This window comes from Phaethon aethereus (genome assembly GCF_964289735.1).
Source record: "Phaethon aethereus genome assembly, chromosome: 6".
NCBI lineage: Eukaryota > Metazoa > Chordata > Aves > Phaethontiformes > Phaethontidae > Phaethon > Phaethon aethereus.
The window spans coordinates 43242289-43365005 of record NC_138580.1 but is presented as its reverse complement, the minus strand read 5'-3'; the positions used below and the strand labels follow the sequence as shown (position 1 = coordinate 43365005).

The following is a 122717-nucleotide window of genomic DNA, read 5'->3' as shown; positions in this document are numbered from 1 at the left end:
TTTGCTCCATTTTTCTGCTATTAAGTCTTTCATGTAACCGTTCCTTCCCTTTAATCAAGTCCGCTTAGAAATGGAAAACACTCTTGCCACAGGAAATATGGAAATGAGCTGAAATTAATTTCCTTGGCAAAAGCCGGGATCGAGCCTGCCTGCACACTCATAACCAAAGGGTGCTTTGGAAAGCAGGGAAGGTCCAAGTGCAGGTTTCCAGCTCCATCTTCTGCAGCTGGGGCTACCTCGTCCTCTCACATGGTCCCAGGAGATGCCACAATTAATGAGCACTGAAATCTCCCTGGTTGCAACCACATGAAGCAAACCAGCGTCCTGCTAGCTGGCTGCGTCACCGTCCTCCCGTTCTTGAGGACCTAAGCACCTAAGTGTTTGGGATGGGGAAGGCATTTGCTAGGAGGGGCTCCCATGTGCTCCGGTTGCTGTGGAGTGACCATGGACTGCATCTCCCTGGGCTGGCTGTAGGACCCCGGCCCCTCAAGGTGGATGACCCAGCTTGGACGTGGCTCAGCCGCATCCCCTCTGGCCAGCCCGCCTCCATGCTCAGTCCTGTGCCACGGGAGCAGCTGCGGTCCAAGCTGAGCACCATGCCAACCACAAACCCCGCTGGAAAGAGTGTGGCTTGTGGCATTTCCACACATGATAATTTAGGTTCCCACAGCGGATCTCTGCAGGAGGAGGCAGCGGAGAGCAGGAAAGCATCACCTCTCCCAGCACAGCAGCCGCTGCGTTGCCAGCGCAGGCGGGTGGTCCCTCGAGAGCATCCTACCAGGGGCACGGGGCAGGCTCAGGGGCACTGGAGCGGGGTCTCGCCCTCATCCACCGCACCTGCAAAAAGGGCCCAGCAGAAGAGCCCACCCGTGCCATGCAGCTTCTACCTGGACATCCCTGCTCTGGAGCGGCACCTTTGCCCTGCCTAGCGCTCGTGTCGACCCTGCAAGAGGCAGAACAGCCAGGACGTGGCGCTTCTCCGCTTGAATCGCTGGCTCATCTGACCTGGTGCGAACTTCCCCACTGCGCAGTTCGCCAGCTGGGCTTTGCTCCTACCAGAGAGGTTTGAGCCGGCCCGGGGGAACCCTTCCCTCCCTCACAGCACCATTAGGGGACATGCTCTTCCCTTCCCCAGCCACCCCACGGGGCCACCGCCGGTCCAAGGCGGGGGGTCCAGCCACCCCGCAGGTCCGGCGCGCATGGGGTGCGAGTGCCCCCCTGCTCTGCAGACCCCTTGTGTGCCGGCACAGCCAGGACACGGCACGGCTCCACCGGCAAAGCCACATCCCCGCGCCCAGGCTGGTGCGGGGCGGGTTAATATTTTCCCCGTTACCTCACGCTGGCCTCTGGCCCTATGGAAAAAACAAACCATCTGGTAATAATATTTCTCTAATAGCTGTCTGGGTCTGTGGGAAAGCTTGGCACGGCTTCTTAGGAAAGATGAGAGGGTTGAGCGAAAGGGGAGGTTGCGGATGCAGCGTGGGAGCTGGAGGAGAGGAGATAATGCTTTCGGGCTCCTTTTCCCGGCCCCTCCCAGCACTCGCAGGGATCCTCTCCTCGCAGGGGTGCTGTGGGATGCCAGGACATCACATGTTTGGGATACTGGGAAGGGCCTCCCCGCGCTTTCCTGGGGACAGCGTCGCACCCTCTTCCCCTGCCCCACAGTGGAGGCTTGAAAGCAAGCAAAGGAAAAGTCGCTTACAGGGCTCTTTTTTTCCTTTTCTCCAGGGAAAGAATTTTTTTTTTCCATTTTACACTCAGAAAATGGAAACAGCCCGAAGTGTAGGCTTTTTGGGTTGGGAGCATCGTGGCTTGGGGATAAAATCAGCCCAAACCAGAAAGATTGGCAACACCTGCACTATTCTGTTCTTGGAGAAAACAAAATCGAGGTGGGGGGTGGTTTTCTGACAAAGTTAGAGAAGAAATGATGGGAGGTGTTGATGCCTGGGAGTCGTTGCTCGCTAGCTCCCAGCCAAGGCCTTGGTAGGCAACCGTGCTTGCCCAGTCGACCTGCGCGGTGTCAGCAGCACCCCGGGACGCGCACCCCCAGCCCCGGGGACGCCGCTGCTGGCACAGGGGACAGAGCACCCGCCGCTCCCACGCAGCCTCTCGTGGAGCATGTCCAGCAGGCACAGCAGCACGAAAAAAACGGGTGGAAAAACACGCGCTAACCCCTCCGGCAGTTGGGATGAGAATATTTTCCATTTCTTGGCAATAAAATGCGTCGCTTGGGTGATTCCCAGGGAGCGGAGCGTGCTCGCCGGGCCGGGCAGGGCACATCTTCCCAGGGAAGGGAGGCACTGGGTGCTCGAGGAACAGCCGAGCAGCCACCAGACACAGCCCTGGCTCCAGCTGGGGCGACTGGAAGCGCTGGCTCCCACCCAGCCCCACACCAGGGGCGGCACAGCGTTCCCCTGTCCCATGGTTTGCAGCCACCAAACTGCAAAGAGACGAGCTACCTGGGTAGAAAATCTGGCTTTCCCCTGCCATGGGGTTCAGCACCACTTGCAAGTCCCCTCTCTGCACCCGTGCGGATGCTTGGCAGCTTGCTGGTGCACAGCAGCACCCAGGACTGGTCCCAGCAAGCGCTGGGTAGAAGGGGTGGCACGGGGCTGGCAGCATTCCCCGTCCTCTCCTGAAGCCGCACAGCCAAACCCCCGATGCCCACGTGGTGCCGTGCTTCTCCTTCCATCCCTCACCCGTTTTCCGCCCGCTGCACTGGTGCTGTCGCACAGCTCGGCCCTTCCGCGGAGCCAAAAGACCACCCCGAATTGCTTTCATGTCGCTTCCTCCCGCTCTCCAGTGCCCTCCACTCCCCTGAACGTGCTCTCGTTTTCCCTTGGCGCAGGCAGCAAGCCCCAGAGCTCTAGGAAGCACAGAGGTCTATCTTGTTGGTTGGGTACCCCACAGATAACGTACCCTGGTTGGCTTCGCGGCACAGCACAGAGCCAGCCCGACGCCTTCCCGTGCTTTTCCAGGGGGATGATCCACCCAGGAGCTGGCAAACTCCCCAAGGCCCATGTTAGCCCATGCCCAGACGGTTTCTGGTCCCAGTTTTTACAGTATGCCCTGTTTATACTTCTTATTTTTGTCACGCCAGCAGCCATCACATCTTCTGGGGTGACTATGCCCTTTGAGGGCAGTCCTAGGCTTGCAGCTGAGCTCTCTTTACACCAGAGCCAGATCCAGTCTGCAGCCTTTTCCTAGAAGTAGGAAAAAAAAAAAAGTCAGCTACCCTTCCTGGCAAGGATGCCTTCCCAGCCCACCCTGAGCAGTGCCAAGCATCCTCCTTGGCTCTTTTGCCGAGAACGAAGAGCAAATGCAAACCGCCCAGCCATTTTGTTGCCTTCCAGCCTCCTTCCCCTGCTCCGTGTTGAGATGGCAGCGACGACGCAGGGAGGACAACTGTCCCTCAGGGGCACCCCCGAGGAGCAGCAGCGCTCTTTGGGGGACAGCCTTTGGTCCCGCAGACACGCGTCCCGCCTGGACGAGCTCCAGCACAGCCCCCTCGCAAAGGGACAGGAGCAGCCATCTTTGGAAAGGTACCGGGCCAGCAAGCAGGCCGGGGGGCTGGAGCGCTGGGCACACAGGGAGAGGCCGAGCTGCTCCGTCCTGGAGACAGCAGAGCAGAGGTCCCCAGCACAAGCTGCGGCAAGGGGAATCCCAGCAGGACGTAAAGATAGGCATCTCTCCTTCGCTGCTTTATCTTTTCGCAGAACAGCCAAAGGCTGTTTCAAGTCTGCAGTCACCCTCTCAGCCCTCCCAGGAGGAAGCCACCGAGCGCTGCAGCCAGCTGCCCCGCAGCGAAGGGCTGGGGGCAACGGGGAGGGGTGTGGGGCATCTGCACCCCTTAATGCCTTCGCAGGGGCACGGGTGCCTCGCGCCTCGGCTCGTGCGGCCTGCGGAGGAAAAGCCGGCAGGCGAAGGACGTGGGTGGTTCACAGCCCCCCACACCCCACCTCTCCACCCTGGGAAGGGATTCAAGCCCTGGGGCGGGTGTGAGCAGCTCTATTTGGGGCTGAGCCCCAGGTCTTTGCACTCGCAGCCCACCAGCTCCTTCCCTGGGGCTGTTCCCACCTCGGGCTGCCTCTGTCTCTGCCTCTGGCAGCGTCTGCCGGCACGGCACGGGGTGCACGGCCACGCAAGGTGCTTGCCGATGGCCTGTGGCTTGCGGGGAGGTGGGAAAGGAGCCCTGAGCCAGTCTGGCCCATGTTTCCTAGAGCATCGGTCTCAGATGGTGACACCCTGCTTTGGGAGGGTGTCCGCTGCTCCGAGGAATGGGACAGAAGTGGGGACAGGGGTTTTTCTCTAAGCCAAAGCTTAGAGATGCTTGACATAGAGATATGACCAGCTGCTGGTGTGGGAGAAACCCAGAAAACCTGTTTTTTAGTGAAAAGTGGGTGCCAGGCCTGGAGCTGCACGCTGCGGGTGGCTTTGTGGCTTGCCTGAGCCAGGCACTGAGCCGGGCTGGCTGCTGGCACGCCGGGCACCGCGGCATCACGGCAGCCAGCACGGGTAGCAGTGTGCATCTTCAGCCCCGGCAAGCACTGCCTTTGCTGTGTCCCCTCACCCGAAACAAAGGGATTTGTGGAGGAGAGCAGGAGCAATTTCTAGGCAAACCCCATCTCGGGGTAAGATAAGAGTGTGCTTTGGAGGATGGCACCAGCTGGCTCTTTACCGGGGAAGCTCCCGGCTTTCTGCAAGCTGGCAAGGATGACTTTTCCTCCCGGGGATGCTCTGGGGGACAGATGCTGGGACGGGGTGGGAATGAGCACTCTTTTTTGCCCGTGGACCCGTAGTGCTGACTACGAGCTGACCGAGACCTCCCCGGATGGTGCCATGAGCTGACACCTCTGTGTAGGGCCAGCGCTGTGGGGCTGGGCCCCCAGCGAAAGGGGTGCCAGAGGTGGAACAGACGAGGGGAGGACAACTGCCCTCTCAGAGGCGTTTGGGGCAAGCAGCAGTGCCCATGCAGGCCTGGGGCGAGTGCTGCCTGGGGAGCACGGGTGACGCTTGGGCTCGGCCGGCTGCCGAAAGCCAGGGAGGCTGCCTGCCCGCCCGCAGCCCCTTCACAGGGCCGAACAGGGGCGGGGGTGACATGCGCTGCGGAAAATACAACTCCAAATGGAGAAAAAGGTCAAAATGGGCAGTTTTGCCTTCGTTTCCCTGGAGGGCAGAGGTCCGGGCAGGCAGTGCTGGCTTCCCCTGGCTGGGGCTGGACCGGCGGGGGATGGAGACCCCCCAGCTGCGCCGGGGTGCTACGCGGCACGGGGGCTGAGAAGCTTTGCTTCTTGTCATCGTGGGGCGATAGCCCCTGCTCAGGGCTGGCGTTACCCGCGGGAGTGAGCATGGGTGGGCACGGGGGGGCCCCGCCGGGCTGATTGCGTGGCAGAGAGGAGGGGCAGCGCTCCGGCAGCGCTTCTCAAGTGAGAAATGAAGCATCCCGGAGAAAACACGTGCCCCGAAACGGCCCAAAATAGTGCTGGGTCTGCTCCAAGGTCTGGGGCTGGCGCGTGGCAGCCCACGGGGGCTAGCTTGAGAGCTGCCATTGTGTGGGGCTGGATGGGCAGCCCGCACCCCATCCGAATCACTGGGGGCCCCCGCCGTGGGCTGCTCCCATCCAGGGGCCCGGCAGTGACTCACGCTTGCTATAAACACGTCTCCCCGCGGATAATGAATCCCGGCCATCGCCGCCTTTGGGAAAAGCTCTGGATTTCCTTCACAGTGCTTCCCCATCCCGCTCCCCCTCCCCTCCTGGCAGCCCCGCTCCCGCGCGGGATCATTTCCTGACGCCGAGCGGAGCCAGGGCTCTGAGGCCCTTTTTCCAGCCGGTCATGGGCTGCGTGGGCTGAATTTCCCCATTAACCCTTCTGGGGGCAGAGAGGCTTCTGTGCGGCTGGGCCACCCTGCAGCATCCCCCGCCGTGGGTGCCCGGCTGCCCAAGCCACGGCTGTGCCGGCTGAGCCAGGAACCCCCTTTTTGCCCTCACCCCAACCTCCTCCCGCTAGCCATGGAGGGTACCTCAAGCGACAAAAGCTTTATTGCGGTTACACAAATAAGCCACGGAATACATTGCAAAGCAGCAGGGGAGCGAGGGGTGATAAAGAAGCGCGGCGAGGGGCGATGGGGAAATGCTTGCTGGCAGAAGCAGGTACTGCTGCGACGCTGGCCGCGAGCTGCTGTCCTCCCGCGAGCTGCTGCTCGAGCCCTGCAGTCCCGCCGCTGCCCCATACCCCCGCCGAGGGAGCAGGGTCTGTGCAGCCATGGGCAGGGGGCTTCGGGCAGCCCGCCCGGGGGGTGCCACGGAGGAGAGGGAGAAGCTCACAGGAAGCCGGCAGCGTCTTCCAGCGGGGCTCAAGCGTCAGCCACTGGCACCACATCCACTGCGGCGCTCCGGTCACGCGGTGAAGGTGTTCCTCCTGTGGGGATCAGGGTCTGGAGAGCTAGAGGGTCGATCAAGGGAGATGGTCAGGGCTCAGATGAAGCTCCGACACTGGTGCCTCCCCCTCCCAGCCCCAGCCGTGCCTTGGGCTACGTGGACACGTGGCCCCCCACAACGCAACTCTCCAGCGTGATGCTGAAATCACCTGCACCCCGAAGGCCAAGACTGGGCAAGCCGTGCCCAGGCTGAGCTCTGCTACACCAACACAAACCTCCCTTGGCCACTGGAGCCCACACCCAGACATATCCTACGTGAGCACCCCGGACTGCCGGGGGAACCGAGGTGGTCACCCGTTGTGCTGCGGGTTTGCCTTGTGGGCTCTCACTGGGTGCTGTGAGCAGCTTTTTGGGAGCTCCAGAGGAGCCACCCAAACATAGCGAGGCCACAGGCTTTGTGCAGGGAAACTGCCTCGGCTCCGTGCCGCATGCTGTGGGCTGACCCTGGGCTGAGCATCACCTCTGCCTCTCCCTGCCCCGCAAATATGGCTGCGAGGACGGTGACTGAGAAGAGCTGGTGCTGCTGGCTCCCATCAGCCCGGGCAGCGAGGGCTGGGGGCGACGGGCAAGGGCAAGTGCATCGAGGGGCTGGGGTGATGGTCAGGAGCCAACAGCCGGGAGAGGAGCCGTGGGGAAGGGCACACACCCCTGCCCCACCTGTGAACAGCAGAAACCCTGTGAGTAGGTTTTCTGCTCGGTGTTGCGCTGAGGGAAAGAAAGCACAACCCTGCCCGTGTTCTGGCCAACAAGGAGAGACGGTCATGCAGCCCCAGGCTGCCCCAGCGCAGCGGGGACAAGCATCACGGACTGCATCTTGCACCCCAGGTACGCGAGCACATGCACGTGAGAAAATGCTTCCTTCAGTCAAAAAAACCCCTCTGAGCATTGCTGCATTTAAAGATGTGCTGCACCATCCCGTGTGTCTTGAAATCATTGTATTTCAGCCTGAAATATTTGGAGGGGAAATCTCCTTGAGGGAAGAAAAGACATATTAGTATGCAGCTGAAAATTTGTTTTAAATACAGAGAGGGCGGTTTCTCTGGGGTGTCAGGTTTGCATCTTTAACAGGCTTTTTACAGGCAGTGAGCAGCAGTGCACCGTTCCTCTGCCGTGCTCCTGTAAGAGATTTGGGAGCACGGCTGCGTGTTGGGTAGCGTACAGCAATGTCCCTCGGGAAAACCGCAGCACCGGCTGCAGCAGTAGCCTCTGGTCACGTCATTGCAGTGGCTGGGTGGGAGCTCTTCCCTGAAGGACCCCACGAAAAAAACCCCACGCCACCAAATGACGGCTTTCGGATGAGCACACCATGAAGCTATCTTGCTCTCCTTTGCACTGGGAAATCCTGTTGGATTTCCACTGCGGTTTGACCCTAAGCCACACACACAACCCTGAATTCGGGGGTAATGCTGCTACATGCCTCCAGCCCACTCTCCCCGAGCTCTTCATGCTTGGCCATGCTGCCAGCTGGCTGGTGGCCAGCCGCTGCCATGCCACCGTGCCCACGCTTTCCCGGAGCATCCCGCACCCCAAAGTCTCGTCTGAAGCATCAAAACCCGGAGAGGCTCCAGCGCCAAGCGTCGCTCGTCCCCGTTTTGGTCCAGACACAAATGCTCTTAGACACAGGCTTTCCTCCAGGAATAAATAACGCCACTGAGATGCTGCCCTGCAGGGAACCAGAATACAGCGCTCCGGGAGTGCTTCAAACACACGAGTCCTCATGCACATCCCGGCTTTCCCTTTCGGGATCAAAGCAATTCCTTCTAGAAACAGCACGTGTGTTTTAAATCAGCAACAGACCGATTTTAAAACAGGAACAGTTCAGCATGGGGCTCAGCAACGAAGCCTTCTCCTGCCACTCCGTTTTTATCTCGCTCATCTCCTAGCTGCTTTTGCTCCCCATGTGTGGAGCCGGCGCGAGCATCATTTCTGGGAAGTGACTTCCCTGCGGTTAAACTGCCTAAACGCGGGTGTGGGAATCCAGAGCCAGTCTGGTTTCACACTTGGCCAGATTTAGTCTGCGGGATGCTTTCTGAGCAATCTGGTGTCTCTTGTTCCTCTTTGCAGGACAACTGTGCTGAGGCGGAGGGGGAGGGAGGGCTGCACATCTGGAGTTGAAGGAGTTGCACATCTGGTACATTCAGTACTTCCTAAAAGTCACTGCCACGTTACCCTCTGGATGGAGGCCTGAGGCTCGACGCATAGCACAGCGTATTAAGATCCACAGCTGCATTTTTTTCGAAGGGAAAGCAAAAATAACCCTCTCGGCAGATCCCCAGCTCCCCGTGATATCCAGCATGGGAGCAGGGGAATTGCACCCAGCCCGTGACCTTTCTGCAAGTCGTTCCACCCTGAGCTCTGAGCTCGCGCCAGCTGCAGACGCTCGTGCCACGAACCCAGGCGCGGTGCTCCCCGCCGGCACACGCCGGCCTCCCCGGGGACAGCGAGGGCTGGAGGTCCTCGGGACCTCTCCGGCAAAACCTTGTCCTTCTGTTGCAGAATGCCGGGCCAGGGAGACCGAACGGGCTTGGGCCAGCCAAGCCCATCCCTCGGTGCCACCGGTGTAACTGGAGAGCATGGGGACACCCGAGGGAGCTGCTAGCCATGCGTGCTTGCCCAGATGGGCAAGGTCCCAGCGCTGATGGGACCCTTCCCACAGTGGGACGCAGTGCCAGCTGCCTGCTCGGTGGATGCCACGGGTGAGGACAGGCACACACAAGCACCCACTCCTTTCTGACGTCCGGCAGCGCGGCGTGTCTTCTGCGAGTGGATGGAGCAGAGACCGGGAGCACCCCACATCCACGCCCCGGCCGGAGCAGGGTAACGCCAAAAGCTGGTCAAGGGGGACACCTAGTGACCAGCCTGGGGGGCCCGGGCCGGGGGACGTGCTAGCTGGGGTTAGGGGAGATGGGCTGCTGGGCGCTCACCTTCTGCAAAGCGGCGCGAGAAAGGTGTCCGAAAGGGCTTGCGCCGAGCGCGCACCATCCGTCCACCCCGTGGCCAAGGAGAAAACGAGGTCCAGGAGTCACCCCTCCCACAGCACTGAGCGACCCCCCGGAAACCTACCTCTGCCAGCTCGGGGGCGGCGAAATTACCCTTGCTAATGGACCGTAAGCTTGAAATTAGCGTAATTAAAAGTGACTACCGTGAATACATAAAAAACCCTGAATTACAGCTAAAAGAGAGTATTAAATTTAAAGAGTCTCCCTGGTGAAAGTCACTTTCCCTTAGGGGAAACATCCTATTTTTTTCAACCCCATTATGCGCCAGATTTGCAAATACAAATTCCAGGAACAAAAATGCACATAACAATACCCCAAACACTTAATTTTGGGATCATGACCTGGGAAGGATATGAGGGGGAGTGGAGACCCTCAGCGGAAGCCCAAGGGGCTCACGAACCTCAGCTGGCCTCTCTCTGACGGAGAGCTACCGCGCTCCAGGGGCAGGGGGAGGCATCCAACCAATACTTCCCTGCCAAAGTAACGGTTTCCCACAAAATAACACGTTCCCAAAGAGCTTGACTGAGTAATACTGAGTCGGTTGCTTCCAGAAATGTTGAATCATTCTGCCTGGATAAAATGCATTGCTTTGAGAGAGAACAGCAATGTATTAAATCTATTCTGTTGATTAACTTGGACGTTCACCTTGTATTGAATATTCACTCCAATATCAGAGATGTGATTTTTCATATATTTTTCCCAGTGGCATAGCCGTGGATGCATCACTGGAGCATTTTAAATTCCTATAAAATGCAAACCCAAGACCTATCGCAAGTAAAAGCAAAACATTGAGGCTACTTCCAAAGAAATCAGCAAATCTCCTTTTTACCAAAGAAATCAAAGCCAAGTTTGATACATTCCTTGTGATTTTGTTGTTATTGTTGTTGTCATCAACATGTTCCCAGGAGATGCTGCAATTGTTTAACCACCTCTTTCTTCAGGCCTTGCTCAAGCCCAGATGGGGATGGATAAGCTGCTAGATTCCCACTTAAACACGGGAGTTTTGTTCTTTTTTTTTTTTTCCCAGTTTGCAAAATAACCTGGGAAATGCGACCCCAAAGAGAAGTTGCGAAGTCAAAGCCTCGGGTAATGTCAGAAGGAGGGATGCCTCAGCCGCGCCAGTGCAACCACATTCTTCACTGCGCCCTGTCCTGCGGGATCCCACCCGACGTTTTCCGCAGGCTCCCCCCTCTCCAGCCCTACAGCAAGCGGCTCAGCTCCTTCCCGCTCCCTCTAGACCCTAAATGCAGAGCCGGGAGAGGCAGTGGCCCGGGCTGTATCTCTCCCTCCTCTGAGGAGGAGATTCCTGAGCAACGGGAGGCGAATAAGCATTTGCTTTGTAGGGGTCCTGCATTTTTTGCATGCCCAGTTTGAGAAACGCCCGGCTTCGTTTGCAGGAGGGCTGGCATCTCCCAGCTAGAGTTGCTCAAGTGGCTTTTTCTATTTATAAATGGTCCCTGGATAGCTAAAATGAAAAAGCATGCTGTACCAGAGCAAAAAGCAGAATTAGGATGGGTTTTGTCCATCGAGGCTCCTTTGCCTGCTCAAGTCCCTTGGAAATACCTCGAGATTCAATGATCAGGCAACCAGGTGTCATTTGGATAAAGCGAGTTGAAACACCACGGGGAGAGGGCAAAAAACCCAGCCCCGTGCTCCGACCTCCCTGACGGCACATTTCGGCAACAGTCCTTAAAAACCATGGCCCGAGCAGCGTTGCCTTTTATCTAGGTGCTGGAAGACTGGTGGGACTCTCCCGCTGCTCCTTGCCAAGGACGTGGTGTTCCTGGAAGGTGGTCGCTACTGCTGGGACCGTCCCCCTGCGGCCCCGTGCATCATTCCCCGGCGCGCTCCCGCCAGCCCGGGTCCTGCTGCCGCGCGTGGCCTGACGTGACGGCTCGGGTACCCGCTCGGCACCAGAGCGATGCTTCTATCCAACCTCCCTGCTTCACCCTCCGTGCCTGCGGCGGCTTCACCGGCAGGCACGGCATCGCTGGGTGACGGACGTGTCGCAGCGGGCTGGGCTGGGGTTGGTACCCAGAGGGAGATGTGGTCTGCGGGTTTGCTGGCATGGGGGTGGGTGTAGAGGTGTTGCTACGGTCTGATCCTCCTCTCCAGTAGCCTCTGAGCTCGGCTGCATCTGGCAGACCCAATCTGGCATTTGCTATTTTGGGCAGCGATGTCTCAGTGGAGGTGGGGAATAGCGCAGGGAGCTCAGCGCACGCACAGAGAAACTCAAGGGCAGCCGCGATCTGTGGAAACCGCAGGTCGCCGTACAAAGCCATTTCCACGTTCACGGCAATTCGCCATGAAAAGGTCCCAGGCCTTCCTCAGGGCGTAAGTGCCCGGCAGGTGTACGGACCCCAGAAACGCAATGTCTCGTGGTGGATTTCTCGGTCTTGGTCAGCACAGTGCCGCTGCCGATTTCCGACGGCGCCTGCGTGCCAGAGGCTCACACCGCTCCTGCCGCGCACCCGGCCTGCCCTCCGTGTGCCGCCATCACCTACGGGATCTGCTCGTGCTCCGGCTTGTCCTACAGCCCCGTGGGAGAGCTGAGCCACAGCTCCCTCCGCGTGCTGTCCCTCGCCGAGGGGGGCATCGCCCCAGGCCACTGGCTGCCATCGCTTTGCTTGGGGGTGGTGGCCGTGGGACGTGGAGCTTTGGCGGGCTGGCACGCGCCCCGGCTCGCCACCCAGGCCGCCGTGGTGGCTCTGGCATGCCGATGGGTGGTTATTTTCATGCTGGGTCTCTCACACTGGTATTTTGTTCTTTCAACAGGAAAAATACTTGGGCTGGACTGGAGTGAGGAACAGAGAGGATGAGGAGTGCCGGTTGCCCGCAACGGACTGACCACCTTGGCAGGTGGCTCTGTGCTTGCTCTGGCCCGCTGGCAACTTGCAGGAGGGCAGCATTTGGTGCCTGGGCTCCCAGTCCTACTCCAGCATCAGCACAAATACAAGGGGGGATGCTGCTGGGGGTGGTTACCGGCTCCACCTGAGCCCCTGTACTCATGGAGTCAGTGGACTCCAGCACTGCCCAAAGCACCGGCGCTCCCCCGGGTGGGGGATAAGGGGATGCTCTCGAGCACGTTTGGCTGCTGGACCACTTGAAAAGCACAGCTGAATCCGAAATGCCAGGGAGAGCAGAGCAGGGGGTCGGCAGCCAGCAGCATCTTATGAAGGAGCTGCAAGAGCCTTTAAATGCAGAGGCTTGAAATGCTCCAGAGAGCTGAGCACGCGTGGGTGTTGGGCTGAGCGAATCGCTGATGCTCAGCGGCAGGGGCTGGCAGCCACCTCCACCTTTCTGGAGCTTTGCTAGCGGTGGGCTCCTGGGCTGGGGGAATGGACCCCAAAGGACGTACCAGGTGACGATGCTGCCTGATACACGCAGGGAGCAGGCACGTACCGCCCTGCCCAAGCAAACTCACTCCCTTCGCTCTTTCGCGTGATCGTCCCCACCAGACACCGAGCAGCTGCCCCTAAGCCCCCGCCCATCCCTGGCTCCACTGGTGCGGTGGCATCACCCGGGGTTCCCGCCGCCGCCCGGGGGAGCGCCGAGCACCCTCGTGAGTGCCAGGCAGCCAGCCCTTGGGGTCAGGAGGAGAAGCGGTCCGGCATCCCGGCAGGAGAAAGGGGGGCAGCTGCCAGCGGTGCCTGCCAGCACTAGGGGAGGAAGAGAGGGAAAGGTCTCGGAGCTCACCTGGAAAAACAATATATTTCCCATGTGGCACGGTGCAAAAATGTATTGTGCGGCTGCTTTAGCTGCCTGGGGATGTGCTGTATCATGAACATTTGCAACGTGGGAAAAGCATGTACCATACATTTTGTACAGTAGGAAATTAATTCATGGAAAATATATTAGTTTCCCCGCTTGAGAGGTAGGAGAGAGAAGTAAAGCCTGGAAGCAGAAGGCAGGGCTGGGCATAGAGGGTCTTGGGGAAGGGTGTGGGGCACAGACATGGCAGATCCGTCCAGACAAGGGGGCAGTGAGAGATGTTTCTTGTCGTACTGCAACTTGTAAACTGATCTTAGGGAAAATCAAAGCATTATGTAAGCCAAGTACTCTCCCTTTTAAAAAGAGAAAGCCTAGAATCACGCAGGAAGTGCACCGCTCATGGGGACCTTCTCTAAATAAAATATTAATTACAAAAGGGTTTGTGGGCAACCCCCACCTTCTCTCCAAACAGCTAGAAAGGTGCGGAAGGATGCAGAGGGAAGGATGGGGCTGGAGATGGCGGGGAGACCCAGGAGAAGAACAGTCGGAGCCCATCAGTGGCAGAGCTGCACAGACATTTATTGAACACAAACAGCGACAAACACAGCCGGCTCACAGAGCTTCCTGAGCTATCGTCCAAAGGTTTTACTCATGGGGATTGTCAAAAGAGTGCTTTCAAAGGCCCCTGGGGATGTGAAGCCCGTACAGCTGAATCCTTCCCACTTCCAGTTGCTTGTTAGTTAAAAAAGAGGACCATTCGCGTGCATGTGTGTGTGTGATTCCCTTCGTCAAGTATGAAAGATGGCTTGTCTGGACCCTGCCGTGTTGCAAAGAGAGAAGTCTGGGGGTGAACCCGTGCATGCGCGTTGGCTTGGCTCCCGCACGTTCTGCTTCCCAAACGCCACGGGGTGAAAACTATGCCTTGCCCTGAGAGCAAGGATGCGAGGTCGCAAAGGTGAGCCGGGACAAGCAAAGCGAACTAAGCAGGACCATCAAAGGAAGAACGGTGAGAAAAGTGAGTACTCTGAAGCACGCACAGCTCTGGGTGGCATCACACGTCCATAGGCTACAGCAAGTACCGCCAACGTCAACTCAAACATGTAAGTAGCTACGCTAGACTGACACTAGAGACCCCGTCATCCTCTGAAGTCTTGCCAGCGGAAAAAAATACCCCCCCTACCCCCCCAAAAAAGCAGATGAAGTAATAACACCGTACGCTGAAAAGAAGGACCATAACCAAAGAGTTCGGGAGCGGCCTCAGGAGCACAGTAAGGAGCTCGTAAAGAAACGTTCCAGTGTGTGCATATGCATGTGTATTTTTTTATATATATATATATATTCGTTAGTAAAGAAAAAGAGTATCTGTGGAGGCAAAGGGAAGACGGTAAATGTACAGGCAGTATAGGCTGGGTGGAGTGCCGGTGGCTGGAGAGGGTCGGGTGGTGCGGAGTGGAGGATGGTGGGTGGAAATTAGAGTGCGCCCATTCCAGTGACCTCAGACGTCAGCCTAGAATAGACAGGGGCAGAGAGAGGGGTGGGGGGGGAGACAAAAACAAGCGCTTAATCACCGGAGCAGAAAAGAAAACGAAGACCCTGTGGGGCAGCGCTCCTCCTCTTGTCTGTGCCCTGCTCAGACCGGGGGCAGAGCATCCCTGGGGTGGCTTGAGCACATGGGGCTCGGGGGTCCCCGTGGAGGGCACGGCGGGGTGGAGCACAGAGCCAGCTCAATGGCTGGCTGCCTCCCCTCTCCTTGCTGCCGCCAGGTAACGCCCGTCCCGGGCACCGCGCCGTGGCAGAGGTGCTACCCACCAGGGCTGCTGGCAGGAGCCATCCCGGCGCACGGCATCCCTCCTGCAGAGGACAGGCAGCCATCCCAGCTCCCCCAATTTGCTCTGGTTTTTGAAACTACGGGAGAGGCTGAGCTGTGCCCCGTCCTGCCCCGCCACCAGGTCACCCCTGCCGCTGCCGCAGCACCGGCTGCAGCTCAGCCAGCCTTTCCCAGGAAGGAAGAGCCGCTCGTTTTTCTTTTCTTTCTCTCTCTTGTCTCAAGGAGGGGGGGGGATTGGCAAGGAGCTGTGGGGAGAGCCGCTCGGCCGTGCCCGCAGGCGCGGGGCCGGCCCCGTCCCTCTCCTGAGCGGCTGGAGAGGTGCCATGGGTGTGGGCAGAGGGGCAGTGGGGCAGGACGGGATGGTGGAGGTCTGTTGCAGGTCGGGGCTGAGGTGGGTTGGGTGCAAGGAGGAGAAAACACGTACAGACCTCACCGGTGCTCGCAGCCCACACCCCAACAAACGTCGGAGTCGCCGCCGGCAGCCCCCCGTTCCCAGGACCCTGCCGGCAGCCGCGCGCAGCCCGTGCCGGCAGCGGGTCGGCACGGCACCAACCCTGCCCGCAGCGGAGGGCACGGATGGGCAGGCGGCCCTGGCTGGCGCGGCCGTGCTGGGCTGGCACGAGCTAGCGAAAGGCCGCGTCTCCCCTTGGCAGAGCCAAGCAGGTCTGTGCGAGCGCCCCGGACACGGCTCGCTGCCTGCATGGAGCCGGTCCCTGACCCCTCTCCAGCTACGCCGCCCCTGCACGCGCTCCTTGCCGTCGCTTGCCGGACCCCCGCTCCCCCACGGCACAGGCGGCATCAGCCCCCGGCCAGGGGCGGCGCTGGGAAACCTCGGCCCCAGCGAAGTCCTGCTGCGCCAAGCTTGTTAGCATGAAAAGGAAGCAATCAGGCCATTCCCATGTTGTGTGTTTATTGGACTGATTATTTTCACTGGATGGAAGAAAGCCTGTGGGAGGCCTGGAAGCACGCGGAAGAGGTTCTGAGGTGGCAGCAAGCGATGCTGGGGTCCCAGCGAGCGGGTCCCAAGCGATGCCTCCCCACCACCGGCTCAGCTCCGTCCCTGTCCCTGTCCCCTGCCTCGTCCGCAGGGAAAGATGGCGGCCATTTTGCCCACCCAGGAGCAAAATCCTTGAGCAAGGGTGGCAGGTGAGCAGGCGACCGGCGCAACCCGCGGCTGCTCCGCCGGCAGCGAGGCGGCTCCCAGTCCCCAGCCAAAGCGCCAGCCGGGGGCAGAGGTCCCGCTGGTGACATCTGGTCCCTGCTCAGAGGTCTCAGCAAGCCACCATCCGTCCCAGCCGGCCTCAAGGAAGCCCCTCCCGGCCCGCAGTGCCGGGAGCGAGTGCTGCTCCCACCACGTCGGCAGGGTGGGTTCGGCCGTGGCGGGAGGCGGTGGAGGCCGGCGGGGGGGTCTCACCTGGCGTTGATGAGGTACTGCGCGAGGCTGATGTTTGCAGGGGTTCCTGTGATGGTAATTTGGCGCTCCGATGACCCTTCCGTGGCATTGGCGATTTTGATCTGCGCTCCCGACATCTGCCGAATTTCATTGATTTTGGTCCCTTGGCGTCCGATTATGCAGCCTATTAGCTAGAAAAAAAGCACGGAGGGAACGTCTGAGAAGCAGCAGCTCTGGCAGTCACCGGCGGGATGCGAGCACAACCGCATGGCGCCGGCCAGAAGCCTTCCTCCCTCTGCCCTGGGGCATGAGTGACCTTAATGCTCATGAAAACAGGAGAGGGACAGCCTGGGGGTGAATCCCACCTGCACACGAGCGTGGTCCTCCCAGGACACGTCCAGCGGCCTGCCCTGCCCTCCTCCTTGCGGGGCAAATTTCAATTATTCGCACAGGATGCCCAGCATCTCAGAGGGCTTCAAGAAGGGCGAGGTGTTATACCAGGCTCATTTCGGAAATAATAATTGTCATCGTCTAATGACTGGTCGGTGTTTTGCAAGGATGGGAGTAAGTCATGTTTCAGACTGTGACCCACACTTGCCAATCACGGCAAACCTGAAGGTGGTTACACAGGACGCGTTACCAGAAGAAAACAAGCCTGCCGCCTTCCCGGGGGACAGCCCAACCCCAAGAGCCCCCTCATCAGCTGGTGCAGCCACACACCATCGATAGCTTCAGAGTGCTCACCCCATCCCACACTTCTTCTACCCCGCTGGGACACCCTCGCTGCCTGTCCCCCCCTCAGCTCTTTCGGTGCAATGCAAGGGCTTGCTGGCGTGCGCACCACGGGCAGGAGAGCACCACATGGCTGCGGCACCTGCAGGAGAGGAGAATCCTACTTAAAAACATGTCTTTCACACTCTCGTGAAAAAAACAGAGCCAGCTGGAGGCTTGAGTTTCCTCAATGGTCCTCAATGGCTTGAATTTCCTCAGCGGTCTTCATCTTTGCTCTCACTCATTTCTGCGTCAAACTATGGTTCCTTCAAGCAGCTCCACAGCTTGGTGACACACACCGACATGTCCAGCTTTACCAGCACAGGCATGAGGTGTTTCTGCATGCCTTTCCTGGCCATCAGCATTTGAACTCCTTTCCAAGGTTGCACCTGGGAATTTTATATGCGTGACATTCATCTTGTCAGCTGCTGGATTTCTGTCACTGTAGAAGTGGAGACAACTACTCCGCCAAATGTTCACTCGTCCTGTTGTCAGACCATGGGGCTACTGTAGTGATTTGTCCCATACGGACCTGAAGATACACCCCACTGCCATGCTGGAAGGGTATCAAATATCTCGGGGGCAGCAGCTCAGCCCAACAGCCGCCCATCCTGGTCTTCATGGCACAGAAACAACTCAGACATGCTTCAGCGAATGAAAACCCCTTACAGCTAGGAACCTGTTGGAGAGATCCAAGGAGACAAACCTATTTGGAGAGATGTTCAGCAACATCCAAGCGTCTGTGCACAGCATTCAAGTTTCTCCTGACAGTCAGAGGAGCGACAAGATGGATATCATCAGATTTCCTTGAACTGCAGCGCAACCACAAGCTGATCTACGCCACTGTAGACCCTTTGCTTTAAGAAACATGAACCACTTCCAGGGAAGGTGGCAGCCGAGTGTTTAAGAGCCTTTAGAACAACAGGAAGCAGAGCTAAGGAGGCATTTTTCATCAGGCAGAAAGATGCAGGCGATGACATTTCACGCTGCACAGGTCTGATGAGAGCTGGGCTTTTAGTGAAGGAATGTTCTGAGTGCTCCCGGCTCCTGCAGCCGGTCCCTCAGCACCTTAAAGGGGAGGAAAGGCCCTTTGCAAAGGATCGCTTGACATTGCTGAAGATGCTGTCATTGCTGCCAGGGCCACGGTCCCCCACTCTCGACAGACGCAGCTGTTGCAACCGAAGGAGTCCTTGCAGAGCTTCCCGCAGCCTCCTGGAGCGGGTTCCTTGCTGGACAGACAGAACCAGACCCAGGATCAGCCTTGCCACCATCTCCCACGGGCCCCTCTGCAGAGCCCTCCCACGGCAGTTGGCCCTGGGGTGAAGTGTCTCCGAGGGTTTCAGCCGGCCGATGCTCAGAAGCTGTTTCACTGCCACGTCCCGGGTGGAAGGAGGCCTGGGCATGCATCCTGGAGGAGTAGAGGTGCCCAGGAGCTGCAGCCAGGCTTGCTGCCTTTCCCTTGCACTGCCGTGTGTTGGTGAACAGCAGGAAGAAGTGGCAACAGCTGCCAGACTCGACCCAGAAACTCCTGATGAGGGTGGGCTGAAGGTGCTTGTAGGTGATGGAGAGGTCCTCTTCCAGGGTCAGAGCCTGGAAGCCACGCCCTGGCTTGCCCTGATCCTGATTTGAGCGCAGTCTGGTTATCAACCCATGGAAACGGGTGGGCCAGTCCGGAAGCGAGACCCTTGGGTCCAGGTGCCGGCTGTTTTGGGCTCTCCATCCCGCCTCCTCCCACCCGAGCATCCCTGAGCACCCTCCTCGCACGGCTCGGCGCCCAGTGTGACTCCAGCCTCCTCCCAGCGAATATCCCAGTCCAACGTCCACTTCACCGCGATGTATCTGCCTCCAGCAGACCCAAAAGCTGCCTGCCACCAGGGCTGAGGCGAGACGCACCACCCTTCAGACGCTTGTGTGGCACTTTGTGGCATCAGCAACACTATTTACTTACCTCCTTTTCAACCCCCTCCCTCCCACCGGTAACTATGCTTGAGCTGAAACGTCATCTCACATCTGCCAGTGCTAGATTAAGCAATTTTAGTTTAACCAGGGCTGGCTCGGGAGCTCTTTCCCCTGCCCAGTGCTGTCAACTGGGCATGTTTCATGAGCACTGAGTTCACTCGGAAAGGGAAAAGAAGCGTTAAGGAGGATGGTACCTAAGAAAGCTACCAAGGGGGTAAAGTCCAATGGGTGCTTTACGCTGCAGGCTGACCTCCAACAGACTGCGCGGGGCTTGAGTGAACCTCGTGAAGGGGCATCTCTAAACATATTTAACAAAAAGTCATATGCCTGCAGCTTTTTTATCTCTCTCTCTCTCTCTCTCTCTCTCTCTCTCTCTCTTTACACACATATTTATATACATGTGTACACACACACACACCCCCCGAGGAAGCACTTGGATTTACTTACATCATTGGGAATGGTGAGTTCATGAGTACTGGCCGGGGGACTGGCATCCAAACCTGGGCATATGCAAGGGAAAATGGTTACAGCTTGCAGAGGCAGCGCGGCGGAGCTCCGCTGCTTTCCCGCAACAGTCAACACTGCAAAGGCTGCGTCCTGCTCGGGGCTGGGAGGGGAAGGGGATCACACACTCTGGTACAAGGAGGAGGAAGACGGTTGCTACCTGACTCTGCCGGAGCTGGGTGCCACCTTCCCCTGCACCCCTCCGGCTGGCCATGAGCTTCCCACCCTCCATCCTCCCACCGCGAATGGCTTCAGAGGAGGGTGCGTTGCACCGCAAGGATGCAGCATCGCTGGGGAGGGTCTGACAGAGGTGGGAAAAGCACCTTCCCTCCTCTACACAGCAGCAGACAGCGTGCTGGCTGGGAAACCCAGCCCTGGAGGCAGAGAGCCTGCCAGCGGCAGGGCTGCCCACGCGCCCTCCAGCCCCCTCCGGACACAGCGGCACAGAGCCGCTCGGTTACGACAGCAGCTTGGTGCCCCAAAACCGGTTTCCCCGGGGGATCCGGCGGCCTGGTGCAGGGCAGCCTGCAAAGCACTTTGCAAGTTAAAGCCCCAAAGACTTGCAATGCTGGATTTAAGGCAGACTGCTAAGACGTGCACGCTAGCTGGACCTGGGACTGATGGTCCCTCTTACTCCCGAGGGAAAGCACGGCAAACAGCACGTAGCCAGCAGGCTACGCTGTGCGTGCAGCTCCGGAGGTAAGAGGACAGCATGCCATCACGCTCCTGGGCCAGGTTGAAGCTTGCCTCTCCCACAGGTTTCCATATTAAATCACCTCAATGCTGAAGCAGGGATGTCCTATGTCAGATCTGCAAGAGAGAAGCTGTCTGGTGACTAACAAGAACTTGCAGTAACTGCAAAAAAACCCTTACCCGTATGATATAACCTACTGACGAAGGCTTGTAAGAACAGTGTGTGTGAGAGGACGAGAGACTGCAAGGTCTGTTTCCGAGGCAAGAAGGGGGTAAGGAGGTGCAGAGTAAAGAAGCACTGGAAGTGCTGGGCTGCTACAACACAAGGCAGCAGCAGCACCAAATTCCTCGTGCCACACGGCAATGTGCCGCTGCCGTAACTGTGCTGAGCAGCCGCTGCAAGCAATGGCCGAGTTTTGCTGGTCTGCATTTCCATCGAAGCCCTCTGCACCGTGAGAGCCGCGGCGGCTTTAAAACCCAGCAGGTCTGAACTGATGTCTGTCTGAGTACTGGCACTGTCGAGGCAAGATTTCTAGAATACTAAAATGAAGCTTTACGTTGCAAACCCATTTCAGCATCACCCCTAGAAAGGAGAGTATCGGCTATTTTTGATGCACTCGTGCATGATTCCTGCGCTTTCCTGAATGCAGCTTCCCAGCTGCACCTCCCTTACGGAGACGCAACGCCTGGGTACCGCTTGCAGGAGGTCTCTTTACCGTATTTTTCTTCCAGGAGCACACAGAGGAGGGGGAATGCAGGGGAGGGGGCTGCAATCCTCCACTCAGCAGCCTTACGCGCTCCTTCACCCCTACCAGGTGTACCGATGCCAAAGCCTGCACAAAACAGCTCCTGCTCAGGTTTTACATAGCTGCACTGAAGGAGACATCTCACCAGCCCTGGGCTGGTGCCCCAAAACTGGTTTCACACCGAGCCTTCTCGCAGCCCGGGGGAAGGTGGACTGCCCCTAACACAAGGACATGTCCCTCAGGGTGCGGGTGTCCCTGTCTCTCAGCCATGTGTTACAAGGCTTAGCTCACGAGCAGCTTGACTATGGCAGAAAACGTCTTTTGAAGGGAGCAGAGCACTGGGGATGGGCTCAGAGCAGTGCTGAGGCACCCAGGGATCTTTGGAAATGCAAGCTAAGCTCCTCAGACTCATAGAGAGGGTCCCCCGCCCCGCACTCAGATGCCATGGGCGCTGCTGAAAGCCCTCGGGGCACGCAGTGCCACGGTACTGCACCACCCCTGCATCGCAACGGCCGCCGAGGAATGGCCACGTCCTTCTCCATCACCTGGAGACTGTTCGTTTCAGCATACCAGGTCCTCCCTCTCCGATACGCACATGCAGCCGCCACGGCTGTAACGTGGCAGGATTGGTCCCTTGGGTGGTTGCCAAGGGCAAAACAGGGCACACGGAAAACAAGGCTGCGCCGGCTGGTATCGTGAAATCTGTACTCGCTATAGTCTTGTGGGGTCTATTTGCCTGGGCTGCGTTTGCTTTCTCAGTTAGGCGGTGTCCCCGGGCTCTCTCGAGGCATGCGCGCGAGGCAGCCGGCCGGCCGCGGATCACACACGTGCCCGGTGCACCCGGGGGAGGTCTGGCTCACATCGCCTGCGAGCCACCAGGTCTCAGGATGACTCCTCTAAGCAACGGTAGGTTATAAATTATCAGCACGGTCGGCACGCATGGATGAATGTGTGGGACATTTGACATCAAAATTTCTCCAAGATTATGGCCGTGCTTTGGCTCCTCAGGGTCCTGTCCCGCTAAAAATGCAGCTTACCCTGAATGGCTTAGAGATGGCTAAAATTGTGCCTTTTTTTGTTCCCACAGACACTTTTCTACTGTCTCTGAGCAAAGTTTATGCAACATTAAATGAAAAAATAAGGGTGATGACTCTGGTGTCTTTCTGTTACACAGGTGGCAGTTATAAGCAAACGACAAAAAAACTAGGCAATTAACTACAGGCACTTTTCTTTTGACATGCTGTACGACGGAGAACGGCAGGCACGGTACTGCCCTATCTCTCCCTGCCCACCAAGAAAAGCTACTGTCTTCTCCACAAATAGCGCAATTTTTCTAGGAGCACAACAATGGCACAGTCCTGTTCAAGAAATACATCTCAACAGAAGCCTACTCGTTTCCCTGTAGCTTTGTGTTTTACCTGATGATTGGCCCATCAGATTTTGAGCTTCTTCGGAGGAATGTAAGGGCAGCTTTTCTCCTGAAGAGCAAAGAAGAAACAGGTTTAATGCTTTTGCCTTCGAGGAGATAAGCAATGTCACTTCATCTAGGAAGCTCAAAATATGATGAACATACTGTCAGAAAAGGCATTTCCAACCGGCACTTTGACACTGAGTAAACAAAGGTACTTTAAATATCTCCATCCCCTGCGCTCTATCTGCTTCCCAGGTCACCGTGAAATGCGTTAACTGCCACGCCAGCCCTGGGGACGTGGCCGCTGAGCCACGTCTGGCTGTCCTCCCGTCAGCGCGGCTCCCGGCGGCCGCGGCTCCTTCCCATCGCTCTCCCCGACACAGGGCTGCCGTCCCGCCCGGCTCGGCACTGCTCCCCGGGGCAGCATCCCCGGCCGGTGCCGAGCCGTTCCCCTCGGGAAAGCGGGGGTGTCCCACCGGGGTCCGGACCAGCACGCGGCAGGGGATGCTGCCTCCTCCGGGTGGGGAAGGATGGGAGACTGGCGCTCGTTGCTTCTGCTGGGAAAGCCAGCAGAGCTGGGAGCCAGGTAAGCGTGGCTTCGCAGGAGCAGTCCAGGCGGGCACGGTTAGCGGCTGAGAGCTCGCCTGTGAGGACCGGAACCCCCAAACTTCTGTCTAGTCTCCCTGTTAACCTTTCCCCATGGCCATTGCAACTTCAGTTTTACCTGCCCTGCTTGCTTCCATTAAATAGCATGAGTTTAGAAAGAGAGAGAAACTCTACAGGTAAGAAGAGAAGGATATCTAGAAAGGGCGTGTGGGTACGTACCAGGGAAAGCGGGGGTGGTCTGTCCAAGGGGAGTAAAGGGGGTTTGCTGCATAGCCAACTGGTGGAGCTTGGTCAACTGCTGAGGGGTAGGAGGGACATTAGAGCTAAGAAGGTTATTGTCATAGAGTACAACAAGTCACACCAAAAATCAAGAACGAAATTATAATGGAAGGAAAAAAAAAGAAAAGGAAACCAAAAAAAAAAAAACCAAACCAGGAAGCCATGGTGAGACATGGCAAAAACATTAGCAGAAGGACTTGGCCTGGGTAAAATGCAATAAAGCCCAAATCTTTTTCAGAAGTGCTTGGTCAGGGTCTGAAGTACGATACCAGCAAGAAGCCCATTCTTAGTTTCCGCCCCTCGTCAAAGGGTTCAGCTCCTTCGCCACGAGCGAGCGGCCGCCTCGGCGCGCGGCCGGCTGCTGCCTGCGGCGCTTCCAGCCGCTGCCTTCCCCTCCCGGTCCTCGCAACCCGCGACCAGGAGCTGCTGCTCGCTTCGGGGCGGCTTTAGAGCAGAGGAGCCGTCTCAAAGGCACTGCCAGGCTGGCAGCCATCGTGTGCCAGCAGCCAGAAGCCCCTCCTTGTGCTGCTGGAGCCGCATCGTGACCGCTTGCCCCCGCAGCAAACGCTCTCGTGCTGCGCCTCCGATGGGAAGCGCCTCTGGGAGACGGACAAACTGCGGCTCTTACGCCAGCTCGTTACGAGCACAAACGCCTTAGCAGTGCGGGGAAATATGGGCTTCAGCCATGACCAGTAGGTATTTCAGATCCTTGTATCCCTTGTCGTGCCGGGTAGCTTTTCGCACCCCCGTCAGGAAGCGGTTGCATAGAGAGGAGTTTGTTTGGAATACATTTTGTGCTCTGTTTCACTGCTCCAGATTAAAAAAAAAAAAACAAACCAAAAAACCACAACAAAACAGTAAAACAAAAGGAAACAAAACAAACTGGGCTGAGGTCTAGCAGCGAGCGGGAGGCTCGCCAGTTTCACAGGTGCTCAGAGGGCTGCCAGGATTGCATCGACCCCAAACGCAAACCGCTCCTTGCGCCCACCCCTCCCTGGCGAGGAGTTACAATTTCCACATTTTTGGGGGAAACAATACTCAAAAACCTCCTTGCTCCTGCAGCGTGGCTAGGGAGGGAGCACGGGGAGGTCTGGCCGGCAGCGGTGAGGGGAAGCGGACCCGGGGGGCTGAGCACACCGGGGGAGAGGCTGGAGGGAGGCAGCAGGGAGGGGAGACGCCTGCAAGTCCCCAGAGAGGTGCCCGGGGGAGCCCGGCAGCGGCGTGAGGATGTCCAGCCTCCGCTGGCTCGGGGAGAGGTCTTGCCATCCCACGAGAAGAGGTGCGCCCGCACCCCTCCCTGCGCAGCGCGGAAAGTTACCCGAAACTACAGCGGCTTCCTGCCGAAACAGTCAGGTCTGGATAGGACCAGGCACGCCACCGCTCCTGCGGGTAGCAGGGACATCAGTATCCACTGCTTTTTAATTTAAGAACTATCCCGTTTCCTACCGAATTAAACCCAGGCGCACCCTTTTTGTGGAGCTCCTCGCTGCGACCGGTCCCACCGGCAGGACTCCAGATGAAACCTCCTCTTTGCGGCGCTGCCGAGGAGCACCGGGGAGGCAGAGCCCCTTGGGCTCCGAGCCTGCCCCGGGGTGCGGGTCCCGCTTCGCCCGACGGGGCAGACACTGAAATGCTTTCTAATACTGACCCAGCATATTTTGAAGACATAGTTTGGATAGTGGTGTTTAGCACAAAGCCATAATTACAGCAATGAAAAAGCCTGCAAGAGGAGAGGACAGCTACGTTAGAGTGAAAGCTGCTACATGAACGCTTGCAGCGCGTGAAACACCCCTAAAAAACTGAGACCATTTCTTCAAACTCTGCTTTTCCCCGCAGACCAGAGGGGAGTGTCCCCGCCGGCACCGCTGGGAGGGACAGGACGGGACAGCAGCTCTGAGACCAACGTACAGCCACCCCGAGCATCACCCGGTACCCACAGCAACGCCGGTTACGTCTGATCGGCTGCCAGCCGGGTGCGTACCCAGGGGCGATGCCCCGGTTTGGGAGCTTTCCTGCGCTTGACATTTATTTCACTCCCAAACGCCCCTGACTGCCGGCTGCCGTGGCCGCCGTTCATCTCCCGCTGCAAAATTCGCAAAGGCAGGTAGCGACGCGTCACATCCCGAAGGGCTTACGAGCACCCAGGCCGTGCTGAAGCCCTTCATCAGCCAAAACTCTCGCTGACCTGGGGGTTTTTCTTAGGTGACAAAATCAAGGCAGGCATTCACATTTTAGCTTTGGCGTTAGAAATTCTGCCCACTCTGCAACCCCGGGTCTGCAAAAGGCATCCACTAAACACAGACACCTGTGAGAGCAAGGGCAATGCCCTAAAATCATGTTCAAGACCGGTTTCTGCACCCAACAGTGTTTAAAATGACCGATCCTTGCGAGAGAGCTGTGAGAGTAAGGGCAGAACACATGGCCCCTGTACGAACGACTTTTTCCAGGTCTCAGCACATCTACTGGGAGCAGGGCAGAGTGCAGCCAGGAAACGTATTAAATGAATTTTATTCCTGTCAATCAGAGGAGTATAATAACCAGGAAAACACTAAGCTGTTGCCACTGCTTGCAAAGGAAAACTGAGACAAATAATATATTCATCTACCCTCGCTAAATATGCAATGTCTTTATTTATATTCCACTTAGGGAGCACAAGCGAAGTGCACACAGTTAAGAACATTTCTGAGCAACCATCACAGCCAGCTATTCAGAGCACATGCATACTGGTGTTGCATGGAAAGGCAGCCCACTGAACTGGGTGAAATCACTGCTCCTAAGATCCAAATCCAGCCTACGGCTCCTAACCCTTCCCCCGGGGAGTGTGCGTTGGCGGTATGGAACAGCCTTGCCCCGTTCTCAGGCATGCAAAAAGCAATCCTGTGATTTAATACCCCACCAGAAAGAGGAACGCCGAGCCACATCGTACCCTTCCCGTGCATGGGGTGGCTGGAGAAGACTTTCCACCCAGACCACGCTGCTTACAATTAAGCCGCAGCCACTTCGTGCTCAGCCCCCACCGCGGACCCCTGACCCACAGGCGTGCCAGCGAGAAGGGGCCTCCAAAGTGGGACTCGCCGAGTATTTTATCCCCTCTGAAACACATTTAGAAAATCCCAGCTTTTTCCCAGAGCTCCCCGGCACGTGTCAGCCGTGACGACCCCAGAAGCCGAGCAGCTGTCTGCTGCCAGCAAGGAGCTTCGCCGCCGCCTTTCATAGCGAAATCCTTTAAAACAGACTTGTTTTCTACTTCTGTTGGTTCCTTTACGCACAGACACGCCCGCAGTCGTTCCCTACACGTGCCCCCACACACACGCTGTGGCTCCCTGACCCCCCCCGGGGGTCCGGCGCGTGCGGGGGATCCCAGCATGGGCACAACCCGGCCGTGCCGCCCGCCGGAGCCGCGCTCGTCTCCGCACCAGGGCGTGCGAGACGAAGCGGGGACCGTGCCCGCGATGCCCCCCCGGGCGACGGAGAGCCAAACCCAGCGAGACAGCCGTCAAACCCGGGGTGACGGCTCCGCTCTGGGCCCCAGCTCTCCCGGGGAGGTGCGGAGCCCTCAGCGAGGTTGAGATCCGGCAGCGTGGCCGGCGGCCATCCTCTCCGTCCCTCCGGGGAACGCCGGTGGCGTTTTGCCCAGCCTCAGCATCTGCTTCCGAGACACCCGGCGGAGGACCCCCAAAAAGGCACGTCCGCCTGCCCAGGCTTCAAGCAAGAAACCACGCACCGCTGGAGCTCTGGCTTCTCCCCACCCCACCAAGGCACTCGGCACCTAAACAAGCCCTTGGCTTACCAACATTTTAAGGACAAGGGGGAAATAGAGGGGAAAGTTTTTTTTTTTTCCTTTTTTTTCTTGTTTTGATTGTTTTGAGGCACAAAATGCATGGAGTAATGTTTCTCTCAGAACAAAGGGATAGCACTGAACAATGCAAACAATTTAGCATCAGGCCAAGTCCTCAGAATTAATAAAGTTTAGTGCTAACAGGTTGAAAGGCTATTGAAGGTATTACAGATACTACACACGGCCAGTTACTTTGAAAATATGCTATTAATATTATTGTCTAATATTAATATTATGTGACTTAACAGTAGCATGCAGGTGACATAAAAGGGTATAAGAAAAATTAGGGTAAAACTCACATCCGGGTGTGGAATAGCGTATTGTCCCTGAATTGTATAGGCCTGCAAAAGAAAAAAAAAAACATGTTATTAGAGCTGGCAGGATGCAGCGGCAAAGCCCCGTGCCTCTCTGCGGGGACTGCTGTCCTGGGGTTTGCTCCTTTCTGCCTGGCGTGGGGTAACTGCTGTTACTGCAGGGGCTGAAGAGGGGCTCAGCCCCCACCCTGCTCTGCCCGGGACCCCATGGCACCCCAAATAACTGAGCACGGGGAGCTGAGCGTTATGCCACTGGCACACCTCTCCCCTCGCTGCGCGGCCGGTGAAAGCGGGGTGCGGGATCTTGAATTTTTACTTAACCGGCTTGTTCTGAGGCAGGAGGGGGAGAGGGAAGCACCCTCCATGCAGCGAGCGGCTGCCCCGCGCATCCCCATGGCTGGGGGGAAGAGCCCCCCCGGGCTGCATCAAATTCGCTGGGGCAGCGCCGAGTCCTTGGTGGGGGGGGAGACGCACCCCTCTGATCAAAGCCGGAGCACGCTGAGCTACCTAACTCGGGGGGCTTGGGCTTGGTTTGGCTTTTCCGAAAGGAAACTGGTCTTTAAAGGTGCCAGAATTGCATGGAGCGGGAAGACTGGGCTGCGCTGTACAGGTGTTCATCAAACCGTTCATCAAACCACCATCATCTGCGTAGCAGATGCACGGTAACGTCACCGCTGCCCTTCGCGCCTAACTGTGATCCTGGAAAGCAAAGCCAGTGCAGTGAGTCTCTCCGTATTTCCAGGTGCGCTACTCTTAACAAGCGTTACATCTACCCAGTATATTCCAGTGCTCTGCTGGGGGAAAAGGCATTGCCGTGCAGAAAGCCAGCTGGGCGGCACGGTCCTGATGTCTCCCCAGGCGTGGAGAGGGCTCAGGGACAGGCTGCCTGCACTGCGATGCCTCCCACCAGCTATAACTGACAAATCCATGCAGATCTCTGCCGGGCAAAGTATTTAGTGTTTTTAACGTCAGTTCTAGCAATCCTTTCTCTTTTGTAAATAACCTGAAAATAAGCACCGCTACGGCCAGACACTAGAGAGCCCAGTATTTCGGACTTAAGCAGCTAGCAAAATGTATCTCACTGGTTGACACATTATTCAGATGATTCTGAAAGAAATGGCAAAAGAGATGGATAACGCTTTAAAAGGGAGAGTAAAGATAGCCAAGAAAAAGAAGAAAAACCTCTCTGAACCTTCTGCATATTTGCCGCATCGTTTGCAAACAGCAAAGCGCTTTGGTGAGGAAACCCCCCAAAACCCTGGCAAAGCCCTGCGCACAGAAGCGGCAGTCCCCGCGCCTGCCGGCATCCCGGCGCGGTGGGGACCGGTGTGCCCGTGGGCACACGGCAGGGGCTGCTCTAAAAATTTCGCTCTTTGGCGGTTTAATTTGGTCGTCGTTTTTTGATCAGAGCTATCGATGAGAACACGCTAATTAAAGGCAGGAAGGTGTCTTGGACAGAAGCAACTCAGGTCTGCCAGCACCCCGCCTGCGTGAGCCCCGGCTTTCTGCAGAGGCTGACGTCGCAGGCGGGCGATGGGGCTGACCCCTTTGGCAGTTGCCGCTGGCCACCGCGTCCCTCGGCCCGCGGAGCTCCTGCAGGTACAAGCCACCTCGCGGTGCCGTCACCCGCCATCCTCTGCCCACCCGCCCGTGCCACCCCCCCGGGCCGCCCCCGGGCTCGCCAGCGCTCCCGGGGGCGGCAGGGAAGAGCTCCCCTTTCAGAGACGGTCGCTGCTTCCCGCGACGTCGCTTCTCTCCAAGACACCGACCGTTCGCCAGCAGGAGAAGCGCTACCTCCACCTTACTCTCCCTTTTGAGAAGAAAAGTTCACCAAGCAGCTGGACTCAAAGCTCTTTTCCAGGACGGCTGCTCAGACCGGACGGCACACTCCTCCCGATGCTGGCAATGACTCAGAGATGCTGATTGAGCCCGCTGCCTGAAATAGCCTGTGCTTTGGGCTTGGTTCCCATCCTCGCTTTGCCCTTCTGCTACTTATTACGGTTGGGGAGAAACGAAATAACTTGTGCGGTGCTGCTTTGGACGGATTGTAGCTTCCCAGTCCTGGCTTTGCCTGGCTGCTGGCGTTCCTGGGAAAGCACCCGTCCTGACAGATACCGGGGATGCCATGATGGCATCTACAGGCAGGACCTCGGTCACCAGGCGAGGTGAGCAGACGAGGTGGAAAAAGCGATGGTTCAAGTCCCCTCTTCAAGAGCAACTGCTCTTCAACTGCTCAACTGCTCTTGTTCCATACACCACGTGCTGTGGGAGCTGATTTTGGTTTGCAGAGCAACCGCCAGCTCCTGTGGCACGTGCGTGCGATGGTTACCCCGCAAAGAGAAAAATCTGCTGCCGCTTCCCAAGGGTTGCTAGAAACGCCACATCGTGACCGCGAGCCTGCGCAATGTCCCCAAAGGCAATGCAACGCAGGCTCTCCTGCGGGCAGAGATGAGGCCCAGCTTTGCAGCAGAGCTTACGGCATTCTTGAGGGAAGCAGCACCCCAAACTGGCCGAGCACCAGCGACGGGGATGACCCTTTCATGGAGGCTGCCCTGAGCAGAGGCTCAGCACGGTCCTGGAGTGGCTGGGACGAGCCCTTCCTATCTCGGATCAATTACAACTATGCAAAGTTATTTTTAATTGGACTGGAGATACCAGAAAATAAGCACTCGCAGCCACTGTGAGAGCGTGGTCATGGCCTCTTGTTCAACGAGGCTTTTCTCATTTTCTCCTTCGCACTGGTAACTGTCGGCAAATACTGAATTTGGACCTAGTGGAGCAAACTCCGGCCTTTCCTTGGTGCATGAGTGCCTGGTAGTGCTAACACCCTCTTTCCCCGGGCTGGCCCTTTCCTTATCCTCCAGCATCCATGGCAGGAGCTGAGCCGTCCGCCCGGGCTTGCGAACTGCCAGAGGTTCTGCAAAGAGCTTTCAGTCCACCTGCCGTGGCGCGCAACGGATGGGATGACACCATGCAAGTCAGAAGGCAAGAAACCTGAGTGCACTAACGGGCAGCGGCTGGTGCTGCAGTAAAAGGCTGAGGTTGGCAGTGGAGGCTGCAAGCGGGTCGGCTCTTACCTGACCACCTGCAAAAATGACAGGGGTGGAGGCGGGCTTTGGGCGGTAGGGAATGGTGGCACCTTTTGGTGGGGACTAGGAAAAGGGACAAGGAGAGGGAGAGAGAACATTAGAACAGCTTTCCTGAAACGGCGGCAAAAAGAGCGTTAGAAAGCACCCGACGGAGCACGGCCCCCGGGGCCGCCGCCAGCAACACCCGCACCGGGCAAACCGCGTTTCTGGACAGGAGGACACGGGGGAAATCAGCGTTTAATGGATGAATGAGGACAACCTGGGGCACAGGAGATCCCCTGCCAAGGCGTGGGCCACTAAATCACTTCCCAGACTTCCGCTGCCTTCCTTGCCTTCGCTCTGCTCTCTGCAAACTGCGTCTCCTGGTCTAGACTCGAGCCTGACACTGGCATGCAGTGCCCTCCTCAAAACACTCCAAGGAGACCCTCAAGGTGCAGCAAGATGGGGAGGTACACGCACGGACCAGGCTTTTCATCCCCGGATGCCATGAGCCTCCTCGTGCAGTGGATTTCTTTGCAGCCTGAGAGCTCTTGCACATCCACAGCCTGCCCTGGAGTTGCACCAGCCCGGCCAAGCACCAGGAGCTGGTGGCACGGCGTCGTGAGCGTGAGCATCGGAGGGCGCGAGCAGCCTGTCTGAGTGACCCAGCATGATGCTTAAGCTCTTTGACGCCTCTCATCTTCCTCACTGCCGGAACAGGGTCGCCTTCAAGCCTTGGCTTGGTCTATCGCCATCCAACCTGGGACGTGGATGGCCGCGCAGGGGATGCTGCAAGGCACTGTCGTTGTGGTCAAGACCTCCCATGCCCTGGTGGGACAAGTGGCAGCGATTGCTTTGGCCAGGATGCTGAACTCTGGAGGCGCCAGGGGCTGGAAACCCCTCTCCGATGGCAACACCAGCATTTCCAGAGATCTTATCCTGGAGCTGCATGGTGGTGGCAGCCTGCATGAGCAGCCAGCCAGACGCCAGCAGCGGAAGACCGGCCAGCCCTCCTCCTGCGGCAGCGTGCCCCAGGGCACCCCTGCTGCGGCTGGACAGGACGTCTTGCTCCTTGCTGCTGTGCGTAGGTCCGAGCAGAAGCTGTAGTGACACACATCAAGCTGTAGCGATGCGTCCCTCTGCGCGAGGCACGGGATCATCTCACCCAATTTATCTCTCCGTCGGTTTTCTCTTGAACATAACAAACAGGCCATAGAAGAGATTTTGAGGTTTCTAGGGATCAGGAGAGATTTCAGATAAAAGCCTCCTGGTTCTACGCAAAGTGAAATGACCCAGTTACTGCTATGTAAGGATAGGCAATATAAATTACGCTATCTCACGAAAAATTCTTCATTTTTTCTGTACATTCTTCTAGACGTCTACTTGTAGCCAAGTGACATATCCAAATCTTCCTGCTAAGCACAGGTCTGCAGGAAGGTTGTACGATCAAAGCACAGCCTCTATAATCACAAACCTGCTTTTTCTTTTATTGCATTGCAAATCTTAGAGGGGACGAGCGAGGATTTCTGTGGTAGGATAATTTAAGACAGAAAGGTTATAAGGAGCATCTCTGTGAACTGTTAAAGTCAGGGGACTTCCCAGATCTCAGACTGCAAGAAAATTCATGGGTTTTTTCTCTTTCCCATTGCTGAGCCATACAGAGGAGCAGCAACCCTTGGTTTGGTCAGTGAGAACAGCAGCCACCGAAGACTTTGTAACACGCCTGTAAGCACCACCTCAGGCCCACACCTCTGCCGCAGTCCAGAGCATAACCTGGGGTCACCGTGCGGCTAAAATCGCACTCCTCTGGCAGCAAAGCGTACCCGCCTGAGCATCACTACCAGCAGTAACGTGGCTCGTGGCAATTCCTCCTTAGCTGCTGCCAAACTGAAGTTGCTTACATTTGGTTTTGCTTCACCTCCACCAAGCTTTGGCATCCTCATCTGACGCTCTTGCAGTGGCAAACACGCTCTTCCCTGCCGTTAATAAAGGGCTGTGCAGCAAGGCAGAGGGGCCTGACACCGGTCCGTGCTTGTCTACCTCTGGGAGGCACCAGGAGCGGAGGGTGTCACCGTCCTGTGTCCCGAGGGGTTTCCTCCTGGAGCTTCTCCCATCTTAGATGGCAGGTTTGGATGTTGGGCATGCAGCTGTGGTCACCCCTAGCAATAAGCCATTGGTACAGCAGCATCTCTCCATGGCAGAGACACTCAAGCTCTGCTCATCAGCATTTCTCCCAGAGAACGGCACCCTGGACACACGTCGATGTGCCCTACAGGTCCTGCTCTCCACCAGCCTTCCTCAGCACCTTTCCCACCGTGCCTCACTGGAGCCCGGCTTTGCGCTCCTAGCCCTGGGTCCCCCAGCGCAGGCGATGCACTGGCCTCCTCCTCCCAGCCGTGGTCCTCACGGGGCACCGCGAGCCCCGTGCAGGGGAGAGCAGGCGCTGGGTGGAGTGGCTGCAGCCCCCGTCCCCTTCCCACGGCACCCTTGGCGCTGCTGGGACACCACGCTACGGCTGTGCCAGCCCACCCGGCACCCCTCTCTCCTGAAGCCACCCTGTGCTACGACACAAGCCATCTCCTTTGGGGCACCTGACCAGACAGGTTTCCAGTGTGGGACTCTAGAAACAACGTACGAAGATGGTGGGGAGAACACACTGGGTAGGTTTCAAACGGAGGTACCAGGAAATGAGTGGTCCGACAACGCATGGTGAAGGGTACGAGAGACACGCTCCACAGCTCCCAGCGCTGTTGTGGTGCCAGCTGGGTTTTTTTCCTATGTACTTTACCCCCTTTGTCACAGACTGTACCTCCAGCATCACCACACAGATCTGTTTGACACACTGGATAATTGCGTCGGGTGTCCCCGAGATTGTCACCGCCCGCTCCGTGGAGTTGGGCAGCATGTCCCCCGCCACTTGAACCTGAGCACCTGTTGACTGGAGACAGAAAGAGAGAGGAGGAGAAATCCCACAGCTGAATGCCTTTCCCTGCAGCCAGCTCCAGCTCCTGGAGACGCCACGCGCCTCCCGAGAGCTGCGCCGCCCCACGCGAGCTCGGATGCGGGCCCTGCCTGCATCCGCACGCCAGCAAGGTCCCACGGATGCTGCCCCCACGTCAGCAGGACCATCCTGGGAAGCAACCTGGTGCATGATGCTAGCAGCATAAGGGTCCCCCTTTCCAAGGCAGCTCCCCCTTGGTCACAGATCAGCTCCAAGGAGCTACGATTTCATGCAATAACAAAATCACCTCTGTCTTACCTCCCTGATTTCCTTGATCTTGGAGCCTCCTTTGCCGATCAGCGAGCCACACTGACTAGCCGGCACGACCAGTCTCAGCGTCACCGGAGGTTTGCTGGTAGCAGTGCTGTTGCTCATTGAATTGGTTATGTCCTTGGGGAGGAAGAGTGCAATGCATCAGCGCTTGGTACCTGACCAGACACCTGCCATCCAGGCCAACCCAAACGCCCTGGGCCAGAAAAGAGGGGTCATGTCCCCCAGACTGTGGCTGGTCTTTGTCTGCAGCTGCATCACTGCGCATCCCTGCAGCTGATTAACTGCGAGACCTCTGGGACAGTTCACTGAAGCTCAGTTCTTGCCTAGTTAGAGATGCCTGGAAGGTTTTGTGCCAAGGTCCTGTACCAGTTAAGCAAGTCCAGGCAGGCACTTATGGGTTGGAGGTACCCAGGCCCATCTGCACTGATGGCCCCAGCAGTGGGCATGCCAGAGCTCTGCTTGGCTGAGCTTGGTGCCACCCAAGGGTCTGGATGCAGACCCTTTTACTCTGCCCTCCTGGGGAAAAGGGCTCACGTTGCTCACCTCCTCAAATTTGTAGGCGATCATGGCGAAAGCCTTGAAGATGGCATCGGTGGGGCCAGTGATGGTCACGATTCGCTCAGGGCAGTTTCCCTCCGAGATGTTGATCCTTGCCCCGCTCTGGAAAGAGAAGGGCAGCCCTGGAATAGCCACAGCCAAGCAACCCACAGGCATGTAGCCGGAGGCGCAGCCCTTCCTCTGGGTCAGGTCCTGTCCCAGCCTCGTCCCCTGTCATCCTCTGTGCCAGCCTCTCAATATCCCATCTAACCTTAAAAACTCCCGTCCCTGCACCCCGTGGTGCCTCCAGCACTGTCTTACCCTGACCCTCATAAAGGGTTTCCAAGCATTCGCCTTCGGTCTTTTAGTGCAATGCAAACCCACACGGTCAAGGTAAGACCAGATCACGGGATCATTGCTTGTAAAACGAAGAGTGTTGCTTACTGATTTGCTAACTCCTTGGTAGCTGCAGGCACAAAGACCTTGGACAAACTCAAACATCTTAGGAGTGACTTAATTTCAATGTTTCGCTAAGAGCAAATTCTTGGCTCTGGAAAATTCCCATTAAATGTGATGGGGGTTTGTTTGAGTACGGAGTGAGAAACCTGGACCAAAGAGCTCTGGGCACAGCCAGCTTGCGTGTCGTGACCCTGGGAGTTACTGCACATATCACACGGGGCAATGGGCAGCTCTGGCCACTGTGCTGCACGCTGCTGGGCAGGACAGCCCAACACCCTTCCCTTCCCACTCCTCTCCTCTCCTCTCCTACAGATCCTTCTCCAGAGCAGGGTTGCTCACCTCCTCGCGCATCTTCTTCACGGTCTCTCCTTTCTGAAATAAGAAGCAGAAACACAGGCTATTACTAAAAATTCAAGACTTCCACCTTCAAAACAACCCTTCCAAACACGCATCTCTCTAATACGTGGCAACACATAGCCAAACCTTTGGGCAGCTCTGCGATGCCTGGCCCTCCATCCCCGTGTGCTGGTCAGCTGAAGAGCTGAGGGTATAAGCCGTCGTAGCTCTGCTCCCTGTGTCTGTACGACACGACAGACAAAACAGCTACTAATGCACAACTGCAGCCTCCACCTCCCTTTCTACATTTCCCATTAGGAGCAAAAGTACACGGAAAAAGCTCAGAAACTGATCCGATGCTGAGAAAAGCTGGAACTTCAGAGTGGCTTCAAAGGGCAGTTTCTGATCTGGTATCTATAGAGAAATCTACTATCTTTATATCCAAATATAAAGCAGGTACAACTGTGAATCTTTCCAGGGCTGGACAGGCTGATGGAAAAATAAGGCACAAGGATATAGGGGAAAGGTTTTCGTGCCACAAATCTTTGCCACCATAAACCTGCCTTTTAAAAACACTGAAAAACCAACTCTGTATAGCCAGGACTTTCCAAACCACCATGGCAAGCCCCAGGGAGCAGAGCACCTCGTGAAGCTTTTCTGCACAAACTAAATGGTGTCCTGCAGCCTCAGAGACAAGTGCTGCGAATTTAAATGGGCCTGCATGACATTTTTTAGTCTCTCTTAATGAATCTATTTGATTAAAATGTCAGGGCAACACAATCATAAACACCCATTCATCACCCTAGTGAAGCAGCTGGAAACGGCACTAGGTAAGTTTGGTGGCTGGTTTCTCTTTTTAGGGGAACGGCCTTTGGTCCCTCTGTGGGTGTCTCATAATTTGTGTCTCACAAATGCGGCAACGAGCTCATGCACACCAAAAATTTAAGGGCGTGACAGGGAAGAGGAGTCTGGCATCTACCACACCACAGGCAGCACATGGTGCGGGCAATAGCATTAAGTACTCATTTAAAAGACGTCCTTACCTTTCCAATGATGCTTCCAACTTCCTATGAAAAAAAAGTCAAACACAAAGGAGCTGACATTACAAAACGTGAAGACAATCCAGCCCGACCCCATAATGACGCAAAGACCTGGCGCACACTGTCCCCAGCAGAAGGACAGGGTGGGGGGAGGCATGCGAGGGGCCAGGAGCACCGTGCCAGCCTCCCCGTCACACCCGGGGCTGTCAGCCGGCCGGGCCCGGGGGCAGCCGGAGCGGAGGCAGAAGAGGGGGCTGTGAGGAAAGCCCCTCGCTGGGAGACCCTTACCTTGCCGTGCATCAGCAGCCGGATGGTGAGGGTGACGTTCAGGCCGCCTTCAGAGACCTTCGACTCCATTTCCTACCGGGAGACGGGAGACGTGTGTAAGCCGGGAGAGCAGCCCCGCTGCAGAAGGAGACAGCACCGCGGCCGTATCACCTGGGGACAGAGAGGGGAAAGGTTTTCTCTCAAAACAGGCAGGCGCCTCGGTATGGGGCAGCCCTTGCAGAGCAGCAGGGTGTGGGAAAGCCATGGCTGGAAGAGCTGCGGGGAGATGTCACGGGCTGAGCACCTTAGCGGGTGCAGATTGGGCTGGCCACTCGCCCATGGGACCATGCTGGGCGCAAGCCCGGGAGCAGCCTGCAGCTCTGCTGCGGCTTTGCCACCCGGGTCATGCAAAAGCCATTGCGGGAGCGAAGGCTGAAGTGCCCGAGGTGGCACAGCCCACGTCTGCACGAGCCGAAAAGCAGCAGTGCCCAGCTGCGCATGTGGACGCAGGGGCAGGGAGCAGCCTGACCAAAGACCGGTGGCTGAACTGGGACGTTAAAAGACCTGGGGCACCTATCTAGCAAACCAAAATTCACCATCTCAGGTGTGAATGGGCACTCGGAAAATCAAAAGCCAGGTTTTCAATAACCAGGATATGTCTGTCTGACTCCAGGAGCACAGAGCGGGATGGAGCTGGTGTCCCGGCTGCCACACATCTGCGTCTTCATCCCGACCTGTGAGCACTCTCGCTGGGCATTGCGTCTCAGGACCACGCCATTTCCAGCTGTTCATGCTTTGCAAGTATCTAACGAAACCTCTCCGAGTTTTCCCAGTGCTGTCACGTTCCTTTCCCTTCCCGTTCTCTCTCTTTCCTCCTCTGCCCTCTAGAGGGAAAACACCACTGATGTTTTGAAGGCGGGGGGGGGGGGGGTGGTGGTGGTGGCGGTGAAATGGCAGAACGGCGACAAAACCTTCCTTTTCTTTCCTGATGCCTCCTCAGTAGCGTCTCTGCACCAGGACGGGGAATGTGAAATGCCTCTGCAGCCCTACTGCATGGGGAGAGCGGTCCCGTCGCAGAAGGAGGGACCAGCATCCTTCTACGTGCAACACTGTGAGATTTGCAGCAATTTTCCCCCATGTTATTTAATCCCTCAGTATATATCAGATGGGAGATTTTTCATCCTGGTCATGAGCATCTGGCATTTTCCTTTGCTCAGGCAGGGACTTACATGACCAAAAAATGGGGGGTAAATGAGTTCTCAAGTATTACTTTAATGCAAAAAGGCAGTCGGGATGAATGAACACGCAGCAATGCACAAATCATGGCTGGGAGATGGGTTTGATGTAAAACCTTTTCCAGAGTTTATTGTGAAACCCAAAATGGGTAAAACCCGCATGGTTAGCAGGGAGATGGTGTTCCCACCGAGCTAACGGGAGACCACCTCACTGGGAATGAGGTTACTTATAACCCACTTGCAAACACTGATCCTGGGGCCGCTGGATGTTACAGTTGAAAAAAAGTAAAACCCTCACAAGGGTAAGAAATGAAATGTGTTGAAGACGGCAAGCCAAAAGGCACTGTTAAGGGTGGGGAAGAGGAGGATATTTCAGAGGAAGAAGGTGCCAATATTGGGGACCAGAGTAAGGGGGATGGGCTGACGCACACAATGTACGAGATCAGGAACTTTCTCTTTCAAGACCGAGCCCACTGCGGGCAAACGATAGAGGAAGATAAATAACTGGTTGTGTTGATTAACCCCATGCTGATTTCTGCGCGTGGAAAGCAATGCCGAAAAGGACGGTCGTGCCGACTTGTGGAGGCCAGTGCTGCTGCGTGCTCCACGTGAGAGAGAAGTGATGCGCCAGGAGACCAAGTGCCTGCGCAGGGGAGGTGCCCCCGCCGCTCAGGGGGACAGCCATCCCCAGGGACATCCTGCCCCGGGAGCAAGCTAGCCCTGCCGCAGGGAAAGGGCGAGAAAAGCTGCCACACCACTGCAGCCACCCCTGAAGCTGGTGCGTGCCGTGGGAGCTGGCAGGCGAGCGTGGGACCCTGCAGCAGTCCTGGCTTTGCCACCGCGGCGGTGGACCCCAAAGGCCAGCTGGGTGGCTGAGGTGCTCCAAACCCAGGCACATCCCTGCGGCAGGAGGAGAGGTGGCAGTCCCGATGAGGTGCGTCACGACTTGGCTACGGACCGGCCAAATTCGCTGTTTTGCTCTCACCAAAACGTCCTACAAGAGCAGTGTTGACTGCGAAGGTGTCTGCCATCCCCTGCTCCGCATCCCTCACAGGAGCATCCCTGCATCGGGCCGTTATGTAAATGTTTCCAATTGATTGAAAAAGTGGGTCATGTGTTAGCCAAATGCTCCTGGCTTTAAGATTTATCAGCATTATTAAATTAAACACGCTTCATGCTCCAGTGAGCGGAAAAGCTACATTGGCCTTTTCTTAATCATACTAGCGAAAGGTAAGTCTTTTATACGGGGGTTCGTAAGCTCAATGGAAAAGATGGGAACAATAGAGACGAGGCATTTACCCTGGGCGCGTGCCTCCCTCCACAGCCTTCATTGTTCACGGACAAAGGGCTGGGAAAAATTATCCCCCAAACGCCATTTTGAGCATTTCAGAGCATTCCCTGCCTGGAGAGAGACCCATCTTGGACCCTTCCTCTTCACCGTCGTATTCTGCCTAGTTCACAGCAGCTTCGAAATGGCTTCTTTGTCCATCTACTTGAAAGCCCTGAGGACACCATTACATCCAGTCCAACGAATAGAGTAGATCCAGAGCCCCGCTCCAACCCAGTGCAAAGCAGGTGCAGCCCCGCGGAGGTCGAAAACACAGGACTAGGAGACAGAGGAGCTGAGTTTGGCCCCGAAATGAAAGTTGCACAGCAAGCCAAGCGAGGCCCTGCCAAGCATCACGCCTGGACAACCACAAGCAGAGGACCGGAGCAGCATCTTCCCACGCACGGCCATCGCGGGGAGCAGCCAAATGTCTTCGCACTGCAGCAAGGGGAGCTCTGCAGGGCGGGGAGCGCGGTGCTCGGTGCTGATCTGCCCCAAAACAGCCGGATAACGTCTTTCCAAAGAATGATCCCATTGCAGAATAAATAGGTCTTTTAAATCCAGCTGCCTTTTGGGAGACTGCTCGGAGGAGGCGTCATTAGTATTCAGAGCAATCCAGTTCTTCCTTCTCCCTGGGTTTTGAGACTTAAATGTATTAAATTCCAGGAAATTTCCTTAATCTAATTAGGAATTCCCTATGTCTGAAAAAGCAGCTCAGACACCAGTGACCAAGGAGAAGAAGGAGAAGAGGAAGGAAAATGGAAACCTAGAACAGCAGAAGGTATCCTCTTCCCCACGCACAAACACGCACACTCCAATTTTTCTCGTTTCTATTTTTTTAGAGGTTGGAGCCGTTGCCTAATGGCACTCTTGCACTTATGCTTGCTGATACCTCACAAATATTGACACTCTCCTAAAATTTGAGCAAAACCTTCTAGTTAGGGGAATTCTGAACACTGTGTATTAAATTAATTTAACACCATGATCATCTCCCAGATGAGAGACAGCATCTGAAGCAGAATAGGGGAGGGAGACCGAGCTCAGGGCTGGACTTTGTTCTCTAGCCTGGTTTCCAAACAGGAGCTGGAAAAGCAGATGCTGGGATCCCCACAGCCCCCTCTGGACGGGGGCTCGGCTGAGCTCGGGCAGAGCCAGTGTCCCTGCAGGGGCCAGGAGACATTGCTGGCTCCATGCTTGCTGGAGCCAGCCCTCCTCCTCCTCTTCCTCCTCCCATGCATGAGCTTGGGGTCCCCGGGCACGTTAGCCGCGCGCGAGTGAGTCCAGCAAACGCTGCCTATGCCTCCTCTGTAAACGCCCAGCAGATGCCCAGCCAAGGCGCCTGCTGCCGTACTGGGGGGGCAGCTCCCCCGACACCGCCCCCCCTGCCTGGGACAGGGAAGCCTGCGTTTTGGAGAAGGTGGTTGAGGCTCTCCACAAATTATCTCCGTCACAAAACGGTTCTTCTTTCTTTGGCACTAGTATTGCTACTGCCTGCAGACCCCAACGCCAGGGTCTCTCCTATCTGCACGGAAGTCACCCTGGTGCCTGTGGGACTGAAGGTCCTGCCAGAAGACAGACACACAAGGTAGAGTTTCTTTGGTAGATCTTATCATGGTATATTCTCATTAGCATTACAGAGATCAAATTTCATGGCTTTATCTAGGTATTTGTTTTGAGGGACAGTGATGTTTCGATCAAGCTGTCCAAAAATAAACAGAGAACAATTCGGAGCAAAAATGTCCCACAGGCATAACTCATCCCCTCCCTGAAAGGTTTGGATGGGAAGTTCACAGGCACTGCCAAGCAAATTCAAAGAAGAAAGTCTCTGTCACCCCCCTTGCCCATCACACGGCCTCCAGAAAACCACGCGTTCTTGACAGCTTTGGTCAGTTCAGGCTGATAAACACCAACACCTTGGTGCCTTGTTGGCCAATAGCCCTTGCCAGTCCATGCAGGTAAAGCACAAGGTGGCCGGGGCACTGGACTGTACATGGATGCTGTGCCACCTGCCCAGACGATCACCCCCGAGACCCTACCCTGGAGCATCGGGGCAGTTGCTCAATGGCAATGCCACCCTGAAAAACATCCAACGCGCTTCCCGGGCTCTTCGGTGCTTCACGAGCCCCACCAGAAGAAAGCTGGGTGTTAGAGATGACCACAAAGCTTCAGCGTCTGCCAGCACACTGCACAATACGCTATGGCACATCCCAGATTTCTAACGTGGTTGGCAGACTTTCATGCTGGGGATTAACTTGTTGGCCAGGGAGTCCATCACTCAAGACAAGGAGGGAGGAGACATTTAAATACCTCTGACCTCTCAATACCCCCTTCACAAAACTCAGGCCAGCATTTTCTGACCCTTGAAAACTGAAAGAGGTGCTAAATGTAGAGAAAAGCAGGGGAAGCCAGGAAAGAAGCTGCTTTTCTAACATTTTATGCTTTCTATCTTGCTTTCCCGAGGAGCACTGCCTGTCCACCTGCGTAAGCAGGAGCTTTCTACCCACTCATCTCCCGGCAGCTTGATCCTGCCATTAAGACCTAATCCGGCGATTTTCAGCATTGCGTTTTAACGGCTGGGAAGCACCGCGATGCAGCCAGCTCAGGATTATGACGAAAACGCAGTGTGGCCAGGTCAGGATGGGGGTGGAAGGAGCGAGGAGAAAAAAAACCAAAGTCAAGCACTCCCTTAAACCCAAGCTCCAAATGGAGACGCATCGGCCACCGGCGGTCTTTGGCTGTCAAAAGATGAAGCCGTGAGGGGACAGTAGCACCACCTAAGTGAGTGACACCGAATGCCATTTTACAATAAAACTGCATTTCCAGCTGCTGCCATTTTCCCACAACTGTTGTAATTTTGGTTGACATTTCCTCCGCTCACTCTCCAGCTTCAGTGGAATATTTTACATATCTCTAACCAAAAAAGAAAAAAAGATGCCTCCATACTACCTGGGTACATCAGCCAGCAGTATCCCTGGTTCACCTGCCCTTGATCTTTCCAAGCGTCACGGGAGACAAATGTCTCTGCTCTTGCCCTCACAGCAAGCGTTTCTGCAGGCTTCATTCTTGGTCACCTGCTCCCATTTCCCTGCTCTTCTCTGGGTGAGATGTCTCCACTCATGGCCCAGGCTGTCACTCGCTGGCTCCTGACGAGCAATTATAACCCGCCTTCCCCTCCTTGTTCGTGTGCACCAGAGGGCTCTTCCAGTCTTGCTCGCCTCTATGCCAATTACCCCAATTACCATTGTGGGGATGGAAATGTGCCTTCCTCTGGACCCTCTGCTCCCTCCCTTCCCTCTCTGCTCTCTGGCTCCTCTGCCCACAAGTTCAGTGCCAGGGCCATGAGAGCAATCTCCCCTGCTGCCGCCTCTGATACCGCTGTGCCTCAGGTGGTCTTCTAACTCCTGCTTCTCCCACCAACCTCTTCGCTGGATGCAGCTCTTGGGAGCTCTTCTCCATTTCCTAAACAGTCATTTCCTACCACCCTTCACGTCAGCATGGCTTTCTCCCCAGCTCCTTTGCCCTCTGACGAGCAGGCTTGTGTTCGATGGCCCATAGCTCCAGCCCTGCCACACTGCTGTGGGCTCAGCTGCAGCCCAGCCGAACGCACACCTCTACTCTCCGGCCAGCCCAAAGCTGTGCTAAGCCTGCCCTCCCCTCCAGGCAATTCCCAGCTGCTTTCCTGGGTTCCTCCTTCACCTGGGGCACCCACAGGCTGTTATCAGGCTGTGCATCCTGCTTGGGGCATTGGGCGAACCAGTCTCATTTGCTTCTGCTGAACCCACCTTACTTCTGTAGGCTTTCAGTGGGCATTCATGCATTTCAGAGCAATGTCTGACCTGACTGATAAACCAAGAGGAAGAGAAACGCAGCATGACGTACCTCCAGCACGGTCCAGGACAGCTGGCAAGTCCCTACAACGAAGAGCAGCACAAACCCCCGGCTGCAGCCGGTGGACACTGGAAGCCCAGGGAGAGATGTGCAGTGAGACCCCCTGCTCATCCTCGGAGCCCTGTGCGGTCCGTCGCAGCCTGCTGCACCTCAGCAGTTAACCAAGAGCAGCAGCAGCCGCCCACAGAAGTGCAACCCTGGCACGGCTGGTGCATGGATGTGCAACCACGCATGAAATCAGAATCGGGCCCTGCATGTCAGATGGTGTTAGTCTCCACCGTCTCTACGGCAAGCCCGGTCCGAGGAGAACGACCGATTTTGTCGCAATGGCGGTGCCGTTATTGCACTCTTTTGTGTGAAGGCTAGTGAGTGAAGCTGCAGCTCTTCCCTACCGATCACCCCAGGATGGAGGTCTTGCACGTAACAAGGTCATCCCACACAACAAGCCAGCAGGATGATAACACCTGCCACTTGCCCTGGTGCATCTGCAGAAGACAAAACTTGGAGTTTTGTGTTAATTACCAGGTTTAGGGGAAACGTAGGTAGCCATACCTGAGATATATATCTGGAGACATCTATAGGATACAGAATTTGCACTCATTCACACGAGCTGCTGCTGTGTTGCGAGCAGAGATTGGACACACACCAGTGAAGGAGATTCAATTCAGTCGGAGCAGCCTATTAGATGCTCTTGTGCAACCCAGAAAACACTGTCTGGGCTTGGTGTCAGGGCTCACTGACTGTGGGACCCTGAGCAAAATCAGTGACTTGAACCTGTTAAACCACCACCTTGACAAGCTGAGATAACCCTGCTTGGAATAATAATGGGTCTTCGAGGAATTTTTTCAATTTTGTAGAGAGTTAAAACTGCTTTTGGAAGGCTGGGGTGAGCGGGTGGGTGGGTGGATGGGAGCAATGCACTTTAATTCAGCCCCTTCCAATTCACCATTTGGAACCATTTGCCAATAAAAATAGTATTTTCAGTGAATGTCAAACTGCTTAAGTACATCAGAAATTTCGCCCCGTGAGGTGATGAGAGCCAGTGCTCTTTGCCAATGCTCAGTTGGGTCTGTTACAACTCGGTGACCAAAAGCATCCTCAGATGTCTGTGAGCAAGTGCTGGGTGTGGGACTCAAGACCCTGCGTGCTGAGAAAATAACATTTCCTGGGATGAGGAAGGTCACTCTGCCTTCTCGATCACAGCTTTTTGCTCTGCCAGAAGATTAAAGAACAGATAGAAATGATCCATTACAGTTTTTTTCCTGTATTGTCTGTCCCTCCATGCCCAAGCCAATGTTTTGGAGAGGGCTGGGGAGTGAGGGCCCCAGAGGAGCTGCTGACGGACCAGCGAGGACCAAGCGTTGGCTTGGTCTCCGCTCAGCCCAGGTGCCCTGGCTGTCTCGGGAAGGCAGAGCCAGCAGCACTGCACTGCAGCCCCAGCCGGGACCCTGCCGCGGGGCTCGGCGCTGCCGAGTGGGGCGGATTCTGCTGCAGCATCCGAGCGACAGGAAAAAAATCCCAAAGCTTTCATGAATTGGCTGAAAAGGCACCGCCTTGCACCGCCGAGACCAGGAAGATGACTGTTTCAGTGCCGCGCTCCACGTCTGCGCCCCTGAACGTGCAAGTGGGACACGGGAAACACCACTAGCAGTGCCGCAGAGCGCGGCTGCACCGAGCCGCTGGAGAATGGAGAAACTCGTGTGGCGTGGAGGGAGCCGGGGCAGCTCATCCAGCATTTCTGCAAGCACCGGTAATAAACAGCCCCTGGAATGAGCCTTCGCAGAGTGGGGAAATGCCCTAACTGGTAGTCCGGGGGTGGCAGCAATGAGGCTGTTAATACCATCTTACGTGGCATTGTCCTGAAAAAGGTCCAGGGAAGCCTGGGGCAGATGAGACCGTTTGAAGAGGGCTGGGAAATGCTCTAACCCCCCCAAAACACTTATTAGTGGCACTCCTGTTAAACTGAGAAGGGACAACCCAGGTGGAGAGCAGAGCAAGAAGCCAAAGCGAGCTTGGCAAAGCGGAGAAAATAAGATGCAGTTCAGCAAGGCAAAGCACCGAGCTTGGCTGTGTGCGATTAAGCGCACAGAAACGGAGGAAGAGCTGCCCATCCGCCTGAAAATGGCTGGGAGCGACGACTCAACTTGCAGGATCTGCAGCAGGAAACCGAGAATGACGAGGTGGGTCTTCAGGGGAGAGCCAGCAGGCACAGAGCAACCCCAGACCCCTGGGGCCAGCAAATATGGCCCACGGGGAAGGGCTGGAGGAACCAAGGCTCCACAGGACAGGAGCATGGTGGGAGACAAGGCAATGGTCTTGAGTGAGGGGCTTAAACTGCAGTGAAGAAGGTCCGGGTCAGGCACTGGAAAAGAGCTTCCCCACAGCTGTGTGCTGTTGGTGACAATGTCATTCTGCCAGTCATCGTTGTTTAAATCTTACAAACATTTGGATATTTGCAAATAAAGCTCATATCTGTTGGACAACTGCACTTATAACCTTGACACTGAGCTATGCCCAGGGTTGGTCATGCTTTAGCAATGCACCCGATTTAGCCTTCCTCCCCTCCCCACCCAGCCAGGGGCTAAGGAATGGGAGCCAGGAGATGCTGCCTGGCACCGGGAGATGCCTTGACAGATGCCCCAGGGATGCTCGGCTGGGGCTGTGCAGCTGCACAGGCTGAAGAACCTGTGTCTTACCCAAAAGATGCCAGTGCAACCAGCACTGGAGACGCACCCCTCCAGAGACTGAGGGGTGAGGCAATCAGATAGCAGTCCCCTATGTGCCAGTTTTTACATGCCATTTTTCAGGGGAAGGCCAAAGGACACCCAAAAAAAGGATGCTCATGGCCATAGGTCCATGCCGACTGCTCATAAAGGAGGAGAGTCCACAGGGAGCTGTCTGGACCTCTGGAGGAGAAGCAGCTTGTCTTCCAGCAGCCTGGAAACGAGAGGGCACAGCTCTGCAAAGAGCTCCAGGCACACTCCTGGCATCCTTCTAACTGGGGGGCAGCTGGGAGGAGAGCACCTCCGGGGCCTCGGGCAAGCGGAAAGCAACAGGCACGTTTGTCCTGCTGCTGTGCCGGAGACTCCACAGCCTTAACCATAACCTCAAGGGGGTAAATCAGTCCTCACCTAAAAGGGATGAAGGGACCCAACCAGCACGAGACTTTTGCCCGTCCTGTTTCTACACCACTGCTGCACCGATGCATGCATGGCTGCAAAACCTGCAGAGCAGGCACCAAACCCCCACCACCGCTATTTGTCTTGATCCAGCCAGCAGGGACGTGACCTCCTGTCCCCTTATCCCTCTCTCCACCTTGGTCCATCACGCTGCATGCCCTGGAAGAGTTGGGGCCGGGGGTATCCGCTTCCAGTGTGTCCTTCAAAACAGATGAGGATGCAACCAGGAACATCTCTCTGCAGCTCGGAGCAGCAGGTATCCTGCACCCCACCCCCCTCCAAAACCCACCTCATTCCCCTCCTCCAGAGCCTGCTGGCTGCCCTGGCTTTAATCCCACAGGCAGCATCATCCCAATAATTTCCCTCCATTTTCAATCTACTGATCTGGGGGCAGTCCACAAATCCCTTCATCCCGAGATCCAAGCAATCTACTGCCTCATCTCATCCCATCTCCATTTCTCTCTCTCCAATCCCTGGAAACAAGGATGAGGGTCACAGCGCTTGGGCTGCCCTGGAGCGGTCTGTCCAGGCGCCAGTGGACAGACAGACCGACTCGGAGCACAAGGGAGGCAAACAGGAGGTGCCAAGTCAAGATGGACAAGGAGCATGTTATTTTGACCATGCTCAAGCTCTACAAAAACCAACTGATTTAGCTGCTGATTTAATTTTTTGCAAAAAAAAAAGTAGATGGCAGCCCAATGCCAGGCTGTGCAGGATGAAAGACGGGGTGGTTGGGGGCTGCTCTCGTGGATGCCACCAAATTTCTCAAAGCACCTGGCGTAGGTCCTGGCCGCCCCTGATCCAGGGATAGGGAAACAGGCAGGTCTTCCCATTCCCCACCCTGGACTGGGGAGATAAGGGACAGTCTGGGTATAGCATCATTCTCCTGGTCCCCTCCACGTTTAGGAAAATGAGTGGGGACCAAGCGAGACCGACGGGAGAGCCACGACCAGCCTGGCCCCATACCTCCCGGCTCCTCCAGGCTCAGGGCTGGACCCAGTGCTCCGCCTGTCCTGTTTCTCTGCAAGCCTCAACCCGTGACTTTCACCCCAGCCAGAGATGCTCTTTGGGAATGGGAGACTGAGGGGAGACAAGGGAAGGGAGGCCCCGGGGGGGTCTCCCTGTCCTTGGAGAAGCAACCCAGCACCGCTCGGCCAGGACCGAGCAGATCGGTCAGGATGCAGCACTAACCCCACCCTTCCCTTTCCAAGGCTCCATTTGCACAGAGCGGGAGCGGGCGGGGGGGGGTCCACGTGCGGTGGCCGCCGCAAGGCCGTGCCCTGCCTGCCCCTGCCCCCAGAGAAAAGCACGGCAAGGAAGGAGGATGCAGGGGCGGCGTGTGACAGAGCCAGCCGGCAGCCGTGCCGGCGGTGGAGCCGGGCTGCGTGGTCCCCATCCCACGCTCGGCGGTGGCTGCTCTCCCCGGCTCTGACCGGTGAGGAGGACGGAGGCCCTCGGCGGCCGGGGGTGGATCGCCGCCACGCTGCGCTCAGACCCTGACAGCAGGCTCCAAAACTGTCACTCCCGATCTGTTTTCACTTCAGCTAAACCTCAACCCCGATTAAAATCAAGGAGAGCTGCTTTCTCCGCTCTCCTTCTCCCCGCGGTAGGTCCTCTGTAACCTCGGGTCTAAACACTGAGCGAAACGCACCGGCAAGGGAATCGGTGAATTTGCTCGGCCGGGCGTCGGGGCTGCTGGCGAAGGGACCACAACCATCCCTGTCCCCAAACCTGGCCCTGGCCGCAAGGGCACAGCCGCTGCAGTGGTCCCAACCCCGCGGTCTCTGCCGAAATCCAGGGCGGGATGTGCCACCGACACCCCGACCTGCCTCTGGTGCGAGCGGTACCGCGGCGGCTCCGGGGGCCGGTGGAGCGGGGCCGGTGCCAGCGGGGTGCCCTGCGCTGGCACCCGCCGCCTCCCACCAGCTCGTTTAGCAAAGCCTGAATAAAAGAGAGAAATCAAACCAGATACGTGTGCGTACGCTAATCGCAACTCCAGGGCCAGTGAGAGGCGGAAGGATGCTCGCTACAGGGATGGGGACAGCCCTCACCCATCGGGGTTGCCTTTAAATTCACCTTCCCTTTCAGCTGGCCAAAAAGCAGCTGCAGAGGCCTGGCGAACTCAAGCCATGCGAGCTGCTGCCCACCCGTGCGCTGCAGGAGCAGGGGGTCTGTGCGCAGCGTGTCCCGGGGCCGGGAAAGCATCCTCTGCCTTACCCGAAGCGGATGCGCCGCTTCGCTACAGATCGGAGCCAAGGCTGCAAGCGCTCGGCCGCCGGCGGGCTCGGGCTCGTCCCCGTGCACTGGGCGCGAGCCCCGCTGCCGCAGGGAGCCACGCTGGCCGGCAGCGAGCCGCCGGCAAGGTGCCCGCTCCCATTTGCCGCCCGGCAAACACTCGTTTCGCCCAAGCCCACTTGTACGACTTGGAGGAAAAATTAATCACCGCCTGAGAAAAGCGGCCCTGGGACCACCGACCCACGGGGGGTGAAAGCATCGTCGGGGGCTACCCCGGAGAGCGCCCTGCGAGGTGGGGAGGGTCTCCCCGCGCCGGCACCCGGGACCCCTCCGCTCCCACCTCACGGCGGTGGCCGCTGCGGAGGCGGCTTGCTCGGCCCGCTCCGCGCATCCCGCGCCACGATTCTGACAGCATTCCTGTCCCGGGATCCCGCGCGCTAAAATCCCGCCGCCGCTCTAACGCATTTGGAAGGCAGGATTTGCGCCTCTTGCAATATGAACATTAAAATAGTGTGTAAACCACTTTAAAGGGGTTGTTTTTCCCTTAGTCTCCGTCAGTAGCCTTTTCTTCCCCACCCCGAAATGATCGGTTTTCTTCAGAAAGAAATGTCCTCTTAATTCAGCAAGATTAACAGAACATTTTTTTACAGTTATTTCCCAGGAAAAAAGAATTTAAAATTTGCTTTTGTATCTGAGAGTACTAAATATGTTTATATAAATTAATCCATCAAAGAAGGGGAAAGTCTGAGATTAAGGGCTTCAGAAATATTACCGAATTATTTTGGAATTCTGGATTAAAAACAAAACCCCAGATATTAGGAAAAACTGCTGCTTTTCGGGGTTTGGTTTCTGTATCAAAATGCAGGCTAGCATCTGTCTTTGCATCTGTCAAAACAAAGGTCAATCATTTTATGGAAACTTAAACACAACGTCCTTGATCCACTGTTTCTGGTTTATTTTTAAGCCGGATGTGACTTCTGACTAATAAAATAAGATTTTCTAATATGGTTCACATTAAAATTACAGTATCCCGGCAAACTCAGATTACAAGAAAAATACATCCGAGAACATTTTCCCTTTAAAATAAGGAGATGATATTTTGGGATTGATTTCAACAGCATTTAAGTCCTGTATAACCTTTGCAACTAATATTTCACTTTTCTACTTATAAAGCAATGGTGTAACCAAAGAAAATGCAACAGAAATGCAACGGTATCAGAAAGAACTTAGCCACGCTGAGTAAAATGGTTATCTGATGGCAAACTGTAAAGGAAACAAAGCGAGCCTCATATTAAAAGGTATTCCTCTCTCCGAACCAAATTTCCTCGGCGCAAGGAAAAAAAAATTACTGGAAACAGAACCAAAAGGTAAAAATTAAATCAAATAGGGTTGGGGGTTTTTATTACGTTGCCAGACTAAGACGTGATTAACGTCCATGTTATTTTAGTACCAATTTCTTTAAGGCAATTTGATTTGTGCCACTCTGAGCGCGTACATAAACGACGCTGCCCAAAGCCTGCACCGTAAATCACGCAAATTAGGAATGGCTGAATATTCGGGTTGACGCAGAGTGGACGCTTCCCTACCCGGGGAGATGATCTTTAGCATTAGCTGCAAGACACAGGCAAACCTGAATTTTAGTAAAATAAAGCACACAATGTGACAGAGAACGACAATTTTGCTAAAGAATTCTGCAAAAATATTTTGCAAAACCATTTTGCAAAGATATTTTTGCAAATATTTTATAGGAGAGACTTGAGGAGCAGCTGTTAACTTAAACTAACCCCCTCGCTCGCGCACCTCTTTCTCCCATAATCCCACCTCCCTTTCGACACAGACTTAAATTTCCTCTACAAGAGATTCACTTAAGATGGCTCTTAAGCATTCAAAGCTCTTTTAACCCATACTGGAGCCCCAGACCCGACTCGTTTCATGATTCTTCCCTGATTTTCATCCGTAGGAAAAGTTGCGCGCAGCAGGTGGTCTTCCACCAACACAACCTTTTAAATCTTCTTACCTTCCCCAAAGAGCCGCTTTAGTGCCGATTTGGTGTGAGAGGGGTCCAGACAGATGGCCGGTCTTTTCACGTTTGGAAAGGATGAAAAATGCTATGGGGAAAAAAAAATCCCAGTGATTTTTTTCGCCACACGGCGCAGAGGGCTCCCAACCTCATTGGCCCTGGGAGGGCCACCACGTGGCACGGGATGAAGAGCACGTGACCTATTTTCTCCCAAATCCCTTGGTTTGCTGGAAAAGGGGATGCACCCACCGCTGATGTTCTTGTCATTTCAGTGGGCTTTGATTTTTTTTTTTTTCATTTATTTTTTTAAAGGCCACTGAGCAAATCACGTTGCCTCGAGGCGATGAGGGTGAACCGGCCAACGCTTTCAACATGAAGGAGAAAGGAGCTTGGGCACGAGACGAGCACTGGGGCGCTGCCTGTGTGCAGGAGGAAATTTGGCAATGCTTTACCAGGGTACCGGCAGAGCGGTGCCTGCCCACCCACTCCGGGGATGAAGCCTCCGGGAGGGAGAGGAGGGCGTACAGCAGCGCACATTTGGCTGCTGGTGATGGGCTGTGCTAAACCATCCATCGCGGCACCGGCAGCAGCGGAGGGAAGGACCAGGCTGCGGACCCCAGAGCTCAGCCGGCACCCTGAGCCTCGGAGGAAGGGGATGTGTTACAACTGCTCCACCACTAAAAAAAGATTCTCTCATGCCCTCGCGTTGCTCCTGACCCCCCTCCAGGCTGATCCCATCCTCCGCTGCCCTCCCGGCTAACGCACGGGGGTTGCACCAACCAGCTGCTCCAAGAGACAAGTCTCCCGCTCTGGAGGCAGAGGGTCTGCTGAAACAGCTTTCTCGGAAGAAGGACCACGCCGGGTGGAGGGAGCCTGGCACACTCTGGGCGGGCATCACCCGCTCCCACCACCGCACGGCCATGCCAGGCTCCATGGGCGTTTCAAAGTCCCTCCACCTGCCACAGATGCTTGCTGGACCTAAAACCCAGCACAATCCTGGGATGCAGCGTGTTCTGCCCCAGAGGGGTCCCCGAGGCCCCGTGGAGCAAGGCGAGACAAGCCACATCTCCCAGCATCTGCCTTTGACGCTGGGGGTCCCTCCTGGCCCCAGCTCTGTATTTCCCTGGGGACAGCAGCCCTGAGCCACCACATCCCAGCCAGCCGTGGTCCACCGGCCAGGCAGCTGCTGGCCTTCTCTCGGTAACTGGAGGTACCGGCCCATCGGAATCAGGACACTCAGTTTGGGGAGGAGGAAAGGAATTTTTGGAGCCCAACAAATCCTCTTGTTTTTCCCATGAAAGCTCAAGCCCATAGGTCATGCCAGTCAGAAACTGTGTTTTTCTGGCAGTCTGAGTCTCTGCCTGGCAAATCCCTCGGCTGTGCCATCTTGTCGTGCCAGCGATACGCTTGTTCATCACCCCTGCCAACGGGAAGCCCCAGGTGCATCTACCTCTGGCATCTGCACTTGAATTTCAGTAGCATTACTTCTGCGGAGCAGCTGTCCCCAGCCATCCCATCATCCGAGGGCTCCAGCCCTTCCTGTCTATGGGCAACACCAAAGGCTCCTCGAAGCAGCAGCTGAGCTTGGGCTTTGATGAGAAAGCACAGCTCTGGCCACCTCCATGCCTTCTGGGCATCACCACCGCGTCCCGACCCGGCACCCAGCCCGGCAGCTGGTTCTCCGCCACAGCCGTTCCCCCGCACATGGCTCTGTGCGGGGACGGGAGGCACCAGGAGCCCAGTCCCTATTTCCATGTCCTTCCCGGGGCCGGGCTGTCTCACCACGCTGCCATCAAGGACAGAAGTACAGCCATAAAACGCCCCAAGCTGTGTAGAGAAGTGCAGGGTGTCACCAGAAATCCTCTCTGGCTCGGAGGGTCACACTTCTCCAGTCACCAGCCAGACGATGGGGCATTTTATTCCAACAAAAACATGCAGAGGGAAAAACTTGCCATACTCAAATGCAAACTATGGACATAGCCAAAAGCGCTCAGCTCATTGCTTCCCCCCCCCCCGCATTTTGCGACGGCCAACGTGCAAGGGGAGAGGAGAACCCCCCCACACCTTCCAGCCCCACAGCTCCCCGTTCACAGCCCCCTCATCCTTCCCCAGCGATGCCCAGCGAAATCTGGCTCCCAAGTAATCTTCTGAATAATTATATAATAGAGAGGCAGGCAGAGAAATAATTTTAGGCTGCTCTGCCGAGAGAAAGCAAGCTGGATTAAAAGATCAGAACAAGCAATACTTAGATTAAAATGGTTTGTTATTTTCAGCTGCAGCAAATCTGTGGCTACAGCACGGAAGATACCGAGGGAAGGCGCGTCATCTTTCTTTCCCCCAAAAGGAGCTTTCTACGTATTAGCCAAGACAAGCTCTAGGTTTCCAACCTCTGCTCAGGTTTTGTTTCCCAGAGGCCCACAGAAGTATAATTTGCCAGGTCGTACGGCAATTTTATCTAAAGACCTAAAAGCAGCGCGGAGACGCTTCAGGTTACGTGCCGAGTCTTAAACACCATCAGCGCATTGCTGCTTGTTAAGGCATCAGACCCCTCGAGTCAGGAGAATCGGCGTGCAGCGCGGCAGAAAACTGCATTACCTACAGGCAACGTACCTCCTCACGCACAGCACAGGCTTTATCGGTACCAACGCCTTTGCCTTTAGCACGTGCCTCCCCGCACCCCGCGCTGACGGCAAGCAGACGCCGGGCTGACCGGCGGCGGAGCGGTGGCCGCGGCTGCGAGAAGCCCATCAGACAGCGGGGCGGCTCTCCGCGGGCGCCTATATGGCGTTCCCCTGGCCCCCAGCAAGGTCGGCGGCGCGGGGTGCCGCGCCGGGCCCCGCTCTGACTGATGGCTTTGGAAAGGCGTGAAGGGGAGGCAGGAAAAAAAAGGGTGAGAAAGGGACCCGACGCTGGGGGCCGAGCTCTCCGCAGGGCACGGTGCTCATCAGCCGCAGCCCCGATCGATGCCGTTAGCTTTGCTCGTTCACCTTCAAGTTCAGATTAAGCAGAAGGGTCAAACTGGGAAATCGTTTGCTATTGGTGGGCATGTCCCCACCACCACCTCGTGCAGCCTCGTGCCACACCATGGCCGGCTTTTCCCCTCTTCCCAGCCAAGAACCTTGCTCGCCCCACAGCGTGGCCAGCCCCCGGCAGCAGCAGTGACCACTCGTCGCATCGCCTGTATGCGAGATGATGCAGCAGCAGTTCCGCAGTGCCAAGTGGTCTCCAAAAACAGAGTCCTCTTCCAGGTGTCCCTCACACCCATAGGTTTTCTATAAAATTGTCATGGTTCTACACACGCATGATTAGCTCTGAGTTTAAAGGGTGAAATCCCATGGGGCAAGAGGTCCAAGACACAGCCTTGAAGAGGGCTTAGCACTTAAAATGCAAACCACACCTTGCTTTGCCTTTTGAGCCAGAAGCTGCTGGTTTGCACAGAGCTGGGCACCAGGCTCCTCTCCTGCCTGCGGATGTGGGAGAGGGACCGAGGCACAGGCCTGGGAGAAGGGATGGGACATTGAACAGGGAGTGTGGGAAGGCAGAAAAATGAGGTCGGAGACCTTTCTGGAGGGATGTGGGAGTTGTGGGATGTTGTGATGTTCATCCAAATGATGCTTTAATAGCCACTTATTGCAGAAAAGTCTCTTCACTAAAGGCAGAGAATAAAACGCACTTGCTGGACAGATTGGGGTTATGAGCACTTGTGGGAGGACAGTTTGGGAACTTGGTCCCAGGCTGGACACTCGGTCCCCCCAGCAAGGACATGTCCCAGTTTTCCAGGGGTTGGCAATGGGGAGCCCTTCCCCAAGACCTGCCGTGCTCAGGGAGATGCCAGCAAGTGGGGAAGAGGCAGAGCCCTCCCAGGATGCACTCTTGGGTGCATGCTTCCTTCAGCTCATGGCCTCCAAGCTACCAGGAGGAGAGCCAAAGCTTCCTTGTGTCCTCCCAAAAACCCTCTACAGATGGATGTGTTTGTAAGAGGCTGCCCATAGCACACAGGAGCCACAGACGATGACGGCAGAGACCTCAGACAACGCGTGCTCAAGGCCAGGCACAACTGGTACCCACCACATCACCAGTGACCTTGGACAAGTCTCCTGGCAGGTTTTTGGGCAAGTTCTACACTTGCTGCCCCTTACTGGGTCACCTGCAGCTCCTCTGAGGAACCCTCCATCTCCTTATTCCAAAACGCACCATCTTGTCGCAGGTATAGGGTGTTGCTCCGGCTGGTCTCTCCCACGGTTTTGTGTGAAGAGAAGAGGGATTAGCGACACTTTTAAAAAGAAAGGGAGAGAAGAGAGGTGGGTTTATCTGTCGCTACAACATTTCTCTTTTATGGAGCTGTCTTCTCACTCGGAGATGCATGTCCTCCTCTTCGCTAATGGAAAATGTTGCCCCACTGTCCATTTGCAATAGTCAATGCCTGGGACAACGCGATGGCCCCAGGCCAAAGCAAATCTATTTTAGTAACAAAAGCAGAGCGGATGATGAAAATGACCCTGTCTATGCACTTCCCAGCTTAGCTCTTCAGCTGATTTTAATGGACCCCTGTGACCAACACGGTGGAAAGTGGGCGGCTGAGTGCAACGAGGGCAGAGGTGGCAGGATGGGGGACCTGCAACCTGCACGGATGCTGGACCGCGCCTGCCCCTTGGCAGAGAGAGGTCCCAGCAGCAAAACACACCTCTCATAGAAGCCCTGTTAGCAGGATTGCACCATGCAGGGAGCAAAACCTCCTTCCCATTTTTTTCCCACGCCGCAGCATTGCCCCTCAGGCGGAGCTGGGTCCCTGCGGTGCAGCAGGACTTCTCTCTGCAGAGCCCAACCCCGGCATCCCTGCAGGCATTTCATAGCCTAAGGGAGACCACGGTGCAGCTGCAAAGACCCCACAGGATTTGGAAAGGGACTGAGCTCGCCTTACCTTACCCTGCAGGCTGGCCTCAGGCTCCAGAGCGATTCCTCGGAGGGTCCGGCTGCACCAGAAAAGGGCATGCTGAGCACGGAGCGGGAACCGGGGGTCCGCGGCACAAGCCTGCAGACCAGGACATGGCCGAGGTTAGGCACAGCGCAGAGGAAGGACACGCGATGGCAGCTTGCTGTGCAGGAAAAGGGAGTTTCAGAGAGAAACAAAATATGGTCTAGGTTGGGGACGGACACGACATAACGACCGGGAGCCAGTCAAACCTTTGGGTTGTTTACGGGACAGGCAGCAAAGCCCTGCCTATAATTTTCTCTACATTCAGAGCAGGTTTCGGCAGGTTCTGTCCCACCATGCGTCAACCAAGGGGAGTCATCCAAAGAGCCGGGCTGTGGAGGAGGGGGTCCCCAGGACATGACCCCAGCAAGACCCCCCAGGTGCCCGCAGCCCAGTGGTCCGGCTGTGGGAACTGGTCCCACGGGGGGAGCGCAAGCCGGGGGCCTCCTTCATCCAGAAATCTCACCACCACAGCAATGGAAATAATCCAGCACGTTTCCGTGACATGGGCGCGGGGCTATTTTTATGGCTTTATTTTTGCTGCAATAAGTTAACTGGGGCATGCACTACCCATCAATAAAATCAATCGAGCAGCCTGAGCCGTTAATAAGCTGAGCACCAGAGGGCAGAAAAACCTCTCCATCGCCTAAAATATCCTTCGGGCTGTGGGGTGGGCGAGTTGCAGGCCCCACTCATTGCTTGGACCCGGTGCTGCTCTTGACACGCCGGGGCTGGTCGTGTGTTGTAAGGGGAGACCTTCCTCTTCCCAGTGACTCAGCACCCACCGTGTTCATCCCCGGAGACCTGGGCACCAGCGGCTGACGCCGCTGCCGTGGGAAGGAGCCCATCAGTGGGAGGGGAGCCCACGGGACCCCCGAGGTCAGCCTTCGGTCCCGCCCGCTGCTCACAGCAACATCAGCACTAAGATCGGGACAGGCCGTCTAGGGCTTTATCCCGTTGGGGCTTGAAAGCCTCCCAGGATGGAGATGACACAGCCTCTCTCAGCGACCGACTGTTCTCAGAATTAACGTTTTTTTCCCTATAATACCCTATATGTCTCTCTGAACAGCAGCCATGTCCTCCAAGGTAGCAACTGCATCCCCAGATGGTGTCACCTGCAAGCAGGACAGATCCCAGGATGGACCATGAGGAACTTCATTACTCTCCACTGAGCCTACACAAGCAAAATATATTTTAAATCCCACTAACTAACAATCACAATATCCTTCCCCATGGACTCTCAAAAGACAAAGGGGGAACAAAAAACCCCAAATCAAAATAGCAAAAAAAAATTGGAAAGGATGGAAAACCCAAACTGCAAACTGCGACTCACCGTTGGAGGAGCAGCGGGGACACGTCGGGGAGGCCGTGGGCAGAGGGCTGGGGGTCAGCAGCAGAGGTGGCAGGGGAGGACCTGGAAGACAGCATGACATCTCAGCACCCTGGGGTGCCAGCCAGCCCCGCTATCCAGGAACCCACCAGAGCATCCTCCCGGCACCACCACCGTGGGTCTGGGCAACCCAGGGGACAGGGAAGCGCACAGGTAAAACAGCCCTGAGCCAAAGAATCTTTGGTAATTTTTTAATGCTGATTAGCACAAACTTTGTTCACCGATTCCAGTATTGAGAAAAAGAAGGAAAAATCCCGACCACACACCAGTTTCATCAAAATATGCACAAACGAGGAGGCTCAGACAAGGATTCAAGGTGCTGGAAGGACAAGGGGTTGCAAGGAAGCCCCCGTCCCACTCCCCAGAGCCGGTGCAGATGCAAGACCCTCCACCCCAGCCCCACGGGCATGTCCTGCCTCCCCGCTGCCTGCGCAGGTGCAGAGCAGTGATGCACAGCAACACGGCCCATGAATTCATGAGGAAGGAAACCTTTATTTGTCTTCCAGCCATAGGTTTGAGTTTAGCCCAAGACAAGGCTTAGCATTCTGGAAATGCGTCATCCAAGAATTTGTCAGCAATTTCTTTAATCAAATATTGGTCCATCTCCCAGCAGCTCTGCTTCTGCCCTTAACACTAACGTGTTGCACAGTAGGTTCCCAGCCACGACCCCATGGTCTTGCACTGTGCACCACGTGCACGCCCATGCACCAAAACTCCTGCTTCCAGCAGAGCTTGTTCCTCTAAATGTTTGGTGCAGATGGAATTGCAAGCCAGTCTCAAAAACTGGTATTTCTATGTGTTGCAGCCCCCTGAGATGCACAGGAGCAGGTCGATCAAAGCACACGCTTGTCAAGCCACTTAACTAGCGTTTTCTGCGATTAAGGTGCAGGTCACCTCCAGGTATGGACATACCTACACGTGGCTGGAGCCACGTTGGGGACAAACCTCAGACCCAGCACGGGTACAACTGCACCTCAAGTAATCCAAAAGCTGCCTCCAAGCAGAAGCCTCAAGCACGTCTTGACCACAGCTGCTTTAAGCATCCCCTGACACCTCCTGTGGGGCTGTTTCCAGAAGACCTCTGCCAGGTCATCCAGAGGTACCACCACGGCCGAAGAGGCCCTGGTTTTGGCAGCTGCCTGTGTCCCCACATCACACAACAGCGGGATCTTGCTCATCAGTGACCCATACAAGGCAGTCAGGAGTTGTCTTAAATGACAGCATCACAAGCTTAAGGACAAGCAATGTTTTGGTCTGCAGGTAGACTATCACCTTCACCACCATCTCCCAAATCCTCTCTCCAGCTAAAGACCCTGCACCTTGTGTCTGCTCTGGCAGTACAAGGAGAATCACCAATTAATTTTTTTCCTGGTTGTTTCTCTCCAGTGAAACATGCATTGGTGCTGTAAGAAAGACACCAGCAAGCTTATCACACCAGAAGCTTTTGGTCTCCTGATCCGCGGCAGCGGAGAGCACAGCTCCATCCCTGCATGGCCAACTCGTCCACTAGTTCTCATGGATTAGGTCCCATTAACAAATTTGGTCAGCAATGTTCACGAGGGGTCACCCAGGATGCCGAAGGAGTCGCTTGCGAACAGCAGAGCGGCAGAGGTGTCCAGATCCCAGCAAAATCACACCTATCGCTCCCAGATAAAACCACCTGAGGATGTAATTAATTCCCATGCACTGATGTGGCCAGTCTCCCCAAAAATCAACCTTTGTAGACTATGACATTTTAGCATCCTGAACTCACCCTAGAGAGGAACCAAGCCCGCTGAGGAGCATGGACCCCACGCAGGACAGCAGTCCCCAGGGGCTCGGTAGCACCCTCAGCTTGATGCCGCCCGTGCATGCTGGAGGACTCAGCCACCTTGTTCCAGTGGGCTTGAAATTTCACAGCATTTCTTCTTGAGTGGGTAAGGAGGAATCATGGAGATGTGGCCAAATGTTCTCTGAAGAGGGTTTGACCACGTGGTATCAATAGGACGCAAAGGTGACCGAACTGTGTGCGGCTTGCCCAGCCTCTCAGAGGTGAGATGATGGATACCTCCACACGTAAGCTGGTCCTGTGCCCGGTCCATGAGGTTGTGACAACTCCCCTGCTTTTGCTCAGGCTGAGCAAGCTGGTGAACACTGGTCTTGAGGACATCTGCGGGCATCCAAAGCGGCACCTGGGCATGGGGGCTGCCCCTGGCACTGCCTTGGTGGGTGTCCAGGGCACCCTGCCCAGCCCAACCCAGCAGGTCACACCAGGAACCATTTTTAAGGGTCCCTCAAAGCAAAGCTTGCTCAGGCAAAACCAGATTTTCAGCAGCCCTGCCCAGAGTCTCCCCCTCTCCGTGCCTACAGTGGGCTGGAGACGCAGAAGGAGCCCCCTCAGGACCCTGGCATGCTGCCCTATTGCACCACCCCAAATACCTGGCCCTCCCGTATCCCCTACTACATACCACCCACCAAAAAAAAAAAAAAAAAAAAATTAAAAAGCCTGCTCCAACACTCAGCCTGCCTCTTCTGCAAACGCAGCCAGCCAAGCTGGACTTCATCTTCCCCCTACCTGTGAGTGCTGGCTCTTTGTGCCCATAGGGCACCTTGCTTGGCCCTGCCTTTGGGACCGTGGGGCACCTGTGTGGGGCCTGAGGTCTGCAGAGAGCATGGAGAGGTTGCAGATGTCCTCTTGCTTTGCTGCAGCCCCCCCTGGGGAAAACTCAAGCTCTTTGGGAAAACATGCTGTGCGGCTGGTGAGGGATGCACCGGGTGGGATGGGGATGTTCTCCCACTGCATCACCATGTCCCTGCGCTATCGTACGCCTTATAGATAGGAACCTTAGCAAGGTGGCTCCCATCTGCATTGTCCCCAAGGCTGCCGGTCCCATCCTGTCAGGGGGGGATCCGGATCCCACCCAGATGGGGTGCAGCAGCCCCTGCGCCCCAGGGATCCGCTTTCCTCTGCTGCTTGGGCTTTTCAGTGCCGCCGCTCATGGCGCAGGGAAAAGAACGATCCTCCCCTGACCTGCGTTCCCGTCATCTGCCTTACTGGGTGTTTTACGCAGAGAGAGGCAATGATTTTAATGTCCCAGTGAACAAGCTGTCGGGATGCATCAGCCTCAAAGGGCAGGCTTCAGAGATGGCTTCTCCTCCCAGGCGCTGCCCGGGCAAGGAAAACCAATTCCAGCTCTGCACACACACGCATGCCACGCGTGTGCCACCGGTGCCCGTTATTTTCCAGCCTTTTAACAAAACACCCTTCAAAACCCCACTCCTCGGGACGGGGAGGTGGTGAGCCCGAGGTGGGGGAGCTGTAGGCGAGCCGCCGCCGGGACGGCACGGCCGCCGGGCAGGCAGAGCGGGCAGCCCCGCGGGCAGGAGCCAGCGTGACGTGATGGGACCTGAGCGCTCGAAAGCCGTCAAGAGCCTCGGCAGAGATGAGCTGAGAAAAGCCATGAGCGGAGCTGACATCTGGCCCCTGGGCGGGTACCTAATGAGCGGAGACATTGTCCATTTGGGGAGACGAGGTAAAGTTAAAAGATTTCCGAGCTGACACCTGGCAGCCCGCGCCGGTATTCCTGGTGAATCGGCAAGGGAAGGAGAACGGAGACGAGGGACTGAAACCGGTCCCGCCCCGGGCTCTGCAGCGGTGGGTGAACGGGATGGGGATGGCACTGGCATCCCAGCATCTCACCTCCACCCCCCGCCGCTCCCCTCTTTGTGACTTTCTGCCACTTTAGAAGAGAAACTGGTGCTTTCTGAGAGCTGCCCCACCAGCAGCGTCCCTGGGGGGGGCCCATGCGGCCCCATGCCTGCCAAAAAGGCAGCGTGTTCCTGGGTCCAGCAGCATGCCAGACCTGCTCTTGGCTGAGACCTGGGCACGGGCAAAGGCTCCCGTGTCCTGCGGTCCCCACAGCCTTGGGAGCAGGACGGCACCCGGCAAAGCCCCAAGCCCCGGCCCCCGGCATCACCCGGCAGCCCCCCCGCCTGGCTTCCACAAACCTAGTTCAGTCAGTCCCTATAAATCCAGCCTCCGCAAGCCCACTTGTCATCAGCTCTTCCCTAACTTATCTCCAGCCTCTTCGCTACCTTCAAACGGCGCCTGGTGACGTGATGGGAGCAACGGAGCGGGAGAGGGGAGAGCCCCACATCGCCCCTATCCCCTCCTGGTTTTCCCCTCTGGAAAAACGTAGTTTTAAAGTGCTCATGAGCCAGCAAATGTCCTCCCATTTATCCCCAAAGCCCTGACAGGAACGTCATGGGTTAGCCTGGGAAAACCAGGGAAAACCCACCCACCTGCCTGCTTTCCCAAAGGCCAAGGGGGGTTTAGAGGACACTCATCTCCCTGGGAGCATCCTGGGTGGAAGGGGAGGTTCTCAAGCATCCTCAAGGTTTTCTACCAGCCAACAACAGCTTAAAAAATCTTGCCATTGCCCCACACAGTTTTCATCAGTCCCATCGACAAGCACCCTTGGGGCGAAACCACATCGCAAGCAGGATTTTTACCTACATAGCTCTAAGGTTTTTTGCTCCTTTCCGGCACATGTAGCCAGAAACGCCCAACGCAGGGTGCAAACCCAGGGCTGGCTTTGCCCGGGATGCCCGGGAGCAGGGAAGGCAGCTGGGCTCCGGCCGCTCCTCCCCGGCACCCGGTGACCTGCTGGGCTCGAGCAGATGGAGCAGCCACAAATCTGCCTGTAAGCCAGGGAAGGAGACTAATCTCCTAGAGGACAAATCGGTTGGCGAGGCGGGGAAGCTCGGCTTTTCGCCTTTTCCTCCCTCTTCCGGCAAACGCCAGCAGCATCTGGCCTGTCTGGAGGGACCCCGGCATCCTCATGGGCAGAGGAGGCAGTGCCGTGGGCTTGTCCCAGTGAAAACCTGGTTTTGGGACAAGCAGGTATTTTATTTAGGTCACAGGAAGCTAAGCCATAAGTGCCCTACGCAGGGAGACAGCCGGTGTCTCCTTGAGGAAAACCACAGCTGGGGGCTTTTAAAACTTTCAGAGCGCTTGCCGGCCATGAAGGGCTGAGGCTTCGCTGCACGCGAGAAGTCCTTAGTGGACTTAGGGAGCCTTAGAAGCAGCCACCGGGGTGTGATGGACACCCTTCCGGGAAGGACGGGAATTAGATCCATTGGAGCAGGCTAGTTTGGGTCCTCCCGATGGGATTTGAAGAGCCGAATATGCTGATCCTCTCTCCAAAACCTAGACATCGCTAAAAGGATTAGGAGTGATGTAACCAGCTGATGTCAAAGCACCCGAGCCGGAGCTGAGCCCCAGCAGCAGATGCCACCAGCAGCTCCCTGGGACATCATCCATCGCCAAGCCCACACCGTGCCTTTCAGAAGGGTGTTTCTGCCCAAAAGACCCCAGAGCAGAGGTCAGCCCAAGGAGACCCCAGGGTCTGCACAGCCCGGTCCTGCTCCTGGGGCTGTTCGCAAGCAGCCAACCCCCCCCAATTAATTTTCCTTCTGCTCCAGAGGCAACTGAAAGCGAGTAGATCAGCAAATTTGGTGCCATCCTCTGTTCTCCTGGGTTGTTTTTTTTTTTCCTTTCCATCCTTTCCTTATCATTGCCCCTCTTCCCTTGCTTAAGGGCTGGCAAAACTACTGCTGCGTACTTGCAAGGGAGAAACGTCTTGCCAGATATTGTCAGCTCTACTCACAAAACTCTGGGCTGTTTTCTAGCCATGGCAGGGAGAGCTGTCGACAACAGACACGTTAGCTCATATAAATGCTTGAAAGGAGGAGGCTGCAACCCAGGGCAAGGACGAGACCGAACGGGCTGGGACGCATAGCATCTGGGCACAGTTTGCACCCTGGTCCCCTGATGGAGGAGCATGGGTGGGAGGCAGACCCCAGTGAAGCCCTGGCCGAGGCATAATGCCTGTCAGCACGGCACAGCATCGCTTCCACCAGTTGCCTGGGGAGCCAGACCCCCGGCGTGGAGCCCACGTGCAAGGAAATGTCCCAGGAGAGAGAGGGTGAGCTATCGGTGTGTGTCCTCGGGGACCGCAGCCACCCAAGCTGTACAGTAAAAATAGGCAACTTCAGATCCCTCGGTCATCCATCCCCTGCCACGTGCTGGTGTCCAAAATCCACTGGAGGGGTAACATGGTGGGGAAACTGAGTCACGGACTCAGTTGGACCAGCAAGGTGCCTGAAGAGGTCCCCCCAAGTGGATTTTTCAGCAGACACTGAAACTCTGACCCCGGAAAACAACCCCAAACCAGCCTAAGGAGAGGTGAGGGGCTCACCGAGCACGTTGGTCAGCCGGTCGCTGGAACAGCCTGCAGCAAAACATCCCGACCGCATCCTCAGCAGTGGGGTCCCCTTGCCCACGTGGCAGTCACCAACTCTGGGTGTCCCCCAGGGCATCCTCCCCCCTGACACAAAGCGTCCAACACAGCCAGATCGGGAGAATCCCCCCAAAGCTAGGAGATGTTAGAAATGTATGGATTTTGCCCACTGGCTTCGGGCTTTGCAGCTTCCCAACCTTCCCGAGGTGCGTGCCATGGAGTGGCCACGGGCAACCACAGCACAGCGGAGGGGCTTTGCCTGCCCTGCAGAGCTGCACCGCCGCAGGGAAGGGCTTCGTTTCACAGACACCTTGTGGTCTCCTCGCTGCAGCTCCCCGAAACATTGCCCTCATGTTATCGGCCAAATAAAAGCCTTTAAGTAGTGAATCGTTTCCGTATTTGAAGGAAGGCCAGAGACACGGAGAGATGCAGGCTGTGAGCATCTCTGGAGGTCTCTGGTCCAGCTCCTGCGCCCAGCAGTGTCACCCCAGAGCCAAATTAGGCTGCCTGGCATGAAATAATTTCACCCTGAAACCTCAAAACTTTTCCCGACCCCTCTGGCCTGCTCCAGGCAGGGACACACCACCGTCACGCCTGGAGTCCCCTGGGCAGCCCCGGGCTTGCGGCGGGGCCGCTCCTGCCTCCTTACCCCCGGGGCCAGTCCCCTGCGCGGCGCGACGCGGAGGCGCGTCCGGCGGCGTTGGGCAGGTGACGGCGCAGCCGGCCTGGCGGCTCTTGCCCTGCGGACAAAAGTCAGGCTGCGCCGGAGCCTCCGAACAAGGCGCCCCGACGCGATGCAAGGCACTCGGCTGCCCGGCAGCAAACCGCCCCTCAAAATCCTTGCGAGGGCGATGGAGCAAAGATGTCGCAACCAGAGGTGCAGCCACGTCATGGGGTGTTTGCACAAGGCTTTCAAGGCAGCACCCCAGCCCCATGCCGGCTGCGGGTCCGTGTGTCCGTGAGTCCTGTGTCCACCCGACGTTCACCACAAAGACGTTGCGGGGGGAGTTCCAAACCACGCAAGGAGCAAAGACACACGTCGCGGATGAGAAGGGCTTCTGCGAGCCAACGTTGGGAATACGCAGGGCGTTTGCTACCTCCGCTTCCACCAGCACGTCCCTTACGTTTCTGTCCTGGTTTCAGCCAGGGTAGAGTTAATTTTCTTCACAGAAGCTGGTGTCAGGCTGTGTTTTGGATTTGGGATGAGAAAGTGTTGATAAAGTGCTGATGTTTTGAGTTGTTGCTAAGTAGTCAAGGACAGTCCAGCTCCTCGTGCTGGCCTACAGCAAGCAGGCTGGGGGGGCACGGGGAGCTGGGGGGGACACAGCTGACCCAGGCTGGCCAAAGGGATATTCCGCACCATGTAACGCCATGCTCGGTATGTAAAGCTGGGACAAAGAAGAAGGAAGGGGTGGAGGGACGTTCGGAGTGATGGCATCTGTCTTCCCAAGAAACCATTACGCGTGATGCAGCCCTGCTTCCCTGGAGATGGCTGAACCCCCGCCTGCCCATGGGGAGCAGTGAATGAATTCCTTGTTTTGCTCTGCTTGCGTGCGCGGCTTTTGCTTTACCTGTTAAACTGTCTTTATCTCAACTCATGAGTTTCCTCACTTTTACTCTTCCAATTCTCTCCCCCGTCCCACCGTGGGGGAGTGAGCGAGCGGCTGCGTGGGGCTTAGCTGCCAGATGGGGTTGAACCACGACAGTCCTTTTTGGCACCCAACGTGGGGCACGAAGGGTTTGGATAATGACAGGTTTGATTGGAATGTGCTAGATAGAATTTATAGCTGTTATTGCTGTTTAGCTACTAATTGCCAGGCCCCTGTGCTTGCCATGGGCTTGCTTTCCTTACGTATATTAGAGTCCAGAGCTCGTCAGTGGCTGCTTTTTGCTTTCGCTGCTGCCGTGCTGCTGATCGTCTGGCAAGATTTTGGGAAGATTTTGATAACAGCCATGGCGATGCGCCTGGGCTGGCAGGCGGCCGGGGCATCGCTGCTGCTTCTGTGCTGCTGTACTGGACAGGCTGGAACTCCACTGTGAACTCCGGTCGAAGGGACTGTGACCTGTGGGTGAGTCCATGTGGGAGCAGGACACCCCGAAGCGTCTGTGGCTGTGCGTAAGCCCATGCCACAGCAGGTCTATCTTGAAGCATCGGTGGCCATGGCTGTGTCTGTGCCACAGCAGGTATACCTCTGATGGGATTGTGGCACAAGAAGTCCACGCTGGAGAAGGTACATCTCGAAGCGTCTGTGGCTGTGGATAAGTCTATGTTGCAGCAGGTACACCTTGAAGTATTAGTGGTTGTGCATGAGGTCATGCACAAGTGTGTGGCCATGGAGAAGCCCTCAACAGTGCAGGTACATTCCTGGAGGGACTGGAACTATGGGTAAGGCCACACTGGAGCAGATTTATCTCTGGAGGTAGTGTGGCCCGTGGAGACGGCCATTTTGGAGCAGGTGCACCTCAAAGTGACTGCAACTGTGGATAAGTCTATGCCGCAGCAGATACACCCCTGGAGAGACTGCGGCAGTCTGTGGATAAGTTATTATCATTCAATGGCTTTTAAGAAAAGACCCTACTCCCTTCCCACCCTGAGCCGAGTGCGGGCCGGCTGTGCTGGCACTTGCGGCAGCACCGTGTCACCCCGCGCCCGCTGTAGCAGGTCCCCATCCCGGGGACGCCCACAGACGTGCCTCAGCACCACCCAGCACCCCTGCCGGAGATGCCGCTGCCCCGATTCCCCAAGGACAGGTGGGTCCTAGCAGTGCTGGGAAGCAGCTTTTCCCAAACCCCAGGGCCAGCAGACCGGGGCCCTCCAGGGCGCTTGGGTTTTCAGGAAACCATTACCTTGGGCTGGGAAAGTCTGGACAAGAGGGTTTACTCCTTGGTGGCAGGAATGCATGAGTCATCCTCCCGCCGCCGATGCCCTTGAAACCAAGCCAAAAAAGCTTTTACCCAAAGCTGCCAGCAATAGGATACCAGATCTGCAGCTCCAGGATTAACCCCTTCTTGGGAGACGCCAGCTAGTTGCCCTCACGTGCGGACCCTCTTTCTCCTCCTCGGTCGACACTGGATTTCCCCACCCCATGCGACCACCAGGCTGGTGGACACGATGCCAACGCTTCCCCGGCAAGGCCCGGGGGACACATGCCACGAGACCCTGGTGATGGGCTGCTGTCAGACCAAAGAGGGCTAGAAATGTATTCCCCCAGCTGGGGAATGGCATTTCTTTCCTGCGAGTCTCGTCACAAAGCCTGCCCGGCAAACAGGCTGGAGTTTGGGGTTCAGCAAAGACAAGAAGCAACCGAAAAAATAAGGTGGAAAATACAAAGCGCTTTGTTTTGCCATTTTTGGAGGAAAGCATTTGTCTTTTGCACTCCTGAAAGCTTGCTTCGTTTAGGAAGCCACCAACCATCTGTAGCTCCTGTAAAGGGTTCCCCATTGATCCGCATGCTGAGACTCAATGGGCTTTTCCCAAAATGGGGGGAACCTGCCTACTGGAAAATCCCGTATTCGCTCTTCATCAGAGAGCAGCCCTTCAGGGACACTCAAGGGAGGGACTTTCTGTATTAAAAAGTTTTTCTTCTTTCTGGTTTCCCTGCAGACAACCACAGAAGTGCCAGCACCAGTTTGCCTGCCAACCTGATGAAAAGTGGATGTATTTCTGTGGCATGGAAAGACGAGAGCCTTGACCCATAGCCGTGCCAGTGGGCACGGGCATCGCTGCACCAGGACGCAGTGAGAAGATGAAGGATGCTCCTGTCCCTGCCCCGGATATCACTGCCCCAGGGCTGGGAGCGAAAGGTCCACCCTGGGGACACGAAAGCTGTCCCTCAGCCTGGCACGCGTCCCGTCTCCGGTGTCCCCGCAGCCTCAGTGCAGGGCGGGTGCCACGTTGGGATGCCGGCCACATCTCAGCATCGTTAATTCACCTCCCCAATTAGCAGAAGAAGCAGCACTTCCTGCCAAGGGGAAACGCTGCCATTAGCACTGCCGGCAGCCGCCTGAACCGTGCCCCTGGAGCGGGGGGCAGCCCTGCAGCAGCCAGCGGGGAACTGGGGACATTTTATCCCCCTCCCCAGGCTCTGCCCCGTGGGAGGGACACCATGCATGCAGGGGTGGCTGCAGCACCCCAGCCTTGCCAAGCATGCGTGCCGACCGGCCGGGTAGGAGCCGGCTCCAGCCCCAAAACAAGCCCACGCTCTCCTGGCGCCATTGCAAAGAGAAGGGAAAGCAGCCAGGGGTTATATTTGTACCCAGTAAGCTGGGTTGGAGGCTCCCACCACGGCCCCACGGACCCAGGGCTCAGGCAGCCCAGGGGCTGAGCATCACTCGACCCACCCCAGCAGTGTCCGGCAGCGGTTTCGGCACCTGCACAGGCCTGCCCTGAACTTTACGGCAGAGCTGGGCCTCCGCAGCCATCATTTAAAGCGAGCTCAGACAGGAGTTTTCCTCTCGCATCTCCCCAGAGGCCGCTATGGAAGTGCTCCTAGAAAGCACGGAATAGGTCACAGAGATTTTGGGTGCTGCCTTCACCTCCTATGGGGCTCTCCATCCATCCCCAGGCTGCTTGCTTACAGACAGAGACGGTCTGCTGGGTGCTGCTACCCATCCCCTCCACCCTTGGAGAACCCTGGCCACCTCCCAGCCCCCAGAAGACCCTGGCACAGAGCCCTGTCGGGTGCATCTCCCACCAGGACCACCCGCTTCCTTGCTACCGCATCCCTCGGGATGCGCAGATGCTCCCTCCTGTTGCAAGGATGGAGAGCGCACACCATCTGCCGCTGCAGGCCGGGAAAACCTGGGATGACTGCACCGCGCCGTGGGGCCACAGCACCCAGCTTTGCCCCACACCCCCAGCACCATGGGAACCCCTGGGGTGTCATGGCCCCCAGTTGCCCCATCTGGGGCAGATCCACCGTGCTGCAAGCTGGTGGAGGATGCCCTGTGGTGCGGGACTCTGCGCCATTCCCGGGGGGACATGCAGCATCCGCACCAGGGTGGGGACGCTCTGCAGTGCAGCAGCCGCTGGCGGATGCTGCACAGGGCTGTGGGGAGGGTGGCATGGGCCCCCCCTCCCCAGGATGGGTCAGCATAGGCCTCACCCAGAGCCCAGGGGGACCTGCTGGGAGGAGCTGGGCAATAAATGCTTCCCACTGCCCCAGGGGCGATACCCAAATAAACCTACCCCTCTTGACCCAGCTCCATGCAATGAGGGGTGATGGCTCCAGTGGGGAGGGGGGAGCAACCCCCAGCGCAGGGGACCCTGTGCTTCCTCAGGGCACATGCTGATGACCTGGCCCAGTTTTGGAGGAAGGACAGAAAAGTCCCGGCTGGGGATATGGGCTCCCAGGAGATGATTTGCCCAACTGCAGTGGAAGCTTGGAGGCATGTGCTCCAGAAAACATGGCCTGGGCACCCTTCCTCCCCCCGGCACTGATGCTGGGGCTGCATCCGCCCCGGCTGGGAGCACCGATGAGCTGCTCGGTGGGTGCTTGGTCACTGGCACGCCTGGAGCTAGGGCTCAGAAACGACCACCCGACCGATACCAGTGGGATCATGAGGGATGTTCACGCCCGAAAGCCAGTGGCCAAGGCTTACCCACGCAGCACCCCTGCCAGCACCCGTCCCCCCTGCAGCGGGCGGGCAGGGGGCTTGGCAAGCTGCCTCCCTTGGGGACGCCCCGCTTGTGGGCCAGGGCCATGGGGACAGCGGTCTGAGGTTTGTTTGGGCAGGGGTCAGCCCTCATCGAGCCAAGCAGCATCCCGGGCTGGGAGGCAGCGACGGAAAACTCTCAGCAGCCTCGCAGAGGCGCAGGCCGGGGACGTCGCAGGGCATGGCGGGGAGCCCCTCGCGAGGGGGACCGGGGGGACCCGCCGGTCCGCGGAGCCACCCGGGGTTCGCAGGGTGCTCGCCTCCCGCTCCCGGGCTGGTTCCCGATGTGATGCCGCACCGGGAGCCGCCTTCTCGTCGCAGGGGCTGTGCCCCCCTCCCCGGCACCACCCCCACCACCTCCCACCTGGGTCCCCGCGTGGGGCACCCGCCCTAGCGACGGACCCGGCCGGAGGGGGGCGAGGGCAGCCCCTCCGGCACGGGGAGCTCCGTCCCGGCCCCCCGAGCCGTCCCCGCCCCAAAAACAACGTCCCGAGGACGGCAAACCCCTACCTGCCCCAGGACGGACGGACGGACGGAGCGACGCAGGGACGGGCTGTGCGGAGCGGGGAGGGATCGGGCAGGGGCAGGAAGGGCTGGGCAGGAGGAGGGGAGCGGCGGAGTTGGGAGCCGGGAGGGAGGCGGCAGCCGCTTTCGAGCGGGTGCGCCCTGCCCGCCCCCCGGCCCTGCCCGGTCCTGCCCGCCCCCCGGCCCTGCCCGGCCCTGCCCCTGCCTGCCCGCCCCACGGCCCTGCCCGGCCCTGCCGGTCTCTGCCTGCCCGCCCTTGCCCGCCCGGCCCTGCCTCAAACCCTTAACCTATCCCTTGCCCCTGCCCCATCTTTCGTGCTGAAGCCAAGCCCCAGCCCCGAGCCCAGCAGCTGGGGACAGGGGGGTGGCAGCCCTCGGGCCCGGCGTGGGCCATCCGATGGGAGGCTGGGCTGCCCTGCGCCGCCAGCACCCTGCGCCTTGCACCCCTGGGTGCTATCCCAGGCGGGGAGGAGTCCGGCTAGCGGCTGGGGCTGCTAGTGGCTAGCCCCTTTGCCAAGGGATGCGCACTGGAGTGGCTGGGTGAGGGTCTCAAGTGATGCTGCTCGGGGTCATTAATGCCCACCCGTGCCTCCAGGGTGCAGAGCATCACCCTGGACCCACACCCTGGGGTGCTCCTGCACCCAGGTCCTGCTGCATGCAAGGAAGGGACCCAACCCTGTCACTGCCAAGGGACAGAGAGATGGGTCCCACCGAGGGCTGTGCCCCTGCCTAGGGGAGGTACATGGTGGGCACAGGGAGCCTGTGGACACCTTTGCTGTCGTCTTGCCATCCTCCCCAGGCCCAGCACCCGCCTGGGACAGGACATGAGCTGGCCCCTTCTGCAGTTCATCATTTAAGAAAGGACTTGGGATGTCCCCCACCTAAATAACACACTCTGGCTCTATCCGTTTAGCTGAGAAAAGGAGGAGAAAAACCCAAGTGAAATAAACACTGGTCCAGCTCCCGCCACTGTGGTTTGGTCATGAGCATCTTTGCGTGGGTTTTGGGGGGGCTCGATGAGATGGGAGGCCCCCGGGTGGGAAGACCCGAGGCTGGGGTGCATCTGCCTGGACCCCTCACAGCCCTGGGCTGGGGGTTGTGACAATCCCCGGACATGTGGGATCCCGCTGCTGCGCTTCCAGGCGGGAACATATAAATATTTCAGCGGAGCAGCCGAGCGCTGTCAGGTTGCATTTGCTTCTGGCAGCATAAGTGCTGAGAGAGAGGGAGGGAAAGGGGCAGAGCAAATGCTCTCAGAAGATGTGTCACCTCCTGGGAGATGGGGGCACCAGCCCCCGGGCCCGCTCCTCGAGGGTCTCCACCTCCACTCAGTTTGCCTCTAAGTTTGCCTCTTGCCTCCAGGACCCTTTGGCTTTATGTTTGGGTCTGACTCCATAAGTGCATCCTGGGGGGCTGCTGCCGGGCTGCTCTGGGGGGAGAGGGGCTTCGGCAATTTTGCCCTGAGCCCGGCGGGCAGCGGCAGGTCCGAGACCCTCCGGGCACACGGCACAGCCCAGGCGGTAACAAATCCCGTCCCGTCCGTTCCCCCCGCCCCAGTAAAAAATGGAGGGCAGAAATAAATGCAGGCAGCTACGGGCAGCGGGGAGCGGCCAGGGGAGGCGTTAGATCCCGGGGCGGGGGGGGGGGGGCGGGCAGGCGGTGGGCAGCGGCTCCGCGCGGTGCTGCCGAGCCAGTCAGGCGGGACGCAGGGCAATAAAGCCCCGCAGCCCAGAGGCGGCGGTAGATGGGCGGGGAGCTGAGCCCAGCGGGGAGGAGCCGGAGAAAGGTGCCTCCCCTCCCCTCCCCTCCCCTCCCCGCCCTGCCCTGCCCTGCCCTGCCCTGCCCCTCCGGGGGTTGGGTGGGTAGGATGCCGAGTCGCTGTTTTTCGGGAGAGATTTTCCGCCCGTGTCGGACACACAACCACGGGCTGCAGCCGGGGCTCTGCGCTGGGGGTGGCCGAACTCCTCCTCCTCTTCCTCCTCTTCCTCTGCCTCCTCCTCCCCTTCCTTCGCCCGCTGCACTGTGGGGCTTGTAGTCCCCCAGCCGCCCCGCACATGGGGCACGACTACATTTCCCGAGGGCCCTCCACCTTCTCCTCCTCCTCCTCTTCCTGCTGGGCTTGCTGCGGCTGCGGCTCCGGCGGCTGCGGGGCAGGTGCGGATCGCCGCCCCGCAGGTACGGTCCGGACAGCGGGGGTACGGAGTAGCGGGGATGTGGGGTGTCCCCGGGGTGCTGGGGTTCCTGGGTTACCTGGCGTGCCGGGGACGTGGCATGCCCCCCGGGTGCCCGGGGTGCCGGGGATGTGGGGTGCCCCCCGGGTGCGCAGGGTGCCCTGTCTCATGGTGAGCTGGTGCCGCGCACCCCTCTCCCCCCGACACCCGCCTCCAACGCGCAGCCCAAACCACCCCCGATCCCTTGGGTGCGGGGGGAGGGGGGCAGAGAGGTGCCCGCACGGTGGGCGAGAGTGGATTTTGGGAAGCTTCCCTCCCTTTCCACCTTCTTCTGGGGAAGGTGCCCCACGGGCTCGTGCACCCCCATCCCCTGCCCGCTCGGCGAGTCCCCACAACATGTGTCGTGCTTCTGCAGAGTCCCCTTTGTGCCACCCGCATGTGGCTGTGGGGCAAACATTCCCCTGTCCCCCCGGGGCTGTCCCCCCAGACCGTGGTGGCCGTGGGTCCCCGGGGAGCTGTGCCACCTGTGTTGCCCGTGGTCGCAAGTTGACAACCGCGTAGCGTGGCGGCGATCCCTCGTCAAGGTCACGCCATGATAACCCGGCGATAACCAGGTTCACACGGTGATAATGGCCCGTGCTCTGCTCCTTTTCCTCCGCCTGGCTTGCACCCATTAGAGGGATGATGGCACTGAGCTGGGAGCATCCCCAGGGACTTGTGCCTTCTCACCTTGCGTGGCAGCAGCTCCGTAGGTGGTCTGAGAGGTGAGACTGGGTCTGTCCAGATGGGTTCGGGGCTGGGGTCCCCCCATGTGTGGGGACAGACATGCCAGGAGTTAGGAGCCGGTGCTCCCGGGGACGGTGGCACTGGGACACAGCAGCACAGAACTGCATCCCCGGTTTAACGTGGATGGTTTCCTGTGGGCCAGGGATAAGCACGTGCATCCATCCTGGATGGGTACGAAAGGAAATGAGGAGCATCCGCTTCTCAAAGCGGGTTTGGAGCAGAGGGTGAAAAAAAGCCCGCTGGGGTCCCGGCGCATGCGGCCGGGGGCTGCCCCGCAGAGAGCGGCTGCTGGAGGTGACGATCGCTCACATCCGCAGCCCGGCTCGGAGTGAGCGGGTGATGGGGCATAGTCCAGGCAGTCATGGCTGGCAGGGGCCCCGGGTGGGCACAGCACGGTGTGGTGCTGGGGCAGGCGTTTGCGGGGGTTTAGCCCCTGCTCCTTGCCCTTCCCAGTGCAGCAGGGCGGCTGTGGTGCTCCCTCCGGCACGCAAAGCTGGTGCAATAGCTGGCCGGTGGTGAGCGAACGCTGAAACCCTGCCCCGCTCCCCAGGGACCTATTTAAGAGGTAGGGACTGTTTGCCCAGCTGTGAGCTCCAGGATGCCTGTGTTCTGGCGATGCTCAGGCGCTGGCGCCAAAATCCCATGGGAATGCCGCTGGTCCTCGCGGGGGTGAACTGGCACTCCGCTTCCTGCTGCCGCTTTTGATTTCGATCGCGACCGGCTTTCCTATGCCAGCACCGGTGCTGGCTTGTTTCCCTGTCACCTGCGTGTGTTATCCGGCGGGGCTTTTGCAGGATGAGCCCCCCAGTCTCGCCGCACAGTCTGGCAGCGGGAAGACACAGACTGGGACCATGGACTTACTTTTTAATGACCATGATTAGTTGTTCTGCAGTTAGCAGGGTAATCGGGTTTCTAGACCTTGCTCCTGTGGCGTGGATTGGCACACGTAGATTTTTATGGCTCAGAAAGTGCCGTCAGTGACTTGTCGTGGGACTGGGGAGCACTGGGAGGACGCCCAGGCCTTCTCCCTTCCCTGCCTTCATCCCGTGACAGCTAATCAGGCCTCCGCAGTGCTGCCAGCTTTCCTGCAGCCAGACCTCAGGATCTGAGCATTTAATCCCCCTCTGGACCGTGAAACTCGTGGCATTTTGCATTCTCCCCAGGCCGGGCGATGCCGCCCGAGCATCGCGTCCCATCCCACAGGGGGAGAGCCGAGGGGCAGCCGCTTGCCTGTGGCTCGGCTGAAGTCCCGCCGACCGCCCAGCTAATGTATAACATGGGTGGCCCTGCGCCCAGTGTGCACATTAACTCGCTTTCACAATCGGCACGGTCCCCGCGGCCGCTGCCGTCTCTCTCCGGACCGTCCCCGGCGCAGGGTGTCTGCCCCAGGCCTGCAGCGGACTAACCTGGCTCAGAGAAAAAGCTTCATTTAGGGGAGGGGGTAAAACCCCACTGACTCTTAATAGGGAGAAAGGCGAGGTGACGGGAGCCAAACACACCCCGCTGCAGAGCCGAGCGCTTCGTGCATCCAGGCTCTTTTATACGGGATTTACAAATGCCGCCCGAAATGGCCCCCCCCGGCTTTTGCACAGCGAGACGCGTGGCTGCTTTTCTTCTTGCAAGAACATCTCCTGGGGAGAAGGTAGCAGTATTTATTTCCCTTGCTATTATGGAGGAATTTGAGCCCATGCCAAATACTGCTTTCTCCCCAGAAACTGCAGCGACGTGGCTTTTGATGCATCGGAGAGCGCCTGTGGCCAGAGAGGGGCTGCCTGGCCCAGCAAAGCCCATTTAGCTGACAGTCCCCGGGATAACGCTGCCGTCCCGCTGCAGAGCCGGCGGAGCCATGCCCAAGAAGGATGACGACGCCAAAAAGTCGGCATCGGAAACGGCACCGGACCAGCGCTGGAAACTACAGGTCTTCTACCTCTGCTTCTACGGCTTCATGACGCAGATCCGGCCCGGGGAGAGCTTCATCACTCCGTATCTCCTCAGGGCGAACTTCACGCAGGCAGAGGTGAGCCACGGGCAGCCCATCCCCAGTGTCCCCCTTTCCAGCTACAGTCACCACCCTGGGGCTGGCCGGAGCACCCTCCCGCAGTCCTGGGGTGCAGGCGTGCTGCATCCCGACCAAGGCAGCAGCCGATGAGACGTGGCGGTGCTTTTTGGCGGGGGGAGAAGGTGGCGCGGCGTGGGTCTGCCAGGCAGCACATCCCTGTCCTGCTGGGCTGCGAGGTCACCCTGTCCCCTCAGTCCCAGGCTCAACTTTGCCTGGCGTAAGACCTTGTCGCCAGGATGGAAACTGATTTTGGGGGACGATGTCTGACCTCTGCCCGCCTGGGCAGCCATTGGGAGGGCAGGGGGGCGTCGGGCTGGGAGAAGCCCCATCCCGTCCGTCCCCTTCGGGAGACCCTCCCATGCTGGCACGGGGCTGGGCAGCGCTGGACTGCTGGCAGCGATGGGGTTAGACGGGGAGGGGCTGCAGGTCGTTGTCCCTGACCAAGGGATGCTGGCCCCAGTCCCAGCAGGCTGCTCTGTCCGTGGGAATGCCGCATTCCCGGCACAGAAGGGGGCTGAGGCTCAGCCAGGACCCCGGCCGAGCGCGCCGCAGGCCACATTCCTCCCCGAGGAGGTGCTGCCATGGGGGTCGGCAGCTGATGCCTGCCCAAACCACACTCCTCCGGGCCGGGGGCATCAGGAACTTGTCCCCTGGGTGTTGGTGGTGCTGTGCCCTGTGCTCAGCCCCTCCTTGCACATGTGGCAGGTGACCAACGTGATCATGCCGGTGCTGACCTACTCCTACATGGCCGTGCTGGTGCCCATCTTCCTGCTGACGGACTATCTGCGCTACAAGCCGGTGCTGGTGCTGCAGAGTCTGAGCCACATCTCCATCTGGCTGCTGCTGGTGTTGGGCACCTCCATCCTGGCAATGCAGCTGATGGAGTTCTTCTACAGCATCACCATGGCCGCCCGCATTGCCTATTCCTCCTACATCTTCTCCCTCGTCGCACCGTCCCGCTACCAGCGGATGGCCAGCTACTCCCGCTCCGCCGTCCTTCTGGGTGTCTTCACCAGCTCAGTGCTGGGCCAGCTCTGCGTCACCTTTGGCAATGTCTCCTTCTTCACCCTCAACTACGTCTCGTTGGGCTTTGTCAGCTTTGGCCTTGTCCTCACGCTCTTCCTCGAGCGGCCCCGGCGCAGCCTCTTCTTCAACCGGCCTGAGGGATCTGGCGACGGGGCTGCAGCCACCGAGCTGGACAAGATGGCCGGGGGTGACAGCGGTGGGGGGACGCGGGGCTGGCGGGAGGCGGTGCTGTGCCGTATGCTGCAGGAGGTGGGAGCGTTGGCCAGGCAACCACAGCTCCGGCTCTGGTCCTTGTGGTGGGTCTTCAACTCAGCCGGTTACTACTTGATGCTGTACTACGTGCAGATCCTCTGGAACGAGATCTACCCCGCCACGGACAACTGCCAGGTGTACAATGGAGGAGTGGACGCCGCCTCCACGCTGCTGGGTACATTTGCCTGGGCTGGGGACACCCCCATCCCACTGCTTCCCCTGGGAATGGTGGTCCTTATGGCGTTTTTGGGGCTGTGGGGGGTGGTCTGGCAGTGGTGATGAGCATCACTAGGCGAGATGAGCATCACTAGGCTGAGGGATGCAAGGTGGTCCCGTGCTGGCCAGGTGTTCACAGCATCCTTCATCCCCTCCCCAGGGGCCGGCGCCTCCTTCGCTGCCGGCTATGTGAAGATCCGCTGGACGCTGTGGTCGGAGCTGGTGATTGGGGTGGTGACGGCTTTCCAGGCTGGGCTGCTCCTGCTCATGAACACCACCAGCAACATCTGGCTGTGCTACGCTGCCTACGTCCTCTTCCGTGGCTCCTACCAGTTCCTGGTGCCCATCGCCGTGTGCGTGGTACCCCCAGGGACTCACTCCCGCCCCGGCAGCTGCGCTGGCACTGGGGGCTCACCGGTTCCCCCCTCTATCCCAGTTTCCAGATCGCTACCTCCCTCTCCAAAGAGCTTTGTGCACTGGTCTTCGGGATCAACACCTTCCTCGCCACTGTGCTGAAGACCATCATCACCATCATCGTGGCTGACAAGAGGGGCTTCGGTTTGTCTGTGCATCCCCAGGTAGGGATGGGGGGCCCCTAGGATGGAGTTGGTCCTCTAATGGTTTGGGATGAAGCGGGGGGGCTGCAAGCATCGCGCTCTCCCCACCTCTCTTGCAGTTTTACGTGTATTTCGGCTACTTCATGCTGCTGGCCGTGGTCTACCTGGTGGCCGCCATTGGTACGGGCATCCGGCACTGCCGCCGCAAGCAGCAGGCGGAGCTGGCCCTGGCCAAAGAGCCATGCCAGCTCCCCGCTGAGGTGCCAGCGCAGGAGAAGAGCCCAGAGGCGGGTGCCGTGCGAGCCTAAGCACCGGCACCATGACCACCGCAGCCGGGTCTCAGCTCCATAAAGTGAGCATCACCATCACCATGTGCTTCGTCTCCGGTCCCGCTGGCGGTCCTTGGCGCTGGCCCGTTGAGGACATACCCCATGGGACCCATTTTCTGCTCCATGGGGGCCGGGGCTGTGCCCCTCCCCAGCCACAAACACAACCAGAGCAGGGGCAGGATGCCCGCGGCTGCCACCACCAGGTACCACGCAGGGATAGAGATGGAGTCCAGGCAGCCTCCCGGCCGCCAGCTCCCCATCACCGTGCGGAGCCAGGCTACAAGAGGATAACATTTCTTTATTCAGTGCCTTTAGAAAATGGTTTATAGGACACAACTGACAAAAAAAATATAAAGATCCACAGGCTTTAAATTGCATTAATTACACAAAATACAGTAGACTGTAAGAAATAGACTGTGTGACTCGCACAGCTTTTATGGTAATAATTTCCGTAACAATAATAAAAAGCTAGTTACAGATTTCTTTTTCTTTCTTTTTCTTTAGCACCTTGGATTTGCCCACACCACTTCAACCCAGCTTTGCTGCGCCTTGGCCCTTGGAGCGCAGCAAAGGTGGCACGGGGAGGGGGGTGATGGCGGTGCCTGCCCTCGGTACCACACGTGCTCGACACATACACGTAATCACACGCCAAGGGCACACCTGTCCCATGTTTGGGCCACCCCATCACCCTGGTCCATGCGCCGGTCTGGCTGCGGCTGTGTCCGGGGTGGGGGGCACAGCGGGGATGGGGGGGCACCAGACCCACCTCCGGGGCTCATGAGGCCGGGGGGGGGGGAGGTGAAGATGATGGTGGGAGGCTGAGTGGAATGGTCCGTACCTGGGGAGGACGGAGACCATCGCGGGGAGCCCCAGCATCGCCACGGGATAGTCCTTGCCTGGGGTGGGATGCTGGAGAAGACCCCAGCGATGGGGATTTGGGTCCAGCCCCGAGCTCCTGGTGGGGACAGTGTGAGGCTGGGGGGGTCAGAGAACTGCCCCCCATGGCTTTCTGGGAGGGCACACCGCATGGCAGTGCTGAAATCTCCCTGCCGAGCATCCTCCTGCCCAGCTACCCCGAAAAGAGCATCCGAGTGGGTGGTGGATGCAAGCTGAAGTGGTTAAATATTAAGGGTTAGAGAGAAGTGGAGTGAGAGGAGGAGGAGGAAGGCAGCCAGCCCATGGCTGCCCTGCCCCGGGTGGGATGCGAGCCCCTGCCGACCCAGGGCAGGGGCGATGGCGATACTCTTTGGCTTCAGGTCTGCGGGAGGAGAAAACCCTGTGGGGCGAGGGCAGGAGATGGAGGGGCTGAGGACCACGGGGGTGCCGGGGTGCAGGCTGGCCCGACCCTCCCCGGGGAGATGTGGGGTACCCAGGGGATGGGGAGGGGGTGTCACTTTTTGGCGGCGGTCATGAAGCTGTTCTCGATGCAGAGGACAATGAAGGCGTGCTGGCAGCTGCTGGCCGCCTGCTCCAGCAGCTTGCCCGAGCCCAGCGAGGAAGCCTGGCCAGTGGCAGCGCGCTCCTCCGTCCGCCACGTCTCGCAGTAGCTCTCGGGCAGGCGCCGGCCCTTCGCATCTGAGCCGTGCCAGACACTCTTCTGCGGCCTGGAAAGCAGAAAGGTGGGGGGCTGCCGCTACCCCCCATGGTCCAGACCCCAACTCCCCTCTTTCCCCATCGCTCGATCCTGTACTCACCATCCTGCATCCCGCAGGACATCCCGGCCGTCGAAAGAGAGGATGCGGGCGCCGGCTCGCAGCGGGGCCCCGCTGCCCGTGAAAAGGGCTTCCCAGTTACTGAAGAGCACTTCGTCCTGGGAGGGGTGTGGGGAAAAGGGGGGTAAGCCCTGCCTGCACCCCAAGAGCATCACAGGAGCTCCAGCCACCCCCGGGGAGGGGATGCTCCACTGTCACTGCCCTGCAGATGGATGGGGGCTTTGGGATGCTCTGCAGCCCTTGGAGCTCATGGGGTGTCGGGAAGAAGATGGGGACACGCACGTACCCGGAGGTTGACAATGGGCACAGCAGCGCGGTCGGCCCTGCGTACGATGCTGTAGAGGTCTTGCAGGCGGGAGGAGAGGAAGGCGCGGAAAGTGCCAGCCAGCCCGACCTGCCGGGCTTGCTGGAAGCACTGGAAATCTGCGCCCCGGATGCCGCGCATGCCGCCGCTCAGCGGGGCATTCAGGGCCACCAGGTGAAGCTGCCAAGAGGGGACAACAGGGCTTGAGGGACATGGCTTGGACCACCACCATCACCTCCCGTCAGCCGGCACACGGCACTCACGGCGGGCTGGAAGTCCTGGTGCACATGGGCGGCCACGGGGGCCGGATCTGGCCGGCGGTGGATGTAGTAGCTGTTGAGGAGCTCATGCTGGTGGTGGAGCAGGGGTTGGTCAGGAAGGCGGTGCTGGTTGGCCACCACCTCATCCCCGCGCCAGGGTCGGGCAGTGGGTGGGAGACCGTGGTTACGGAGAGGGTGCAGGGGTCCGTGGGGCTGGAGGGGGGGCTGTGGGCCGGCGTAGTGGGTGCTGGGGGGCTTGTCGTACACCTCGTTGTCCTGGAGAGGGAGGGAGAGACAGGCACAGGTTGGTGCTGCCTTGGATAGGGATGAGAATGATTAAGGACGGGGATGGATGGATGGAGATGGGGATGGATGAGTGGAGATGGGGATGGATGGAGATGGGGATGGATGGATGGAGATGGGGATGGATGAAGATGGGGATGGCTGGCTGGGTGCCTGGAGATGGGGATGGATGGATGGATGGATGGATGGATGGAGATGGGGATGGCTGGCTGGGTGCCTAGAGATGGGGATGGATGGATGGATGGATGGATATGGGGATAGATGGATGGAGATGAGGATGGGCGACAGGGGACTCACCAGAGCTGAGCTGGGGATCAGGGTGTGCTCTTCCAGCTGCAAGTACATGTCACATCAGATCCCAGCCACCCCCCTCTCCTCTTCCTTGTGCAAGGGTGGGGGAGGATGATCGAGCATCCCCAAAAGATGCCACTGAAACCCCAGGGTGATGCCACCTGCATCCCCTCAGAGCTGGGCAGCGCAAGCCAAGATGGGGTGCTCTCTCTGTTCCCCCCCCCCCCGCCACTCACCAGCACCCGGCGGAAGCCCCCACGCAGCCGGACGTAGAGCTCTTGCCGGTCAGTCAGGAAGATGAGGCCGCCCTCGGACAGCTCGTGCGCGGCACTCAGCATCGCCTGGTACGTCGGCAGGGCACGCAGCTGCGGGCACAGCCCGGCGGGTGGCTCAGGGCTCGGCCGGCCAGCCCGTGGGCAACCCCTCCCACAGAGCCCCAACTCACCCCCAAGGACATCCCGCTGGTGCCTGGTGGTCCAGGGGGTCCTGGTGGTCCGGGGGGGCCAGGGATGCTGATACCTGGGAGGAAGAAGGGTGAGATGGAGAGGGCTGGGGCACGGGGAAGGGTGCGGGGGGTGTAGAGAGGGATGCAGGGCTGGCAGGGAGGGATGCGGGGGCACAGATACTCACTTTGTCTGTGGGGGCCTGGGAAGGAGGGTGGACCGGGTGGCCCGGGAGGGCCAGGGGGGCCTTGTCGCCCCTCGTATCCGATACCAGGGGGGCCTTGAGGTCCGGGAGGTCCTGGTGGCCCAATGATACTGTCCCCCTTGGGACCCTAGGCAGTGTGAGAGAACGCCCCTGGAGCAAAGCACCTGGGGATGCTGCTCCCCATTCTCCCCTCGCCCCCTGCGCTCTGGGGTACTCACCGGCAGCCCAGGGTAGCCCTGGGGCCCTGGAGGTCCCGGCAGCCCGGAGACACTGGGACCGTAGAGTGGGGTGCTGCCTGGCTCACCCTTCTCACCCTTGGGACCTGCATCCCCCTTGTCACCCTGTGGGATGGCACAGCCTTAGGGTGAGCGGCCAGGGTGCACCCCGGTACCCCAAACCATGCCAGGTGCCGGCCCCACATGCCGTGGCCAGCAGGTAAAGGCCTTACCCGCAGGTTGGCACTGAAGTGACTCGGATCGTAGGGAAAGTGGCCTGTGGAGAGTTGGGGAGAGGAGAGCCAGGGTGGGCGTGAGCCACCCTCTGCCCACCTCTGCCTGTGGGGACCGGTCACTCACCTGGGGGTCCTGGGGCTCCAGCATCGCCTTTCTCTCCTTTCTGTCCTGGAAACTGGTGGAAACCTGTGGGGAGCAGCAGAGAGATGCCATCTCAGCGCCACAGCATCCCAGCCCCAGCTCTAATGGAGGGTGCCCCAAATCTCTGCCTTGCCAGGGGTCCCCAAACCGCTCCAAGGGACATACCGGGGAAGGCTGGCAGCGCAGGATGGCCGGAGTCACTGAAGGCCTGCGGGGATGCAAAGGAAGCGGCTGCAGAGATGGCAGCGTCCTCAGGGACACCCACCTCAATGAGATGCTGACGGCAGCCCCATGTGCCAGCCCTGGCTGGGATGCCAGCGGAGTGTGCCCTGTCCCCTCCAACCACGCAGGGGACACTGGGAGGACCCGGTCACCAGCGCTCAGCTTCCCCCATCGCGGTGACCATGTTGTTACTCACATTGCTGCTGTCGTAGACTATGCTGCCAGGTGGTCCGGGGGGGCCTGGGGGACCTGGGGGTCCCGGGGGACCCTGCGGCGGGGAGAGAAGATGTGTCAGGGTCCTGCAAAGTGGACAGTCCCTGTGGCGGGGGCACTAGGGTGATGCCCTGCTCCAGAGGGGCAACCAGACCCTTGAAAGAGGGAGGCACGTGTCCTTTGCCGAAGGGATTTAGGTTCCTAGGGAGCCCCTCGGTGTGTCCCCCCATCTGCTGGGCCAGCAGCCCGGGGGGGCTGTGGCAGCGCTCACCCGCAAACCCAGCACGCCACTGACATCCGCGGGGTCACCCTTCTCGCCCTTCAGCCCGTTCATGCCGGGACGTCCCTGCGGATGAGCAGCACAGATGAGCCTCGTCCCTGCCCCCCGCCCAGGTCCAGGGTGACACCCCGGCATCACCTCTGGCACCTCGGCAACACCCTACCCCTCAGCACCGCAGGGACACGATGGGGTTTGGGGTTCGGCAGGTGCAAACGGGGTGGGGGGACGCGGTGGAGGAGGCGATGGCTGAGGGGACAAACAAACCGGGAGCGGATCTTACGGGTCTGCCCGGAAAGCCGATCTCTCCCTTCATCCCTGCTCGTCCCTGGGGACCCTGGAGGGGAGAGAAGACGAGGATGAGGGTGCTCAGAGTGCGGGCACCCCCTACCCCCCTCTGCCCTGGATCAGCCCCATCCCGCCCAGTGGGATATGAGGAGGATGGTGGTGGTGACTTACCGAGGGTCCCATCGGTCCCCGCAGCCCTGGCTCCCCCTGCGGACAGTGGAGAGGGAAAGGGCATCACCACTGGGACCACCCGGCACCTGTCGCAGGGGACGTGCCCCCCCGTTCCCGCAGCGCACCCACCTTTTCTCCTTTCACCTTCGCAGTGACCATGGTCCCATCGGGGCTGATGATGACACCGGGCTCCCCCTTCTCCCCCTGCAAGAGAGGAGGGGGCACAAGGGGAGATGGAGGGAGTGGGCTCCCTGCCACGGCAGGGCTGGCATTGCTGCTGGGACCCGGTGACCAGGCAGGATGGGGGACCAGAAGCATGACCACCCCAACAGGGCAGAGGTGGCCCGAAGCACTTACCTTCAAACCTGGGGAGCCCTGGGGACCAGAGGACCCCCGATCACCTTTCGGTCCCACCGGGCCCTGCAGGGAGGAGCACAGAGCCCGTGTCAGCCCTGACCCACCAAAGGTAGACCCCAAACCTCATCCTCCATCACCACTACCCCAGCACTGCTGCGGCAAAGCGTGGCAGGACTGGCAACCAGAGGTTCCACCAAACTGTGCCCAGAGCTTTCACCGGGGCCACCCCTGCAGCCCCCAGCCCTGCCACTGACTCACCGGGAAGCCGGCGTGACCCTGTCTGCCCTGCGGAAAGAAGCAGCAATGCTTGTAAGAGCAACCCCTCCCTTTCCAAGAAACCAGATGCCCACCCGGCACTGCTGAGGGGTGGGCATGGATGGCAGGGGGGCACTTACCTCTGGACCAGGCAAAGCCGTCAAAGACTTCTGGAAAAAGAGACAAAACTGGGTTTTCAACCTGATCTTTGCTCTGAAGAGGTCAGAGGTCCCCCTGCATCATGGGTGCTGGGCAGGGCCCCCCGCACACCCCCAGTTTTAGCTCCCTCCAGCCGCAGTGAAGCCAGGAGCCATCACTTACATCTTCGCTCGAGACAGCCACAACCTGTCCGGGGGGACCAGGGGGACCGGGGGGGCCAGGCAGCCCCACACCATCTTGGCCTCGCTCACCCTGGAAGACACAAGTCATCAGCCCCAGGGCCACTGCTGGCCGGTCCCCGTCCCCAGCCTGGTGGCACGTACCTTCTCGCCGGGGCTGCCTCTGTCGCCTTTGGGTCCCTGGAAGGAGGAGCAGGCAGCAGTGAGCTTCCCGCGTGGCACCACGCACAGCCCGACCCTGGCTCACAAGCGGAGACCCGCTCCTGCCTGCAGCTCAGCAAAATCTTTCAGGCCACCCCCCCGCTGCCTGCAAGGTCCAGGCAGCAAGCCGGGGGGGGGATGCTTTTTGGGTGGAGGTGATGGCGAGCAGGGTGGCAAGCTGATGGGGATGGGGTCACAAGCAATGCGGGCACTCTGGCACGCGGTGAGCCCGGTCCCAGGGCGGGGGAACAGTGGGAGGCACCGGGGGGATGGATTGTGGCTGCTAGGGGTAGATTTTGGTTGCTGGGGATGGATTTTGGCTGCTGGGGATGGAGCTGCTGCAAGTGGCCCTGCAGTGAGCAAGGGTGCCCTGCCTGCAGCGAGCGGGGGGCTTCTGGGAATGGGGGGGCTGATGCTCCTACCTGCGGTCCAGGGAAGCCCTCCAGGCCAGGGCGGCCGTCCACGCCGGGCACACCGGCATCTCCCTGCAACGAGGCGTGGATGCAGTACAGAGCATCCTCCCGGCAGCCCCAGGTTGGGGAGCACGGGGGTCCTCCCCAGCACTCCACCAACCCCAGAGGCTCACACACAGCCCGTCCTGACCTCTCGGCGCTCCTACCTTCGGTCCCGGCAAGCCGGGCTGCCCAGGGCTGCCGACCTCCCCCTGCAAGGAAAGATGTGTCAGAGCAGGAGCATCCCCATGGGCATCCTGCAAGGATGGAGCCAGGCTCCTGCAGCGGGCTCCGGCAAAGGGCGAGGATGGTGTTTGAAGATCTCCTCACCTTCAACCCCGGCAGTCCCGGCACGCCCTGCGAGCAGTAAGAAGGGATCCATGAGCGTGGGGTGATGGCAGGGGACACGATGGTGGGAGATGCCCCGGGGAGCCCAGGATGGAGGGGAGGGGTGAGTGGGAGCGGAGCTACCTGTGGTCCTTCGGGTCCGGGTGGTCCAGGGGAGACGGCAGCAAACGGCAGCCCCGAGCCCTCCATGTCACCCTAGGTGGGGAGGAGAAGGGACTGAGCCACGTCTGCCCCCGGCTCCATCACACCACTCCACCACAGGGGTGACCACTTACAAATCCAGCCTCGTAGCCCGGCCCTGGCGGTCCCGGGGGGCCGGGGGGCCCTGGCTGCCCTCGGGGTCCGATGGGCCCGGGAAGGCCAGCTAAGCCCATTTCTCCAGGGGCTCCTGCTGGTCCTGTTTCTCCCTTGCTGCCCTGCAACGGGGACAAGAGTAAAAAGGGGACAGATGAGACAAGGTGACAACGGTCCCCGCCTGGAGCCTGAAAAACAGAGGCAGCGCATCCCCTCCCGCATCCCCAAACCGCCCCTTGGGACAGGGCTCGGATGCTCCCCTGTTTCCAGAGCAGAGGGGCTTTGTGGGATGGGGGATCGCACAGCCCCGGCTCCCTGTGCAATGCGCACTGTGACCACCAGAGGCTCGTCTAAAATCATAAATGTGATTTTTTTTTTTTTTTTTTGCATGCATCGCTGGCTCCGATGCCGCGGCACAGCTCAGCGCCGAGGGGCGATGCTCACGGGCACCCTTGCTATGGGTCTCTGAGAGGCAGGTTCAGTCCTTACGCCCGCTGCCGCCCCATCCACCCTCTCGGTGTCGGCAGTGTTGAGAAACCTTAACCCTCGCCCCCAGCTCAGGCTGCAGTGCACGGGGCATCGCGAAGGGCATCCCGGCCCCCGAGGGAGCGAGGGCGATCGTGCGCGTCCCAGCAAGCCTTTACCCCCACCCTCGGGGATGCTGGGTGGAAAGAAGCTCATGCAGGCAGGCAGGAGCGACGTGCAGAAGATGGGGTGTGGGCAGCCAAAAACCCAGCAAGCAAACCCTCTTCTGTGCCTTGAAACATTCCGCTTGGCTTTCCTGCCCGCTTCCCGAGGCGGCAGCGCCTGGAGCAGAGCCAAGCGAGGGTGGCTGGAGCCCGGTGAGCATCCCAGGCATGGTCGGCGGCCCCACGCATCCTCAAGCCGCGGCACTGCTCCACTCCGGGAGGAACCCGAACACCAGCATCCCCCTCCCTGCTCTGGCATGAGGTGGTCCCCCCAAGCAGCATCCCTGCCTCCAGTCTGCAATGCATGTGGGACCCCCTCCCACAAGAAACCTGCCCTGGGCACAGTACCTTGGGTCCTGGCGCACCGGGGAGGCCGAGGTCACCCACATCACCCTGGGGAGGAGGAGGAAGAAGAGGGTGAGAAGAAGCTGCCTTGCTCCAGGAGCAGGGTGGTGCTCTCCAGCTCAGGGATGGAGGGAGCTGGGACCTCCCGGACGTGTGCCGGGGTGCCGGCTGCCGAGGGGGGAGCTGTGACGTGCTCCCGGGGGACGCGGGACACTCACCCGCTCTCCTTTGGGCCCCGGCTGCCCGGCTGCCCCGTCTCTTCCAGGAGGACCCTGAGGACCCTGCAAGATGCCCAGGAGCTCGCTCCAGCGATGGGAATCCCCATGGGGCTGGTGGGCACAGAGCCCCCCACTGCCACGGGGGGGCAGTTACAGGCCCATTGCTGTGGGGTGGCCCTGGGATGGGTCCCCTTGGCCATCCCACAGACCTACCGCTGGCCCCGGAGGCCCAGGAGTCCCATCCTTGCCCGGCAGCCCTGGCGGTCCCAGAAGGTCCGTGCGGTTCATCCCAAACCGTCCTGGCTCCCCAGGCAAACCGGGCACGCCGGGTGGCCCTGGCGGACCGGGTGGCCCTCGTGGACCCTACAAGAGAAGGCAGAGACGATGGCCATGCGTGTCCCCCCACTCCCTGCTGGCAGGAGGGGACCCGCACTCACCCGCAGGCTCTCCAGGTCACCGCCGAAGCCGGAGCCCTCCATGTCGATGAAGGTCTGGGGGAGAAGCAGAAGGGTGATGTCAGGCACCGGCATCCAGGGCTGGGGTGCTCGGCGGCGCAGGGATGCTGCCCAGGGGCTGGCAGCAGCATCCCGCTCCTCCATGCCCCCCCCAGCCCCTGTCCCAGGGGGAACCCACCAGCTTGTCGTGCTTGGAGGAGGGTCCTGGCAGTCCTGGGGGACCGGGTGGTCCAGGGGGTCCCCTCGGCCCCACGCCTGGGTCACCCTGGCACAGAGAGAGCATGGTTTGTGTGTAGCCCAGCCGCCGGTCAGAAGAAGGGGGGGCAGCGGCGTGTGCCGTCCCCCGACACCGGCGCCGGCACTCACCTTCTCCCCCTTCAGACCGGGCTCCCCCGGCATCCCAGGGAACCCCTGGGGCCCCATATCGCCCTGCGAAAGGGAGCGGTGGGGGGTCAGCAGGTGGCGAGGCAAGTGGGTGGCCCGCACCCATCACCCCACCAGCCCCATCACCCCACTTACGGGTTTGCCATCCTCGCCGGGATCGCCCTAGGGATGGCAGAGAGGGGAGAGGTCAGTGTGCAGGCAGGCAGGGGTGGGAGGAGAGGGGATACCCGAGGGGTGGGAGGCTCAACTCACAGGCTCGCCATCCCTGCCGGGGGCTCCGTCCTTCCCCGGTGGCCCTGGGGGACCGGTGACCTGCTCCACCACCGAGCCATCGGTGTGCCGTGAGAGGGTCCCAGGGGGGCCAGGGTCACCCGGTTCCCCTTTCTGGCCCTTGGAGCCGGGGTAGCCAAATCCGGCACTGCCCTAGGGAGGGAAAATGGGATGGGTGGCACGTCCCCAGGGGCGGTAGCCCAGGCCGGCATGGATTTGCCCTGGCTCCCCCAGCGATGCTCACCTTAACGCCCAGTTCTCCTTTGTCCCCCTGCGGGATAGAAACAAAGAGGAGCGGGTGTCAAACGCAGACACGTCGGTGGCATCCTCGAGCCCCTGGGATCCCCCCTCTCACCTACCTTTTCACCCTTGACACTGCCCATCCCCACGATGCTACCGGTCCCCGAGTCCCCTTTCAGGCCACGCTCGCCCTTCTCCCCCTTTTCGCCTTTGGGGCCAGTGCCTGCGGGAAGGGAAAAGGGACCCAGTTGTGCTCAGGTATGGCCACCCTGCCACATCCCTGCCGGTGTGCCCTGGGGATGCCGCTGCTGGCATTACCTCCCGCGGAGACCCGCCGCGTCTCCTCCGCTCTGGTCCTCTCGGCTTGCTGCGGGGAGCCCCCGCCGCTCCTCGGCCCACCGCCCGCTGCCACGGGGGGAGAGGTCACGGGGACAGCATCCACCAGCCCTGGGACACCCTGTGCCAACAAGAAGGGGACACCACGGTGCCGTTCACCTCCCGGTGCCTGTTCCTTTTGGGACCCCATCAGGCATCCCAGGACCACGACCGTGGAGGGTACCCAGCCCTCCTCGTCCCTAAAATCTTGCGGTCCTGCTGCCGAGTGCAACACCCGCGGGCTCCAACTCACCCTGTCTTTCCCCGAGGGTTGGTGTCCACCTTCTGCCCCGCTGCCAAAATCGCCAGAGACCTGCGTTTGCCCAGGGAGAAGGGGCGAGGGGTGAGCCGGGAGCATGGGGTGGCAGCCCCCCAGCCTGCCCCAGCCGGGCTGCCGGCGCTCACCTCCTCGGCGTCGTCCTCCTCTTCCTCGCACTGGCGCTCGGCCGCCCGCGGGTCCCCTTGCAGCTTCAAATCAGCAATCACCCCCTGGAAGGAAACCACGCCGAGGGCTGCCATGCGTGGACACGCGCCACGGACAGACGTGTGTCACGGATGGACGTGTGCCACAGACAGACGTGTGCCGCAAGCCACCCCACGGCTGAGCCGCCCGGCTGCCGTCTCCCTGCGCGCCCCATGCGCGTCAGGCTGCTTCGCCCGGCATGGAGCGCGCTCTCCACGCGAGCATCCATGTCTAGGCATCCCGGCACAGCGAGGTTTCACCCTCGCAGCCGCTGGCACGGCTCGGTGAGCCGTGGGAAAAAGCCCCGTGCCGGCTCCGGCACCGGGCAGGCCAAGTGGAGGTGGTGGCCGGGATCCAGCCAGCCAGCAACGTTTTGGCCATGCTCCTCACTCCCCCTCTCCAGAGGACTCCAGCTGGGCTCTCTGCCCCAGGCAAGCGCCGCCGGCCGGTCCCAGGCCACCGCAGCCCTGGCTTTGTATTTCTTAGGCTAATCCGCACTTCCTTACCATTTATTTGGGTTTTGCAAGTGCTGCGCGCATCCAAGACGCTTGTTTACACAAGAAACCGCCACAAATTCCCTCCCAAGGATGCTGCCTCCACACAAAGCCGCGTAGCACAGCTACTGCTGCTGGCCGGGAGGGCAGCATCCCCGTATGGGCCAGGGAGAGTGTGCGGGTACCAGCCTGAACCCTGCGGCTCCCATGGTCACCCCCAGCACATCTCCGAGCCCAGCCCAGGTCCTCGCTGCTGGGCTGCTGCGGGGATGGGATGATGTCCATCCCTCTGATCCCAGCAGGGAGATGCCAGGGACCACGCTGGGAAGAGAGCTCAGAAAGAGCAGATACCTCCCGCTCTGTGTCTCTTCTCCGGGCAAGACACCTAAAATAATATTTGGGCTCGCTTGAAAGCACAGCGCACCACGTCCGGGAAAGAGAGTTGAGCTCAGGAAACACGATGGGTTTAAGTAAATAAGAACCAGGGACAGTTGTAGTTCAGCCAGGCTGGCTAGGACATTATAATATAAATATATTATAAATATATTATAGGTATATAATAAATACCATATTTATTATATTTAAATCTATTGGGTTTTTACCTATATGTAATTTAAAAAAAATATAAATCCGTCTCAACAGCAAATGCCCCCCCTGGGTGTGTTGTGACCCCCTCCAGCTGCTCGCCCTGGTGACAGCCAGCTCTAACCCATCCCTCTCCTCCCCACTGAGCACCAGCAGCAAGCCCAAGCTTTGATAAACGCAACACTCCAGCCTGGCCTTCCCGGTCCTGGGGCTTGCCAGAGGCATCAGAAATAATACGGTTCCAGCCCTGGACCGAGGCATCCCCATGAGGGATGGTTCTAAATTTTGGGCCATAAATTTTGAGGATCTTTGCATCCTGTTTACCCCAATAAAGGTGGCAGCAGTACCGTAGGTCTTACCACGCATCCAGCTGCAAACCAACCCTCCTGCCAGATCCCAGCTGAGACCCCATTTACAGTAGCCCCCTTGATACCTGCTGTCCCAGGGGCTTCTGCCTTACCTTCAGGCTTTGCCTCTCCAGGTTTCATACCGTTGACACAAAGGCAAGTTGGGAAGAAGCACAGATGCCAGCTGAGACCCAACCAGCAGCCCTCCAGCTGCCCATGAGCAGCTCGTCTTGCGGCTTGACCGAGGGCCAGGTTTTAATCAGCTTGATGCCCCGTTAGTTTCAGATAACGCGAGTCAGGGCTGGTCAGCGATGGAAATACCATGAGGCAGTCAGATGCCAATGGGACGTCCAAGCCCCCGCTCCCCGCTCCCCTCTTGGCCAGCCCAGGCCGTCAGCCTCCTTCCCTTGATGGCCGGCTATTCCCCATGGGAAAACCGGGGGCGGGCGGTGGGATCGGGTGTTTGGCAAGCTCAGGAACATCACCTGCTAGAAAGGCAGGAGCGCTTCGCTCTGTTCTGGGCTGTTGCTTTGCTGTCCAAATGGTGCCAAACCCTCTCCAGCTGGGGAGAGGAGCTCCTCCACGGCCATGACCTGGCCCCTCTCAGCATGTTCAAGAGCAAAAAATTGCTCTTCAAGAGCTCTTGAGACCTCAAGGGACCAACCCGCATCCCACTGCAAACCAGTCTCTAGCCCATCAATCATTAACCCCTTCCTGGGGGAGCTTTCTCTGCCCGAAGCTATTTAACTGGGACTGCGGTAGCACCGCTACTTAAGCTCAGAAACGTGCTTTGCAAAGCTTCCTGGGAAAAGCATTGCTCCACTCAGCAGAGCCTCTGTTGCTGGGCAAACCATGCTTAACCCAGGAGAAACCCGGCGGCGCAATCCTGAACTTTATTCTCCTCAAGTACCGTGGGGAATTTCCGTGTCAGCTGGGCATTTTCCCCACACTTTCCATAAGCCTTATCTAGAACATAAGTCACGCTCACATCACAGGCTGAGCTATCACCTTCTCTCCTTGCTCTCCAAAGTCTTCCTGCAGATACCGCCCAACGTCAGCCAACAAAGATATGCTCCAGCCCAAGCATTTTTTCCAGCTAAGAGAGACATTTTACCAGCCAAACCAGCTCCTCCAACAAAGGAGATGGGTATTTTTAACAAGGGGGAGATTTGAAGAGGCTCCGTGCGTTTACTGGAAAAGGTACGGGTGACAGTGGCTGCTGTAGCACAACCCCACCTCCTCCTGCCAGCCCCTCTTGGGAGCTTTGCTTTGGTGAGACCCAAGACAATAAAGTTGGTAGCATCTCAAGCCATCTCCCCCCCCCTCCATCTCAAGTGTCTCCTTCCCCAGTGACATACACGAAGTGTGGCCACTGCTTTGTCTTCTGGGCTGTTGCTTCAACAGCCACGACCCTCCAGCCTCACCCAAGCTTCTTGGAGATGCTCCTTGGGGTGACCCAAGGCCTTACCTGGTATTTATCTGGGTCAGCCCCTCCAGCCTGAGCAACAAAGAGCCCAGAGCCATCTTCCAGTTCCATCTCATCTGGGGAGCGCTCAAAGTGGACGCGTTCGTGCTCCTCACAGTCCAGGTAGAGGATGACTTCATCCTCCTCCACACTGATGGCAAAGCGTGTCCACTGGTTGAGCAAAGTGGGCACGGTGAAGGTGGCTGCCGCGTATGAGCTTGGTGAGCCCGGTTCCGTGTAGTAAAAGATGATTTGCTGCTTGCCCGCCCGCAGCTCCGAGAGCTTGACGCCCACATAGATGATGCTCTGCGAGGAGTCCGTGACAGCAAAGAGCACGCCGGCCCGGGGGGTAGTGGGCTGGATGTGGAAGAGGAGGGAAAAGTCCCGGTAGAAAGGGCTCGGCAGGTGGTACCGGGCCACCTGGCCTGTGTTGGCATTGGGGCCAAAGACGTAGCCAGGGTTGTTGTCAGGGCCATAAATTTTGAGGATCTCCTCCGGCGGGGGGTCTCCGATCAGCTCCAGGAGGCTGACCTCGGTGCTCAGGTTCTCTGCAAGGGGAAGGGAAAAGGGACGGTCACAACTGGCCCGGCGAGGATGGCCACCCTCAGCAAGGTACCTTGAGGGGGACACCACTGGCCATACCTCCCCCAAATGCCGCTCTTCAGCGGCTCCCTCTGCTCGCCCTCCCCAGGGCCCCTTCAGGCTGCGGGTTGGCCAAGGCAGCAATGCTCCTCGAGCTGCTCCCACCACACCGTTTGGTTGCAGCTCCCCAAATGCTACCCACTCCCTGCTGCTGGCCCTCCAACCACAGCTGGGCCATCCCTGAGATGGGATAAAGCCAAAGGGATCTTGCCTACGGTAGCAACATGCCTGTGCAGGCAGCAGGGGATGCTGCCGGAGCACCAGGATGCTGAACAGCCACGGTGCTGCGAGGAAGTGTGTTGCATCTGTACCCGTTACGGGGTCATGGTGATCCCTCACGTCATCCCCGGGACAAATTCACAGGGTCACCCTGGCTGGGAATAAATCAGAACCATCCCCTTGCAACACCCTGGGAACGGGGCTCGAGCCGGCGCGCCCCGTCGGCTTCGCAGATGATCTCAATTTGGAGCTCGCCTCCTTTTCCCGGCTCCTTTTTCTCAAGCCGCTTGGGGAAGTTCTACTTGGGACGGTCTCTCCTGCCCGACGCAGCTGAACATCTGGCCGGGGCGAGCCGGGCCTCTGTACGCCAGCTCCCGTTGTTTTGGCAGCAGGCACATCCTCATCGCCCACACACCGGGCGCTGGATTCCTCCTCTCCTATGTCAACCGCTCGGGCGGGTGCCAACTCGATAGGAGCGAGCGGGCCGGGTGCTTTTTAACTCCGCGTTTCCCGGGAGCACGGAAACCCAACCACCCCAGCTCCAAAATGGCCGAGGGTTCTTCACTGGGAATGGGTGCTAGGTGCCAATTTTGGCCCCATCCTAAGTTCAGGAGCAGGAGTCGAGACAATTCAATGTCCCCAACTCCATCCCTGGCGTTTCACGTGAGTGATGGGGGGTTATCAGAGGTGTGCTGGGCCCAGGAGGACTAGCCAGGAACCTCCACCCTGCTCTGGAGCCAGGCATTGTCCTCCAGAGCTCTTAAAAAAAGTAAAAAGAAGCAGGGGGGACAGGGAAAGAAAGAAGAAGAAATCAGCCCAGCCTTGCCCAGGCTGGAAGGAAAACATGTCTCTTGGGATGGTGGGAGGAGATGAAAACCTGGGTGACTTTTCCAAAGCCTGGGGGTACCTGCACATGCGGAGCGTCCCCAGCCTCCTCCCGCTGCCAAGCCCCAATGCCAGCACCAGCCCCGTGACAAGGACCCAGGCAGCGGGGACGTTAGAAATGCCACCCATTAGAGGTGGGGGCAAGTCTTCTCTCTGCCAGACCCCAGACCCACTGGTCCTCTCCCGAGCCTGCTGCTCCAAAACTAGTCTGTGCTCTGTACCCTGCTCCCCCAAGCCCCAAGCTTGGCACCCCAAAACTGAGCACCCGTCTGGGAGGAAACCTCCCTCCAGGTCTTGCACCAGTCCTAACCCCTTCATCTGCCCTGCGCCGGGATCAGGCTTCCCTGTGGGGCATCCCCAGCCCGCTTGGAGGTGAGGGGCTCGGCGCAGCCCCTCCGCCCCGCCGGCCGTGGGCACCTCCGGATCCTGGAGCCCAGCATCCTTTCGCGCCCAGATGTGTGCAGCCCTGCACCAAAAATGATGGGGTGAGCGAGCGGGGCTCCCCCGCACCCGCAGCGAGTCCCAGCCTGGCACCCACCCTTGAGACACCCCGTGCCCAGGGACCCCACAAGCTCGCTCCCACCGCCCCATCCCCAGTCGCCCCGTCCCCAGCCGCCCCAGCCACCCTGCGGCAACGCGGCTGTGGCCAAGCCGACGGCAAACGCCAGGATGTGGGGATGGAGCTTATCTCGGGCTGGAAGAGGCCAAATTCACAGCAGCTTTAAGGGAAGAGGAAATCAGAGCTTCCTCCTGGGGGTCTGCACGGGTGTGAGAGCTGGCGCTGCAATTTCGGCAGCCAGACAAGCCATTGTCTGCCCCCGGGGCTCGGGATGGCGGGGGACAGCCTGAAAGAAGCTTTTGTTAGCGATGCAATTTTCAACCACGCTCCCCTTGGTGTTTCAGCCGCCTCTGGGATCCTCCCTCCTCTCCAAACATGCCGCTCGCCCCCAAGCCCGGGGCGGGAGCCGGGTGCTGGCGCTTCCCAAAGCGAATGGGGACACATCTATCCCCTGCACGACATGTAAAGAGGCAGCGGCCAGGGCTGCGACGCTGGCTGGGGCCTGGGGAGCCGCGGGGGTAAGGGGAGACCCCTCCAAACGGCCGCTCCCGTGCAAAAGCCAAGTGCCCCTTCTCGACGCCATGCCTGCTTTTTCCAAAGGGTACCCAGAGCCCAAATATTGCACCTTCTCCTCCCTGCGGCCAACCGGCAGCACCCCCCGTGGAGCACAGAGAGCCAGAGACGGCTGACGCCGCGGCGGTTTTGGGCATGAGATGGCCGCGGGGACGCCTCTGGCCACAGCGACCCAGGTGTTTGCTTCTGTGGCCAGTGGAAAGCCCGCAGGGATGCTCCAAGCCCCCCTCCCGCTCTGCCATGGTCTTCCTGGCTGGCCCAAGCCGGGGCTGCCAGCGTGGGCCCGCGCACCCCATCCCGGCGGGGATGCAGGGCACCCCCGGGATGCGGGAGCATCTCAAGTCACTCCACGGGGTGCACCACAGTCCCCACGTCCCCCACCCTCTCCCGACGCTGCCCATCCGGGAGCACGTGCCTCCCCCCGAGCAACCCCACGGTCCCGCCGCATCCCCGCCGGGGTGGGCCGGCGAACAGAGCCGCTTTGATGACGAGGGGACCGCGTGCGCGACCCCTGCCTGACGGCCCCCCGCTAAATCGCCCCTCTGACAGCAGCGGGCGTCTCGCCCCGCCTGGTCGGCAGCCCCGGGCCGTCACCCGCGGGCGCGAGGGGCCGGCACGGGAACACAGCCCCATTCAGAGGGCTCGGCGGGGGGAGCGGCGAGCTCCCGCTCCCGCTTTCATCCCGAACTGTGTTCTCGCTCTCACACCCCGATGTGCGTTTCTCCGAGCGCCGGTCATGCCCCCCGCTCCCTTCCTTTCACCCCCCTGCCCAAGAGGCACGTCTCGGTCCCCAGCTGACACACAGAAGGGTCACAACCACCTAACGACGAAGCCGGAGGCGAAGTAACCTCTCCTGCCTGCCACGCGGGGGGGATCAAACATTAGCCGTTGGGTAAATCATTAACCCCGAGGCAAAGGGCCGCTCTGGGAGAGGGGACCATGTGGGCACGGGTCACCTTGAAGCCTCCTCACCACCACGGCCCCAGACGCTGCTGCGGTTGGGTGGTCGCGGCGTCCTGGTCCTTCCCCTGTCCCCGCGGGGAGCTGCTGCCTCTGCAAGCGCCCCGCTCCCAGGATGGGCACCCCAAAGCCCTTTGGTGTGCGCTGCGGCTCCTGCAGAGCGGCCATGAACGCCAGCGCCATGCGCCCGCGGAGCACCTCTTGTCCTGGCCACCGGAACGTCCTCTTTTAACCTGGCCACCGCGTTTCACCGGCGGCGAAACAGCCCGAGGAGGGGCTGGTGGTGCTTTGCGGAGGGAGCCCAAACCCGCTGGTGGTCCCTGTTTGAAGAAGCTGAGGCTGGATGGAAAGCGATTTTGGACTCGGCAGCATCCCACGGGGACAAAGCAGAAGCATCCCTTGGCGCCTAAAAACCTGGGGGGTGTCTGGGGAGGGGAGACACACACACAGACACATGGACGGTGCCCAGCCACATTACCTGCAGAAGCATTAATAAAGACACACGAATACCCTTCGTCCTCCTCGGGCAGAGAGTCACAAGGCAGAGGCAGGCGCCCGCCGGCCAAGTGCATCCAACACAGGTCTCTGACGGCCTCGCAGAAGCCCTGGCACGGCGGGGGGGTTACGGGGACCGAGGCGCTACACCCAGGGAGCAGGAGCAAGCAGAGAAACCACTCCACGTAGCGATGGCACCGCGATTCAAGCAGCCCCTCCCACTCATGCAAAGCCGCCCGAATTTCCACCTCGCTGCTGTGGCGGAGGTAATTCGGTAATCGGAAGCGGTCGGTGCCCAGCACGCTGCAGAAGGGCAGGCGGGTCGGGACGGGCAGGCAACGGCCGGCCGACGGCATCAGTCCGGGTAAGAAGGATGCGAGCCCCGTGCCGCTACTACCATAGAGTCGCGTAGTGGCGGTTAGTAAATCAAACTCGAGAGGACCGGCATTATCGGCAAGAGGAGGATCCACACCGTTAGCCACCCTCCTGTTAGGCAAAAGAGGGCTCTGGCTCCCGTTCATGCCAGCCAGCACCAGCCGCCGGTGGCCGGTGCCGTGCCGCAGCTTCGGCGGGGCGGGCGATGCTCCATGGCGGTGTCGGGGCGGTTGGGCTGTGGGGTCCCAGGGCGGCACCGCCTGCTCACGGGTACTGTCACCTGGTGAGAAAGGAAAAGGGGCACTACCTGGCCAGGGACCCGCCGGTCTCTGCAAGGACACCCGTGTCCCCATCGCTGCGGGGGTCCCCGTCCCCAGGAGCTGCGGGTCCTTGGTCATCCCTGTCCCCAGGAGCTGTGGGTCCTCGGTGGTCCCTGTCCTCAGGAGCTGTGGGTCATCGGTGGTCCCTGTCCTCAGGAGCTGTGGGTCCTTGGTCATCCCTGTCCCCAGGAGCTGTGGGTCCTCGGTGGTCCCTGTCCTCAGGAGCTGTGGGTCATCGGTGGTCCCCGTCCCCAGGAGCTGCGGGTCCTCAGTGGAGCTGCTGGCCGCATCCTGGCCAGGGGCAGGTGACGTGCTGTGGGGAGGAGCGATGCTTGGCCGTGCCGTGCTCTCCAACAGCCCCGTGGCATTCCTGCCCCACCGTTCGGTGGTTTTGCCCACGGTCCCCTCGCCCGCAGGTGCTGCTGTGCCGGGATCCGGCTCCTGGCGCTGCGGGGTGGTGACGTCCCCCACCACCCGGCCATCCCACGTCCCTGGGGATGCGCTGGGGGCGGGAGCTGCCACAGAGGCGAGCGGCTCCGGCACCGCGGTTCCCTTGCCGGGAGCCGCTGGGCTTCCTGTGGTCTTCGTGTTGCCCCAAATCCAGTCCAGGAGCTGCGTTTCAGAGGAGGAGAAGCAGCAAGCCAGGAGGAGCAGAAATCCCAAGTGAGGTGGGGCCAGGGCCATCAGGAAGGGAAAACGAGCCCCGTTGCTTCGGAGAGCGAAACGGAGAGGCCGGAGGAAGGAAAGGAGGGAAGAGGCAGGAGTTTTGCCCCGGCCAGACACCCGGAGCACTCACATCGCGCTCTCCTCCCCAGCTCCGACACTCGACCCTTCAGACCAGAGCGGAGCAGCGGGAGGAGTGGCCGCGCCGCCGGCCCGGCCAAACCCTCCTCTCCCGAGCGCCAGCCTCCCCGCACCCGGCACGGCCCCCCGGGGACCCCGCCGCCCGGCTGGGAACCCACCTCAGCCCCCCAAAACCTCTGGGAGCCCAGCCAGCCCTCAGACGCACCCTGTTCCCTGTCCCAGCTGCTGCCGCTGCCGGTTTTTTAACTCCTTCCTGCCCAGAAAATCCTAAATCCTCTCTCCCTGCTCGGTGGCTCCGTTTCAGTTACCGGTGTCGAGAGCCGTACATGAGGGGGCCACGCATGGACACGGTCCCCATGGATGCCCAGATTCGGTAGGACACACAGGTCCCCCCGCTCCAGGTCTTGGGGAAAGGTTATAACCTCAGAGCAAAACAGAACAAGGAGAAAACATTTCCCAAGATTTCCACCGGCCAGAAACACAAGTCCCAAAACTCGAGTGCTTTTAAGCCGCTTTCCCGGCTCGGTTACAGGGCCAGGACCCCCCAGGTGCTGTCCCAGGACAGCGAGGGCAGCGCTTGCGACCCCCCCCCGCTGTGAGCATCATGCGTCAGCAACGCCTCGAAGCCAGGAGGTCTGAGCAATCGCAGCCTCGAGCACTCAAGTGATGTGGTCCCTGAAGCCTGGGATGAAAATCTCCCCCAGGCAGCGCTGCTGCTCTCCCACACCCCAAAAAATTCCGTTGCTCTTCGCCTCAGCTTAAACAAATTCCCCCAAATCCACTTATCTCTCCCATTTTCCCACCTCAGCGCTGCCCCGCTCTGGAGATTGATGACCCCCGTTCCTGGGGACCACCGAGTCCCCGGTGCCCTGCAGGGATGGAGCACGCCCATGGACCGGACTGCCATGCTGCTCTTGCTGTGACACTGGGCAAGTCACCTTCATGGCTCAAAAAGTGTCCCAGGGACGGGACATTAACGGGGAGGTGACAATTTCGGCTCCCTCAAGCCAGGATGCTGCATGACCGGGAAAGCCATGGGTCTGCGGTAACGTGGTCCTGCAATGTGGAGCGGGGAAGGGATGTAACTCTCCTGATGCTCCAGTTTAAAAATATTCAGAAAAAGCACTGAAATGAATGCTCAGATGTCTATTTCTTCTTTATGCAACGACTCCCACACTACTTTTTAAGCGAAACAGGTGTGTTTTCCCCTTAAAATGGTAGCTGGCACGGCAAGGACACTGTTGCTAATAGGCTTGCCCCATGACTGATGTTGTTAGGGGCGCGCGTTGTGGAACAGCCCACAACTAATCGAACGCGGGACGCGTTTTTGTCCGTATGTCAGAGTTTCCATACGGCCCCTCCCGCAGCTCATGTGCTCCCATGAACCTAAAGAAAGGAGCCAGGCTGCCAACCCGCCCCGGCGTGTTTGGACGGAGCCCCGCTGCGCCCGGCTCTGCTCCCCTGGGGCGAGGGTGCGGCGTCCCGGCAGGGTGCGGGACCCCCCCTCCATGTCCTCGGCACATCCCAGGGGGATGCCGGCGGCTGCTGCTCCTCTCCCACTGCTGGGGAGGGCAGATGGGAAAGCTTGGTGTTCCCACAGCCTCTCCCCCAAATTGGGGGGAGATAAGCGGGCTGATAGCCTGCAGCGGGGATGCGACCCAAGCCCCCCCAGAGTCACGCGGCATCCCCAGGGCAGCTCCCGGAGCCGGGGGGGAGCGTCACGAGCCCCAGCGAGTTGCCTCGTCTCAGCCAGGAGGGTTTCGGCGGCGGCACCATGCTGGGGTGCCCCAAGCGTGTGCAGACACGATGCCCAGCCAGAAAAAAAATCCAATTTCTGCCTTCTGTTGGCAGCTCATGATAGTGGAGCAGAGCAAAGCAGCAATCCCGCGGGACCTCCCCGCGTGCGGGGCCGCCGCCGCCAGCCCTCGTTAAGTCAATGATCTTCGTTTCACTGAACACCTCTGCGCCAGCGGCTCCCGGGGAAGGAGCCAGGACTGGGGCGTCCCAAAATAAGGGACCCGGGATTTCCAAAGAAAGGGCTCGGAGGGTGGCCTGGTGGCACGGGTGGCACTAGAGCATCTCGACACAGCGTGCCCCGCTCTGCCCCTGACTGAGCGGCCGGGCAGGCACAGGGAACATACCAGCTGCTGAAATATTTTAGAGAAGTATTTCCCCAAAGAGAAGCCGTGGCAGCTGGTTTGCTGGCAGAGCAGGGGAAACCCCTTGTTTTAGCCTCCTCTAGGCTAAAGGCTCCCGAAAAGCACTTTGTACGCTCCAGGGGACGCTGCCGGAAGCTCATCGTGACCTTGCACGTCTTTAAAAGCAAAATTGGACCCTCAATCTGGTCCCAGTTCCCTCCTGAACAGGCTGGCTGCATCTTCCCACTGCCGTCCGGCATCCGCCGGTGCAGCCTGGTCCCTCCGGAAAAGGGGGGTGAGGCTGCCCTGCTCTCTGCGGGCTCAGTCCTGCCCCGGAAGAAAAGACATGAGAGGGGGGAAAGGAGAGTGGGGAAAAGGAGAAGAGAGAGGGAAAGGGAGAGAGCAAAAACGGGATAGAGAAAAAGGGGAGGGAAGGAGAGGGGGAAGAGAAAAAAGAGGGGAAAAAGAGAAAAAGGAGAAAGGAGGAAAAGGTAAAAGAGAAAAAAGAAAGAAGAAAAAAAAGAGGAAAAGAGAAAAATTATGAAAAAGACAAAAAAGAAAAGAAAAAAGATCCAAAAGATACAAAAGAGGAAAAAGGGGAAAGCGGGGAAAGAAAGAGGGAAAAGAGGGAAAAGGATGAAAAAAAGAGGGGAAAAAAGGCAGAAAAAGAGGCAAAAAAGAAAAAAGAAAAGAAAAAGAAAGGGAAAAAAGGAAAGAGAAAAAAAGTAAAGAGAAAAAAAGAAGCCTGTCACGCGGGTTTCAGACCCGCAGCATCCCATCAGCGGTTAAATAATGTTATTCTTCAGTGGCTGAAGTGGGGCCAAGTGAGTGGGTTTCAAGCGACCTGGCCACGTTTGTCCCCGTACCAGCAGTGGCCGGGGACAGCAAACCTGGCCAAGAGCACACCGGGGTTTGCAGCGTGCGCCACGTCCCCGACCCGCGTCCCGAGCTCTTGCTGGGGGCAGCTCCGGGTTGCTCTCCCCGCCACATTTTGGGAGGGGACGGGGACCTTGCCCCAGCCCGGCGCAGCAAATCACCCCCTCCACAGTCCAAGGTCGGACCCCCCCAGTAAGAGCCGGGCAGGCAGAGACGGACAGACAGACAGACAGATGGAGGGATGGACAGCAGAGGGAGCCTCAGGCCGAGCAGAGCACGGAAGCATCCTCAGGAGACCCAGTTCACTGCACCCCATCGGGGTTGGGTGATGACCCATCCCGGTGGCCTTATCCTGGCCACGAGCCCAGGTCACCGAGGTCCGGGCAGGGACTGGCAGCGGTTTTTGCAGGGTGCAGCCGGGCAGCGTGCGGGCAGAGTGCAGGCAGGGAGCTGCACCCTTCCTTCTTCCCCCTGCTCGCACCTCGAGGCAAGGTCTTCGCAAACCGGTGGTGGACCCCGGGTCCGAGATGTGCCGAGCGAGAAGCCCTGAGCCCACAAAGATAAAAGCGCAGCTGCGGAAGGGGCCGTAACGCCAACAGCAGATCCCGCTGCCATAAGATTGAGCCAGAGGGAAAGGCCCCCCAGGGCACCCCCCGCTCAGCCACGCGCCCTGAGCCAGGGAGGGATGGAGCTCACAGCATCCCCATGGCACAGCTCCCGAGGAGCCTCCCCTAACCATCAGGGGTTTTAATTAACAAATTTGCCCATTACTGGGCTATTTTAATCCATCTTCTGTTTGCCAAGTCCAGCCTTGACTTCTCCCAGCCCACAGGCAGGACGGCTGCAAACTCCCTCGTGCTTTTGGCCACCACTAAAAATGTCCCCGGTCCCTTCAGAGCAGCCGCACGGGCCCACACACAGCTGGGGCTGGGGGCTACGCCACGAAACGGCGCCCTGGGACCAGCAGGAAGGATGTCTGGGGTCAGCCCTGGACAGCAAACACACCGTGCAGCCCCACGACCTTCCCGGAGCCCGCACCTTGACACCAGCACAGCCAAAATGCTGGGGGCGGGAGCACTCGTGCACTGAGCAGACAAATTCGGCGACTCAGCGGCAGATGGTACCTATATATGCTATTGGTGTTTGGGATTTTAATCCATCCTTCATCTAAAAGCCCAAACAACAGTTAAAAGGCCCTCACCGAGACGCACGCTGAGGATATTGCCACATCCCAAGCTGCTGACCTCCCATGCGGAGACAGCCCCCGGGGGAGACGGTGGGACCCAGCCCACGGACGGGCACTCAGCCAGGGAGGGGGAAGGCAGGGGCTGGGGACGAGGACACACAGGGGACGACCTGGCATGAGTGATGGCACCCATCTTGGCCCCCAAAATGGTGCAGGTGCCAGTTTGCCGGGACCTGCCTCCGGGCCAGCATTTCCCCCTGCTTCCGGCTGCGAAACACCGCTGAGCCCCCGGGACCGCAGCGTTCCTAAACATTTACTCATGGAGAGACAGAAACATCCTCCCAGCAAATTCCTCGATAAGATAAACTGTGGAAATGTCACGACTGCCTCGGGGAGCCATCAAATAACCCTAGGGGAGAAGGGTGGCTGTGCCCAGACCCCCGCCCTTACCTGCATCCTCCTTCCGCACCCGAACTGAGCAGAGACAGAGGCACCCGCTGCGCTGGGGCATCTGTCCTGCTCGTCTAAAGAGTATTTTTGTCGGCCCTGATGGGAAATTATGCGGGCAACGGCAGCGGGCCGGGCGAGCAAAGCAAACAGCCTTCCTTCCAAGTGTGGCTAAAAATACCCGCGGGGGCCGAGCCCCCGGGGAACGGCGCACCGAGGGGCAGGTCTCACCGAAAGCATCTCGAGTTTGCCTTGTAACTTGTGACCCGGCGGCGAAGAGCGGGAGCCCCGCGCTGGAGAAGGCACAGCCAAGGGGTGCCGGCGTCCCCTTCTCCCCATCCCAACGGGCAGGAGGACAAGGCAGCGGGGCAGGGAGCTGGGGCTGGGGGGACTTTGGCCACCCGTGAGGTGCCCTGGCCACCCCAGGGGATGGATGGTGGAGAGGGGCGATCAACCTCTGGGCACCGCTGAACCCAAGGGAGGACTTTAAGACTGCAAGGAGGTCTTTACAAGGTAAGGTGAGCTCGGTGTGACCTGTAGCCCCCAGTCCCACCACCAGTCCCCCCGTCCTGCCTCCACAGGGGCCACCGGCTCTGCCTCCCATCACTCGCCTCCTTCGGGGGCCGACCGACAGCCGGGAGATAAGGCAAGGGGAGGCGAGGGAAGGAATGCGACCCTTCACTCACTCTCCGCCTCGTTAATAAATCACCTTGCAGACTAATTGCTCCTTGGAGGGGGAAGACTCACCCCCCGACTCACCCCCAACAAGGACCCAGCTCAGCCACACTGAGCCACGCTCCTGGGAAAGCCCCGAATTTCAATCACGTTCCTGACATTCCTGCCCCGGCACGCAGCCAAGGGGCTCCGGCAGCGCCCGCGACCACCGTCCGGGCAGGCACGGGGGCCTATCCCGGTTACCGGAGCGGGGGTCAGCTCCCATCTCTGCGAGGGACTGAGCAGGTCTATGGCCGGGAAGTGCATCCCTATTCCCAGGCACCTTTTTACCTAGAAATATAGAGAGACCGGCATCCCGGCTCGCAGATGGATGCCGTGCCGCAGGACGGATGCCGTGCCACGGGACGAGGGAGATCAGGGCTGGGACCGGAGGGTTTACGAGCCCATTCAATGCCATCACAACCTGCCTGTTGGCGCAAAGCAAACCGCAAAAGAGGAAGACAGGCTGCCCAGGCAGGGCACGCTTCCCCAGCGCTCAAATGAACTCTTCCAGCATCACACAGCAGAGGAGCCAACGAGGCCCAAAATGTCGGGACGTGACTCCTACGAGCGTATTCCCCGCCACGGAAAGGGCTGGGCACCAAGAGAGACTGCGAAAGGGCCCACGGGACACCCTGCCCACCCCTCGACCGTGCCAGGATGTTAAGCCGCCGATGTCAAGGAGCACTGCCGGAGGGTAACCCTGCACCAGCTTTGAAGGCTGCACAACAAAAGCTGGGAGTTGCCCGTTCCCAAATGTTTTTCAGGACTTTAGCGCAGAGGAAAATACCAGCACAGCTGAACCCTCCCCCCCACCCCCGATTAAACACAGAAGAGCTGCCAAACAAAATAGTACCTGAAGCTACGATGGAGCGGTACAGCATCCATCCCGCAGTACAGCATCCATACTGCATCCGCCGTGAGCCGGGGATGCCGGGTGCTAGCTGGTCCGTGCTGCCGCAAGAGGCAACCGCCGCAGCCTGTGGATGCTTTACGGAGCCTCTTTGCAGCTTTACGGCGAGGGAAACCCACCCGGCAGTTCATGACCCTCATCCTCAGTGCGGCTCACAGCAAACAAAATCCAAGCTCACGCAGCTGCTGCGGGGCCAGGTGGTGAGAAATACTATTTTGCTAGGGAATGGAAAGGAAAAGAGGGATCCGGGAGGGGGTTTTGGTTTTGGACTTCAGCTGCAACCTCCCGCTCGTCCAACCAGCCTCGCTCTTGTCAGCGCAGCCGCCCTGCAGCGCAGGGGACTTTGTTCAGCTTGGAGCCTCCGGAAGCCCCCGGCTGCGCTTGTAATAAGACCCCTTGTCCGCTCCGCGATCCTTCCACCTCTCTGCACTCCTCAGACAATCGCTCGCCTGTGCTGCTGACTTTGGCATCGGTTCCCTGCTCTTTCCGAAGCTTGCTCCGCACCAGGCAGCCGAGCTGGGCCATCCTGCTTTGGCAACCCGTCCCCGGGCTGTCTGCCGGGCGCCGCGCTTCGTGCCAGGCCTCGCCACGGCCTTCAGTCCCCCAAGGTGGGTGAGATGGCCATCAGACCCTTTTGGGGGTGGATGCTGAGGTCAAAGCTACATAATACCTTCGTTAGAAGCCTGAATGAGGGGCCACTTAAACAGGGAAAGTGTCGTCCAGCCCTTGAACCTACCCGGCTGCACATGTCCCAGTGCTAAGGAGAAAACAAATCAGTTGAAAGCCTTGAAATTAAGCTGAGCAATGACAACTTGATGTCAGCCAAGGCTGAAATCCCCCGCTCCCTACCAGGATGACAATCTGTGTCTCCATTGGCACAGAAAGTATTTAAGCAGCAGAATTTAGATCTTTTGAGAAAATCCAAGCACCACTGGAGATGGACATTAAAGGGGGGGAGATGGACATTAAAGGGGGGGAGATGGACATTAAAGGGGGTCAAACAGGTTGATGTTGTCAGTGGCTACTTTGCTGCTCCATGCAAGTGGAGAGAAGGTATCTCAGCCTCCTTCAGCGCTGGGGAAAGCCAACAGGACCTGGATGATGCCAGAAAACACATCATCCCTTTCCAACCAACGACCAAACACGCCGGGCGAGAGATCTGCTAGTCCTCGGTACAAGCAGGAGACGGGGACCAAAAGCCATCGGTTGACCAATTATTCCCTTCTCCAGCAAATTACTTGGTTTTAAAGATAAAAATATGACATCAATAAGTATCTTCAATGCACCTCGTATAATGTGACAGATGTCAAGAACAAGGATGGGGGTAAACTGGCTTCCTGCTCGCATGCGGATGGGGATTCAGGAGCAGGTTTTCCCTCTCCTGAGCACAGGGAAGCTGCCATGGCGGGGCAATGTCCCCGGCATCAGCATCCCAAAGCAAAGCCGGCCAGCCCACGGGCACACCGCCACCAGCCGAGGGCCACCAGCACAGGACGGCCACGTGGCACAGCGCCACAGAGATGGGTCACTGCAAGCTGCTTTCCAGGATAGTAAGAGTTAAAAAAAAAAACAACACCCCAAACCACACAAAAAAACCAGCAGGCATGCCTGAAGAGGAGGATTAGAGAGAATAGGGCCATTTCTCAGCAAAGACTATGGCAACGTAAATAGAAAAGTAACATTACGCTCAAGACGGGGGCCCTTTCACTTCGCTCCTGCCCTACAATGCCACTATTGTTTTGCTGACAACTGGTAATTATCCCAAGCTGCACACACTGGTATTCCCACCCTTTAACCGGGAGGGATTTTGCTGCCGCCGACCCTCTGACACCAGCAAAAATTCACATACCACAGGGTTCAAAGGGGGGGCGGGCTGGAAAGGCTGGGCGAGCCGCATGGGGTACGTCATTCGGGGACCTCCTTTTTAGTCATCCCTAAAAAACAAGGCTCTTAAGGATGGTTTTGCTCCATGCTTGGGATTCAAGGTGCCCCGGATAGCAGGGAGTCTTCTCCCTCATCCCAAGTGAGCATCATCCACCTCTCTGCATGAAAAAATATTCTCCTCCTGAGTATCCAAGTCTATGCAGCACGTCCTTTCTCAGCCTGGCACCAAACTGCAAAAACCACATAATAATCCCACAGAGGCATGGTTTTCCTTCCCTCCTAAAAAGCTCGGGCATCCCTGGAGACCCTGGACCCCCGGGATGAGCCCCTGCAGGCAGTCGCTGCAAGGGGGCTGTAATGGGGATAAGCTGGACCCATCACTTCTCATCTATGGGCAGGGGGAGGCACCGTCCCAACCTCCCCAGCCCACCAGGAGTCCAGCCCCGTGCCGGCACCAGCCAGATAAGATGATAAAACATACTGGAAACTGCCTCAAGATGGATTAAAACACTCCCATGGTCAAAATGTGGATTTTTTTTTTTTTTTTTTTTTGCAGGCTGGTTCATGTGCCAGAAAGACCAGAAAAAGGGCAAAAACAGTGCATTTTTTTTTTTCTGCCACGGACTGCAGGCAGCGCAGTCAAGGAGAGAACAAGGCAGGGGACACACGCAGCCGCCAAAGGACTCGGCTACGAGCACCACAACCAGCTGCTCTGGGATTTATTGGTGTGTTTTTTTTTTTTCTCTCTGCGTTTTAATTACACGATGGCAGAAGTTTCTTCCTAACGGGAAAGCTGGAAACCAGTTTTTCCTGCAGCAAGGCCAATTCCACAAATGCTAGCAGTGACCTCTAAAGATAAAAAAAGCCCCATAAATCAGCAGAGCAACGTCTTCCCTTCCTTGCAGCATCATCGGCCTCTTTCGCTGGGGTGGGATTTTATTTGTTGTTGTTTTAAGTACTCAAGAGAAAAGAAACCGCTCCTAAAACCCCACTTAACCCATCCCAGCTGCAGAAAAATAAAAACCCCACGTAGGCAGTAGGAGCTACGCTACGGGACTCCGGGCAAGCTCCAGCCTGTCCCCGCAGCGCCCGGCCGGGCTTTGGGGGGAACGAACCCCCCTTCTCCCAACCCTGGAGCCCCGCCAGCACCTCGCCTAATTAAAGCGTGTGGCCGCTTGCAGGGCGGAAAGGCGGCAGCCGGAGCGTGGAAGTCTCCGGCGGCTGCGGGGGTGAGCCCCGCCACCGGACCGGCGCCCCGCTTTTAAGGATGCTGAGAACGGGAGGAGCTCCCAGGGCTGCGTCGCTACCCGGCTGCCCCTGGCTCCTCTCCATCACTGGCTTGGCCGGAGCGGCGACGGGGCTGCAGGGCGAAGATTAAACCCAGGTTTTGCTCTTTAAACAGCCTTTGGCCAGGCGAGGTTGCGTTGCGCCCGCCTCTTCAGCGATGTGGGAGCGCAACGGGATGGGGGGGAGCGAGGAACGGACGAAGGCCTGCACGGCTCGCGGGGGAAACGCTCGCTGGCCCCTCTGCAAGGAAGGGAGGGCAGGATAAAGCCCGGAAGGGGCCGCAGGGAAAGCAGAGGAAGGGCTTAAAAGATTAAAATGGGACAATGTTATCAGCGGGCAGCTGCCCCATGCCTCCACGCTGCGTATGCGGGGGGCTCCGACGGCCGGCTCCGGCGGCGCGGCACCCAGCAGCACCCTGCGGTACCCACTGGGGTACCACCCATCAGGCATTCGGGTGCCAAACGCTGTCACCGGCTGCACCCCTGAAGCCAGGCACAGGCAGCGAAGCATGGCCAGCAACACTCGGAAGGAAACGGGGGTCGTCGAGAGACTGAACCGCAACAGCGCGATTAAAAGATTAAACAGCAAAATGAAAGAAGTGGGAAACATTTTTCCCCCCTGCCCAAGCAAACTGGTTTTTACTGGTGTTCGCACAACTGTGGTTCATCACTCCAAAACACATCAGCAACACCCCGAGGCCAGTGAGGTGCTGGTAGCTTAACAGCAACCCTGCGAAGCGAGGGCTCACGCAGCCGGACCATTGCGGACGTACTGGGAGACCCGAGGAGCGGGATGCAGAGGTTGCACTGGGAGACCCATTTTTCCACCGTTAAGAGTCAGATTTACAGCCACACAGGCTGTCCCGAGGTCCCGGCGTGGTTGCGGCGAAGCTGGCGCGACCAGGCAGGCTGTACCTGGCCACGGAGCATCCCCACAGCGCGCTCCCCAAACCAGGCTTGATGGCAGCGGTGGGGGGCAGAGACGCTTCACCAGCGCCTCACCCACCCCTGGGTGGACGCTGGCTAGCCAAAACGTCCGTGAGCCTGTTTTTATTACCCGTCCCCCAAATTTCCCTGCCGCTGGACTGAAGGTGACCAGTGGGTGCTGCTGGTGGAGCCTGGGGCAGGCGCCGGGAGCGGGGCCGGCGCCCAGCCCGGCTCTCCCCCCTGCCCGGCCGTGCGGAGCGGCACGCATCCGGACCACCGGCCCGGGATGGAGCAGGACCCAGCCAATGTCCGCCTGACGCCGCTGCATTAATCCTGTTGCTAGGACACCCGGGGCGAAGAAATACAGCACTTGATGGATTAGCGTCTAGACTGGCTGACCTTTCCCTCCTCTTGCGAGGTGGAACCGGGGCGAAAATCGGGCGCCCTTGGCTAAAAGGAGGGGGTTTTGTAGGTTTGTTTTTGGTTTGGTGTTTGGGGTTTTTTTTTTCAGATGGGAGCCAGGGAGGGAGGGACATCGCTGTCGCTGAAAGAGCCATTTCACTACCTGCCGCCGGAGAGGGATGTGCAGGAGACGGACCCGAGTCTTGCAACCTGCTGCCAAGCCCGGGCTTTGCCCAGCAACCCAGCCGACAAAAGAGCCTTTCATGAGAGGGGACGATGTCAACTCCGCAATTAGCAGGGGAAAAGAAAAAAAGAGCCGAAAGAAGATTATTACCTCCAGCAGTTGCCTCTGGGGGCCCCTCTCAAATGGTTTCATTAACTCTTTCGGCTGAGCCCAAGGAGGAGAAGGTGGGGAAGGAGCCACCAACGCCTGCAGCAGCCGGCGACCAGCTGGACCCAGGGTGGCACCGCAGCCTCGCCGGATGCCATGAGGAGACCCGTTCCTTTGGGTGCTCTTGGGGCAGGCTGGCAGCGAGCGATGCCTCTGCCCCTGAGCTCCAACGCCGGGTCGGAGCCAGCGGGAACCAGGACCACCACCCGCCCGCATCCCGGCGGGGAGGGGACCACACTACAGCCGCCGCAGTCTCCCGCCCAGCCCTGGGGAGCCCCTGCGAGATCAAACTCTGACCTCGGCGAGCGGCACCCCCGCACAAGCCGTCGAGCGGCTGCAGCGGATGCCACGTGCCAAACCCCTTCTGCCTCCTGCCCTGCTCTGCAAAGCGATGGAGGGAGCCTGCCCCAGCCCACCGGGTACCGCACACGTTGGGGATGCTGGGACACCCCGACTCCCTCTGCCTTCACAGCCCAATGTCTCTGTCTCCCCACCAAGAAGATTCAATAGCTTAAAATAAAAACCCACATGTTTTTATCAGATGGTGCCCTGTTTACCTGGTGGGAAGAGGTTAGAAACCTCCCTCCGGGCACCTTTTCCTCTTCTTGAGGCCAAAACCTAAACCCCACAGCTTTCCCTTTTGCCACCCACCCCGAGGAAATACAGGACAGGTCACCCAGAGGAAAGTGGCTCGCCCCGACGGTGCCGCTGTCCTCTACCCCATCGGTTTTGCATCACCCCATGCAAACTGTCCGTGCAAAAAGCCATCCGGAGCGCAACCCCCCGGCCGGCCCTCCAGCCGCCCAGGGGCTTTGGCAGGCCAGAGGCCGTCCCGAGTGCGGTCACAGGATGGGGACGCGCAGGGACAGCTCGCCCTTCCGCCAGGAGCGGCCCTGTGACGGCTGCATTCCAGGCCCACGGCGGGGCTGCGGCACTCGCTCCTGAGGAGCCAGCCCCGGCGTCCCCGTGCCCCAAGGATGCCCTTGGGAACCGGAGCGCTGGGCTTGTCCCCGCAAAGTGATTTAACAGCAAGCCCCGGGCGCAGAGGTCCTTGAAGCAGCTGCAGAAATAACAACCAGTTAATCAAGTCCCACATTAAAAGCCAAAAACCACGCACGTGCTGCTGCCACACACCTTCCTCCATCCACGAAGTCAGGGACCTTCGCCTGTTCCCCCATATTCAAAGGTATTTAGTACCAGTCAAAACCATTGCAGATCTCTTCCACGCCACCTCCCACTCATCAGTGCCTCCTCCGGGCACAGGCTCGCAAAAAGACCAGGCACGTCTTCCCGGAGGGCGGCAGCACCGCCGCCCCACGCACGCTGGTACCCGGGGGATGAGCGGCGTGGCTGGAGGACAGGAGAGCCGGTGAGAGCACCCCAGCGATGGAGCGGTGGGGGGAAGGAGAGCCCGGCACCGGCCCCCCACCCATCCCAGAAGATGCTGCCTCCAGGCTGCGCACGCAGCTGGAGAGATGCGCAGGACACGCTCTTGGAAAGGGTTCATCTCCCTCGACAAGGCTGCGGGGAGCTGAGCCACAGGGTCCGTGCCGGTGCCAGACCTGGCCTCTCTGGCAGACTCGCTGGTGCCAGCGTCTCCCGGGAGGGCGACGGGCACGCCGTGTGCTCCACGCCGGGGCTCTGGGGCGGGAACCCCCGCTCCCAACGCAGCGGGAGGTCATCTCCTTACAAAACATGGCTCCGAGAGAGCCCGTCCCCTCCCCGGGGAGAATGACCCTGAGCAGAGCGCAAACTCACCTCGTGAGCGAGGCAAGCGGTTATTAATCATGAGCACACGCTAACGAATGCTGGATTGAAGGCTTACAGTCCTGGCACGTGGGAGAGTAGCCACTACAAGCCCTTTGCCTGTTTCAGGACCCGGCTGGAGAGATGCTGGCATCAGGGAGAGGGTAACGTGATGTGTCCGGGGGCTCTGTGTCACCCGTGGGTCCCAAGCGTGGGCAAGCCCTCTCCCCCTGCCGCACAGCCCCCTACCCGAAGAGAGGGAGGGAGGGACAGCAGCTACGGATACTCCATCCCTGGGGATGATGTGGAGAGCGGGCAAGTGTCCTAGGGGGTCTGTCCAGGAGGGAGTGGGTGCATGACCCTGTGCTGGGGTTTGGCGAGGAACCTCAGGAGTGGCTGCCATCCCCAGGCCAGGCTGGCTGTGCGCTCAGCACCAAGGCAGAGCCCAGGTTCTCCATCCGTACCCAGCCCCCTGCCGAGGTTTCCCCAAGACGGGGGTCCTGGCCCCTCTGGAGAGCAGTTCAAGGCCAGAGGGGAAGGACTGAGCCAAAAAGATGCCTTCCTGCCCCAGGGAGCTCGTTTAGAGCAAGACAAGACACTGTTTCACCTTCACGCTAACACACCAGTGGGTGCCTTGCTACCCTGACTTGCATGCATCACCCCTTCAACTGGCACCGTAGGTGCTTAGAAGAAGGGTTCATGTCACCCCCTCCCTGGAGACCCTGCTAATCCCGCTGCTGGTGGGCACAGCAGAACGTGCAACACCCCAGCACCACCCGTCTCACCAGAGGTACAGGTCCCACATCGGCACCAGGGGGATCTCTCCGGCTTTTGGCAACCCCTGGCCCTCCCCGATCTCACATCACCACCAGTTTAATAAATTACAGCCTATTGTAAACAAGAACAAACACGGAGCCCCTGACCCGACAGCGGCAGACTGGGACCTGCCAGCAGGAGCGATGGCCAAAGCCTCGTGCACCCATTAAACACGGACCTCCTTGACCTGCCTCCCTGGGAGATGCGCCCCGGCACGGCTCTGCCTCGGCTGGGAACGCCGCCGGGCTGGAAGGAAAGCGGATGGGACCCAGGCCACCATCCACAGCATGGGCGCAGCCAGCAAGCACTGCCAGCTTATCTGGGGTTATCGAAAAGGTGCCGTTTATCCCAAAGTCAACAATCCCCGACTCAATTAAGTTACAGACTAACGAGGAGGATGGAAAAAAAATAATTTGTTTGACTACAGCGTTTACTGGAGGGGAGGCAGGTGGCTTTACTTATGAGTTATAAAATCAGAGATAGCTTCAAGGGCCATCGGGCTGAGGGAGATTTATGCTAGCGGTGGTGGTGGGAAGAGCACGGGGCTGGCGATGCTGGGCTGGCGAGCTGCAGAATCCAGGTGCCCTGGCTGCAATTCCCACCCCAGGCTGTTCGAACAGCCTCCCACAACCTGGGGACGGGGTCAGAGGAACAGCCAGATCTTCCAGTCCCCTGGGAGGAAGAAACCAGCAGATTGAGTTTGGGAATAAAATGAAAATACAATAAAATTCACTAATGACCAATTTCCATCTTAGAAAAGGGTTGGGAGGCAATGCCAAAAAAAGCAATAAAAATTCCACAAAAGCATCCTTTTCAACTGAAAACCAGCAGACACGGGATGTTCCGGACCAGATGTTGCTTGCTGAGAAAGCCCCCGGCGCCGGGGATGCTCCTGCCAAACGGCGCTGCCGGTCGGGGTCGGTAGCACAGCAAGTCTCCGAAGCCTTGTCCCCAGAGCAACCCCATCCTGCAGCCCCCGGGGGGGAAGGTTCCTGCTCCCCCCTCGCTAGCCCGCAGCACTTGCTGCGAGGCAAAAGCCACCCCACCTTTGGATTGCGGGAACCACCCCTTCACCCCCGAAGGCTTTATTAACTGGGCTCACGCCTCAAGGCTGTTGAGGTTTTTCGGCCCATCGTCCGCTCTCGCACACACCGGCGGGAAAGGAAATTGAGCTGAGAAACAGAGAACACGCTGAACGATGCAGAGATGCGCAATTGCGCGGGCAGAGCTGGCAAACGTGCCCGGCACCACCGAGTCAACCCACCGGCTGCGCTGCCGAGCCACCACCCAGCCCATGGGCAACCCTGCGACCGGCGACCGGCGGGGTGCAAGACATCAAGCTGCAATGTCACGGCAAGATACCCGATGGCTTCCTCTTCAACAAAGGCTTCTCACTCATTGATAGGGGAGCCAAGCTTTCCAAGACACTCACAAATGCCTGAGCAACTCCGTTTTAACCCAAATCTGGACAAATATCACCCAGAGTGTATAAGCCACAAGTTTCCCTGGTTCTCCCCCACCGCATCCTTCTCTCTCCGCTCTTCACTCACTCCCACCCAACACGACCCATTTTTGCCCTCGAGCCCGCTCCAGCTCTCCCCACGCCCGCAGCCTGCGCTCTCATGTTTCTCACAGTGGCTCCAAATCCACATGACGGCAACGCCGGAAGCCCCCATTAGCTGTACAAATGTCCAAACCATTTTCTAATCCCGTTCAGCTCCTTGCTTCAATTATATTTTTGGCAACAAGCTCTCTAGGCTAATCGAGCCCCGCATTAAAAGCCAAAAACCACACATGTGCTGCTACCATGTACTTTCCTCTATCCACAAAGTCAGGGACGTTCTCCCACTCCCCATTATTCGAGGGGATCTAGTACCAGCCAACACCGTCGCAGGTTTCTTCTCCACCACCTCCCACCCGTCAGTGCCTCCCCTGAGCCCCTGCACTCAGCAAGACATGGCACGTCTTCCCGGAGGGCAGCAGCACCGCTGCTCCACATGCATTGGTACCCACGGGATGAGGCACGTGGCTGGAGGACAGGAGAGCCGGCGGGAGCACCCCACGGACAGCAGAGAAGAGACGGAGCGATGGGGCGAGGTGCAGCCCAGCACCAGCCCCCCCATCCGCTGCAGAAGACGCTGCCTCCAGGCCGCACGCGCAGCCGGAGAGATGCGCAGGACGCCCCTGGAAAGGATTCATCTCCAACACTTTCTCAAATGTCATCAGATATGCTAGAAGATCATTAAAATGCTTTATTAATCCCATACCTCTGGGCTGCTGATATACATCCGATACTTAATCCCAGATGTCTCCTTCAGCGCTTTGAACTCTGCTGAAATGCCAGAATTAATTCTTTTCTTGGTAAACTCTCGGAGTTTGGAAGAGACACAGCGCACTCGCTGGGATTGTTATTTCAGGGCTTAGACCGTCATCCCTAACAGTCGCCAGAGACCAGACTGGTGCAGGAGGGAAGCCGGCGCTGCGCACGTCTGGCATCGGCAGGAGCAGCGAGCTGTAGGCAAGCCCCCACCAGCAAAGCTGTGAAGCAGCCCCTGCCAGCCCCACGCCAGCAGCTCGCACAGCTCCGTCCCTCCTCCAGCTCCCCCTCTCCCTCCGTCCTCCCAGACGCCGCCTCTGCGAAGCAGCCCCAAGCCCAGAGCAGCTCTCGAGGCAGGGAAGCATTAGCTGAAATAACACGGGAAGGTGGCCTGCAGCCGGAGGATCTTCTCCCTCTGCTCTCCAGACACGGGGCACGTACCCCTCCTTGAACCCACCTCTCTGGTACATCTCTCCTGGCTGAACAGGGCTCTGCGTGGACCTCACTGAACTGGAGAGTTGCTCGGGCCCGGCTGAGCTGCTGTGGCGGATGCCCGTCTGTCATGCCCATGAGGGTCCGGGGAGCCCGCGGGCAGCGGGAGGGAGCCCAGTGAGAAGCATGAGGACGCCAGCGCAGGAAGGATGCACTGTTGAGTCGCACACCAGCACGGACCCGGGGGCTTCCCATGCAGCTGGGCAATGGAACCCGAGATCCCCATCCTCTAGGCAGTGCTCGGAAGGAAGGGGGTACGTCCATGGCGGAGAAACCTAAACCAAGACCACAAACTAGAGCAGGTAGAAAGCATGGCCAAGTGGGTCAAGGGAAGTGATTCTCATCCTCTCCACTGCTCTCCTGAGACCCCACCTGGAGCACTGTGTCCAGCTCCATGGTCCCCAGCACAAGAGAGACATGGACCTATTGGAGCAGGGCCAGAGGAGGCCACGAAAACGATCCAAGGGCTAGAACAGCTCTGCTGTGAGGACAGGCTGAGAGAGTTGGGGTTGTTCAGCCTGGAGAAGAGAAGGCCCTGGGGAGACCTTACTGCAGCCTTTCAATATATTAGCAGAGCTTATAAGAAAAGTCGTAGAGATTTTTTAAGCAAGGCCTGTAGTGACAGGACATGGGACAATGGTTTTAAGCAAAGATGGTAGGTTTAAATTGGACGTAAGAAAGACATTTTTTAATGATGAGGGTGGTGAGACACAGGAACAAGTTGCCCAGAGAAGCTGTGGATGCCCCATCACTGAAAGTGTTCAAGGTCAGTTTGGACAGGGCTTCGAGCAACCTGATCTCCTGCATGATGTCCCTGCCCATGGCAGGGGAGTTGGACTAGGTGATCTTCAAAGGTCCCTTCCAACCCAAACCATTCTGTTATTCTATGATAAAGCAAGACACAAGGTACATTAGTAAGACTGCAGATGCAAAAGGCTGAGACGCCTTGGGCTTGCGTAGAAGAGCAGGTTGCCCCCGTGTGCTGGGGAGCTTCCTCCCAGAGCTGCTGCGACAAGCCCCAGATGTGCCAGAGGACACAACAGTGGCATCCCATGGCACACGCTAAGGTGAGAACAGCCTTCCCTCATTTTCCCGAGAGAGCAAGGGCAGATCCCAGCTCCATCAGACACCCCCTGGGCTGCCCAGGAGGCTGGTTTGCAAACAGCAGTGGCCGTGCTGCCCGCGTGCCCGGGTCCTCAGCATCTTCTGCAGGCTCCGTGCTCGCAGTAGGATGCAGCTTCAGATGAGTCCTCACACACCGTGCTCGCTCCCGGCTCCACACACTCCTGCCTCCTTAAAAAGAAGCGGTGACATCCTCCCATCAGAGAAAAGACTCTTTCCCAGCAGCACAGTTATCTGCTGGGGGATTTTTTTAAGCCATGTGGTAATGCTTGAAACAGGATTGCAAAATGTGTTCCTCTGCCTTCTCCAAGTGCACAGGTTTGCTATTTAACAGCACCCAAACTGTATCAACATCAACACTGCAAGAAGAGGTTATTCCAGCTGCAGGCTAACATAAAATAAGAAGCTATGCTACAAAGAGGCTGCTATTTAGAGAAAAAACCCCATTTCTCTGGGATCTGGTAGTGTGTGTGCAAGACCTTCCAGCGGCCACAGGGAAAAGCAGCTCAGCTCTCCGTCCACCCAGGGACAAGCACCAGTGGGGAGGGAGCTCCCAGGCACCCGCGGCCACACAGGGCCAGGAGAGACCTGGGTTGTTCCCTTGCCCAACATGGAAACTTAAAATCAAGTTAGAGCTCTGGCAGAAGGATGCCGTGGATGGACCGAGTCCAGGTACAGAGCTGCAAAACCACTGAGAAAATTAGGAGCGGGGCTTGAAAATGTTGCTTGCATCAAGGGAAGCAAAGAAAACTCCTGCCTGGGAGTGCAGCCGCTCTGCAGGACTACTCAGTCTCTTTTTAAAATGATTTTCCAGCCCCAAAGTGCCATCCGAGCAGGGCTGCTTCATCTCCACTGCCTCCCCCTCAGTATGGGCAGGAGAGATGGGGTCCAGGGGATGGACCCAGGAGCACCCGGCGGTGCTGTGGGGAGATGTCCGCAGGCTTGGCTCCTGCCAGCTGCCAGCAGCCCAGGGTGGCTCTCCCTCCCCACCAGCTCCCACGGCAGAGAGCGGCAGCCCAGATAAGGTTTTGCAAACAAAAATCCCGCCAGCTGATAAGGAGGTGAAGAACCCGCAGAGCTTCCCGAGCACAGCAGCATCCTCCTCAGTTGCTCCAGCCCATCCCCGGGGCCTCAGCAGCCAAACGATGCTGTCGGAGCCGAGAGGTGCCAACTCTCCCTATGGTGGTGGGTGCTGCCCAGGGCCGATTCCCCACAGCCCTTCTCATAGCTTTTAGAAGAAATTCTTAAAATAATCTTTGCAAAAGCTCCGATCCACCTGTCAAAAATCCCCAGGCGCCGATGCCAAAGCAGTTATGTCACAGGCTGTAAATCGCTTTGCACGGCACCCGTTTCATCTTTGAAGGCACGTGCCTGCAAGGAATCCCAGCCATCGAGACCGACCAGCCATGGAAGATGGAAATAAAATCAGGCACAAGCCTCTACACCAGCAGCAAGCGGCTCCGGCACCTGCTGTGTTTAACAGCAGGAGGAGGCAGCTCGGCTTCCCAGGTGCTGCCTGCATCCTCCTCATCATCACCAGCCAAGACCCCAATGTACCAGCCCATCCCAGCTCCGAACCGATGCAGCAAAACTCAGCGTGAGCGATGAATGAAGTCCAGCTGTCTCCACCACCAGATCAGGCTGACCCCAGCCGGCTTTGTAAATCCCTAATGCTGGGGAACCCCCATCTCCAGGGACCTGTCCCAGGGTTGTCCCCCCTCCTTGGAATGGGGGTTTCCCCAGCATCTGACACAGCCTAGGCTGCTGCCCCGTGCACAGGGGACACCCGTAGCACTACACGTGCCCCAATTCCCCCGCACTCTCAGGACCGATCCCACAGCAGCATCCTCATCCCCTGTGCAGCTACGTGCCCTTGCTGAGGAATACCAGAGAGCTGGCGGTAAGAGGTAAGACCAGCTCCGGGCAGCTAAGCCCCCAAATTTGCAAGGCAAGCAGATAAACAGAAAGGTTATCTCCATGCCAGGACAGCCTTCAGAGCAAACATTCCCCAGAAGCCACCACAAAGGATCGCTGGCAGAACAGGCCCTGCAGTCCTTGGACATTGAACCAAAGGAAGGGGAGGGAGGGGAAAGAAAGAAAGACAGAAAGAAAGAAAGACAGAAAGAAAGAAAGACAGAAAGAAAGAAAGAAAGACAGAAAGAAAGAAAGAAAGACAGAAAGACAGACAGAAAGACAGACAGAAAGAAAGACAGAAAGAAAGACAGAAAGAAAGACAGAAAGAAAGAAAGACAGAAAGAAAGACAGAAAGAAAGACAGAAAGAAAGACAGAAAGAAAGAAAAAGCCACACCAACCCTCTTGCAAATTCTTTTAAAACCTGATTCACAGCCTGCCTTTGGGAGACGGCCAAGTCAGCTGGGTGAAACGGGCACCTCCCTGCCAGCGGTGACCGGCATCGGCGGTGCTCCCCCAACGTTTAACCCCTCTGCACACCATGTGAAATCTCCTTGGGGTCCCCCAGCGTGGCTGCTCAAAGGTGGGGGGATGCAGCTTCTGCTCAGCAAAGGGTCCCTGCCAGCCCTGCATGCCCAATGCCGTGCCGGGAGCTGGGACACCAGTGGAGAAAGGGTAGGAAGGGCACAAATAGCTCTGAGTAACCGCTGTTAAACCAGCTCCCGGCCCTCCAGCTCAGTTTGGCCGTGCTGGATGGTCTCCAGGGACCTAAAATAGTCAATTCAGGATTTCACATGGGAATGATGTTCCCATCTCTGAAGACCTCCAAGAGGAGCTTTGTTCCCGCAGTCCCCGGGGAGGCACCCACGCCACAGAAAGCGGCGTCACGAACCCAGCCCGGGGCACTTTGAGAGTTTCTCCAAGTGTTCCCAGACACACTCTGGGAGTTCTGGGCACCCCCTCTGCCCAGGCCACCCTCTTCCCCTCCGTGACGTGACCCAGCCGCCAGCGGAGCCAGCCTCCATGCAGTCGTGCCCGAGCTGTTCCTAGATGACATGAAGCCTTGCTCCAGTAAATAATCCACCAATTTCACAGCCCAGCGCCTGTCCAACTTCCAGCTTGCCTGTACCTAGGGCAGCCACTTACCAACACGTCTCACCCAGCCTACGATGACAGAGAGGGGCACCAGCCATGCCTCGTAACGTGCCAGCAAGCTCAGCGCGAGCCGAAGACAACCAGAATGTCACCCCAGAGACAAGCCACCCTCACCCGGTTTTGGATCACTGCTTGCAACGTGGCTGCTTTTGCAAGCAGGGCTCCTGGGCCGCAAGTGGGTTCGGGATCTCCCCATGTCACCGCAGCCTCCCCGCGTCTCTGCCGCCTGGCGCTGGGCACGCACCCAGAGACCGGCTGCAAGGGGAGGAGGGCTTTCAACCGGCTGGGCAGCCGGGAGGAAGCTTCCCCGGCGGGGAGTTAAAGTTCACCAGGAAAATAGGCAGCTTGTGCACTCAGGCAGTGGGAGAACCGGCTCGCGTGCCCCGTGGGGAAAGAAGGGCTGGAAAGCTGAGTCAGCGCCGAATTCCCCTCTCCCAGGGCACGGGCAGCTTGGGAGCGAGATGAGTGAGCCGCTTCGCAGAGTCCCGAAGGCCGGGGAAGGCCGGCGAGCGGTGTGGGAGGTGTTGCATCCCCGGGGCACACGCTTGAGGCTTCCTACCGCTCGCAACGCTTCCAAGGACACGAAGTCACGGGGAGGACTTCTGTAGGCGCGGCAGAAACCGCTAACACATGGAGCTCGGCCACTCTGGGGCAATGCCATCCCGGCCGTCCCACAACCAGAATGGACTAGACAAACCGCCCTCGCGCCGGTGAAGCCTCCAAGGGCGCTGCAGCCAGGCGTCCCTCTCCGGGGTTGCCCGGCACAGCGTTTCCCCAGCATCCCTCCCCGCTGCCCCGTCAAGGAGATGGAGCACACGGGGACCCCAACCCCACCACCCCAGCGCTGCGGCCATTGATGGGGTGCGTGGGGGGATGCTCCCCCCATCACCCTTCTCTCTGGGGACTGCTACGCGAGGGCTGGGTGCAGCGTTTGGCCCAGGGGTGCAACCCCACGCGCGCACTGGGGAGCGGGACCGCCCATCCCAGGGTTCAGGGGGCTTGAGGATGGGGAGGGGTGGGTATCGCGGGACTCCGGGCACGGCGGCAGGTACCCCCCTCCCCAACATCCCGCGCACCTTACCCGGCTCCTGGGAAGCGGCGGGGACTAGCAGGACAAAGAGCCCGAGCAGCAGCCGCCACGGGGGGCACCTGCGGGAAGGGAAGGAGGGAGCGAGGGTTACCCACCCTCCGGCCGACCCCGGGCTGCCCCCCGTTCCCGCAGGCTGGGGGCACCCCGGCAGCTCGGGGGTCCCCGCGGCCCCCCCTCGCTATGCCGGTGCCCCCCGGCCCCCGTCGCTCACCCTGGGCGCATGGTGCCGGCTGGGCTAGGCTCGGCTGGGCTCGGCTCGGCTGGGCTCGGCTCGGCGCGGCCCAGGGGGCGGGGAGGGGAGGGGCAGCCCGGGGAGGGCCGGGGAAGGGAGGGGAGGGCCGGGGAGGGGCTGGGCAGAGCGGGCGCGTGGGGGCCGGGGCTCAGTCCGCTCTCAGCCCCCGGGGCCGGGGCTCGCACCGCCGCCGGGCTCATGCAACCGGGGGAGGGGGGGGTCCTGGGACACCTCCCCTCACCGCTCCGGGGGCTTCCGGGCTCTGCAGGGGGCCCGTCCTGGCCCGTCCCCCACCCCCCCGAGCAGCGTCCCCTCCCGAAGGACACCGCAGCCCGACCTGCCCCGCCAAGCCCGCCCGTGGCGGTTCGCAGGCCAGGCCTGGCCTTGAACGGGGGAGGGAAGCAGGGAGCCTCCCCTCTGCCCTCTCCCCGCCCCGGGGGCACCAAGCCGAGAAGGGTGCTCCCACCCAGGCACCCCACGCCCTCCTCTCCTGGCCCTTCCCCACCCTAGCAGCCCCCTCCCTCTTCCCCACTGCACGTGGGGGGCTTGGGAACTCCACCAGCCTCCCCTGCTGCTCTGACTGCTCATGCATGAACCCGGCCCAGCCTGGCAGGACGGGAGTCCCTGGGGGTCCCCGGGGGTCCCCGGGCTCCCTCCTGGGACAGCCCTTGCCAGAGGGCTGGTGTGCTGGAGCCCGGGCAGCAGCACACCTCACCTTTCCCGTGCGGGGAAAGGAGTTAAAGCTGCTGCTGCCACCCGCTTCCACCTCCTTTCATCTCCCATCTGTACGCCAGCTTTCATCTCCCTCCAGCCCCAGCCCCGTGGAGGGCAGGATAATCCCCATGAAACCTGCCACACCTTGCTTTGTCTTCCACAGCATTTTAGTGCCCCGCGGCAGCAAGCTTCTGAAATCCAAGCCCTGGAAACTTCCAGGGGATCTAGAAGTGATTCACTGAGGGCAGAGGCGGTGTTTAGTCTAAGCCACGGTTTGGATCTAGCAGAATAAACCATGACATCCAGCTGCTCGGCTCCCTGCTTGCAGAGGTGCACGCTATCGCTATTCACCTTTTAGCTATAAATCTTTTCACCATGCCTTGCACCACAGAGCCAAAGGCAGGCAAGACCCTGACCCCAGCCTGGGGGCAATGAATAGACACCGAAGCTGCCTTTTGTTTGGGTGCAGAATGATTTCACGTGGTTGGGATTGTTAAATTTACATTTTCCCGGCTGGATGCTGAGTGATTTACCCCCTCCTTTCTTCCCCCCGCAGCTGGATTCCTTTCCTCCAGGTAGACGCTGGGTTTCCCGAGTACCTGAGCTGCACAAAAGGCAACACGTGGCCCTGAGTCACGGGCTGCCATTTCGCGCAGGGTTTTTGGAGGGGTTGGATGGGCTGCAGGAGGAGTCACGGTGGCACTGGGCCCAGAGAGCGTGGAGCAAGTGGGAGGAGAGTCCTGGGGCAAGGATGGCACTTGGAAAAGTCTCCTTGAAAACAGAAAATGATCCTTCCCAATAGCAGCGGCCTCTTCAAAGGCTTTTAAATGGGCTTGATGGGAGCAGGCAGGGGTGGGAGAGGCCACGGGCAGCTCTGGGGCGGCTGCTCCGGGCATTGCTCTAGCTCAGTGAGGAAACGCGCGCTCGCCCTTCCCATCGTTATCAGCGCCGCGTGGGCCGGGAAGTGCAAAATGGGTCGGGGCTACCCTGACCGCCTGCCCGGACCTTCCCATGCACCGACGCAGCTGGCGCTTCAGTGAGAGCAGGTTGCTGCTGGGTGCCGCAAGCACCAGAGTGCAGGTGAATGTGGAGCTGCTCTACAGCCCCGACTTTCTCCCGCCGCACCTCCAGGCTCTGCCTGGCCCGGCCGTGCTCCCCCAGCTCCCACTGTGCTTGTTCTCCAGGGAGAGACACGGGGCGGGTTCAAGGGCATCACCTTTTGCCCACCCTCCTGCCTTCCTTGTGACCGCCAGCGGGTCTCTGCCCTGGTGCCGGCCACACTGCTGTTGGGGCCGTCTCCCCCCAGCAGACCTCCGTGCAAAGCGCCTGGCTGACACCAGGGCAGTTTCCCATCGTAAAATTTCCTCCCGCTGTGCTTTAACGTTCAAGAGCCACGAAGGACAGAGCATGAGGCTCATCTTTTCCCAGGCAAACAAACACTGCCTGCCGCGGGGGGGAACACGCCGCCAGGGAGGCAGCTCTTTCGAAAGCCGACCAAATGGAAACCAGCGGTGCTCCGATGGTGGCTTGGCCCCTCGCAGCCGCGACTTCCCAAACCCCAGCCAAAAAGGCCCTCCTGCCCCGCAGGCTTCAAACCCCAGCAAAGCTTTGTCATTTTACATCTCTGCACGGCTCCTCCAGGGTCCCCCTGTTCCCCCAGCCCTGCGCCTGGCTCCCACCCGCTCCCTCCCGGCTGCATCCCACAACTGGTGGTCCCGTGCTGCTGGGTGGCCTCAGGCAGGGGCACCCCAGTGCGGGGACAGAGGGTCTGCCCCAGCTCCCAGCACACAGCCCCTGCCAGCTTGGCGGCTGGGACAGCGTGGCGGCCAAAAAAATGTCACCCTGGCAACCCTGCGGGACGACTGGCCTTTTTTTTCCCTCCTTTGGGCAGAGGGGAGGGGTTGGAAACGCTGGCTGCCACAGCCCAGGCGCGTCCCTGGCAGTCATTCTGAGGCTGGCACGGATGGCCTGCGTCCACGTCCCCCTCCCGAAGCGGCTTTGGCGCAGTGGCTGGCCCTCTGCTGTGAAAGGCAGCATGTCCCCAGGCTGCCGGGCGGCTGGAGGAGCCATGACCCGTGTGCCGTGGGAGCGGTGGGGATGCCAGCAGACACCGTGAACCATCGCAACCACGAAAAAACAGTTGCTTGTGCACGGTTGCCTTGAGATGCTCCCGTGACTTGCAGCTGGGCTGCGGGCAGAGGGGTTAGTCCTGCTGCCACCATGCTTTTCTGCAGGGGGCTTAGCGAGGAGGCTGGGGAGCAGCAGGAGCCATAGGATTGGGGCAGGGGGGCAATAAGGGACAAAGAGGCAAAGGGCAATATTTGGCAACCATCCATGCAGAAAAACAAAGGCTGCAGCGAGCAGAGGGAGCAGAAAACCACCGACAGACAGGGCTGTCCCATCTGTGCCAACCCCCAAGCGGTGGACGTTGGCCAGTCCTGCCACTTTGACGTGCCATTTGTCCGTGTTAAAGCCACCTTCTCCAGGCTGCAGCCCCTGGGTGTGAGCACTCAGGACCACCAGCACCAGCCAGTTTCACATCTCTCTGCCGCATCGTTGTTCTAGCTCAGAAGCCTGTGTCTGCTGGTGGGCAGTGGTGGAGGAGCTGGTCCAGGAGGGATCTCCACTGCAAAGGGACACCCAGCTGATACCTTCAGTGAGGATCTGGCAAGGGAAGACATGGCAGCATCTTGGTCTGCGAAAGGCATCCCTCCTTTCCAGAGGTGAAGCATGCACAGCCACAAAGGTGGGCGTTCGGGAAGGACTTGAGGAGCTCAGACAGGGAGTGGGAATAATTGGAAATCCAGATATTCCCCCAAAAGAGGAAAGCTGGCAAGCACAAGAGCTTGGCTGAGTGGGAAGCACATTACCCACCCATGTAGGCGGGGGATGAGCTAAGCCAGGTTGGGGTGCCGCGAGGCTGGGAGTGCAGCAGCACTGTGCCTGGCCCCAGCAGCCAGATCTGGCAGACGCGTTAGCAAGGGGCTGCAGAGGGCAGAGGGAAGTGTTATGGGGGCGGCCGGAGGCCTGGCCGGCAGCAGAAGTGCTCCAGGATCTGGATCCCAACTGCATCCCTCCCATGAATGCAAGAAGGACGCGACAGCGCAGATTGCTGCGGCTCGGCAGGGAGGTGAGCTGGGGCCAGGGCACCACCACACCATCAGCTCCTGCCTCAGCAGGGACAGGACAGACTCCTGTCTGCAGCCCCCCACATCATGTGGCACAGCCCCACCACCACCGCAGAGCCCGGAGCCCTGCACATAGAGCTGGGTGGGCAGGGGACCCCAGCCTTGGCCACGTCCTGGCTGTGGTGAGCTCGTGTTTGGTGGAGTCACAACATGATGGAGACGGCCTGGCCCATTCCCAAGCTGGATATCAGCAGTAAAGAAGCCGAGCGACGCATGAGAGAGAAGGGCAAGCGAGAGCATTTGCTCCAGAGCCAGCAGATACACAGCCGCTAATTCAGCAGAGACGACGCTGAGAGCTACCCCCCTGCACACAGTAACCTCCTCCCCAGGGAAGGAGGAGGGGGACCAGAGGAGAGATCCCCCTTCCTATCCCACAGCTGGGGAGCCCCATGCAGCATCAGCAGGCAGAGAGCCAGCCCCAACCCCCTGGACCACGTGCATCCCTCCTGCTCCCTGCTCGCACCCCCGGGCAGTGCCTGCTCCCCTCCCATGCAAGCCTCCCC

At 58.9% G+C, this 122717-nt stretch overlaps 3 protein-coding genes across 10 annotated transcripts; 1 reads left to right on the top strand and 2 right to left on the bottom strand.

Moving 5' to 3' along the window:
* Positions 1 to 14618: 14618 nt before the first annotated feature.
* On the bottom strand, positions 14619 to 55347 carry PCBP3 (poly(rC) binding protein 3; the record flags this gene model as incomplete). Of its 8 annotated transcripts, XM_082001792.1 has the most annotated exons (14): positions 14619 to 14655; positions 16391 to 16560; positions 19547 to 19599; positions 22461 to 22520; positions 23279 to 23357; positions 27476 to 27517; positions 30568 to 30642; positions 33368 to 33496; positions 33818 to 33949; positions 34376 to 34492; positions 35168 to 35200; positions 36208 to 36231; positions 36493 to 36564; positions 55282 to 55347. In XM_082001792.1, 14 exons carry the CDS (start codon positions 55345 to 55347, stop codon positions 14619 to 14621), a joined length of 1089 nt encoding a protein of 362 aa, XP_081857918.1. The 8 variants fall into 8 exon arrangements, with proteins under 8 accessions (XP_081857918.1, XP_081857919.1, XP_081857920.1 ...); XM_082001793.1 differs by lacking the exon at positions 55282 to 55347 and having other exon boundaries at positions 30499 to 30642; positions 36493 to 36561; XM_082001794.1 differs by lacking the exon at positions 55282 to 55347 and having other exon boundaries at positions 23279 to 23354; positions 30499 to 30642; positions 36493 to 36561.
* Positions 55348 to 73984: 18637 nt separating this feature from the next.
* On the top strand, positions 73985 to 76794 carry SLC19A1 (solute carrier family 19 member 1; the record flags this gene model as incomplete). The annotated part of the gene is made up of 5 exons (XM_082001825.1): positions 73985 to 74155; positions 74903 to 75650; positions 75852 to 76044; positions 76128 to 76269; positions 76368 to 76794. 5 exons carry the CDS (start codon positions 73985 to 73987, stop codon positions 76554 to 76556), a joined length of 1443 nt encoding a protein of 480 aa, XP_081857951.1. The 3' UTR covers positions 76557 to 76794.
* A 970-nt stretch (positions 76795 to 77764) lies between these two features.
* Positions 77765 to 96507, bottom strand: COL18A1 (collagen type XVIII alpha 1 chain). The gene is made up of 42 exons (XM_082001415.1): positions 95450 to 96507; positions 90438 to 90982; positions 87486 to 87569; positions 87334 to 87393; positions 87024 to 87162; positions 86825 to 86928; positions 86710 to 86736; positions 86448 to 86618; positions 86331 to 86357; positions 86178 to 86240; positions 85990 to 86076; positions 85794 to 85847; positions 85570 to 85719; positions 85357 to 85419; positions 85142 to 85186; positions 84086 to 84226; positions 83934 to 84005; positions 83793 to 83819; positions 83630 to 83674; positions 83433 to 83495; positions 82954 to 82989; positions 82793 to 82882; positions 82612 to 82641; positions 82475 to 82501; positions 82217 to 82279; positions 81989 to 82063; positions 81860 to 81895; positions 81684 to 81737; positions 81395 to 81469; positions 81107 to 81178; positions 80854 to 80896; positions 80671 to 80733; positions 80544 to 80587; positions 80314 to 80436; positions 80078 to 80222; positions 79893 to 79966; positions 79684 to 79812; positions 79454 to 79489; positions 78857 to 79129; positions 78576 to 78773; positions 78272 to 78387; positions 77765 to 78181 (listed from the first exon to the last, which is right to left on the bottom strand). Exons 1-42 carry the CDS (start codon positions 96144 to 96146, stop codon positions 77968 to 77970), a joined length of 4680 nt encoding a protein of 1559 aa, XP_081857541.1. The 5' UTR covers positions 96147 to 96507; the 3' UTR covers positions 77765 to 77967.
* Positions 96508 to 122717: the final 26210 nt, after the last annotated feature.

Excerpts from the sequence above, each read along its gene's own strand:
- COL18A1 (XM_082001415.1), bottom strand. The coding sequence starts at position 96,146 with ATGGCCCTGGCCCCACCTCACTTGGGATTTCTGCTCCTCCTGGCTTGC. Across the intron at positions 87,394-87,485 it reads AGGAGGACGACGCCGAGGAG|GTCTCTGGCGATTTTGGCAG; the intron begins GTGAGCGCCGGC and ends GGGCAAACGCAG. Across the intron at positions 80,223-80,313 it reads AGGGCTACCCTGGGCTGCCG|GGTCCCAAGGGGGACAGTAT; the intron begins GTGAGTACCCCA and ends CACACTGCCTAG.